General features: G+C 43.0%; 2 protein-coding genes and 1 long non-coding RNA gene across 4 annotated transcripts; 1 reads left to right on the top strand and 2 right to left on the bottom strand.

Moving 5' to 3' along the window:
• Positions 1-35,871: 35,871 nt before the first annotated feature.
• Positions 35,872-68,251, bottom strand: EDEM1 (ER degradation enhancing alpha-mannosidase like protein 1). 2 transcript variants are annotated; one of them, XM_034955685.3, is made up of 13 exons: positions 68,126-68,251; positions 67,496-67,629; positions 60,530-60,602; positions 56,103-56,206; positions 53,873-54,044; positions 52,647-52,830; positions 50,564-50,738; positions 48,535-48,655; positions 47,543-47,713; positions 45,581-45,654; positions 44,619-44,715; positions 42,315-42,518; positions 35,872-40,018 (listed from the first exon to the last, which is right to left on the bottom strand). In XM_034955685.3, exons 2-13 carry the CDS (start codon positions 67,615-67,617, stop codon positions 39,929-39,931), a joined length of 1,587 nt encoding a protein of 528 aa, XP_034811576.2. In that variant the 5' UTR covers positions 67,618-67,629; positions 68,126-68,251; the 3' UTR covers positions 35,872-39,928. The 2 variants fall into 2 exon arrangements, with proteins under 2 accessions (XP_034811576.2, XP_014199622.3); XM_014344136.5 differs by having other exon boundaries at positions 67,496-68,141.
• A 66-nt stretch (positions 68,252-68,317) lies between these two features.
• Positions 68,318-99,910, top strand: LOC112439277 (uncharacterized). The gene is made up of 4 exons (XR_004670430.3): positions 68,318-68,854; positions 69,301-69,388; positions 97,872-97,961; positions 98,696-99,910. It is a non-coding gene; the product is annotated as an uncharacterized LOC112439277 (long non-coding RNA).
• Positions 74,868-132,598, bottom strand: ARL8B (ADP ribosylation factor like GTPase 8B). The gene is given in 8 exon segments (XM_003831218.7): positions 74,868-77,132; positions 81,344-81,414; positions 81,674-81,741; positions 83,002-83,095; positions 83,518-83,591; positions 85,159-85,239; positions 132,190-132,366; positions 132,368-132,598. Coding segments are annotated over 8 exon segments (831 nt in total). The 5' UTR covers positions 132,584-132,598; the 3' UTR covers positions 74,868-77,082.
• Between the last annotated feature and the right edge of the window lie 11,581 nt (positions 132,599-144,179).

Here is a 144,179-nt window from a genome sequence, read left to right as displayed (position 1 = left end):
TCCAGGTCACTTATTGCTATTCTGTTTGCACACCTCATATTTGCCTCCTCTATTTAATCAAGGAAAGTTGGAGGCAAAGTCCGGCTGTAGCAAAAAGCAGTCGTCAAAAGCGTTACTCCAAGATCAAATATTTATGCCGCAGCAAGCAAGCTAACTGATTGTGATATCAAAGGATAATAAATCATTTGAAAAAAGAAAGAAAAAGCGATCAATGTGAATAGTATAATTTGCCTTTCATCAGGTGCTGTTGAGATCCTGATTTTTTTTGTTCATCTAACAATGATCATTTCTGATTTTCTTTTCTTTCATTTAAAAATACATTTTTTTCCCTCCCCAAGCCACTCAGATGTGCAGTGCTATTTGACGAGTTTTTGTGGAGGAGGCATCAAATTCCATATTCTGCACCCTGTGAAAGAGAACATGTGTAGTTTTCTGTAGCCCGTGTCTGGTTTTCAAAGGCTCACGCTGTTGTTACATGATTAAGAAATTGATTGAATCGCGGGGTGGGTTAAAGAAAAAAAAGAAAGAAATTGATTGAACTCAGAAAGACTGGAACTTTTCAAAGAACAGCCATGTTCAAATTACAGATTTCGATAAATGAGACTTATGAAAAATTAACTGCAGCCAACTGGCCGATATTTCTCATCCCCAGACACCCCTGCCTCTTCTCCCAAGCTCAAATGGGCAGCAGGTAAAACATTAAATGTAGATTACAAAAGAAAAACGATAATGAACAATGTGACATCGCTTTACCATTCATGTTCACTGAAAGGCAGATTTTAAAAACATGAATGGTAAAGCGATGTCACATTGTTCATTGTCATTTTTAAAGAGTACTGTCCATCTTGTCGCATTTTTAAAATGTTTTATGTGCTTCTATTATGAAATATTCCTGGGAAAATGTGCAAACAAGATCATACCGTGAAGACAAATCGCCCAGGATTTATCATCAGTCTATTCATTTCCAGTGAAAATCACCTGATTTTTTTTTTTTTTTTGATTCGGAGTCTCGCTCTGTCGCCCAGGCTGGGGTGCGGTGGCTTGATCTCGGCTCACTGCAAGCTTCGCCTCCCGGGTTCACGCCATTCTCCTGCCTCAGCCTCCCGCGTAGCTGGGACTACAGGCGCCCGCCACCACGCCCGGCTAATTTTTTTGTATTTTTAGTAGACACGGGGTTTCACCGTGTTAGCCAGGATGGTCTCGATCTCCTGACTTCGTGATCCGCCTGCCTCGGCCTCCCAAAGTGCTGAGATTACAGGCGTGAGCCTCCGCGCTCGGCCAGAAATAACCTGATTTTTACGGAATGCTCAGCACATACAGAATTTGGTATTCTCATTTTAAAAATGTACTTAATACAGTTATTGGGATATAATTCACATTCCATAGAATCCACCTATTTATTTTTCTTTTTTTAATTTATTTATTTTTTTATTATTATACTTTAAGTTTTAGGGTACATGTGCACATTGTGCAGGTTAGTTACACACGTATACATATGCCATGCTGGTGCGCTGCACCCACTAACTCGTCATCTAGCATTAGGTATATCTCCCAGTGCTATCCCTCTCCCCTCCCCCCACCCCACAACAGTCCCCAGAGTGTGATGTTCCCCTTCCTGTGTCCATGTGATCTCATAGTTCAATTCCCACCTATGAGTGAGAATATGCAGTGTTTGGTTTTTTGTTCTTGCGATAGTTTACTGAGAATGATGATTTCCAATTTCATCCATGTCCCTACAAAGGACATGAACTCATCATTTTTTATGGCTGCATAGTATTCCATGGTGTATATGTGCCACATTTTCTTAATCCAGTCTATCATGGTTGGACATGTGGGTTGGTTCCAAGTCTTTGCTATTGTGAATAATGCCGCAATAAACATACGTGTGAATGTGTCTTTATAGCAGCATGATTTATAGTCCTTTGGGTATATACCCAGTAATGGGATGGCTGGGTCAAATGGTATTTCTAGTTCCAGATCCCTGAGGAATCGCCACACTGACTTCCACAATGGTTGAACTAGTTTACAGTCCCACCAACAGTGTCAAAGTGTTCCTATTTCTCCACATCCTCTCCAGCACCTGTTGTTTCCCGACTTTTTAATGATCACCATTCTAACTGGTGTGAGATGGTATCTCATTGTGGTTTTGATTTGCATTTCTCTGATGGCCATTCTGATACCAAAGCCCGGCAGAGACACAATCAAAAAAGAGAATTTTAGACCAATATCCTTGATGAACATCGATGCAAAAATCCTCAATAAAATACTGGCAAACCAAATCCAGCAGCACATCAAAAAGCTTATCCACCATGATCAAGTGGGCTTCATCCCTGGGATGCAAGGCTGGTTCAATATATGCAAATCAATAAATGTAATCCAGCATATAAACAGAGCCAAAGACAAAAACCACATGATTATCTCAATAGATGCAGAAAAGGCCGTTGACAAAATTCAACAACCCTTCATGCTAAAAACTCTCAATACATTTTGTGTTGATGGGACATATTTCAAAATAATAAGAGCTATCTATGACAAACCCACAGCCAATATCGTACTGAATGGGCAAAAACTGGAAGCATTCCCTTTGAAAAGTGGCACAAGACAGGTATGCCCTCTCTCACCACTCCTATTCAACATAGTGTTGGAAGTTCTGGCCAGGGCAATTAGGCAGGAGAAAGAAATAAAGGGTATTTAATTAGGAAAAGAGGAAGTCAAATTGTCCCTGTTTGCAGATGACATGATTGTATATCTAGAAAACCCCATTGTCTGAGCCCAAAATCTCCTTAAGCTGATAAGCAACTTCGGCAAAGTCTCAGGATACAAAATCAATGTGCAAAAATCACAAGCGTTCCTATACACCAACAACAGACAAACAGAGAGCCAAATCATGAGTGAACTCCCATTCACAATTGCTTCAAAAAGAATAAAATACCTAGGAATCCAACTTACAAGGGATGTGAAGGACCTCTTCAAGGAGAACTACAAACCGCTGCTCAAGGAAATAAAAGAGGATACAAACAAATGGAAGAACATTCCATGCTCATGGGTAGGAAGAATCAATATCGTGAAAATGGCCATACTGCCCAAGGTAATTTACAGATTCAGTGCCATCCCCATCAAGCTACCAATGCCTTTCTTCACAGAATTGGAAAAAACTACTTTAAAGTTCATATGGAAACAAAAAAGAGCCCGCATCGCCAAGTCAATCCTAAGCCAAAAGAACAAAGCTGGAGGCATCACACTACCTGACTTCAAACTATACTACAAGGCTACAGTAACCAAAACAGCATGGTACTTGTACCAAAACAGAGATATAGATCAATGGAACGGAACAGAGCCCTCAGAAATAACACCGCATATCTACAACTATCTGATCTTTGACAAACCTGAGAAAAACAAGCAATGGGGAAAGGATTCCCTATTTAATAAATGGTGCTGGGAAAACTGGCTAGTCATATGTAGAAAGCTCAAACTGGATCCCTTCCTTACACCTTATACAAAAATCAATTCAAGATGGATTAAAGACTTAAACGTTAGACATAAAACCTTAAAAACCCTAGAAGAAAACCTAGGCATTACCATTCAGGACATAGGCATGGGCAAGGACTTCATGTCTAAAACACCAAAAGCAATGGCAACAAAAGACAAAATTGACAAATGGGATCTAATTAAACTAAAGAGCTTCTGCACAGCAAAAGAAACTACCATCAGAGTGAACAGGCAACCTACAAAATGGGAGAAAATTTTCACAACCTACTCATCTGACAAAGGGCTAATATCCAGAATCTACAATGAACTCCAACAAATTTACAAGAAAAAAACAAACAACCCCATCAAAAAGTGGGCGAAGGACATGAACAGACACTTCTCAAAAGAAGACATTTATGCAGCCAAAAAACACATGAAAAAATGCTCACCATCACTGGCCATCCACCTATTTATTTTTCTGCCTTTTTTTTTTTTTTTTTTTTTTTCTGAGACACAGTCTTGCTCTGTTGTCCACACTGGAGTACAGTGGCATGATCTCAGCTCACTACAACCTCTGCCTCCCAAGTTTAAGCGATTCTCGTGCCACAGCCTCCTGAGTAGCTGGAATTACAGGCATGCATCACTACACCTAGCTAATTTTTGTATTTTTAGTAGAAACGGGGTTTCATCATGTTGACCAGACTGGTCTTGAACAAGTGCTGGGATTACAGGAGTGAGCCACTGTTCCTGGCCTTTTTTCTTATTTATTTAATAATTTCAACTTTTATTTTAGATTCAGTGGGTATATGTGCAGGTCTGTCACATGGGAACACTGCATGATGCTGAGGTTTAGGGTACAGATGATTCTGTCACCCAGGCAGTGAGCACAGCACCCAACAGGCAATCCCTCAGCCCCTTCCCTCCCTCCTGCCTCCAGCACTGCCCAGTGGCTATTGCTCCCATGTTTATGTCTATGTGTACTCAATGTTTAGCTTCCACTTATAAGTGAGAACATGTGATATTTGGTGTTCTGTTCTCGTGTTAATTTGCATAACATAATGGCCTCCAGGTACATCCATGTTGCTGCAAAGGACGTTATTTCTTTTTATGGCTACAAAGTATTCCATGAATCCACCCATTTAAACTGTATAATTCAATGGTTTGTAGCGTATTCAGAATTGATTCTTTTGTAACCAGTTCTGTTACTTTAAATTGGTCTTCTTCGGAGGAAAGTCTTGGAGAAAAATAAAAAAGAACTTTTAACTTCATGAACACTGAACTCAGGAAATCAATTCTAGTTTTTTTCCACCCCGTGGCTTCTTTCTTTGTAAAATTTTCTCTTTGCTTTTGGAAGAATCCATTCCACCAACTGAAGTTTTCTATGCCTAATGTCAGCACATAAGTAATTGCATTAGGTTAAAGCTACACTGTCACTCCAGGAAGCATAGTTGGAGCTTTGCTGCTAGAATATAAAAGCTTTATTTCCCTTGTTTATTCCTCACAGACATTTTGGGGCCACAGCTCATTGCAGACTGATCTTTATGACTTCACATTTGCTCAAGGCAAGTGATTTATTAGGAGCAGCACCGACATAAATTCAGAGGAAAATTCTTTATAAAATATCAGTGAATGAAGGTTCACTTTTCACACCTCATGCTGCCTGTGTGTGTTTGTGTATGTACACACGCAATGCCATGCATGCACAACACACGCACACACACACACACGTTCAGTCATTCATAGCGTGGCTTACAGGTCTGACTCTGATAAGCTTTTTACCTTTAGGAGAGCAGATCATTAAAAGTGAACACTTTTGTCCATTCAACTCCTGTACATCATTCCCTCTCACCCCAGGAGTCTTGAACCTCTTGGAGGGTTGAGGCCCAGGAACCTGCATTTTAAACCAGATCTCCAGGAGTCTCTGATGTCCTGACATTGAAGAACCAAGGCTACTGTGTCGTATACTGAAGACTGGGTATTCAGTGAAGCAGGGATGGCTCCTCTGCTGAGAGTCAGGGAGTCGGACGCACTGGAATGAAATCCCTGCCACTCCAGATGTGTGGCAGCACTCAGATCCACATGTGAGTTGCAAGTCTACTGCGTGCCACATGCGGGGAATACAACACAGACAAGACTCAGTTCTTGACTTTCTCTGACTAGTGGGAATCTGGAAATGTAAACCAATAAATGACAATAAAGTGTTATAAGTACAAAAACAAGAAACTGTATGTTAAAAGGCCAATTTGAAGAAAGTGTTTAAAACAATTCAAGTTTCCTATATCTCCTTTTTCCTTCTTCTGACAAACTCTCTTATCTACCCACCCAAACATATGCCTCACACAAGTGCACACACCCCACACACCGTACACCCACACACACACACAATGTCCATCCTACATATGCCCCATAAGCACTCAATACCCAGGGCCCACATATCACCCCACATGTTCCCCACGTACAGATCACCCAGACAAAGTTGCCAGATAAAGAAATAAAATACAGGACACTAAGTTAAATTAGAATTTCAAATAAACATATTTTGGACAGACACTAAAAATAAATGCATTATTTATGTAAAATTCTAATTTAACTAGGGGGCTATGTTGTACTTGACAAACGTAAAATATCTCACACACATCTTTCTATCACACACACACACACACACGCACACACACCCATTTCTCTACCTGACTTTCACAATGGCTGGAAATCTGACAAAGAGAGTTCTGAGTTTCTTTTTACCTTTCTATATTGTTTTGTTTAAATTTTCTAACACATAGGCATTACATCTAAAATTAGAAATAAAAAATTGTTCCGAATTTTTTTTTTTTTTTTTTTTTTTTTGAGGCAGAGTCTCGCTCTGCTGCCCGGGCTGGAGTGCAATGGTTCAGTCTTGGCTCACTGCAACCTCTGCCTCCTGAGTTCAAACAATTCTCTTCCCTCAACCCCCTGAGTAACTGGGATTACAGGAGCACATCCTCATGCCCAGCTAATTTTTGTATTTTTAGTAGAGACAGGGTTTTACCATATTGCCCACCTCAGCCTCCCAAAGTGCTGGGATTACAGGCGTGAGCCACTGCGCCCGGCCATTGGGAAATATTTCAAATGCAGACTTCATCCCATTAAACCACTAGCATTCCCGGGAGAGTGCCCCCTCCTTGCCAGTTTGTGAACTGCCATGGAGAGTACCATGTGTCTGGTGAAATGTGGTAGATGGAAGGAAAACAGGCAAGGACCGAGGCCCTGTGGAAAGAACAGCTGGAAATGGACACAGGAGAAGGCCACCAGGAGGTCCCTGGGCGTGGGGACTGCTAAATGCCTTGACTGTTTATTTTTAATGGTGAAACCAATTACAACAATAATAGTTGTCAGGACTGCCATGTTTGGTTATACTGTGTGTGCCCTTCATAAGGGTCTCATGAAAGGGTGGCTGATGTACTCTGCTTCCCCCTTCCCCAATGTCCACAGAGCAACTTTTTCTAATTTCTGTACACTCCCCATAGAGGCTAACAACTGCCTCAATTAGCATTTAGGAATAGTTGTACGTGCTAGCCAGCATGCTAAGTGACTTACGATCCAACACTCCCTGTGGGGGTCTCCCTGTTATAGAAGCAACACCACTTCAGCAAATCAGGAGCACCATCAGGTAGCTTGTCTACCACACACAATGCAAGCTGTCCCAACTTGTTCGACCTGGACTCCCTCACGAGAGAGAGAGGTGGAGGATTGTATTTTCCATACATGACTGCAATCTACTCTTCTACCATGTGACACCTCATTAATAGGAAGAGTCTAACTTCTCAACCTTGAATCCAGGAAGGGTTGCAACTGCTTCAGCCAGTGGGGTAGAAGAGAGTTGCTGCAGATGGCTTAGGAGGCTGGGTCATAACAGGTGGAACAGCTTCTGCCTTTTTTCCTGGACTTCACAGTTATTGTGCTGAGCCACCACACAGGAAGTCCAGCTACCCTGAAATTGCCATGCTGTGAGGAAGTCAAGCCACATGGAGAGGCCAGGTGACAACTCTCTGAGTCACCCAGGTCCAGGCACACAATATGTGCAGGAATTAACCCTCAGGGGATTCCAGCCCCCTGAGGTTGTGTTACCACCAACTTTTGAGTCTTCCCAAATGAGGATCCCCAACCACCCAGAGCACAGACAAGCTGTCCCCAAATGGGTATACCCTATCTGATCTCCTGACCCACAGAATCCATGAGCACAAGTCACTAAGTGCTGGAGTAACTTAGTGCCCCGCCATTATACCTGGAACAAGAGGACAGAAAACCACCTGACCTAGGAACACGGTGAAGGCCAATAAATTCTATCAAATTCTATCAAAGCCCAGAGAACTCAGTGATATAAGCAAGGCCCACTGTCTTATCCTAAAATCTACCAGATTTGGACTCTCTCTCTGTCTGGCCTACACAGTACGTTGAGCCCATTTGATCTTAACAAACAGAAATTACAGAACAGAAAGAATCAGCAACCAGCAAAGATGGCCTTACTCTTATTATTGCCTATCAGAGGTGATGCTAAGCTATATCAGACACTACTCCTACCCTCAGGGAAAGTTGAGATTCTTCAATAGTCTGAACATTCCTGGGCCTCAGGGCTTGCATAGTGCACTTAGCAATGGGGACAGGAGAGAACTTCTTGCAGTACATCCCCCAAAGAGATGGGTAATCTGATAACTCTTAATGCTTTTCCCTGGGCAGAAATGCTGAGGCCATGGTGCTATCCCAGCACAACTTTCTTTTTTTTTTTTTTTAATTTATTATACTTTAAGTTCTGGAATACATGTGCAGAATGCGCAGGTTTGTTACATAGGTATACACGTGCCATGGTGGTTTGCTGCACCCATCAACCTGTCATCTACATTAGGTATTTCTCCTAATGCTATCCTTCCCCTGTCCCCTAACATCCCAACAGGCCCTGGTGTGTGATATTCCCCTCCCTGTGTCCATGTGTTCTCATTGTTCAACTCCCACTTATGAGTGAGAACATACAGTGTTTGGTTTTCTGTTCCTGTGTTAGTTTGCTGAGAATGATGGTTTCCAGCTTCATCCATGTCCCTGCAAAGGACATGAACTCATCCTTTTGTATGGCTGCATAGTATTCCATGGTGTATATGTGCCACATTTTCTTAATCCAGTCTATCATTGATGGATATTTGGGTTGGTTCCAAGTCTTTGCTATTGTGAATAGTGCCACAATAAACATATATGTGCATGTGTCTTTATAGTAGAACGATTTATAATCCTTTGGGTATATACCCAGTAATGGGATTGCTGGGTCAAATGGCATTTCTGGTTCTAGATCCTTGAGGAACTGCCACACTGTCTTCCACATGGTTGAACTAGTTTACACTCCCACCAACAGTGTAAAAGCATTCCTATTTCCCCACATCTTCTCCAGCATCTGTTGTTTCCTGACGTTTTAATGATTGCCATTCTAACTGTCATGAGATGGTATCTCATTGCTATTTTGATTTGCATTTCTCTAATGACCAGTGATGATGAGTTTTTTTTCATGTTTGTTGGCCACATAAATGCCTTCTTTTGAGAAGTGTCTGTTCATATCTTTCGCCCACTTTTTAATGGGGTTGTTTTTTTTTTCTTGTGAATTTGTTTAAGTTCCTTGTAGATTCTGGACATTAGCCCTTTGTCAGATGGATAGATTGCAAAAATTTTCTCCCATTCTGCAGGTTGTCTGTTCACTCTAATGATAGTTTCTTTTGCTGTGCAGAAGTTCTTTAGTTTAATTAGATCCGATTTCTCAATTTTGGCTTTTGTTGCCATTGCTTTTGGTGTTTTAGTCATAAAGTCTTTGCCCATGCCTATGTCCTGAATGGTATTGCCTAGGTTTTCTTCTAGGGTTTTTATGGTTTTAGTGTTATGTTTAAGTCTTTCATCCATTTTGAGTTAATTTTTGTATAAGGTGTAAGGAAGTGGTCCAGTGTCAGTTTTCTACACATGGCTAACCAGTTTTCCCAACACCATTGATTAAATTGGAAATCCTTTCCCCACTGCTTATTTTTGTCAGGTTTGTCAAAGATCAGATGGTTGTAGATGTGTGGCGTTATTTCTGAGGCCTCTGTTCTGTTCCATTGGTCCATATATTTGTTTTGGTACCAGTACCATGCTGTTTTGGTTACTGTAGCTTTATAGTGTAGTTTGAAGGCAGGTAACATGATGCCTTCAGCTTTGTTCTTTTTGCTTAGGATTGTCTTGGCTATATGTAGGCTAACACAACTTTCTTAAGCCTTATTTGGAATAAAAAAGATAAGCTCTCCCTACTATGTAGGAGAACATGTATCAGAAGCAAGTGTGATTTTTAAATCAAGAAGTGTTCAGTAGAGGGTTTGCAAACATTATGTATACTCTTCCTTTATAGAGATAGATATGCAGCCCATCTCTGGGAAAGGACACAGAAACCTTTGGGAGACCCCATGAAAGGACTCTTAGAAAATGACCATAGTCGCTGTCGCTCTCGCTCTCACTCTCGCTCTCCCTCTCCCTCTCCCCACAGTCTCCCTCTCCCTCTACCCACGGTCTCCCTCGCCCTCTCTCTCCACAGTCTCCCTCTGATGCCGAGCCGAAGCTGGACTGTACTGCTGCCGTCTCGGCTCACTGCAACCTCCCTGCCTGATTCTCCTGCCTCAGCCTGCCGAGTGCCTGTGATTGCAGGCGCGCGCCGCCACGCCTGACTGGTTTTCGTATTTTTGTTGGTGGAGACAGGGTTTTGCTGTGTTGGCCGGGCTGGTCTCCAGCTCCTAACCGCGAGTGATCCGCCAGCCTCGGCCTCTCGAGGTGCCGGGATTGCAGACGGAGTCTCGTTAACTCAGTGCTCAATGGTGCCCAGGCTGGAGTGCAGTGGCGTCATCTCGGCTCGCTGCAACCTCCACCTCCCAGCCGCCTGCCTTGGCCTCCCAAAGTGCCGAGATTGCAGCCTCTGCCCGGCCGCCACCCCGTCTAGGAAGTGCCACCTAGACGTCTAGCACCACCTCTGCCTGGCCGCCCATCGTCTGAGATGTGGGGAGTGTCTCTGCCCTGCCGCGACCCCGTCTGGGAACTGAGGAGTGTCTCTGCCCGACCACCGCCCCATCTGGGAAGTGAGGAGCATCTCCGCCTGGCAGCTGCCCCCTCCAGGAGGTGGGGTACAGCGCCCGCCCGGCCAGCCACCCTGTCCGGGAGGGAGGTGGGGGGGCCCCTCTGCCTGGCCGCCACCCCGTCTGGGAGGTGTACCCAGCAGCTCATTGAGAACGGGCCATGATGACGATGGCGGTTTTGTCGAGTGGAAGGGGGGGGAAGTGTGGGGAAAGGAAAGAGAATCAGATTGTTGCTGTGTCTGTGTAGAAAGAAGTAGACATAGGAGACTCCATTTTGTTCTGTACTAAGAAAAATTCTTCTGCCTTGGGATCCTGTTGATCTATGACCTTACCCCCAACCCCGTGCTCTCTGAAACATGTGCTGTGTCAACTCAGGGTTAAATGGAATAAGGGCGGTGCAAGATGTGCTTTGTTAAACAGATGCTTGGAGGCAGCATGCTCGTTAACAGTCATCACCACTCCCTAATCTCAAGTACCCAGGGACACAAACGCTGCGGAAGGCCGCAGGGCCCTCTGCCTAGGAAAACCAGAGACCCTTGTTCACATGTTTATCTGCTGACCTTCCCTCCACTATTGTCCTATGGCCCTGCCAAATCCCCCTCTCTGAGAAACACCCAAGAATGATCAATAAATACTAAAAAAAAAAAAAAAAAAAAAAAAATTGGTAAAAGTAAATAAAAAAAAGAAGATGATTGCATTCACATCTACTTTCATTACTATTGTTAATCAAAAAAGAGCTTGCTCATTGAATTTGGTCCTGAAGTTTTCATGTCATATTCTCTTATGACTTGTTTTGGTATTAGATTCCTGTTATCATTTTAAAGCAACTTTACAGTCTCCCGAAACAGACTGGTAAGAACTGGGACTAATCACAGTATATTTTGTTGTTTCTATCTGGGTTACTATTATGAACACTTTATCAGGTAGTTGTCTTTTAAAAATCATATAGTTAAAGGGTGAAAAGTTGCTTGTAGTTGTCTAGCCTCTCTGATCTAAGCCCTTTTTGTTAGGGAAAGGCATTGAATGTGGCACAGGAATATATAAAAATAAAATTAGCAATTGTTAAAAAAAAGAAAAAGAAAATGACCATAGTCCATTAATTCCATCAACTGCCCATGAAATGAAAAAGTAATTACATAGTCAGCCAGGTATGTTGGCTCATACCTGTAGTCCTAATTACTTGGAGGCTGAGAGGGGAGGATTGCTTGAGTCCAGTAGTTCAAATTCAGCATGGGCAACACAGCAAGACCCCATCTCTAAAAGTAATTTTTTTAATTGTAAATAATTCCATAATGTTGTGAGGGGTCTCAAGGTCTAGGTAAGGGGTTTTTCTGAGGGGAATCCCATGAAATTTGCAGATAGTTTATATAAGCCCCTGATAGGATCCAAGAGGATGCCCAAAATCACCTCTATACCTTCATGGGACTCACAATTCAAGACGCCCATTGTAGTCAAAACTAGAATAGCCAGAATCAGTGAAAACATTCTAGATCAACAGAAGAGGCTGTGCACTACTATTCAGGAACAATGATAATGGCACCACTCACTTTTCATAGTGACATCGGTAAGGACAACAAAGACTTTTTACCTAGAGCCCTTGCTGGCAACAAAACATGAACTGGAAGGATCTGCCACAATGGTCCTGAGACTTCACATCAGCCAGTCCACTTATATTATCTGCCTGGAAGGGATGGTATTAACGCAAGGTCTCTGGTAAAAAGGAATGACATCCAAGGTACTTCCAAGTTTCCAACCAATAATAAATGATACAATCTGCTGGCTCAAGCACTTGCTTCAGACAGCTTTGAATCCCAGCGTAACACTATCCTACAAGACCCTAAGAAAGTCATGTTGACCTCTTTGAAACTCATTTTTAATAATCTGTAAAATGAGGAGTTTGGACAAGCATAAAATGTATTTCTTAGAATACTAGAATCCCCTGAGAGTTAATTCCAGCACATACCTAATTTCTTATAAGACACTTCATAGGTCAGACCAGAAAAAGGGAAAAATCCTGTGATCAAATAAATTTGCAACATGCTACATATTGAGTCACCCTTTAGAAGAAACACAAGATGTATTGACATATAAAGGTTCTGATAAGTCTTGCATTAAAGAAGCTTGTTTCACTTTGTTTAACTCAGCATTTCCAAAACACGTTGAGGAGAAAATTCATTAGTACTCCAGGAATGGTTCCATAAAACCCATTTTTGGAAATGCTGGGTTTTGTTCATTTATTCATTCACCAACACCTATTCTCTTAGTCTTACCAAATTCCAGAATTCTTTCGTTCAACCTTAGTTAGTTTGCTTGTTTGAATGGAACATCTGCCAAGGAATTTACAAGGGAACAAACGGAGTCAGAACCAGATCAGAGACACAACGTGCTTTCTGCTAAATTTGACTCTGGGACAGCCCCAGGTCCTATCAATAGGACTGTGGTTGCAAAAATATTAGCCAATGAGTTCTCCAGGAAAAAAAAAAAAAAAGCCTGGGCCAGGCGCGGTGGTTCACACTTGTAATCCCAGCGCTTTGGGAGACTGAGGTGGGCAAATTACCTGAGGTCAGGAGTTTGAGACCAGCCTAGCCAACATGGTGAAACCCCGTCTCTACTGAAAATACAAAAATTAGCCGGCCATGGTCACGCCCACTGGTAATCCCAGCTACTCGGGAGGCTGAGGCAGGAGAATCACTTGAACCCGGGAAGCAGAGGTTGCAGTGAGCCAAGATCACACCATTGCACTCCAGCCTGGGCGACAGAGCAAGACTCTGTCTCAAAAAAAGAAAAAGAAAGGCTAACAGAAGCACTGAGAAATAGTTTTATCATCATGCTGATCGTTCCTATCTTTCCTGTTATGATGTACTACCATGATTCAGTCACTGCCTGGTTCACCAAGGTAAACCATTCTTCCTTAATAGCCACCCAAAATAGCAATAATGTTCTTCTCTTTCCCAGAAGTAGACAACTCTGAATAATTTTCTATTGCTTTCCTGTGAACTGAATATTTATCTTGCTGCACTCCAGATAAAATGACTAATCCAAAGACAGCAACTAGCTTTCAGACCTATTCTCTCAGTTTCTTGGACTTCAGGGGAGAGAAGGATGTGAGGCCACATCCAGAGTCATCAGCCAAGAGCACCGTGATTGATTAATGATGTCTGCCAAGGATCAGGGGGCAAAGACAAAAGCCTCTGATTTGTGGCCCTGGCTCTGAACTAAGATAAGGTGAAAGCCACCATCTGGAAACAGAAACAACAGTACGATTACAAAAATCACCACAAAACTTAGTCATATACTAGCAGGGGAAATTTAAACAGATGCTCTTTGTGTGTGTGCGTGTGTGTGTGTATGGTGTGTGTGTGTATGGTGTGTGTGTGTATGGTGTGTGTGTGTGTATGGTGTGTGTGTGTATGGTGTGTGTGTATGGTGTGTGTGTGTGTATGGTGTGTGTGTGTATGGTGTGTGTGTGTATGTATGGTGTGTGGGTATGGTGTGTGTGTGTGTATGGTGTGTGTGTGTATGTATGGTGTGTGTGTGTGTGTATGGTGTGTGTGTGTGTGTGTATGGTGTGTGTGTGTTTACTATTGCTCTCTTTACACCACTAGCACTCAAGAAAAAAATGTGTGAAAAACGAGTTCATTTTATTACACTCCCAGATTCTGCTACTGATTCTAGTGGGACTGGAGTTAATAAACCTCTGAGATGGAAGATTGAATTGTAGTTGCTGCAATCCCCATTTTATTTCGTTACAGAAAATACGTACTCGCCAAAAGTAACTTTATTATTCTTCTGACATCTTTTATCTAATTCAGAAATGGGCAATTTCAGCCATGAAATGAGCATGCCACATGCCAACATTTTCAGAAGTTGGGCAAAGCCCTGAGAGCTGGTGTGTGTGGAAGAGCCATACTCGGCCCCACTGGATGGAAATATACTGCCGGTGGCTGTGAGATCAAGTTCACAGGAGTGTGTTAGTGACAGCTGCTTCCAGTGTTCAGTCACTACCTCGTGGTGAAGGGGGCAGGATTAATTGAGCTGCTCTGGTCCCCGCTTGATTTTATAGTGTTTGGGGAGCACCCTGAGATCAAGCAGTGTAGAGTTACTGACTTCCGCCCCTCAGTGCTCAGGATCTCCAAACTGAGTTATAGCATCAGGGAATCTGGCCATACATAAGACAAGGCATTTCAGGAGACCTAGGTCCTAGACCAGCGCTGTCCAAGAGCTGTTTCTGCCACAGTGGAAATTATTCCCTAAACTGCAGTGTCCAGTATGGTAACCAGATGTGTCTACTAAACACTCCTAATGTGGCTGATGCCACTCAGAAGAGGGAATTTCTAATTTTATGTAGTCTTAATTAACATAAATTTAGATAGCCACTATGTGACTTTGGTCAATTTACTTAATTTCTCCAGCGTTCAGTTTTACTTCCTACAGACCTCCCAAATCCATTCACTTCTTTCCATGCTTCTGCTGGCACCCTCATTCTCCAATTCCAGCAACACAGGCTTTCTGTACCCCAGATAGCCAGAACGATCTCCTAATTAATTCTTTTTCCTGACTGTGAATGGTGAGCACTTCATAAAATTAAAATTGGATTTTAAAAGTCTGTCATTGGCTTCCCAGTGCTCTCCAGAGAAAGGCCACAATCGTTTACATGGCCCATTTATGAGGCTCCGTGTGAGTGGTCTGGTCCCTCCTCTCTCCCCAGCCTGGACTCTCACTGCGATGCCCTCACTCTCTGGGCTCCAACCACTGGCGTTTCCCTGTTCCATGAAGCCCATGTTTCTTTCTTCCCCAGGATCTTTGTACATTCTTCCTTTCCCGTTCTGTCCCCTCCCTTATCGTATTCTCTCCCTTTGCACATATTAACTCTTTTACAACCTTTAGAACTCAACTTGGCCGCAGCAGGTCACGGTGGCTCACGCCTGTAATCCCAGTACTTTGGGAGGCTGAGGCGGGCAGATCACAAGGTCAGGATATCAAGACCGTCCTGGCTAACACGGTGAAACCCTGTCTCTACTAAAACATACAAAAAATTAGCCGGGCGTGGTGGCAGGTGCCTGTAGTCCCAGCTACTCAGGAGGCTGAGGCAGGAGAATGGTGTGAAGCCGGGTGGCAGAGCTTGCAGTGAACCGAGATCGCACCACTGCACCCCAGCCTGGGCGACAGAGCGAGACTCCATCTCAAAAAAAAAAAAAAAAAGAACTCAACTTCGCCGGGCGCGGTGGCTCATGCCTGTAATCTCAGCACATTGGGAGGCCGAGGCAGGTAGATCACCTGAGTTCAGGAGTTCAAGACCAGCCTGGCCAACATGGTGAAACCCCGTCTGTACTAAAAATACAAAAATCAGCCAGGTGTGGTGGCACACGCCTGTAATCCCAGCTACTCAGGAGGCTGAGGCAGAAGAATTGCATGAACCCGGAGGCAGAGGTTGCAGTAAGCCGAGATCATGCCACTGCACTCCAGCCTGGGTGATGGAGTGAGACTCCATCTCTAAATACATACGTACATACACACATACATAGAACTCAGCTCAAGCATTCTCCCTCTCCAAGGAAACTTCCAGTTTTGGTCTCCACTGTCTGTCATACAATTTCTTAGAATTGAAGTCCACTCCTTCACAGATCATCATCTGCCAACTTTAAGTTCATTGCTCCAGTGATAAGAAAAAGCACAACCTTGTCAGAATCTTAGTAGCATCTCAGAGTGGAAGGGCAAAGTTGGAATATTTAGGAGATTCAGGGGACTGGTTTAAGGCACTTCCTTCAACACAAGGTCTGATTGGGTTTGGGCAAAGTTCATAACATAATTGTTTCAAATTTGTGGACACAGCAAGGCAAGGCTCTTGAAGCTGTCTTGAAAAGTCATTTGATAAGCCTAGTTAAGGGAGCTGTTGCCTTGAGAAAGGGTTATTTACCCTAATGAGAGCTAGTTGAGAAGTCTCTAATATGGATACGTGGATTTTCTATATACCTATTTGCAACTTCAGCTTCCAGGACAAGAGTTTCTTGGAATGACAAGTCATGTTAATATGGACAGTCAACAGGAAAGTTTTGTTAAAGAAGAGATGGGTGTTTGTAGATGGCACTAGTTCTGAGTACCTACGAGAATTTGTAATTTTACAGTTTGGTGATTATTGTATTTGCAATACATCTCTCTCTCTCTCTCTCTCTCTCTCTCTCTCTGCTACAAACTCCATGACAGCAGGGACTCTCTGCTTTTTGAGTCACCATTGTATCCCAACACTTAATCCTAGCATGATGTCTGGCAATAAATATTTAACAACTAAGTAAATAAACATAAGGAAGGAGCGGACCAGTGAGATTTTCCATAGGATAAGAAAGTTAATTAGAAAAAAAATGCGGGGAGGAGGAAGAGCTGATTATTTAAGGGGTAGAGGGAAGCGGCACAAAACAGAGACCATGCTGCTTGACTGTCAAGTGTGTTTCTGGCTACAGAGACTCTCAAAACCCAGAGTTGCTTGGCCTTCTGTCTTCAGCATCCACAGCTGCCTATCTCCGTCCCTCGCTCTCTCTTCCTGGGTATCTACACCCCCAGAGTATCCCCCTCCCACCTCGCCCCTTCCTGTATCAAAACCTTAGATTGATTACATCCCATCCATCCCCATGAACCAATGTCACGATAGCCTTTCTCCCAGAGGCTTCTTCATCTGCGGCTTCATTTCCTTTTGGAGAAGCAAAGGATTTTCCCCAAATAAAGGGACCTCAGGCTGCCTCTTTCCCCAGCCTCAAGTAAGCAGAGGATCATTCCATAGATCTGCACTAAACCTCTTCTGTGTGTACAAGTACTCCTTGAGCAAGCCTGAGGCAGAGAACTGGGCTGATGACTCTTCTGGCCATCTGCAGAGATCTCTGCTGACAGGCATCCAAGTGGTGAAAGGCCTTACAAGCAATATTGCAGTCCTTCCCATGCTAGAGGGTTCGCTTATTGGTCTCATCACCTGTGCTAGCAGATTATAGTTAGAATCCCCATGAGTTTATAGAGAGACATCTATGAGTGCATTGATGCTAATGTGCACATTCGCATCCTCCAGGTCACAGGAATCCTGAATTAGGCCTATTCCCTTTGTAAAAGACAGAAACTCAACTCAAACAAGCTTAAGCAAAAGACGAGAGTCTTGGTGCCCATTTCTAGGAAGTCCATGGATGACTAGATCTGGGGCTGAAACTCGTCCAGAGGAGACTGTTTCTCCATTTCCCTGGCTTTGTTAACTTCGTTCTCAGCCAGTCTCTGGGCCTGTTTGATCCTGTCTATTCTCAAGCTCCAAAGGGAAATTTTCTTTATCATTCTGTATCTACCTTAATCCCTCCAAATACACTCTGAATGTCCCTACCCAAGTTGTATGCTGACCTGTGCACCACTCACCGGTTTTCTGACCCACCTGAGATCTATTTCCACCGCTGTGCAGCAGTGTTTGGGCACCCTTGGTTGGCAGCCCCACCCAGACTACAGAGGGTGAGGAGGAGGCAGCTGTCCAAGAGAATGAAGAAGAAAAGACCAAAGAGTGGCAGATGTCCACTGCTCTGGTGCTTCCACAGTGTGGCCTAAAGACCAGCAGCAATGGCATCCTTAGGGTGCTCATTAGAAATGAAGACTCCCAGGCCCCACCCCAGATCTGCTGATTCTGAATCCCTGGGAATGGAGTCCAGAATCTGCATTTGAACAAGGCTCCCAGGTGATTCAGATGCATGCTGAGGTATGAGTCCACATTTCTACTCACTGTTCAGAAGTCACAGGCTGAAAAGGAGCAGTTGTCCAATGGGCAGTCGCTCCTGGAAGCACACATAAGAAGTCTTGAAACAAGGCCCATCCAGCATTTCCACAGGCTTTTCCATCATCTAGTAATCACTAAATGGGCACGACTACGTGTCAGGCCCTGAGTTAGAGTCTGCAGATCCAGAGACAGATATGAACCCATCTTAGTGATCTAGAACCGAAGGTTTTCAGTCTAGAACGAGCTGTCTTTTGTTTTTTCTTTTTGAGATGGAGTCTCCCTCTGTCACCCAGGCTGCAGTGCAGTGGTATAATCTCAGCTCACTGCAACATCTGCCTCCTAGGCTCAAGTGAGTCTCCTGCCTCAGCCTCTTGAGTAGCTGGGATTACAGGCATGTGCCACCATGCCTGGCTAATTTTTATATTTTTAGTAGAGACACAGTTTCACCATATTAGCCAGGCTGATCTCAAATGCCTGACCTCAAGCCATCCACCTGCCTCAGCCACCCAAAGTGCTGGAATCACAGGCATGAGCCACCATGCCTGGCCTAGCATGAGCTTCCTTTATTAATTAATTTTTTTTTTTTTGAGACGGAGTCTCCCTCTGTCACCCAGGCTGGAGTGCAGTGGCATGATCACTGCTCACTGCAGCCTCCGCCTCCCGGGTTCACGCCATTCCCCTGCCTCAGCCTCCCAACTAGCTGGGACTACAGGTGCTCACCACCACACCTGGCTAATTTTTTATATTTTTAGTAGAGACGGGGTTTCACCATGTTAGACAGGATGATCTCAATCTCCTGACCTCGTGATCTGCCCGCCTCGGCCTCCTAAAGTGCTGGGATTACAGGCGTGAGCCACCGTACCCGGCCTGGATCAGTTTATATACAAATCTTGGTAGCATTATTCATCACAGAAAATAAAGACGGCAATCAGGATAGCCAATCATAGGAGAATAGCTAAATAAATTATGATTCATTCATGAAAAATCATATTTATGACTAGTTTTTAATGGCCTGGGAAAATGATTTCCTTATAATAGTAAGTTTTATAGAAGCACAATACAGGCTTTGTCTGTTTCCACCTCCCAGAACTCTTTGTGCTAGTTATCCACTGCAGGGCAGCAAATTACCCACGAACTTCACAGCTTAGAACAGCACCACTGATTATGTCACAGTTGCCGTGTGTTAGGAACTCAGGAGCAACTTGTTTGGATCCCCTGGCTGCGATTCTCTGACAAGCTTGCAATCATCTTAAGAATCAACTAGGCTGAGGTGGATGAATCACTTCAGGTCAGGAGTTTGAGAACAGCCTGGCCAACATGGTGAAATCCCGTCTTTACTAAAAATACAAAAATTAGCCAGCCATGGTGGTGTGCACCTGTAGTCCCAGCTATTCAGGAGGCTGAGGCAGGAGAATCACTTGAGCCCAGAAAGCAGAGTCTGCAGTGAGCTGAGATCACACCACTGCACTCCAGCTCTGTCTCAAAAAAAAAAAAAAAAAAATCAACTAGGGCAGGATCAGCTTCCAGGCTCATGCTGGTGGTTGATGGCAGGATGCAGGTACTCACCAGAGGCCTCCTTCCATTCTTCACCACGTGGACCTCTCCACAGGACAGTTCACATCATGACAGCTTGCATCATCACAGCAAGCAAGCAAGAGGGCAAGCAAGAGTGTCAGCAAGACAGAAGTCACAGTCTTGGATCCTAAACTTGGAAGGGACATGCCATCACTCCTGCCAAATTCTGTTCATCAGAAGCACCTGCTTATAAGGGTTCATCCTGTAAAAGTCCTTGCAGGCAGCGTCGTAGTTCCTTCCTGTGCTTCTGGGTTACCCATTGACCTCAGGAGTCACGCTAGCAGTTTTGTACTTAGGGTCCACATGAGTTTACAGAGAGCCCCTGAGATCCAGCCCACACGCCAGAAGAGGGGATTCTACAAGGTCGTGAATACCAGTAAAAGGAATCGCTGGAGCTATTGCAGAAACAGCCTGCTTCACCTTCAACTGTCAGCCAGAGGCCGCCACCAGCAGGAAGCTCTCCTGGTCTTTCCCATGACCTTTGGTAATGCTTAGAGAACAAAGCAAGTTTTAAGCACCTGACGGTCTTCACTGAGCCAGAGGCCTGAGCATACGGAAGCAGCAGATGCAAACAATGAGAAAAGAATTAAACATTTAGAAAGCTTGCCTCATGTAAACACAGACTGAAGCTCACCAATATTAGAGAAGCACTGGTTAAGCAGCTAGAGGAAATTCTGGTCCCTAACTTGAGATTAAACGTCCCCAGAACCAGGGGCTCAGCCAGGATCGAAAGTGACTTTTTCACAGATCGCCAAAAAGAAACAAAACAGATACTCAGAAAGGTGATGCTGGGAGGCTGTGAGCCCCACCCAGATCTCCTTTCCTGGTAGGGCACCCACGCTTCCCCATCCCCACACTGCCCACCAGGAGTGTTGGTCACTAATGGTGTACAGTGGCCCCTTGTCCTCAAATGTCAGAAGCCCACTCTCCCAGAAAGTTGCATGCACACCCCCACCTGGGGTGACACCCTGCCTGGCAAGGGGATGGGGCTGTAGTTCAAGGTGGGACCACCCACATCCGCGTCATTGCATAGCTCCCTGCCCTTAACTATCCTGCTCCCTCACTCTTTCACAGGCTTTTCTCCCCGCCAGAAATCACATACATCCAAGTCCCTGTCTCCAGCTCTGTCTCTAGGAAACTGAACTAAGGTAGTGATAAAAGATAGAAGATGCCAGGCAGTATTGAAAGAGCTGGTCTTCCAGGATGTATGCCAAGAGCTAGGATATTTGATTAATCATAGTTGGTAAAGGCCAACTGTAACAGAGGTCAGTGTCGGGAAGTGCAAAGAGCGGTCCTATAAGGAGTATTTGTTATTGTTAAGTGAACTGGCATTACAAACTCAGGGAGAGAAACAACGGAAGAGAGCTGCTCAAGAATAGTGTTGCTTTTCTTCTTATGAGTCTCAAGGTGGTAGATTGATCCCAGGCCATCGCTGAGGGGTTACAGCTAGTGGCTGCCAAGAGGATCATGTCAACAAGGATTCTGACCCTCATCTTCAGATCAGTTAAAAAAGAAAAAGAAAAAGCAGGATCAGGCCAGGCATGGTGGCTCACGCCTGTAATCCCAGCACTTTGGGAGGCTGAGGCGGGTGGATCACCTGAGGTCAGGAGTTTGAGATCAGACTGGCCAACATGGTGAAACCCCATCTCTATTAAAAATACAAAAATTAGCCAGGCATGGTGGTGGGCACCTGTAATCTCATCTACTCAGGAGGCTGGGGCAGGAGAATCTCTTGAACCTGGGAGGCAGAGGATGCGGTGAGCCGAGATTGCACCATTGCACTCCAGACGGGGCGACAAAGTGAAACTCCGTCTCAAAAACAGGATCAATTAGCAATAGTTAACCTCAGTGCAGGAGTGAAGTGCCAAGCCTGCAGGCTTTCAACAAGCCATCTCTGGACTGTAGATGGGAGAACTAGGCTTTGGAGCCTGGGAGGTCTATGTTAAAATTCTAGAACAACTACTTCCTAGCCCTAGGGCCTCAGGCAAATATTCAACTTCTCTGTGTCTCCTGTATTCGTTTCCTACTCTTCTACGGCTGCTGTAATAAATTACTAGAATTTTATTTTTGAGACAGGGCCTTGCTCTGTTGCCCAGGCTGGAGCACAGTGGCACAATCTTGGCTCACTGCAACCTCCACTTCCTGGGCTCAAGTGGTCCTCCCACCTCAGCCTCTCGAGTAGCTGGGACTATAGGTGTGCATCACCACACCAAACTAATTTTTGTATTTTTTATAGAGACAGTGTCTTGCCATGTTGCCCAGGCTGTTCTCAAATTGCTGGGCTCAAGCAATCCTCCTGCCTCAGCCTCCCGAAGTGCTGTAACAAATTACCATAAATTTGGTAGCTTAAAACAACACACATGTATTCTCTTACAGTTCTGAAGGCCAGAAGTCCAGAAACAGGTAGATCAGGTTAAAGTCAAGGTGTCGGCAGGGCTGGTTCCTTCAGAAGACTTGGAAAGAATTCTTTGTTTAAGGTGAGGTGCGGCCACACCAGATCTTAGGGTGGGGGTAGCTATACCTGACATTTATGGGGTGGGGGCTGGCCACACCAGAAAGGACCAACCCTGAGATTAGGGTGGGGCATTTGGCCAAGCTGTATCAATTGACCTGAAGTCTGAGTTCAACCACGCAGGCCAGGAGTCCCCAACCCCTGGACCACAGACCAGTACCAGTTTGTGGCCTGTTAGGAGCTGGGCCACACAGCAGGAGGTGAGCCTTGGGTGAGTGAGCATTACCACCTGAGCTCCACCTGCTGTCAGATCAGCAGTGGCATTAGATTCTCACAGGAGATCAAACCCTATTGTGAACTGTGCATGCGAGGGATCTAGGTTGCATGCTCCTTATGAAAACCTAACGCCTGATGACCTGAGGTCAAACAGTTTCATCCTGAAACCATTCCCCCAACCCCATCTGTGAAAAAGCTGTCTTCCATGAAACTGATTCCTGGTGCCAAAAAGGTTGGGGACTGTTAATGTAGGCAATCAATCAATCGATCAATTATGCTTACATAATTTTGCCCTGATAAAAACTCTAGTCACCAAAGCTTAGGTGAGGATTCCTTGGTTGGCAATCACACATCAATGCCAGGAGGGCAAAATAGAAGAAAACAATATAATTTTTGCGTTTGCAACTCTTCCAGACTCTGTTCCATGCTTCTCTTCCTTTGCCTAATTAATCTTTATCTGTTTCTGGGTATAAGCTGTAATCATGAGCACACTAGCTTTCAATGAGTTCCATGAGTCCCTCTAGCAAGTTATCAAACCTGAGGGTGATTTGGGGAGAGGATTTCTCCCTCTGACTTTGTAGTTGGCTGAAATTCCTTGTATTTTGTGTCAGAAGTGAGGGAGGTCTTGTGTAGAAACTGTTCCCTCGATCTTTGCGTTTTGGTTAACTCCAGGCAACTATTTACTAGCTCTGTCTGTGACTTTGGACAAGTCATTTCTCTGTACGTCAATGCCCCAACGTTGAAATGGGGAAATCTGATGGGGTCATGGTGAGTATTAAATGAGTTGTTATAAGTAAGCACTCAGAGGACTGACTGTTGCATGCAGAGTAAGCACTAAATCATGTATCCTTAATGGGGTGATATCACCAAAGGGACAAAAATGGTTCTTGGAGACAAAAAAAAAAGAAACAATTATTTTTCTGTATTAAACACAGATATACATACAGTACATAAACAAGTATATAGTATATCTGTTGTATTAAAATTTGCCAGGTGCAGTGGTGCACACAAGTAGTTCCAGCTACTTGAGAGGCTGAGACGAGAGGATCACTTGAGCCTGGGAGTCCAAGGCCAACCTGAGCAGTACAGTGAGACTCAGTCTCTAAGAAAATTATCTTTTAATTTGGTGGGAGATCAGAAGGGATTAGGGGGAAAAAAAACTATAAAAAAGTCTCCCAGAGGGCAGTCAATAAAAAAAAAAGATTAAAAAGCACGGTGCAAGATGGATGCTAACAGGGAAGATGGTCGTGACAGATAGAGACCAACTGCTCCAAGTGGCTAAAATGCAGAAATGGGCTATTTCTGTTACTTGGGCAGATTCCCAGTCTAAGGACTGGTCAGTCCTGATTGCTTCTCCAGAGCCCTCACCCCATGGCACCCCCATCTCAGGCTGCCGGAGTTGCAATCTGGGTTGGGCTGTTCTCAGCTGGAGGAAATGCTGCCTGCCTCCTCCATCTGAAGCTCATTTATGCACGGCCAAGCCTGGCAGCTCTGCTCCCTCATCTCCACCCCTGTTTTGCATATTATTAAAAGCAAATCATTTGGATGTCTGCACTGAGAGAATTTTACTTCTGTCATCATATAAATCTGTTCTGAAATTGATGGATGTGGAAAAAAAAAACCACAAGCAATGTAAATTGGCCCCAGAATGACTGACTTTTCTGTAATTCTGAGACGAGAGAAAGTGCTGCCCTAAGAAGGTGTCATCTATCTGCACACAATTTAGTTTAGAAAGAGAAAATCCTTATCAGTACCTTATTATACATCTCTCAAGCCAGCCGCAGAAAACACAGTGATTTGAGACAATGAATATCATCAATGCTGTGAATTCGATGTAATTGTATTTCATTGAGAAAAAGAAAAATGTCTCTACTCGGCACACTTGTGCACTGTACCATCTGGAGTATCAGAATAGAGAGAAAAAATAGACCAGCCACTCACCCTGTCATTGGGAACTCAGTCACGTGTTTCCTAAACACAAAACATGAACACCATGAGGCTAAGGTAACAGAAATCAGCTTGACAGCTTATTATTTTCTGGAATCCAGCCACTGGTTACTGAACACCCACTGGTGGCCACGGGCTGAGAGCCTCACAGGTTCTCTCCCTTTCCCGCATCCTCTTAATCAGCCCTTCTTGCAGAGGAGGCAATTGACACCCTGAAAGAGGCAGATGCAGGTGTTGAATTGCGTGTTCCCTGGGTTTAGTATTATGACACTTTGCGTTTCAAAGGACTGAAACACGTTCTGCCGAAAATGTAATGTATGGGCTCGTGAAACTAAAAAGTCCAGTGCTTCAGGTATGCCTGGATCTACTGCAGCAGTCCCCAGCCTTTTTGGCACCAGGGCCAGTTCCGTGGAAGACAATTTTTCCACAGACCCAGGGGTTGGGGGTAGGCGGGTGTGGTTTTGAGATGATTCGAGCACATAACATCTATAGTGCACTTTATTTCTATTATTATTACATTGTAACATATAATGAAATAACTATACAACTTGCCATAATGTAGAATCAGTGGGAGCCCGGAACTTGTCTTCCTGCACTAGACAGTCCCATCTGGGGGTGGTGGGAGGCAGTGACAGATCATCAGGCATTAGATTCCTATCAGGAGTGCACAATGGAGATCCCTCACGTGCAGAATTCACAATAGGGCTCGTGCTCGGATGAGAATCTAATGCTGCCACTGATCTGAGAGGAGGCAGAGCTCAGGTGGGAATGTGAGCAAAGGGGAGGGGCTGTAAATATAGATGAAGCTTCACTTGCTCACCTGCTGCTCACCTCCTGCTGTGCAGCCCAGTTCCTATCAGACTAGGGACCATGACTTACCAGTCTGTGGCCCAGGAGCTGGGGACCCCTGATCTAGTGGGGTCTGTAATGAGGACTCTCTCTTCCTCTCAGCCTCACTTTCTCTAGGTAGGCATTGTTTTTCAGGGAGCTTCTTCCCTCTCCGTAGTCCCCAGAAACCCCAAGCCCCAAGCCTTGCAGCCCAGTGACATCAGCAGTTATGAAGAGAGGTTTTTCATTTCTCTCTTTTCAGTAGCGTCTAGGAAAAGCCCCGGGATTGAATCTCCTTTAGGCAACTCGTGCCCAGTGCAGAAGCATTCACTGCTAGAGGCAGAGAGATGAATGCTTTGATTGGCCAGAAATGGGCCATGTGCCTATCCCTAAAACTGCAGGGGTAAGGAGGGTGGAAACTTTTGAATTGACGAGGTGGGAAGAAAATCAAGGTGCTTTTCTCAGAGCAAGCACTAAAGGGCAAACAGAGATTCATCCTTTATATCATCCAAGAAAAAGCAAGTGGCCCCCTCTTCTCTTTGCGCATTCCCCTCTCCCACAGCGAACATTCTATCCTCTGGTTCTGCTTTGCCCTCAAAGCTATTGCCACTCTAGCATTATAGCAGGTATTTATTTTTTCATTCATTTCTTCACGTATTTATTCATTCATTTATGCATGTATTCATTCATTCATTTCTGCATGCATTTATTCATTTATTTATTTCTGCATGTATTTATTTCTGTGAAGGCATAACTCATCACTATATCCCCAGTACCCAGAACACCTGGCACATAATACTGTTTAGTATTAGTTGAATAAAAGAATGAATGAATCAGAAACACTGCATTAGGTCATTCTGGGACTGCTATAAATAAATACCTGAGGCTGAGTAATTTATAAAGAAAAGAAGTTTAATTGGCTCACCGTTCCACAGGCTGCACAGGAAGCAAGGTGGCCTCTGCTCAGCTTCTAGGGAGGCCTCAGGAAACTTACAATCATGGCGGAAGGCGAAGGGGAAGCCAGCACTTCACATGACCTGAGCAGGAGGAAGGGAAAGCGAGGGCAGGTGCCACACACTTTCAAACAACCAGATCTCATTAGAACTCATTCATTATCACAGTGACAGCACCAAGAGGGACGGTGTTAACCCATGAGAAACCACCCCATTGTGGTTTTCACCTCCCACCAGGCCCCTTCTCCAACACTAGGAATTACAATTCTACATGAGATGTGGGCGGGAACACAGATCCAAACCATATCAAACACCAATCTACCTCTCAATTATAAATATATGGTTTAGTTGACAGGGCAAGATAGATGCGACAATGAGTGATCAGTGGTCAGCACACCTAGTAGGTGCTTAATAAATGTTCACCACCTGCACACTCAGAAGAGTGGAGCAGAACCCCCACACCCACCCTTACCCCTACCAGCCTAAGGTTGGAAGAGACTAGATTCCAAGATCTGTCAGGGTTAGGAGGGTGTCTGCCACTGGCCCGATGAATCACCTGGAGTGCTTGTTACAGCGCAGGTTGCTGGGTCCCATCTCAGAGTTTCCCATTCAATGTTGGGTGGGGCCCAAGAGTTGCCACCACTGCTGCTGTAGCTCCAGGAACCATAGTTTGAGAACTGAGCCTTCCTGCTGTCAAAGACAGCATCTCCTAATAGTTATTCCCAAGGTGATACAGCACCTACTGAATGGCAGAGGGTCCTTAGGAAGGTGCAGCAGGGAGCCACCTAGAGGGGCCAGATTTGCAAATGAAATTAAATTGTGATTAAATCTATCCCTGAAGGGAAGCCTTTGGTGCAGGTTCCCCTAGCAAACTCCCAAGGCTGTGGTTCTCAAACTGTGATCCTTTGACCACTCACTCCAGAACCCCCATCCCTCACCCCTGGGAGACAGTTCAATGTAGATTCTGTCCAAGCCATCCAGCAATTGTTTAGCAATCATGCCAGCCACTGCCCCCAAGGACCATAGGGTTGTGCCAGAACCCGATAGGTCAGAAACAAGTGTTCTGTGAAGTGCTGTCAGAACTAGGAATAATGACCACAGAGGCAGCTGATCAGAGGGCGAAGGAGGAAGAAAGGGAAAAAGGATTTGCTCAGTAGACCCATCCACCACACGCCAGGCCCTTGATACACTTGGTTGCTTGAATCTCCCACAAAACCCTGTGAAATAGCTAGAATTAGCCCCATTTACAGATGAGGAAACTGAGACTCAGAGAGGTTTACTAATTCACCCAGCTAATGAGCACAGTCCAGATTTAAATCTAAAACATTGACTCCAAATCCTGCCTTCTCTCTGCCAAATGGGTTAATGGAAACTGCAGGCAGGATGGGAACTAGTAGGAGGCTCTAGGAGATGAGGCTCCACCAGACCGGAAGCTGCCAACATCCAGGGTAGAAGCTAGTGATGAGAGGCTGCAGGGAGGAGAGGCTGCAGGAGCTTTCGTCTCGGGAAACTCCCAATTGTGCAACATTCTGTGAGTGCTGAGAGATGCTGGGCATCTTCCCAAGCTTTATCTTCGACCTGATTTCATATCAGGCTGAAAGCAGCTTCATGGGATGAAAATTAAACCACTCAATGCCGAGGAAGGTGCTCTTCCCAAATAATAGGTCTCCATTTCTCCCTCTCCTTACTCATCCTTGGTGCTGAAATATCACGACCCAACTATGCAATTGGTGGCATTTCCCTGAAGCTCAGTTTTATTCTCTGGAAAATGAGAATACTGAGACATCACAGAATTGTGAGTCTTTTTTTGTTTGCTTGTTGTTTTGTTTTAGAGACAGGAGCTGCCTCTATCTCCCAGGCTGGGGTGCAGTGGTATGATCGCAGCTCACTGCAGCCTCAAGCTCCTGGGCTCAATCCTCCTGCCTCAGCCTCCCACAATGCTGGGATTACAGGTGTGAGCCACCATGCCTGGCCAATTGTGTTAACTGTGTAATACATATGAAAGAGGTATGGTCTTGGGACTAAGCCCCTATAGAGATACACAATGTCATCATTGTGGTCATCACTATTACTCATGTTTCAATCAGCAGCACAAGCCAAGATTTAGAAACAAGATCCTGAGGACCATGAAATTACATTTCTACGCACTGTCTTTAAAACATACAACACGGCTGGGCATGGTGGCTCAAGCCTATAATCCCAGCACTTTGGGAGGTCAAGGTGGGCAGATTACCTGAAGTCAGGAGTTCAAGACCAGCCTGGCCAACATGGTGAAACCCCATCTCTACTAAAAATACAAAAATTAGCTGGGCATGGTGGCGGGTGCCTGTTATCCCAGCTATTCAGGAGGCTGAGGCAGGAGAATCACTTGAACCCAGGAGGCGGAAGTGGCAAGTGAGCTGAGATCGCCGTTGCACTCCAGCCTGGACGACAAGAGTGAAACTCCATCTCACAACAAAACATACAACACTATTTTCTTTTTCTGTACCACTGGGTTTTTCAAACTGTTTTTTTTAAAAGGCATCTTTGGAAAAAGTGAAGCAATAGTGGTCTCTTGTGGAAGTGAGCAGTATTTGCAACCATTTTTTATAAACTAAATGGCAAAGGACTTTTTAAATTGACAATAATCGTACATATTCATGGGGTATATAATGACGTTTTGACGCACATAATGTATAGTAATCAGATCAGGGTAATCGGCATATCCATCGTCTCAAACATTTACCATTTCTTTGTGTTGGGAAAGCTCAATAGCTTCCATCCAGCTATGTGATGCTATATATTATTGTTAACTGCAATCATCCCACGGGAATTTGATGCCCATTGGTGGAAAACGGCCCATTTTCAGAGTGGATGGCTTATGGAAATGCACGCATAAAATCTTAGCCTATATTTAGGAGCCTTTCCTTGGGAGCAGGAAAAGTTTTATTTTTCCTGTTGGCCGGCAGCTTCCTACTCTGTGCTCCCAAGCCACCCAGGCGAGCCCGAGCAGGTGTTCAGGACGTAGTCTTTGAGAGTCAATGCCAGCAAGTCCTGCTGGCATTGTGTGGCACACATCATTGTGTTTTCATTAAACACTACTGTTGGGGCTCTGAAAACAATACCCCAAAAATGAAGGCCTCAGAAGCAAAAGTTTTTCTCTGACCTTCTCTTGCCCTCCCTTCTCTCAGTTCCACTGCCCTTGCCAAGGCTAGCCGTAGAAACTAGAATCCCTCTTTTCCAAGGCAGGCCATAGAAACCAGAAACCTCTTTCCCCAAAGCCAGCCATAAAACTTAAAAATATTACTCTAACTTTCCCTCCCCCTTTCTATGTAAAAACTGGCCATAAAGAAATTATCTGGGCCAGGCGCAGTGGCTCATGCCTGTAATCCCAGCACTTTGGGAGGCTGAGGCAGCAGGCTTGCTTGAGCCTAGGAGTTCAAGACCACCCTGGGCAACATAGTGAGATCCCATCTCTAAATAAACTTTTAAAATATAAATACTTTTAAAAAGAAATAAAAAAATTATCTGGCTGGCTGCAGTGGCTAACCCTGTAATCCCAGAGTTTTGGGAGGCCAAGATGGGAGGATTGCCTGAGGCCAAGAGTTTGAGATTAGCCTGGATGACATAGTGAGATCCTGTCTCTACAAAAAAAATAATAATAATAATAATAATAAATACATTTTAAAAAATTACCTGACCTACCTTCTTTGACTGCAGGTCCTAAGACCCCCATTCCAGAGAGGGTCCTGTCCCACACCCAGAAGGAAAGCAATGATGCATAGAGAAGTCAAGAAGAATCAAGACAGACAGGCCTTGCTGGGCTCCTCCGCTCAGTCTATTAGCATTAGATCAGACCTTTTTTATCTTTATTTCAACAAATAAGGCTGATAGGGTTGATTGGCTGGAAAACAAGGACTGGCTTAGCCAATTAAGTTATACGATGGATACATTCTCTAAATTGAATGAGCTAGAGCTACAGCTCTGAGCTTTTGTTGCAAATATAGTTAAAGGAGGTGACAAGATAAAGGCACTTTAAAAAACTACTCTCAGAGATGTGTTGAAGTTAATAGTACAGTAGACCCTTGTACAGCATGGGTTTGAACTGTGTGGGCCCACTTAATACACAGATCTTTTCAATAACTACACTGGAAAATTTGGGGGGGATTTTTGACAAATTGAAAAAGACAAATCACGTAGGCTAGAAATATTGAAAACATTTAAGAAGAAGATATGTCACAAATGCATCAAATATATGTAGCTACTAGTCTATTTTATCATTTATTACCATAAAACACATGTGAATTTATTATAGTTAAAAGGTATTAAAACTTACATGAACATACTGTACATTTATGTAATTAAATGTAAAGGTGCAGTATTAAACCATAACTGCATAAATTAACTGTAGTACATGCTGAACTACTGTAATAATTTTATAGCCACCTCCTATTGCTAATGTGGTGAGTTCAAGTGTTGCATATATCTGCTTAAAATACTGGTAGGCCGGGCGCGGTGGCTCACACCTGTAATTCCAGCAATTTTGGAGGCCAAGGCAGGAGGCTCACTTAAGCCCAGGAGGCAGAGGTTACCATGAGCCAAGATGGCACCACTGTACTCCAGCCTTGGGGACAGTGGGAGACCCTGGCTGAACACATCCATGCACACACACACACACACGCACAGACACACTGTGTGATCCCTTCCACCTCTGCCACTCCTGACACAGCAAGGCCAACCCCTCCACTTCCTCCCCCTCCTCAGCCTACTCAACATGAAGATGAGGATGAAGGCCTTTATGATGATCCATTTCCACTTATGAATAGTACATATTCTTTCTCTTCCTTATGATTTTTAAAGTAACACTTTCTTTTCTCTAGCTTACTATATCATATAAATACAATATATAATATATATGACATACAAAATATGTACTAGCTGACTGTTGTATTATTGGTAAGGCTTCCAGTCAACAGTAGGCTATTAGTGATTAAGTTGAGTCAAAAGTTAACACGAATTTTCCACTGAGCAGGGGTTGGCATCCCTAAGTGTTGCTCAAGGGTCAACCGTATTTTTAAATTTCCCAGCACTTTCTGAGTGTTTCAGGTTACCTGAGCCTCTCTAAATAAAACAACAGGTACAATGAATAATCATTTGGTATGTTTTGGAGGGGCTTTCTGGAATATGTTCCAGAAACTGCAAAAATGAATGACTCTAATAGCTGAATACCTACCTTTTTGCAAGTCAGTGTTTTCCAAGTCTGCTTACAACAAAATTGAAAGAGAGCCTAATTTATCAGCACAGAATTCTCAAAAACGAGTTCTTATGATAAAGTATTACGTAAATTTTGACATTATTCAGACATACAATTAAGACATTTATATCTATGTATAGATATCCATATGTAATATCTACAATAAAAACTCTATTTCCGTGCACTTATTTGTGTGAATACATTACATCCATAAAATAAAAAATAAGGGCCAGGCACAGTGGCTTATGCCTGTAATCCCAGTACTTTGGAGGGCTGAGGCAGGAGGATTGCTTGAGCCCAGGAGTTTGAGACCAGCCTGAGCAACATGGCAAGCCCCTATCCCTACAAAAAAATACAAAAATTAGCTGGGCATGGTGGTGCACACCTGTAGTCCCAGCTACTTGGGAGGCTGAGGCAGAAGGACTGCTTGAGCCCAGGAGTTCAAGGCTGCAGTGAGCTACGGTTTCTCCACTGCACTCTAGCCTGGGCAACAAAGGAAGACCCTGTCTCAAAAAAAAAAAAAAAAAAAAAAAGGAATATAATTCATGCTGAAACCCATCTCATTCCAACAGTAAGCAGTATTCATCCACAGCCATACAATTCAATTAAAGAGGTGGAAAAAAAAACCTGTCATTTAACAAAGGGAAACTTTTCTAATAAATTTTTATTTTGTTAATAACTATCAAAATATATATGTTGTTTATACAACTAATTGTAATGTTAGCTCAATTCCAAAGACTTTTTTAATACTTAGAAACTTATGAACACAGAAAATTGTTAAGGATTTTATAGAATTGAAATATATTAAATCAGTATAAAATTCTGTGGGGAGGAAGAAATGTAAATACTAATTCAAGCAGAAAAAGAGACAATCTAAAATTCCCAATACATAAATTGGAATATATTCTTTAATAGATGATGGTGGGTAACAAATTATGACGGTTTACAGATTTCAATGGATATATTTAAAAGCGTTAAAGTTTTATTTTAAAATGTCAGTATTTACCCCCCAAAATCAGTTTAGGGTGGTCCGGATAGGTTTTCTAACAGTGGCAACTGGCTCTTGTTCCTTTTTGGTGCCTTATTAAGCAGGCGTTAAGCTTTTCAAATGATCAGGTCATTTTCTTCGAGAATTTGACCAGCCCATCATTGAAGGGCACCCAGCCGTGGAGCAGAGCTTCTTCAAAGCTCCCCACGATGAGAGACTTTACCTTGAAAAGGTGGATGTTTGAGAACCAAGCTCTTTAAAGAGGCGCTGTCTGTGGTGTGGGGCAGTGTAGGTCCCCAAAAGTAGCCTTCTTCCTACCCCCCGACACAGGCAGAGAGAATATTCTGAATTGTGGAGAAAGGGCATTCACAGTGTGCCTTCTGGGGTCTTCATCCCTTGCAGCTGCAGAGGGCCTGGTGCTGGGCTCCTGGCGAGCCAGAAGCAGGTGCGCAGCCCAGTCCCAGCCTCGCCCCTCCAGCCCTGGGGAGGGGCTACTTGCGTCTCTGACCAAAGGTTGAGCTACTCCCTCTGGGGAGAGACAGCGACATCCCTTCTCTTCATACGGGGGCTAGAACCAAACCATTCACAATGGCACCATGAAAATAAGTAATTCAAATTCAAGCTGTTGGAACTTTTAAATATTTCAAGCCTTAAGGAAATGTGATTATGGGACCTGAGTTCAGGCATCTGTAACCTTTATTTTTCTGACTATAGATTAGCCTTCCTCCTTACCTACATTGCTTTGTAAGAAGTGACTAAAGGGCACCAGGGAAGACTCCTTCCTTCTTCACTGCTGATCTTCACTATAGATTAACTTCCCTCTTCCCTTTCTCACACAAAGACTTCATGACTATCCCACTGTCTCAAGAAGGAATGTTAAATGGACTCTTAAATTGGAAAGGACATGAAAACAAGCTGTACAGAAAAGAAACAAAACTGTAACAAATTAAAACTGTTGTAACTCGTAAACCATCCTCGTACGGAATATGTTTTTATCCTACTAGATACCTTTGTCTTCTACCTATGTAAGCAAGACCTTAACTTCTAACTTGGGAGCACTGACCCCATTTTTCTGGAGTCTGTGTTCCCTGGGTAACCGGTTATTCCCGGCTTTGGGCTCTAATAAACTCTTAATCATATATCTAATATACTTCATCATATTTTCTGAATTTCATCATTTAAGGTTGACGGCATCTAAAAGAGAGCGTCAGGCTGTTGCTTCCAGTTGGTTCCGCTGTGACAGGAAGCAAGATTGTTTACTTTCCAGTGTCCTCTGCTGGAGAAATGGAATCATAGAATTTACTGCTCAGGACTTGGGTGAGGTTTGAATGTAACAGGCTTTTAAACCACACACACATGCACGTGAGTGCACACAAGCACATAAGCAGACACACACACACCACACACAGAGCCAGAGTGGGGAGGGACTGTTCATTCTATAGGCCACTGACTAGCAGACTGTGCCAGACACTTAAGCACAAAGACCAGGTGTACTGGGGCACAGGTACTACCACACCCAACCACTCTGCACCTCCTGGTCTGGGTTTCTGAGTTAGGAAGACATTAGCATACTTCCTTGATTAAACTTTAAGAAGGAAAAAAAAACTTTAAGGGACAAAGAGACATAACCTGTAAACATTGTAGCAGCTGCCGCCTCACACGCTGACAAATGTAGCTTCTAATTCATTTTGCCATCACAGGAACCCTAGGAGTTGATGTGCTATCATCTCTGATTTTAAAAGTGAGGACACTGTGTGAAGGTGAGTGCCTTGACCCAAGCCACACATCCAGGACAAAGCCAGGAGGCCAGCCCAGCCTCCCCATGGCCAGTCCATGTTCTTACTCTTCCTCCAGCATCCCTGTTTAAGCCCTAGGTCTGATCCTGGATGTCAAATCCAACTGGACCATAATTATAGGAAACACGTTGAGTGCCTTACACATATGAATCCACCCAGTCCTCACAACTATCCTGAGTATGGGCTATTATTATCAACCCATTTACTAGACAGGAAAACTGAGGCCATCAAGTCTGTAACTTGCCCAAGGCACACAGCTAAGTTAGGGGTAGAGTTGGAATTGTACACAGCACGGTGTGGCCCAGAGTCCCCATACTCCACCCGACACTGACTACAGCGTTCACACAGGACTGCTGGGCTCCACTTGCTCCACAGATGGCAAGGGCCTGGTGCTCCCACTACTGAGGCAGCCTGGAGTGGGAAAGGCAGGAAGGCAAGAACCTTGTGGCTCTTGATTTGGTCCCTTGGCCCATTGGACTTGCTTGGTTTTGTCAAGATCACAAACCCACAAGACTTCACAAACACGACCCCACCACCCCTCACAATAGTAGAGCTCAATGTGAGCAAGGTGTTTCCAGCCTTGAGAGTCTCTCCTTCGCCCTGTCATGCTTCGTGGCCTTTAAAAAGGCCCATCAGGCGTGGTGGCTCATGCCTGTAACCCCAGCACTTTGGGAGGCCAAGATGGGCGGATCACCTGAGGTGAGGTGTTTGACACCAGCCTGGCCAACATGGTGAAACCCTGTCGCTACTAAAAATACAAAAATGAGCCTGGTGTCGTGACACGTGCCTGTAGTCCCAGCTACTCAGGGAGGCTGAGACAGGAGAATCAGTTGAACCCAGGAGGCAGAGGTTGCAGTGAGCCGAGATCGTGCCACTGCACTCCAGCCTGGGTGACTGAGTGAGACTCTGTCTCAAATAAAAAAACAAACAAACAAACAAACAAAAAACCATATCAGAATTGTCTGTGACCAAAGCTAGGACACAGATGTCACAAAGCAGGAGCAGGTCCCTTCCTCAGGATCCCACCATGGTCCCCAGTGGCAACACAGGGAGGGAGGCCAGCCCTCCAGAACCCTCTACCCACACGCTTCCCATGGGCCTCTGCACCCACACAGACCGTGAAGTGCCACTGCTCTCAGAGGTGAGGAGAAATGAAGCGCCTTGCTTAGATAACGCAGAGAACTGGTTTTAGATCCCAGATACACTCAGCTAATCGGCAATAAGAATAGACAATGAACTCAGTGGCCAAGAGAAAGGAGGCTGATGCAGAGGGGAAGGCCAGGGCTGGGACAAAAGTCATGAAAAGCAGTTCTGACCTGCATGTGAGGGGCATTTAATGGAAGAGTGTGACATACAAAAATGTAGTGGAATTCCACGGGGGAGGTATTACTTAGGGCCCAGCTATAAAAAGCAAGGTTTTATTCATCTAGATGGGCACTTCCTTTAGAGATTTTTCTCTCATTTGTCTTGCATGTAATGTAATGTACATGAGAATGTAAAAGAGAAACAAGATGACAACTCAAAAAAAGAAATCTTTTAATAAAAATTACTCATAAAAATCCTAATAAATTTTAAAGAGCAAGATATTCCTTATTACATTTATAAAAGAACATTTGGTCCTTTTACAAAAAGATCCCTTTTAATTTAAATACATTTCTTATTTACAGATTAAACATAAAATATCATCTACAGTTGCAAAGCATATTGCACATTACAGAGAGAGAAGCATTTGTGTATTTCCGTAAGTTTTCCCAGAGTTTCTAACTCTGTACTTTTTTGGTAAAAAGATTTACCTTTCTTATGCAAAATAAATAAAAATGCAGCTTGTGTTTTGCTATTTAAAACTAAAACAAAATAACCTTTAAAAATATTATTCCTCTGCCTTGCAGAAAGAAGGAAGAGGGTATAGAATCAGGGAGTTCCACAGGTACTTGACATTTTTACCAGATTCACGTCCAGATTCAAGTGGGAGCATAACCCTGAGCCCTGTGAAACCTGGGACACAGGGCCCAGCCCGTCCCACCTCCTCGATTTCCCAAGGGTTCCCTGCCCTGCAGGGAAGAGGCACTAGAATAGGAGCTGGATGCTGGGAATGGACAGGAAAGCTCAGGATTTTCTTCTAAAGTTCCTGCTCAGCCACCCTGTGGCTAAGGTAATCACTCAGCCCTACCTTTTCACCAGCACTACATTTGAAAAAAGATTTTTGTTTTTGTCAACAGACAAAAAAAATTTATCAAAGAGAAAGGCCCCTGGTGCCCTCCAGAAAGCAGAAAGGAATGTCTCATGTTGAGTCTACACAATCCAAAGAGGAATTACAGGTGGTAATCATTCAGTAAACTGAACTATGAAATCATTAAGAGGGATATTTTCCTTTGGTGGGGAGAAGGGGAAAGGGGAGGAGGAAACAAGGCCCTCAGATTGCACAACTGCACTGACCAAACCAGGTACTTCTACAGACGCTCCTCTAATAGTCAGGCGCACAGACACCATCCTGGTGCATTTTTCTTTAAATACATAGAAGATTATTTAAGTGTCACGTGCACAGTCCATGATCTAAAACAAGAAAAGCCCTGAGGATTCAGTTACAATGAGTAAGTTCCAGCACAAGCGCTGCAAAAAAAAAATTTTTTTTAAATGAAGGGAAGATTTGAATACAGAAGCTGGTTTTTCACAATGGCCAGTGCAAATGGAGAGCTAGCAAACCCTCCCTTGCCACCTATTCTTCTAGAAGGGATTCCTCGGTCACATCAACTAAAGTAGCTAAGCCTCCCCTGTAATGATTTGAAAGTTTGTTATGAGAGAATTATGCTTTGTCAAGCCAACTATAAGGCAGCTTTCTACAACAGTTCTGCAAAATGTTTCCACCACATTGAGCAAAGCTGACACTAGACACTACCTACACGGGGGAATAGGAAGATGGGCCAGGCTCAGAGCCGCCGCAAAGGATGAAGTCCACTCAGATTTGAGGCAATCCTGGGGCAAAGCACTGAGCAAAGCAACTTCTCTGGTAATCTCCTCCTCAGCCATTCTCTACCCAGTATTTCAGAACACAGAACAGAAGAAACTGCAAAAGCCCTGCAGGATATATCACAGTTGTTAACATTCTGACTTTAAAAAAAAAAAAAAAAAAAAACAAGTAACCTTTGAAACTGGCTCAAAGAACCTTCTGGCATCCAGCCCCACAAACCACTGACTACATAGCATCAAACTTTGGACTGGGTAGTCTGGAAGCTCAACAACCAGGATTAATATGTACTAACTCACTCACCCTCAGTCTCACCCACTGGTATTAATTCCAGTACCCAGAAGTCAAGTGGGTTTGTGACTTAACATAAAACACGTTTCCTGACAGCCTGTGGCCCCTGGGAAGCACCTGCAGCATTGTGTAGTTTGCAAGCATGAGATCCCTATTCCCTATTCCAGGAGCATGAGGAGGAAAGAACACTCAGGCTTGCTCGAGTGACAGGCAAAGTGCCTCATTAAGAGAACACTGGAGTGCTTACCCACCACTGCCGCCACAGACGCCAGAGCGGGAGAGGAGGGGAGCGCCAAGAGAAATCACAGGCAGGAAGAACTCACCTCCTTCTCTGAGATGCTCTATTTTCCCAAATGGGTCACTAACAGTCCCACCTGTTTGCCCAGAGACAAAGGTACAAGTATGCTCATGTGTGTGCATGCATGCGTGTGTGTGTATTTAACATTTTCAATGAGTCAGTGAAAACATTTAAAATATATATATATATTATTCTCAAAGTTTTCTATTCAGTAGATGGGACACTGTTAATAAACAGAATAATGCTTCTGAAATGAAAAAAGGTAAAATAGAAGCATTTTATTTTTTCTATTTTAAAACAATTGTTGTAATAAATGTTTAAGAGATAGAGATGGCACGTTTATTACTGAAAATACTCTTCAAAAATCTCAAAGAACTGAACCATATAAAACCATAACACTTAAAATTTTCAAGAAGGAATAAGGTTTCTCCCTTTTGACTAAAAATGCAACATAAACTTAAGACAGTGCTTATTTCTAGCTTTGAAAAGATGTACATGAAATCCTTCAAGGTGGGAAAACAGTGACAGGTGAGAACCGTGGTATGTGAGGCTGGAAGTTTTAGGGATTTCCTACCTTTTTTACTAGAATGCGTTTCCACCCATGATGCTTCATGGAAGCCAGACTAAGAGTCAACCCTGCTGCACTGTGTAAGAGTAGCAGGTGTGTATCAGTGTGAGTTCAAAGAGAGATGTTCTGGCTAAGAAACTAATAACAAAAAAAGAAAGAAGGCATTTTAGCACAACTTCCTCCTTCTACATGCTTACTTTTACAGGATGAAAGGCAAAGACTGGCCAAGCAATTTCCATCCCCCTTTCACCATGGTCTCACCATGTGGCTAAACAGGCCTCCTGAAACCATAGCAGTAGCTGCGACATCCAGTGCCCCAAACCAAAACCAATATAAGGCACTAATCTAAAGCCTGTATTACACAGAGAAATGGCTCAAGGATGCTAGAAGTCATGTGATCATTTCTTTCTCCCTGATTTAGCTAATTGGCACTAGACACAGGAAACAGAAACAAAACAGAACTCTAACCCAAATACGGTCAGAACTGAGAATCCTTGCTTAGGAAATATGAGAAAGATGGAAGCTCAGACAATCTTAGGTATTGTTCTCTCCCTAAAAGGCACCTGATTCTGGAACTGTGGGAGTTCCTCAGGTAAGTTCATATTCAAAATGCAAAATACCATCCAAAAGATGTCAGTTAACCTCTTAGACCATAACATAATAACTTAAGAGACTATCTGTTAAGAATTCTGGTTAAGACCATTCTTCTTAAGCAAATAATTTGTAACACTGTAAAGATTACTTGAGGCAAACATGAAAAACTGGATGACTTTTTCTCCCATGTGATCCAAAATCATGGTTGGGTATCAGGGGAAGAGCCCAATTATCTAACAACAGAAAGGATGACATTTTCAACGCAATTAAGTGGGGATACCAAATGAACCATGGGCCCTTTTGCAGAAATTTCATTCTCAATCCTCTAACAAAGAAGTAGCTAGCCAGGTACAGTGGTGCTCACCTGTAATCCCAGCTACTCGGGAGGCTGAGGCAGAAGGATCACTTGTGCCCAGGTAACCCTGTCCCAAAAAAATATCAAGACCCTGTCTCAAAAAAATATATATAATAAAAAAAATTTTTTAAAGACATAGCAATACTCCAGTATAGCAGGTGCCAGCGAAGTGAAGAGACTTAGGTTCTGAAGTATAAAGTGGTGCACATCAATCCAAAGATGCCCCATCTATTGTGCTTATAACATCAACATGTCATAAGAGGGCAATTTCCATGTATCTTCTCACTTCAAATTATATCCTTAACAGGGCATTTTATTGAACAGGAGAGAAACACTGAAGTGTGCAAGGATTAACCAGACGTGGTGAGGTGTTGCACAGAAATTCCTACACCACCATGGACAGCAAGACTTCTGTCCCCTTTCATTTCAGACTGGACTTTGGCATGGTCTGGGTTCGGTCGTTAAGGTCTGGTTCAAGATGAGGCCTCACAGACAGCAGATCAAATCAAACCAACCATCTGGTCAATCTGTCGCATGTAGACGCTCTTTAAGGGCAGGAAGTACCTCCTCTCATCAGGTACACGATTGCACTAGAAAGACAAAAACGAGGGAAAATTAAAAACTCATATGTTGCTCTCTCAGGCAATGTGACTGGATGACTTAATCCAGGCTTTCTCAGCCTGTGAACTACTGACGTGTGGAAGTAACTGTTGTGGAAGCTGCCTGTACACTGCAGGACGGTCAGCAGCACCCCTTGCCTCTCCCACTAGGTGCCAGTGGCAACTCCTACGCCTCAGTTGTGAAAATCAAAAACGTCTCCAGACGCTGTTCCAATGTTCCCTGAGGAGCAAAATCACCCTCAGGTGAAGACCACTGACGTAATTTAACATCCTCACTCACTTTATAAAGAAATGGCAGATCCAGGGAGGCTAAAAGGCATCACAGCAACTGCTCCGTGGCCAGGACTGAAAGCCACATCCCTGGAGTCCTTAGTCCACACAGAATCTCAGAAAACATTTCTGCTATTTGAAAATACTGTGTTTTTCTGAGCTATGTTTTTCTCATTCACAACTAAACTCTAAATGCTTCAGACTATTTTTTTTAATTAAACCCCCCCCACCCCCACCACTTTTCTTCCTCAAAGGAGATGCACATCTTGAGAACCAACTGTGACATCCCTGGAAGCAGTTGTCTAAATACATTCATTATCTGCTTCATCTCCAAAGAAACATTTTCCCCATGCCCTATAGTTGAACTTACTACGCCCTGCTCCTCATCCCTGGCAAGATCAAGACTGGCAGGTCCTTCCATTGGTCCCGACTGCCCCCACCAGCCCACATCTCTGTGCTTTTGCAGGTGCTACTGCTTCTTCCTGAACACCCTTTCTGGGATACCCCTTTTCATCCTTCAAGGATCTCCAGCAAGTGACCTCCTCAGGGAATCCTGCCTTGATTTTCTCTGGAGATTACTCCCTACCCTCTGTGTTTCAACAGCACCACAGACAAACGCCTAGGATGGAAGTGGATTCCCCACTAGGCCATGTTCCTATCCAGAACTGGGAGCCCTTCTGAGGGCCTGAATCCCTGGTGCCTGGAATCATGGGATCAGATCTATTAGTGAGTATGGCAGGTCAGAGATGTCTCCTTCCTAAAAGAGAAGACACTGCCTGGGTCCAAATCCTGGCTCCACTGTGGGACCTGAGCCTCTCTGTGCCTCCCTTTCTTCATCTGTAAAACGGAGATGTTAAAAGTACCCACTCCTCACAGGGCTGTTGTTAGAAGTAAACAGATTAATGTACGTAAGCGTTTAGAATGGTGCAAAGGTTAACCCTGGTATGTGTTTGCAAATGCTGGCTGTTATTAACTCTTCCCCCTCTCACTCTCCCTTCCCCTTCCTCCCGATTATGCTTTGTCCACTCAATCAGCGCTCCATGACTGATGGAAATGGGGGCGGGGGTGGTTATCTACACTCTGGCCTATCGATGTACTTCATAGACTGATGGTGAAGACCTTCACTGGGGCATTAACGGAAAAGCACTGAAGCACAGTCGGCGATGAGAGGGCACCCCTAATGCCAAGGCAACCCATCTGTGGGGAGGCTGCTGAACTCCTGACCACCAAGGCCCTGGGGGATAACAAGATTTGAAATTTTGACTGATCTACATTTCCCTATCCTCACTTCCAAATCATCCTATTTGATTCAAATCAACACAACTACCTGATACTTTCACTAGGGATGCAAGGACTTCCATTTCCAAATTTTTCCTGCTGCTTCTCAGGACAACCTAAGCATGTGGAGTAAAGCCCTACTTTAAATGAATGTGGGTGTTTGCTGCACTTCGAAGAGCATCTTCATTGGGACCATCGTGACTATGACTGCTTTTTTTCCCTTCTGCTGCTGGTAAATGATTTTGCTGAATGTCTTCCATTTGCCCCTCCAGGTCCACTGATGGATCATATCAACAGGCTCCCTCGGCCTCCAGCTTCTGCCCCAGGCAGCCAAGAAGATGCTCCAGCAGGCAACTGGCGGAGCGGGGAGGGGTCACATGTTGACTCTGCCGGCTCCCTCCAGGCAAGGCCTTGAAAGTCAGATCTGAGCCGTGGCTCCTGCTGAGTGCTCACGCCTCCCACAAGACTCCCCCCTTCCAGGATCCTGTAGCCACTCTCCCCACCAGCACCTGCAGCCAGCAGTGATGATGCCACCGCTGCTCCTGCGGTTTCCCTACACCCTGACAACAGCTATGTAAATGGTGTCTTTCGGAGGTGTTTTCAAATCTCCCAATCTGCGTACACCATCAATTTTCTGTCAGGAAGTCTGAACAACTAAGCAATTCATAGTATTTTCTCTTCCTCTATATGCAAATCACCCCTGGAAAAAGCAACTCACGTTGGAGCTGGAGTTGATGACTTTTAACTCGTGAAGTTTCGGCCTGTGCACAGACTTTCCCCCTTGGTCCTGCCCTCCCTCTTCAGAGAAGAATTCCTTCCATGGCAATTCCCGAAGATGCTCATCCACAGATACAATGTGTCCCTCTGTTGTGAACATGTATCTGGTTCCAGACTTGTGTACTGGATTGTCTTCATCAAACAGCTAGAGGGAACGGAGAAAAAGATACAACCAATAATTGTAGCACACTGGGAACTGAATCATGGGGGCGTGTCCCAGCTACTCAGGGAGTAGAATTTGCTTGGGCCTCATGCTTCTCAGTGACAACTGGGTGAAAAGGAATTGACTGACAACTGTGGTGCCCAACCCAGGCTGCAAGGCAGAATCACCTGCTTCATCTAAACTCAGATGCCCAGACCTGCCTCTCCCCTACACATATCCTGCCCAGACACAGAGACTCAGAAATTCCGAGGCTAAGGCCCAAGCACAGGTAGTCTATGAAAGTTCACTGGATGATTTCCATGTGCTACCTAAGAGTTCTCCTGCTGGAATTGTAGAACTACACCCAACCTCACACACACCTAGACCCCGAACTGTAAATGCTGACAGGGAGGGACCAAGTTTTATCCACCACCATTTCCCCAGGGCCTGGCACAGAGCCCAACACATCTGCCAACATTCACTTCACTTCTTGCACAACAAGGGTTGGGCTCTGAAGACACAATGGACACAAGGCACAGTCCTTTCCCTCAATGGTGCATGTGACATGGAACGAAAGAGCATCTAGAAAGAACATCTAACCCAATATGGGATGCAACAGTGCAGGAGAAGGCAAGTGTTCTGTGAATGTTGAATGAATGAATACCTAGAAACTCTTTGAAACTTTACTGGTCACCTAAACTATTTCAAGATGAGGAAAAATGAGATTCAGTGCAGCTTGTCAATGTTTACACAGTAACAAGAGAAGAACAGGGTAGACCACAGGTTTTCCTCTCCCCAGACTCTAGGTTCTTTCAGCTAGCACACCCTACAGGGTCACCTTCCTTTTACTCTAAAACTCGCCCTGTTAACGTCCTTCTGACACCAGTGGCTGCTGGATGGAAATACGTAGCTAGGCTCTGAGCAGCCTGATTTAGCAGAACTGAGCCACCTGCAAGGACAGCAAGAACCACTGCACACACAGGAATCGACAGCAGGACAGCTGTCTTCCCACTGGACAGACCACATGGGCTGCTGGTGGACATACCTCTGCAGTCATCTGTGAAAAGACCCCAGACAGAGAAGAGTATCGTCTTAATGGATTAGACCAGCAGCTCCAAAACCTGGCTCATGTGAAACCACTGGAGGCACTTGTCAAAATGACAGATTTCTGAGCCCACTTATTCTGAAGATTCTGACTTAATATGGCTGTCATCTTAGCAAGGGGCCCAGGGTGATTTGGACCCAGCTAGCCCCAGGCCTAGGAACCACAGAACTAGATAAACACAATTTATCACAGCTGCTTCTATCTCTGACCCTCTGCCCAAGTTCTCAGTTGCCATGCTATCTTCTAATCTGGAAATCCTGCCCTGTGTTTCTATGTGGCCATACTGAGGAAAGTGGCAGGGGGCACGAGAGTGGCTGTATGCACGAGGCAGAGCGGTGAGGTGGAAAGAGCACCAGACAGGGAATCAGGACCACAGTTCACATTTCAGCTCTGCCACAGCCATCGCCATACTTTGAGCAAGTCGCCTGACCTCTGTGTAGGCTGTAGTTCTTGTGAGGGAAATGATGAACATATGAACATTGGGTAATACCAAAGGGTTCGTCCAGGTCCAGAAATTCTCTCTCTCTACACACAGACACACACAGACACACAGACACACACACACACAATCATGTGCCTGAGGATGTGTGTATGGACAGAGACAAGGCTGAGCTGCAGGTCTTGGCTAAGATCACATACATCAAGAGAAGTGAGAAGCCATTATGAACACAGCTCTCTTCCTCAGAGGCGTCTTCCCCGACCACCTGTAGTTAGATTCAGAACTAACACTGGTTCTGTATCAATCGTTACCAGCATTTCCCACAGTTTGTAATCATAAGTTCAGTTCTTGGTTTACATGACAAATGACTTTTCAACAAGGTTGGAAACCGTGAAAGAAGATAGTAATATCCTTTGGTTCTGACAGCGTTTGCATCCTGGGAATGCACAATGTCCAGCATGTAGCTGTAGCCAGTAAGTATCTGTCAGATGGAAGACTATGCGAATGCTTGCTCTAAGCAATACTAAATATTCCTGGGTTCATCTTGCAACACACATACCAGATACAAATATTTACAGGTCTCACTGAGAAAGAAGCTCTCCATCCGGTCTTCTGTGGACTTGTCAATGACGTGATGCAGCGTGGCGTACCCACACCTACAAAACAATCATCCGGTCAGTCCTGCCTCTCTTCCTTCCCACCTGCTGATTCACTTAAGAAGCAGAAACATTCTCTTATCAGAATAATCAACCAGTCATCCAACACCATATGAAACTATGTTTACATTGAAGGGCTCTCCTTTTTTATAGCCTGGGTTGTTTGCAAATATACTTAGCAAGTGCTTTTGGCTGCTAAATTATCAGGTGAGTTACAGGGTGTGGGCTGGTGGTGGGGTGCTGGCCAGAAGCATAACGTGGCACCAAGAAAATGACTGGCAACAAATTTAAAAGGACTAATTTAAATTTCTAGTCCTAATACTTGTAGAATTGACTTATTATTGAGAATTGACTTATTATTTGAGTATTGACTTATTATTTAAGATAGTACTTTAAAAAAAAACAGCAGGTAAAAAAAAGCATGTCACAAAATTGAAATATCGAGTATGTTTCTTATATATACATATATACACACATCATATATAAAAATATTTAAAAGATTATAAGTACATACATTTCAATACTGACTACAGTTTTCTCTGTATGTGGAGATTACAGTGATAATATTCTACTGCTTTATATTTTCTGTACTCCCTAAACATTTTAGCGTATATGTTATTATATAACTAGGGGAAAGAAGTTAGAATGAACACCCATAATCTGCTAGAACCTCACGGAAAAGAAAGGGCAGTTCTCACTACAATGGAAAGGTTCTACTACACCAAAAGGTAAGCAATTTCCCTGTAAATGTAACATTAATGACCTGGTTCTATAAATTAAAATGCAAACTAGGATATTTCCCCAAAACAATTTGAAATAAATTAAAAGTGGCTGACAGAAAAAGGTAGGAACTTAGAAAACTGACTTGACTTTTGTGTACTTTTCCAGACTCTGCAGAATATCCATTCCTACATGGAGGTAGAAGGGATTCTTGGTTGCCTAGAGAGAACACGAGAGAATGTGATCCAGCATGGGCTTGGAAGACATGCCATCGACAAACATCATGGTGACTGCGGGGCTTCCCCATGGAGACGAGTCGCCAGCCAAAGGAAGAAACAGGGTCCAGGTCATTTATCTTGCAGGGTCACAATGGTTAGAGGACTAAGGTACTCCGTCAGTTCACATCAGAGAGTACCTGTGACTTGTTTAACTTTAGCCAGGGGTAAGACCATCTGTTCCAGGGTAGAACAATAGTCTACTTTGGTTGCCATCATGATTAGAAACAAAACAATGCCCACCCTGACAGCACCATATCTGAGAACAAATCCAATTTCTATCTTGCCTCGGAACTCTCCAGAAACTTAAGACACAGGCACAGGAAAGAGGACCTTGCCACCATTCCAGTTATGGCACCATGAGGCAAGGCTGATGGGAACAAGGCTTTCCGAAGTGTGGAAGGAGGCCGCCACCCTTTCCTCTCTAATCACCCTGAGAAATCAGTCCTCAGTTGCCTACTCTTCTCACACATACTCTTAGATGGTTTTACTAGAGAAAAACTTCTCTGGGAAGATAAGCCTTTATCCAACAAACAGTTTAAAAGTTGGGGATCTTTAATTCATGCCTAGTGCCAGATTGCAGCAACAAACAACAAGGTTAGCAGTCTCCAGATTAAAAGTGCACACGGTGTGGCTTCGGAGGGTAAAGCTGTAGAGTGCAAGACATCTCTGTCAACGTGAAGGAGAAACAGAAAACATGAAAGAAGCAGTGACAGAAACAAAGAGGAGTAAGCTCACAGGCCACAGGACTAAGCTTAAGAGGAGAAATCAGCCAGTAACCGGCACGCCATCCTCCGTGTACAGTCTTTCTACTGGGCTCGGAAAGGCCAAACAGGTGGCTATTATCTTTCCCCTTTTTTGAGAGGTTACCTAAAACTCATGAAGTCCCTTTTTAGGCATGAGGACTACTACCAGTTTCACAGGATTTCTTTCCCCTTTTTTCATCTGGAGCAAATGGCAAGGATTTGGTATAAAAAAATTGTTGAATAAATAAATTCAAATCTTAGTGTTAGCTCCACTACCAGAGTTTCTAAAACTCAGGCTCTGCTTGCTAGGGCTGGCCCACGGTGGGCATCTGTTACAGGCCTACTGAATTTCACCAAGGCCAGTGTCTTGGTGAGTTAACCACTCGTGCTGCTGTGCATGTGGATGGAGGAGGACTCTCAGTGTGTATATATGTATGGCATGCACAGAAGTATAAATACCTGGCTTCAACCGTCAGGAAGAAGACATTTCACAGTTAAAGTCACATTCCCTCTGCCACTGAAGTAATTTCACAAAGGATGAACACTATTACATATGTTTTTGTGTGTGTGTGTGTGTATATATATACACACACACACACACACACACACAAACATTAAACAAAAACAGACATCCAGATGAATCCCAGATGATTTCCTTTACAACCAAGAAAATGAATTTTCTTTTTGTCTGAATAGTTGTTACACAGACCGGGGCTCCACAGTACACTGATGCAGAATTGCATCCTAAAAACGGGTCTTCTGGTTACATACATTTGGAAAACACCTTAGTACCAAATCTTCCTCATGAATACTTAAAGATGTGAGTTATAAGTCCTACGGTAAAAACATGATTCAGCTTTGTAGAATATTAGGTTAAAAACATATTTGACTGCAGATGCCTTCTCTGTCCTGTGAAGTTACGAATGACACTGAACACTAACAAGACTACGGATAGGGGGTAACTCAATCAGAGTCACTATGAAACAACATAACCCTAAATCACTCAGCAAATGTTCATTAAGAATGAACTGCTGGGGTCAGGGGAGGCAGTGAAAGGAAAAAAAAAAAAAAACACAACTCTAGTACCTGGTAGAGGAGATATGTGGATTCCACTAACTCTGGTCTCAGTGGGTAGAAGAGAACGTCAGGGGCCTGCAGCTGCCAGTTATATCTCTCAGGGAGGGCACCATATCGTTTCCATATGGCATAGTAGAAGGCATGAAGGCAGATGGCATCTTCCACATCTCCTATCAGCACCTAAGGAGAAGACACAGGTCATCAGGCTGAGATACCATTCCTAGAGTGACAAGACATGGCACAAAGGGCCTGCCTGGGCTCTCCTCTGCCCCCGAGTTCTTACTTGACCTACACATACGGTTAAAGACAAAACCAACCCAAAAGTGACAACCCAGACAAATAAATGCCCTCCCTATCTGGCCACTAATGCCAAATTGATGTGAACTGCACACAGAAAAAGAGATTACGTGTACTCATGAACAAGGAATAAACAACTGAGCGATGGATTATCCAAAAATCACACACAGCCCCCAGCACAGTGCCTCATGCCAGTAATCCCAGCACTTTGGGAGGCTGAGGCGGGCAGATCACCTAAGGCCTGGAGTTCGAGACCAGCCTGGACAACACAGTGAAACCCCGTCTCTACTAAAAGTACAAAAAATTAGCCGGGTGTGGTGGCAGGCGCCTGTAATCCCAGCTACCCTGGAGGCTGAGGCAGGAGAATCTCTTGAACCCAGGAGGCGGAGGTTGCAGTGAGCCAAGATTGCGCCACTGCACTCCAGCCTGGGCAACAGAGGAAGACTCCATCTCAAAACAAAAACAAACAAAAACAAAAATCACACACAGTCACTTCTCAAGCACGGTTTTGCACTTGTGTGGAATGGCTCTGTTCAATATTCTGGAGACTAATTTCACAAACAGAGAGATGAAGACGTATAGTGTCAGTGACCTCCCAAATCCAAAGGAGACAGAGAATGCTCAGGGTATTAAAAAAGAAAGAAAAGGAGGGAGAAGCCCTTTCTGGTGATTGGTTATTCTTAGGAAATCTGATGGCAAAATACCTGCAGTCCAGGGAAAAAGGCCTGCAGAGAGTCAATCCAGGTGTTCATCAGCTGCCCGCTGAACATGTTCACGTTGACATAGAGTGGAGGGTCTCCTTCTCCTTCATTGCAGGCTTCCCGCCTGCAGACCCAAGCAGCACATTCAGTGGTGAAAAGCTCGCTCACTGACAGATCTCTACCTCTCCAGCAGCCGCTGGTAGTTTCATTGAAATGGAATTAACATTAATTTTTTCTCCTAACTCATTCCTTAAACCTTTGGAGACAGACTGCCTTTAATTATCTACATTAGACTCTAGCAGAAGATAATATTTACCACAGGATCAAAGTTCCTAATGCAGCCATTGTAATATGTCAGGATTTCACAGTATTCTGCAGAAAGCACTTTGAGCTTTGGGTTTAAGAGCCCTGCCACATAAGAGAATTCAGTATATAGTATGGGCCTATGCTGGATTTCACCTGAGCAGAAAAGCTTGGTTCTTTTGGTACAAAGAGTCTCTTCTCTAGTAATGTCCTACAGCATGGGCCTGGAGAAATGCATCAGAGCAAGACCCTTGGGGATTACTGCTCAATTTAGTTTGTGGCTTTGAAAAGCAAAAATAAATAAATTCCACTCAAAAGGCCCCTTACTTAAACATAGCACATACAAGTGGTTCCTACAACAGCAATGTAGAAATGGACCCAAGAAAATCCAAGCAGGAAGCTCAGTAGCTATAACTTGCACTGAAACTGGACACTTAACATAGAAATACATACAAAGAAAGATCTGGGGGCCAGGTGTGGTGGCTCACACCTGTAATCCCAGCACTTTGGGAGGCTGAGGCGGGTGGATCACGAGGTCAGGAGTTTGGGACCAGCCTGACCAACATGGTGAAACCCCATCTCTACTAAAAATACAAAAATCAGCCAGGCAAGGTGGCGCACGGCTGTGATCCCAGCTACTCAGGAGGCTGAGGCAGGAGAATCGCTTGAACGCAGGAGGCAGAGGTTGCAGTGAGCCAAGATCGTACCACTGTACTCCAGCCTGGGTGGCAGAGCAAGACTCTGACTCAAAAAAAAAAAAAAGAAAGATCTGGGAAAGAGAGTGACACTACGTAGAAGCCACTGTAGCTTCAAATGGCTCTCTCTCTCCTGTCATCCTGGAGGCACAACAGAAAATGGTGAATAATGTTTTAAACAAACTCAGAGAGAAAAAAAATGTGGTAACTGTCCTTTCTATCACCAGGTATAAAAACCAATCCTAACAGTTCTTTGGAAAGTATTAGAACCAAAACATTGTCCTGCATTGCAGATCTATCTGCAATTAAAGCCACAGTTAAACACTGGGATGTGTCAGCCCCTGCAGTAGCAGCAAGTCTCTAAGACGGCCCCCGAGAACCTCTATTCCTGCGAGTCACACCCTTGCACAGCCCCCTCCCACAATGAATGTATCATTTTGATCTGGGTGACTAATGGTCTGGCAGAAGTATTGGTATATCATTCCCAGATTAGTCATGAAAGCACTGTGGTTGCCATTTTGGCCTCTTTCTTTTTCTCTCAGATCACTCACTCTGGGGGAAGCCAGTGGCCATGAGCTACCTACAAAGAGGCCCCTTGGCAAAGAACTGAGCCCTCCAGCCAACAGCCAAGAGGAACTGAAGACTGCCAGCAACCAAAGTGAGCCTGGAAGGGGATCTCCCAGCACCATTGGGCCTTGGCATGGCTGTGGCCCTGGCCACCAGCTTGACAACAACCTCAGGAGAGATCCTGGGCCAGAATGACTGGCTCAGCTGCTCCTGGATTACTGTCCCTAAGAAACTTCATGAGATAATGCTTGTCGTTTTAAGCCACTAGGTTCTGGAGTACTATGCTATGCAGCGACAGAAAGATAACACAGCTCTTTGCCCCCAGATGACTGACAAACTAGGAGAGGTGGTAAGGTGAGGGCAGAGATAAACAGACCCTGTGATTGTGTGTTAAAAAAAATACAAACGCTTCAGAATGCATTCTATTTGCTTTACAAGGCAACAGAGGAGATGTTAGGGAGACATACCCTCTTCTTAAGTAGTTCTGAATACTCTGATATGCAGCATTAAACATTTCTAGGTCTTCTTTTTCTCCAAAGAGAATGTAAGATTTCAAGAGGTATTCATAGAAGGAGTCCAGCCCGGCACCCAGGCCACTCTGCTTTCCAACCCAATGGCCCGTCTGAATGTTCACGACATTGCCTGCAAAAATAAACAAGGCACTTGAGGTCCCAGCTGTCTCATCGGGGAGGACATGGATGGAGACAGGCCCCCTACTCCAACCACACTGCTCCTCAGCACCTTTATCCTTGGCATACAGGAGAAGGAGTGGTTGCTTGGACCTAACATTTTTATCAGTCTTATCACTAACTTAGCCTAGACATCTTCTAAATATATGGCATTTACTGACACAAACATGGGGATAAACATTTAATGCAAAATAAAAATAGGTTTCTCATTTTGCTTTTCCAGATTGATGATGCATTTCAAAACCCAAGAGTTTTTCACAGACTTTAACCCAGTACTGCCATTCCTGGGAATTTATCCAAAAAAAGATGATTTTAAAAAGAAAGTGGCCAGGCATGATGGCTCACACTTACAATCCCAGCACTTTGGGAAGCCGAGGCAGGTGGATCGCTTGAGCTCAGGAGTTCGAGACCAGCCTGGGCAACATGGTGAAACTCTGTCTCTACCAAAAATACAAAAAATTTGCTGGGTGCGATGGCAGGTGCCTGTAGTGCCAGCTACTCAGGAGGCTGAGATGGGGGGTTCACTTGATCCCAGGGATCACTTGAGCCTGGGAGGAAGAGGTTGCAGTGAGCAGAGACTGTGCCACTGCCATCCAGCCTGGGTGACGGAGGGAGACCCTGTCTCAAAAGACAAAAAAAAAAGAAAAGGGAGAAGATAATTTTTTTTAATAATAATAAAAACAACAAAAGTGGTCATTATGAATGCAAGGCAACAACTTGGAAACAAATGATCTGCCAAATGTCAGGCAGAATCAAAATATATGTTTATATTATAATGAAAAATATATAAAAGTTACACAGGCCAGGCTGAAAGGGTCTATGGAAACCTAAAAAGTTGACAATCGGGAGTGACACTGGTCAACTGTTTGGTGATAGGCTGACAATTTGAGTGACTTCTTTATTTCTATTGCTGTTGTTAAATACAACAAATGTATACATAAATTTCAGAACTGAAGACAGTTACATGAGTTAAAATAACACCTAGGCTGGGCACAGTGGCTTACACCTGTAATTCCAGTACTTTGTGAGGCCAAGGTGGGAGAATTGCTTGTGCTCAGGAGTTTGAGACTAGTCAGGCAACACAGTGAGACCCTGTCTCTACATAAAATTAACAAAATTAGCTGGACACGGTGGCACAAGCCGGTCGTCTCAGCTACTTGGGAGGCTGAGGCGGGAGGATCACTGAACCCGGCAAGTGGAGGCCGCAGTGAGCCAAGATCGCACCACTGAACTCCAGCCTGGGTGACACAGTGAGACCCTAACTCAAAATAAATAAATAAATAAAATAACACCTTGAGTTAGCAAAATACTGATAATTAGTGAAGATAAATGATGAGTACATAGGGGTCATTATTCATCATAGTTTCTCTCTACTATATTCTGAAATTTTCCATAATAATTTTTAAGTAACATCTTCACCAAACATTCTAAAGGGAAAAAACCCCATCTCATACAGGTTTAATCTGGGCTTTCAATCTACTACCACAGGCCCAGATTTTTTAAAAGGAAAAAGCTGCTCCATCAGTAACTCTAAATTCCTATATTTAGAACCTTACATTGAAGCAATAAAATCTGCCTCAGAGGCAGTTCTTTTTACGGCATTTCCATTAACAATAATTTTCAAGTGGAATATGCCAGGGGATCCGAATCAGAAGGGAGCCCTCAAACACAAAAGCTTAATGCTTTTCCATCAGACCATGCAGCCTCTCTGCAAAGGGTCACATAAAGAAATTAGATACAGCTGACACAATTCTTGCTGAGTTGTCAATTGAGTTGAAAAAAGGGGGCAGAGCCCAGAGAAGATGAAAGGAAAAGGGGACCAAGCAGTGTGCAGTCCCAATGGCGAGGAAAGGTGCCACACCTAGTAATCCTGTATCATTGCTCCGGAGGTTCCAAAGGGCTTTCACTGCTCGTCTGGCCACCCACTCAAATGTGGAGTCCCCCAGGAGTCGACTCAGAATCCCGAATTCCACCAGGAGGGACCCGGCTCCCGCTGTGCATGTCTCATTATTGGTGTCAGGAGGAACTCCTGTCTTTAGGTTCACCTGGGGATGGGAACAGATTAAGGACTGTGACAAAACTCAAGGAATCCACAGAGCTGAAAAGCCGGGTCTCAGAGACTACACTCAGCTAATAAACCAAGCTTACCACGGTGAGAGTCAGCCCTCTGCCTTCCAAGATACATCTGAGGTGAATACGGGAATTAAATTTAAAAGACACAAACAAGACAATAAGAACAGCAGAGCCTTGCTTTATGAATAAGAGCAAGTCTTCAGGGAATGGCTATAACACTTCACTAAACCTTCTCTTTCCAGCAGGTTTTCTTCATGGTAACACAGGCACCAGGCTTTAGGGTTAGAGACAAAGGCAAACTATAGAATTTCTTCTAAATTTTAAATGAACCACTATGAACTCACTCCTGCTCAGCACCTAAACAAACCTCAAACTGGGCGAGAAAGGAGGCACTACCAGAATATGACAGCCAGTTTCATCATGAAGGCTCTGTGCTCTGGCAGTTCTCAGTCAGTTACCTAAAAGGCTGACTCAATTCCCAGAGGATTTCTGGGCTTGGCAAATCAGATGTCACAAATATATAATCTAATTCCAGATCCTGGCATTTAAATCAGCAGCTAACTTGCTGGTCTGTGCAGCCTTTATTTGAAAGATCCACATGAAGCATTGAAAAGCACACTCACTGAGCTCCCGCAATACCCATGTGAGGATCTCTGGGAAAATAGACCCAAGTCAGAGATGAAGACAAACTCCCCACACTGCTTTGTAGCAGAGAATATAAATCACACATGTAAATGGACTTAAGAATACTGAACTTCACAGAACATCAACTCTTTAAGGGGAAGGAATAAGTCAGATATATCACTGTTTGCCTTTCATACAGTGGATGTTCAGTAAATGCTGAATGAATTTTAAAATATTTACATCATATTTAAGGCCAAATTCTTCCAAGGACACTGCATTTCTCATCTACCTCCATCCCATTCCTTCTCCCAAATAAATTAGTAAGCAAAGAATTTTAATCCAGGAAGATAGTGAATTGTCAAACACAAAGGGTCAAACCAGTCTACTCACCCGAGGATATGGAATCCCTGTCTTGGTGTTTTCAAAAGCAGGGAGGAGCCGCACCGCCAGGTCATGGGCCATGTATAACAACTCATTATCATAGTCCTTAATTGTCATGTCACCAAAGGGCTGCTTGGAGTCAGTTATTATTCTGTGAGCAGAAAGGAGGCTTCCCAGGACCCTAATGACAGGAAGAACAAAAAGATAATACAATCATGTTGCTTGTAAATGCACATAATCCAATTCAGAAAGATAGAAGTATGTTCATATCCACATAGACTCAGAACTGCCTGACGTCAGAGAGACCTGACTTAATGGCCTCTTGAATTCCTTTCTAGCTCTAAGAATACACGATTGATTTTTGTTAACCATATTACTAAAAGAGAGAAAGGGAATCATTTATTCGAGACTACCAAAAACAATGCTATTTAAAATATTAACAATTTTGGTAATCTGAATCTTAGGGCATTAAGAAAAGGGAGTTGGCTGGGTGCGGTGGCTCATGCCTGTAGTCCCAGCACTTTGCCAAGAGAGATGCATCTCTTGAGGCCAGGAGTTCAAGACTAGCCTGGGCAACAAAGCAAGACCCTGTCTCTATTAAAAATAAAAAAAAATTTGCTGGATGTAGTGGCACACACCAGTAGTCCTAGCTACTTGGGAGGCTGAAGCAGGACGATCTCTTGAACCTAGAAATTGAAGGCTGCTACAATCATGCCACTACACTTTAGCCTGAGTAACAGAGCAGGACCCTGTCTCTTAAAAAAAAAAAAAAAAAGAGTGTACTAATAGTTCTCAGAATAAATATTACCTATTAGTATTATTAAATTACTCTTGATTTATTTCACTTGGGGAAAACACTCATAAAAAAACAGAAGCTGGGCATGGTGACATTTGCCTGTAGTCCCAGCTATTTGGGAGGCTGAGGTGGGAGGATCGCTTGAGCCCAGGAGTTCAAGGCTGCAGTGAGCCGTGATAGCACCACTGCACTTCAGCCTGGGCAACAGAGCAAGACCCTGCTCTAAAATGAAAAAAAAAATTTAATTTAATTCAAATTTAAAAAAAAAAACAGAGAAAGGTAAGACAACAAATACAAAGTAATTTTTGTTGTTTTGGCTGCCAAGCAACTTCCCTAACACCGTAACATCTGGTAAAGAGGCAAGGTGAAGAGGAGGAGGAAAAAATGACCTACTAAGAGGCACAGGCTACCAGCTTACACCTAAGTCCTTGTAGACCCATAAAGTCCCATTCTAAAGATCTGAAGTAGACTGTGACATATGTCAGAACAAAGGTTTTCACCAATTTAATTTTAAATAAGTATTACATCTGTGAACTGGAATGTTATGCAGTTGATACAATTTTCAAAAGATGTAAACAGGAAAATAACCACAATGTATCAAAGAAAGCAATATACAATATACTAGGTATACAGCACGATCCCAATCCACTAAACAAATAGAGAAAAAGAGAGAGACAGAGAAATAGAAGTGAGAGATATACCTAACAAAGAAATATACTAAAATGGTAAGCAGTGATTTTCTGTGGGTGGTAAGATGGGAAACTCTCATTTCCTTCAGAAATATGTAGGGGTTGTCCTAGGACACAGTGAAAGAAGGAAATGAAATCAGACTATAAAGGGAAACCATGAAATTCTGTACTAGATAGACACCTATTTTACACCCCCGTTAAAACATAAATGTACCCAGGCATGGTGGCTCATGCCTGTTATCCCAGCACTTTGGGAGGCCAAGGCAGGCTGATCACTTGAGGTCAGGAGTTCGAGACCAGCCTGGCCAACATGGTGAAATCTCATCTCTACTAAAAATACAAAACTTAGGTGTGGTGGTGAGTGCCTGTAATCCCAGCTACTCAGGAGGCTGAGATATGAGAATGCCTTGAACCTGGGAGGTGGAGATTGCAGTGAGCCAAGATTGCACCACTGCCCTCCAGCCTAGGTGGCAGAGACTCCATTTCAAAAAAAAAAAAAAAAAAAAAAAGAGTTTAATCTATAAAAACGAAACAAAATACAAACGTGTCTTTCCCTTCAGTCTGGAATGTGATTACTTTGAAATAACTGTTCCAGTTTTGACAGATATGAACATGAAAAATGCACACTGCACCCATAAAGCCCATATGGACTCCCTGCCTGGATCATGTGGCAAAAAGACCCCCACAGGTATTTTTTTCTTTAAACACATAAAAAGAAGTCTCCAATTCATTTTATGAATATTCATTATTTTACCTTATCGTGGCCTCAAAGACTTGGACGGTGGAATCTTTGTCAAATGAAACTGTGTTGATCACTAACTTGACTGCTTTCTGGAACTCGGATGAATTTCCCATTATCTTTAAAAAGAGGAACACAGGTCATTACAGCAACTTGAAATGAAACTGAGGCTATATCATCACAGCAGCCCAGTCACGTCACCTAAATGTCTGTATGTGGTTTTGCTACCATAGGAGTAGAAACACAAGAGACAGAAAAGCAGTTATTTCTTAGAATATATTCCCAGCACATGGCAGGCCCATTTCCTCCAACTCAAGAGTCCTGTCTCCAAAGGACAAAACTGTGAAAATAATTCCTTGTAAAATCATTGGCACTCCTCATCTTCCCAACTCCACTCTCCAGCAAACTTCACTATGATCTTATTTAACATGCCAGGCATTGTGGTTTCTAAAATTTCTGGCAGGTATACAAATAAATCAGAAAACTGAAGAAACAAAAATATGTCTTTCTCTCTGCTCCTCAAATAAATCAGCAGCTTGGGTGCTTGGCTCCCAGGAGACCAAAACATGTGGAAAACTGAATGAACTTGTTGATTGTTATCCAGATGCCTAAACACTTTGAGAAATAGTGGTAATATCTTTTGGAGCACAGGATAAAACCAGTGACTGATTTAAAAGAAACAAAACATATGAATAATCAGCTCTATGTCCTTTTTAAAAAGTGATCTAGAATTATCATTCCTATTTTGGGTATGTAGATACGATGTCACACTAAGCCACTCTCTCCTATGTGAAGCACAGTTGGGCATCAAACTTTATAGATTAACCTGAATCAAAATTATTTCATTCCACTCTAAATTTTATGACAACCCTGAGACTATAATGACATCATAAGGACATACTGTGAAAGAAAAATAAATTTCTGGGACCCCAAAATCACTAAGCCAAAGGGAAAAGTCAAGCTGGGAACTGCATCAGGCAAACCTGCCTCCCATTTTATTCCTAAATAAGATAGCTACAAAGATTCAAAAAAAAAAAAAAAAAAAAAAAAAGCTATATATGTCCCTTACAATTTACCTACAAGGAAACTCCCTGTGGGCCTCAAGATCTTCCCCTCAAAACAATTCTGCTGAATTTCACCCAGACAATGTAAACTGACAGTTTATCTTCACAGGTACAAACAAAGGACAGAACTAGTCATCCCTCTGCTCACCTAAGAAAAATGCATATCTGATTGCTTCCTCTGCCCTACTGTTTATGTAAAACTGCAGATTCACTAAGCCAGACAAAGGCATAAGTGACTATTCCTCTACCTTTGTCACAGGTAAACTGTATATTCCGTGAAAGGCTAATCAGAGAGTCAACCAGCTGGACATGGTGGCTCAGGTCTGTAAGCCCATACTTAGGGAGGCCAAAGCGAGCGGATCACTTAAGGCCAAGAGTTCAAAACCAGCCTGGCCAACATGGCAAAACCTTGTCTCTACTAAAAATACAAAAAATTAGCCAGGTGTGGTGGCGCATGCCTGTAATCCCAGCTATTCGGGAGGCTGAGGCACAAGAACTGCTTGAACCCCTGGGAAGGTGGAGGGTGCAGTGAGCCGAGATCTCACCACTGCACTCCAGCCTGGGCAACACAGCAAGACTCTGTCTCAAAAGAAAAAAGACAAAAGAAATGTAACCATTTGTCTTTTATCTGCCTGTGACTTGGAAGTGCCCCCTCACCCCACCCCCAGCACTTCAAGTTGTCTCACTTTTCTGGACTGAACCAATGTACATCTTACACATACTGATTGATGTCTCATGTCTCCCTACAATGTATAAAACCAAGCTGTGCCTAACTACATTTTTTCCACCTCATCGTTATTTTGCTGTAACCTACAGAGTAAGTACAGACATTTCTAGCTTTCAGTTCTTTCTTTTTAGAAGATGATGCAATAATGCTGCAAGTTGCATCCAATGGTCAGGGGACTGCTATCTTCACAGCGTTTCCCTAGCACATCTGTTAAAGCCTGTTTAAATGTTAGCAAAAGAAAAGGAAAACTTCAGCAGAAGTAACACCTGAAAAATAAGCCTGAAGCACTAAAGGCCGGATATTCTACAATGAAAACCACAGAGATGGATCTGTTTCCTTACAGATGTTTACCAGCAACAATATCTGGTGAAGCTGCAGGTGCTGACAGGAGCTCAAATCAAGTGAGGAAGGTGAAGGAAGTCAACGACTCTTACTTATTGTAGTTTATCATTATGGTCAGATAGCCATAGAATCCTGAGTGACTATGTTCTGAAATCACACTCATGTTTGAAAATGGCTGAATGGGACAGAGGAGCTAAATGGGTTTGTTTGTTTGACTGCAGGACTTCTCAGAGTCTTTAAAATGCTGATGGGCACTGTGGCTCTCTAATAGTGGGACCAGACATACAGAATTTCTCAAGTTCATTTAGAAACAGAACTCTTCTTTCAGGGAGTAAGTATATTTGGAATCTGTGTTGGGAAATGCTTCATTAGTCAGAATTCATTTTTTGAACAAACATTTGCACTGCTACTGTGCACCAGACACCATTAAGTGTGGGGGAGAGTATGGTGAACAACAGAATAGCAGGCAAGATGGAGGGATAAAAAAACAAAATGGGGCAAAAAAAAAAGCCAGCTACTCGGGAGGCTGAGGCAGGCGAATCACTCAAACCCAGGAGTTGAAGGTTGAAGTGAGCCAAGATCACGCCACAGCACTCCAGCCTGGCGGCAGAGCGAGACTCTCTCAAAAAAAAAAAAAAGAAGAAGAAGGAAAAGACGACGACGACGACAAAGCTCTCAGGGACAAGGAGCAGGCTTTCATGAGCTATACGTGAGTCTTAGGACGTTTCCTTTAAGCAACACTTGTAGGCTGAGTCAGCCTCTGGTATCATCAACAAATTAGCTCTAAGGTCGAACATACTTGTCTGGGCACATTTTGATCAGTGATGGTAAATGACTGAAACAGAGCAGCAATAACTTCGGAAGGAGATATTGGGAAACTAAGTTGCTTTGTAATTTAAATTATACTAAATCAGTACCCCAGATTTCCTATTAGACCAAGGGCCTAGTCCTATTTCTACTACTTATTTATAAAATGAGGACGTAGAATGATCTCTCAAGCTCTTTCCGAGTTCTGGTAATTCTACTACTAGCAAGATACTAGACAATCATAATGCAAACTTGGCTAGCACATTACCCAATTCTTTTGTGTGTGTGTGTGTGTGTGTGTGTGTGTGTGTGTGTGTGTGTCTCCAGAGATGGAGTCTCACTCTGTTGCCCAGGCTGCAGTGCAGTGGCGCAATCTCAGCTCACTGCAACCTCTGCCTCCTGGGTTCAAGCATTTCTCCTGCCTCAGCCTCTTGAAGAGCTGGGACCACAGGCGCCCGCCACCATGCCCAGCTAATTTTTGTACTTTTAGTAGAGAAGGGGTTTCACCATGTTGGTCAGGCTGGTCTCAAACTCCTGACCTCAGCTGATCCTCCCACCTCAACCGCCCTAAGTGCTGGGATTACAGGCGCGAGCCACTGCGCTCGGCCCCAATTCTAACTCCTAACAGACAGCTTTAAACTCTTCTATGGCATGTTAAAAGAAACAAGAATAAATAAAAGTACAACATTTGGGCTAGACTGCAATAAGATATTTCTCATGGTAAAGACTTGCTGGACAATGAAGGAAAGCAAAGAGGTTGTAAAAATCACCTTTACTAAGAAGATTTTAAAACAACACTATGCTGGAATACAGTCCCCTGGAAACTGCTTTAATGACAAAAGGTGAAGCAGATGAAGCACACAGACATGGCACCATGTACTGAGTGCCACACTGCCTTCAAGGTGCTTCTGCATATCTGCTCAAAGGTCTCTAGTTCTCCAGAGTCAAAGAGCAAAACCACAGGATGAGGCGGTAATGCCAGCACCCACGTTGGCAGCTCAGGCATGGAGTGTCCACAAAACAGGAAGTAGCAAATGAAAGAGAAGGGTTTCTAGGGAGCCCCACATAAGGATGGGCGCTAGGGCTCCAACTTGCTCCTGGGGGAGCCGGTGGCTAGATGACATTTCAGGGTACCTGCCAACCCTTAGATCTTCTCTCTTTTACTCCTGGAATAGCAACGACTGTAATTATCAATATTAATGAGCTTCATTATGGGTTCTTTTAGGGAATAAGATAGAAACTGGTTAAAAAAAAAATAGGTTCCCTAAAATCAATCGTACATTTCTTCTCCTTTTTTTAATGGAATCACATTTCCCCTCATTTAACCTTCAACACTTTTCTTGTTCTCCCCATTAAGGTCATTAAAATAAATAACAGTTATCAAAGCTAATGATACATTTTGACTTATCAGGCTCCCTGGAATTCCCACTGCTGGAGGGAACTAGGGATAATCAACTCTAAAACATCTTAATTCATTTTTTTAAAAAAAGGTGAACACTTACTGCAAGTGTATCCAATGCATCAACAAGAGTCAATGAGTAGTTCCCTAGTACATCATTGATGTTCAGATTTGAACTGAAAAAGAAAATTAAAATTCAACAAAAAGACTTTATTTCAAAAGAGAAGACAATAAAAGTAAACACCCATCAGAAACTATAACTGCCAGCAACTCTTATTTATTCAGGAACTAATTATGGGTGAATTAATACAGCAAAGGTCTTTCTACCCCCAAAGTAACACTTTCTATGGTGTCCATAAGTAGAATCAAGTCACAGAACTGTGGAGACACACTTGTACCAGAGTGGAAAGAATGCTCACAGGAAGTCAGGAGGCATTGAGTCATCTCCTCTCTGAGATTCAGGTTTATCACCATAGACAATCTCCTTGGTCCTGTCCAACTTTAAAAAGCTCTGATTTCACAACCATTAGGAACTAAAGGAGATCCCTTGTCATACGACCCACCTGTAATACTTTAATACAGAGATTAGACACCACAGCCTATATTACACACAAAAAGAAGTAAATACATTAATTGACAGTGTCAATATTACTCATCTGCCCTATGGTTGGGGGCATAAATTAACTTCTTTACACCATTTCTTCATTAATAACTCATCCAAAGGGTCTTCATTATTTCCGTTAATTCTGAGATATCATTTAACATGAACCTAGGCAGGAATTGAGGCCTTTCTCCCTTCTTGACTGGAGCTACATAAACGTTTCTGCACATACCTCTCACCCCATAATCTACACCAATTTTCCATTCTGAAACAACCTTAAGAAACCAACTTCAGGATGACAAGGGTGAAGCTCCTCAGGCACTGTGGTATGTCTTTGTCACACTTTAAAAAAAAAGTCAACAACAAAAAAACTAATACATCTGGGAGAATAGGGATGAAGAACTAGTAAAATAAAGGACAGTTTGAGAAATTCTGGGGACTTCATTTATTTATTTGTCCCATTCCCAAAAATCCAGAAAATAAGTGCAGAAGCTTGGAAAAAATGATAGTTAAGAGAAGACATAAGACAACTGTTTAAAGATTTTATTAGCAACCAAAGCAAAAAAGCTCCAGTTTTATTTCCAGCAAGATGCATTGATATCTGCAGTGTTCCATCATATCCCAAAGCACTTCATCTGCTCCTTGGATCACCCTAATGGGTCCTTATCTCACTTTCCAGTCAGAGAAGCTTCTGGTGCACAGCACCTCTCGTGTTGTGATGGCTTGCTGTGGTCTCTGAAAGGCCTGTGCCTCAGCTGGGGGAAATGGGGCTTATGTGAAAGAGGCATAACAGCTCCAAGGTCTCATTTTATTTGAACCCTCCAGTTGCCTTGTTTTATGCTGTTACACCATCTAATCTAAAGCAAAGAATTTATAGTAAAATTTTAGGCTTGGCGCGGTGGCTCACGCCTGTAATCCCAGCACTTTGGGAGGCCGAGGTGGGTGGATCATCCAAGGTCAGGAGTTCAAGACCAGCCTGGCCAACATGGCAAGACCCTGTCTCTACTAAAAATACAAAAATTAGCTGGGTGTGGTGGCAGGCGCCTGTAATCCCAGCTACTAGGGAGGCTGAGGCAGAAGAATTACTTGAACTCAGGAGGCGGAGGTTGCGGTGAGCCGAGATCATGCCATTGCACTCCAGCCTGGGCAACAGAGCGAAACTCCGTCTCAAAAAAAAAAAAAAATTTTAGATACTGTTTTTTTGAAACGAGATATATATGGGGGCTATAGTCTAGGAACTAGGGCTAGCTCATTTCCTATAAGCTGGGAAGTCAGAAAACTGCTTGGCTGGAAAATTGTACCTGTTTTTTCTATTTGTTGATTTTCTGGAAATAAACTTATACAATAGCAAAAGGTCCCCTCAAAGCAAGAGCTATGGATTCAAATATGCCTCTCAAGCGCAAGTGACAGCCAAAAAAGGTACAAAAAGTGCAAGGGTTGCAGGAGGGGCTCAAAGGAGACAGGGAGATCCTTACGCCCAATTCTGCCAACTCAAGAATGTTCTGCTCTGTGTAAATATTTCACTCTGTTGCTCTGCCGCTTAGAAACAGAGTGGGCTTCAACAGCCCACCTCATCAGAAAACAGCTCCCTCATCATGTAGCATCCAAGCTAGATGGTAATCAGGAGAACCACATGTAACTCCCCTCTCCTGAGTCACACCCAGATCTGCGGCATGTGTCATTCTATCCACCTGCACAGGCCCATGGAAGGAAGGTACTCACTGTGAGCACTGAACTCCTTTCCATGTTTTATTGTGCTTTGCCTTGTAATCTATAACTAAAATAGACCCAGTTTTAAAATATTTTTTACAATGCCCAGTCACTAAAAATTAATGAGCTGCCACAGTAAAAAAAAAAAAAAAAAAAAATTACTTGCAGTAACTGTGGGGTTTCTTCTCTCCACTCTAGTCAGACAAATCCTCTCCAAGATCTGGGGTATTTACTCATTAGAACACTTTTAATTCTTTCTTACCAAATAATTGCTACATCCTCTTTCAAAAGGTGCCAAAATAAGGGGGAAGTGGGAGTGAGGATGAAGGAAAAAAAAAAAAAACACCATAAAACTCTCCTGGCCTAACAGCATGAAATTATTATGACTCCATTTATGCCAGCCCACCATGCAGCTCAGACTCTGGATTTGTTCTTTGTAGATATTCTTGTCAATCTCCAGCCTAACCTGATACCTTTAAGTTCATCCAGCAAGAACTCAATACCTTTCCCTGTAACCAGCTGGCTGAACCGCACAACTAAATGCTCCACTTACTTCACCAGGTACAAATGTTCATGGCATTCACCCCACTGTAAATTTTTAAAGTTCACCTCAAAACAGAAAAGATGGAGAAAACCATGGCCTTTGATAGAAAATTTTTGACTATGTAGCTAACAAAATCAAACATATGTGTTTTTAAATTTAAATTCCCATGTATACTTAACCTGTAACAGCTGTTCAGAAATCTACCTGGTGTGGTGTAGGCACAGAGATAACATAAGAAACAGTCCCTGCGTTCAAGGGATTGATAATCTGGAGAGACAAGACAAAGGGAAATGCAGGTGAATACACAACAGTACTCAATCCTCAAATAAGGTTAAAATGTAGAATCGCAGCTCAAAGGAAAGGAATCAAAAGAAGAACTGAGCAAATAAAGGAAAATCATCTTCAAACAGTTAGATGGCGTCACGGAAACAAGACGAGCCTGACTCTGAAAGAGGGCAGGACTTTCCAAAGAAAGAGGAATGCAGAGGAGGCCATCTTGAGCTAGTAGTACCTAAGCATTTGAGGGGCCAATATTTGTTTGGCTTAATTTGAGATTTGCTTTGTTGTTTTAATAGCAATACAGTTGAGAAGAAATTGAGAATGGTCACATGCCCAAAAGCCAGAACTACAGTTAACCAGTCACAGGATTACAAAAATATAATATCCACATTTACTCAAAGAAACTTTAAATTTGGATCCTCCAACCCAAATTGAGGATGTGAGAACTGACTTTGCATAGTTATCTTAGACAGATCTGCTCTTTTTAGAGTGTTCAGGTTTTATTCACTTCATGTTAACTCCTTACCTGATACCTCCCCAAGAACAAGTCACATGTACTTGAGGCAAGATAAGTTTGGAGCATATATGACTACAGAGAAACGGTAAGAGTGTTTAGCACCGAAATTTTCTATGTGTACTTTTTATATAATACTCTAATGGCAAATTCACTCTTGTTAAATGAGTCATTAGAATACATTTGATTTTTTAAAATCTGAAAGATTTTTAGCTGGGCTTGGTGGCTCACACCTATAATCTCAGCACTTTGGGAGGCCAAGGCGGGAAGACTGCTTGAGGCCAGGGGTTTGAGACCATCCTGGGCAACAAAGTGAGACCCCACTTCTACAGAAAAATTAAAAAAAAAAAAATCAGCCGAGCATGGTGGGGCACACCTCTAGTCCCAGCTATTCGGGAGGCTGAGGCAGGAGGACTGCTTGAGCCCAGGAGTTCAAGGCTGCAGTGAGCAATGATTATGCCACTGCACTCCAGCCTGGGTGACAGAACAATACCCTGTCAATTAAACAAACAAAAAATATGAAAAATTTTTATTACAGATTATTTAGTTTGGGGATGTGAAGTACCCTCCTGTTTCAAAGTCAGCATGACAATACTCTGGTTTTATACTTTCCTCAAGGCCTAGTATTCGATAGCATAACAGGAGGACTACAGTCAATAATAATTTAACTGTACATTTTAAAATAACTAAAAGTATAATTGGATTGTTTGTAACACAAAAGAAAAATGCTTGAGGGGTTGGATACCCAATTTTCCATGATGTGATTATTACAAATTGCATGCCTGTGCCAAAATATCTCATGTACCCTATAAATATATACACCTACTGTGTATCCTCAAAAATTAAAAATAAATTTTTAAAAAAATATTAAAAAAAAAAGCAAAGCCTGAGAGGAGTTAAAGGAAGGAGAGTACAAAAAATTAAGTTTTCCACTCTTTGTAAGTGGCAAGTGTGAGGCGTCTATGCAAGGCTTCTTTGGCCTCCTCAAAGACAACAAAGGTTTACCAACCAACGGGCCTACCCAGCTCAGGGCACAACCCTTCCCTAATGCCATCCCCACCTCCTCAATACTTCTAACACCCTCTTTCCAATAACACATCTGTCTCAAAGCAACCTGACCTTAACTTACGCATAACCAAACCAATGCATAACCAAACCAAAACACTCATCGGCAGCCTTCATCCTGAAATAAAGGCCAACAGCACACATGATACCACAAAGACCAGCAAGTTAAATCAACCACCACCTCACTTTGCTGGGAAGGGATTCTTAAGGTTCTCCAGAAGCGCTTTTAAGGTTCATTAAGAAAAACATTAAAATGTCATCAACTCACTCTCCAAACCATCATATTCTCAAATGAAAGTGTTATCACAATTCCCCGTTAAACTGTTTTCAACTTCAGTCCACCTGATAAAAGGTAATCTGAGGAACAGTCTGTGAGCAGGAATAAAGGCACTTATTGGAAGTGCTCTCTCCCTTCTTGTAATACCAAGAGCACTAGTGGAAAAGCACAAATTAAGATCCAAAATATGTACACATACTATGATTGCAACTATGTAAAACATGCATAGACATATGGGCAGGAACTAGTGGCAAAGATAAATTTAAAATAGCTGGTGGGATTTTATGATATTTTTCAAACTTTAATGATGTTGATTTAAAAAGAAAAAACATCAAAGCATGATGTAGGCGGACAACAAAAAAAAGACCACAATTAAATGAAGTTTATTACCCCCCCCCAAAAAAAACTAAGTAAGAAAATACATTTATAGGTATAAAGTCCCCTCTAGTTAAGTGAGCCAAATAATTCATTCATTTCTTAAAATCTGGAAAGACCATGGCCGGGAGCGGTGGCTCACGCCTGTAATCCCAGCACTTTGGGAGGCCCAGGCGGGTGGATCACGAGGTCAGGAGACGAGACCATCCTGGCTAATACGGTGAAACCCCGTCTCTACTAAAAATACAAAAAATTACCGGGCGTGGTGGCACGAGTCTGTAGTCCCAGCTACTCGGGAGGCTGAGGTAGGAGAATCACTTTAACCCCGGAGGCGGAGGTTGCAGTGAGCGGAGATCGCGCCACTGCACTCCAGCCTGGGCGACAAAGCGAGACTCCGTCTCAAAAAACAAACAAAAAATCTGGAAAGGCCAAATACTTTTTTTTCAAAATTTAATATTTTTTCTCAAAAAAATTGAGATAGAAAATACACTTATACGTATAAACGCTATGGTTAAGCAAGAAAAACTCATCGGTTTCCTAGAATTTTGAAAAGGCTCAGTCCTTTGAATTTAGCTTGGGATGTCCCCTTGCTTCGGTAGAAATCATGCTCTCAAACTGCAATTTAAAACATAAATGTGTAAATAACCACACCATTTTAAAAACCCAAGTCCGTTTAGTCTATAGGCTTCCTTATCAGAACCTAAGGACTGGACTCCACTGCTTTCCTCCAGGTGAAGGAAAATGCTTGCCCCAGACGGTGCCAAGACACTGAGCAAACCAACTCCTCCACTCCCATCCAGGGGAGGGGAGTCAACTATTTGGACTAACAGGGTCTATGGCAATGCACATTCCTTCCCTACAGGTAAGAGGTCCTTAGCTGGGTGTACTGCCCTCTTGGACTTTGATGTCAACAGTGGTGACCCTTGGAGCTCAGCCTTTGCAAACAAGGCTGGTGAACAGGGAGGACTGCCTGACCTTCCCGGACAACCACGCCACCAGAGTGGGGGGATTTATAGAACACATCGTACAGGGCGATGACGTTGACAGTCAATCTGGCAACCAGTGAATTTCACCTCAAGTATCTGGACCCCAAAAGTGGGCCACATAGCTTCCCTCCCCACCACCTAACTATCCTCAGCCTAAGCAGCAGCCCCTGTGAAGGAGAGGCTGTAACCCCGTTCTGCCTCAAACTCAATGGACGGCTTTGGAGAAGTCAACTCTAGGCTTTTTACATAGAAAAGACGTGGGTGTGGCAATCTGATGGAGGTGGGGGTGCGAGGTAAAGGCTTGTTCTGAGGCTGCGTTTACACGGGGAGCACGGAGATTTCATGTAGAGTTTATGCTCATCCGGAGGAGGGGCTCGGATGGAAGTGGAAAGCCCTCCAAGCCAGCCCTTGGCACTGCCACTGTCCCTTCTGGTCCTGGACCTCAGTATCCTCGTGTGTAAGACACTGAGCTGGACAGCAGTTCTGAAGTTTGGAGATTCCGGGAGAATCAGGAGAGGAAGGCCACCGGCCCACCCCGCACCCTCAAGCTCGGGGGTCTTCACAGGGACTCAGACGGGACAGGGCGCGGGAGCGCTGCCCGGGACCCTAACGGCCCTGGCGCCCTCGGGGAGCCCCGGAGGACAGAGGGCTGCACCCCGGCGCGGAGGGCGGAAGGAAGCGCGTGGGCGCGCGGCCCCGGGCGGCGGGGGCTACTCACGGGTCCCCGCGGTCGGGCCCACGGCCGCGGCAGTGGATGGGGTTGAGCTCGTCCTGGGGGAAGGCGTGAGCCATGTAGTTGTCGTAGCCAAAGACGAACATGCCCCGTGCCAGGTCGCGCATCTGGGCACGCAGCTGCGGAGGGAAGGCGCCGCTGTAGCGCTTCTCGTACTCGTCCGGGCCGCGGCCCCGGCCGCCCAGCACGTAGCCCCAGTGGGCTGGGCCGCACACCCCCGGCCCAGGACGCCGCGGAGCCTTGCGCGGGCTCTGCGCTGCCCCGGTCCCCGGCGGCTGCAGCCACGACGGCCCGGATAGCCCCCCAGGCCGGCCCACGGGCCCCGAGGTGGGCGACGCGGGGCCGTCGGGGCTCCTCAGACGCTGGAAGCCGAAGCTGAGCGGAAAGCGCTGGTAGAAGCCCATGCTGGGCCCCAGCCCGAAGACGAGCCACAATACTCCATGGAGGCCAAGCCGGAGGAGCACCAGCCCCAGGACGAGCGCTCGCCATTGCATGGTCGCGCGGGCGCCGCGGGCATTATTTTAAAGCGCGGGGGCCTCCCCGCCGACCACCGCACCCCGCGCTCGCCCCGTAGCCCGGCTCACTTCCCCTTTAAGGAACTCCCCCGTGACGCACCAGGAACTAGTCCATCGTCCCCAACCCCCAGGCTCTCCGGCGGCCCGGCCTGGCCCCACGGTCGCCCGCCCAGTGGCCCGGGATTGGCCCGGCCTGGGCCCGGCCTCGCGGGGCGCGGCCCAGGACTCCCTCCCACCCAGTAGGCCGCCAGGACGTCCGCGACGCCCCGAGGCCCCGCCCCTCACCCGGGCCCCGCCCCAACTCCCAAGCCCCGCCCCCTGGGCGGTCCGTAGCCCGATGGGCTGGCGTGGCGAGCAGGAGCCGCGCCGGCCCGCGAGGGAACTTCCAGCCAATGGGAGAGCGGCACGGCAGCGCCCGCCGGACGCTGGACACAGACGTGACCCCAGACCGCCTGGCCTTGGGTAGATCGGGTCTCTGGGCAGAGCGTGTGTCCGGCAGAGCTAGGACCGGAAAAAGCCACTCTAGGTCTAGGTTAGGAGTGATGACAGTTAAAAGATATATAAGGAAAAGAAGGAAAGGATCGTTTCTGTATAAAAGGAGCTATTTTTGCATATCGAGCGCATAAGTTTTATAACTTAGGTGTCTGTTTATGGAGAGGGTGGGATACTACCTTTTAGCTCAAGGAGTGCACAAAACGGTATCATGAATTCTGCTCTTTTGATTCAAACACCCAACTTTGAAGAATCGCTCATGGTGCTTGTAAAACACATATCCCCAGATCCCTCCCTAGACCTATCGAACAACTCCAACGGTCTCGGGAATGTGCGTGTAAGTACTCTTGGACAGTTCTTAGAAACTGGAAGTTTCAGGAAATACTAAGTTATGTTATACTGCTTTTGTCTCGGAAATAGGATTTTTTTTAAAAGGGGGGGCGGGTTGGGGGTGGGAATGAAGGCTCCCACCACCACCAAATTATTTACCAGATATATCTAAACATGTCTTCTCCTGTCCCTCCCATCCTACCATCTCTCCTGTGCACCCGCAATTAGTGACCTAACCTTTGAGGTGTGGGGTAGATTCCCAGTTAAATAACTTTACCCCTCTGTATCTACTTCCTATAATAATTAAGAAGGTTGCAAATGTTAGCTCTAAAGGGCTATGGGTTTCACATAAAGATTCAATGGTTTAGGCGCTTATTTATTTTGCTTGCTGCATTTGGAGTTGGCTGTAAGTTTTGCCCTCCCTAAGTTTAGACCCTATGCCTGTTTCATCAGGGTTTCTGAAAAGCTTGGGAAGCAAGACCTGACTAGACCCCCAAATCTGATAATGGCTGAATGGCCGACCAATGGAGTGCATAAGAAGGTAAGTTGTCATGTGGCACTCTCATCACATTTTCAGGGTAGAGGACTTTCTGAAATACAGAGGAGGTGTAAGGAGAACTAAGAAAACACTTGATTACAGCACATGGTAGCTGGCACATAGGAAGGTCCTTACTGTTGGCTGAGCCTTGTTCTTTCCCAACATTGAGACATCGAGAGCAGCCCAAGCAGCAAAAAGATTACGAAGACAGCTTGAGCCAGGGTCTTTAGACTACACAGCTTCTGCTTTTTCCGCTCTGTGAAGGATGCCTGGGGACTGTGCTGGCAGCCCAGCTCCAGCCCTTGATCCTGAACTTCTGCCTTCCTGGAACTTGCAAACTGAATGTGAATATTCAGTTGCATGTTGCATGTTTCCTTCCGGGGCTACTTTGTTGCAAATTTTAACTTAAATTTGACCTGGTTAACTGCAGGCCACATTGAGGACAGCTCCTGTCTTGATGTTAGAGAAAAACTCTTATAAAAATAAATATTTTAATAACCAGAGAAAACCATCCAACTCCTGAAAGATGCTTTTCATAGTAAAACTGATGGTTTTCAAAACACTTTGACATGTATACTTATTTAATCTTCATAGAAAACTGTAAAGCTTATTCCACAAGCCATAATGGAAGAAATCAGGTTGGGGGCTCAATTCTCAGAGCCTGTTGGCTCTAGGCAGAAAGGGAGTTACTACACTTTAGGGCAATTTGCACTTCAAATAGCTGGCCCTTGAGCAGACAGGTCCCTCTGCTCTTTCCAAGCCACCCAAAAGCAATAGTTTTGACATTAGTGCCCTGCAAGGCATAGCCTAGGCATTAGGGTCTAGGTTCAGAAAGTGTTTCCTTCTGGAATGAAACTGAAATGAAAGAAATGGGTTATTTTGTGCTAGTCCTTTCGATTAGGACTCTCCTTAAGCTAAATGTAACTGATAAGATTGGGACAACACCCATACCCAATCAGAAAACTCCAGTCTTGAAAATCAACTCTTTAAGATAAACAGTTTGATTTGTGACAGGTTTTCCGGTAATCTCACAAGCGCATCAGGGACTGATAAAAAAGGAAAGGAGGCACTTTTTCAATGTAAAAATGGCTTTACTCTGGGGAATGCAAAGAGATGACAACTAAGAACTCACATTCAGAAGTCAGGTGTTCAAATCGTAGCTCTGCCCTAAGAGTGACCTTGGGAAGTTACTTTTCTGGACTTGTTTCCTCATCCATAAAATGGGTGAGTGATGAGGACAATGTTTATCACAGTTGTGATTACATCATATATATATATATAAAGTACTTACAACCGTGCTACATAGTGAGACCTATTAATACTTTTCAACTCTGAAACTTTTAAAACTAGCACCCGGCTGGGCGTGGTGGCTCACACCTGTAATCCCAGAACTTTGGGAGGCCAAGGCAGGCAGATCACTTAAGGTCCGGAGTTCAAGACCAACCTGGTCAAAATGATGAAACCCCATCTCTACTAAAAATACAACTACCCGGGTGTGGTGGTGGGCGCCTGTAATCCAAGATGCTCAGGAGGCTGAGGCACGAGAATCACTTGAATCCAGGATGCAGAGGTTGCAGTGAGCTGAGATAGCGCCACCACACTCCATTCTGGGCAAGAGAGTGAGACTGCGTCTCAAAAAAAAAAAGTATTTCAAAAGCAGAGGTTTTGCAAAGCTGAAGGCCTAAAAAAAAGCATATAATTACAGTTCAAACTTATTTGATGGGCACAAATCCAAGTTTGTCAACATGCTCTGTTAGCAAGATACAGGATACTCGAAAGGCTGAGGCAGGAAGATCCCCTGAGCCAGTAGTTTGAAGCTGCGTTTCCTATGATCATGGCTGTAAATAGCCAATGCAATTACCTGGGTAACAGTGAGACTTCATCTCTTTTTTAAAAAGGCATAGGGGACTGGGACTGGTAAAAACAAAAACTAGTACTTCCCGTGTGAAGGGTCATTTGGCAATTCCTAGTGTCAGAAAAAAATTACAACAAATTTACTTACAGATCTAACTGGCGTTTATTTATAACTTATGAATGGGGCAGCCTCCATTCTACAAAACAGAATGAAAGCTCCCAATGAGAAACAGCAGAATAGTGGGTTTTGTAAGATGAGAGCAAGGAAACAAAACAATGAAAAATAACTGATTGGTTAACATCGGGTTACTTTTTTTTTAAGGGTTAAAGAAGAAGGGACTTCCTTATTATTCTGATTCAGACAGACTGGGATTTTCTGTTTTCAGGAAAAACTGGTCTGTAAAGTTTCCATGTAACTGTGTGGCATTTAATATATGTAACTACTTTGGTCTGCTAGGACCTAGTGCAGAAACTCAGTCCACAAAAAATGACCCCCCATAATTTTGGTTTAACATTAGCACAAGTCGCCAGGTGCGGTGGCTCACGCCGGTAATCCCAGCACTTTGGGAGGCTGAGGCGGGTGGATCACTTGAGGTCAGAGTTCAAGACTAGCCTGGCCAACATGGTGAAACCCCATCTGTACTAAAACTACAAAAATCAGCTTGGCATAGTGGCACATGCCTGTAGTCCCAGCTACTTGGGAGGCTGAGGTAGGAGAATTGCTTGAACCCAGGAGGCGGAGGTTGCAGTGAGTCGAGATTGCGCCACTGAACTCCAGCCTGATGACAGAGCAAGACTATCTCAAAAAGGAAGAAAAGATAGTGAGATTCCCTTCTAGCAGTTCTAACACCAAACCACTGAAACAAATATATGAACTATACATCAAAAATATTCATCATGCACATGCCCATACCATGCTCTAGCCTTTAGGTTACTGATGCTTCCAGAGAATATAGGAATTCTATAAATCCTTAACCCTTCTTTGAATGAGGGCTAGGGCTTATAAATTAGCTAATAGTATGACAAATAAGAGCAATTTGAATTTTTCTTACAGAATAAAATATACAAATGGAAGAGTTATCTAATTCACGTATTGGGTAGTAGATAGAAATGGTGAATTCTCTTAAGCCACAGAAACAAGCTAGCACATTGTGTGATACACATTGTACAACACTGAGGGTAGGTCACAATTGTAGATAAGAATTGGTTAAGGGAGATGCTATAATTAGCAAGTGGACACAATGGTTTTGTTGGTCCTCCAGCCCCTTTACTTTTAAGAGTGGTATTTTCTAACCATTCCAGGTTTCTCCAAAGCTCTGGATAAATTCTAGCAGAACCTAGCTGGCCGGGCATGGTGGCTCATACCTGTAATCCCAGCACTCTGGGAAGCTGAGGTGGGCGGATCACAAGGTCAGGAGATCGAGACCATGGTGAAACCCCGTCCCTACTAAAAATATTAAAAAATTAGCCAGGCGTGGCGGCGGGCGCCTACAGTCCCAGCTACTCGGGAGGCTGAGGCAGGAGAATGGCGTGAACCCGAGAGGCGGAGGTTGCAGTGAGCTGAGATGGCGCCACTGCACTCCAGCCTGGGCAACAGAGTGAGACTCCATCTCAAAACAAACAAACAAAAAAACCCCCAAAAACCCAGCAACACAGCAGTTATAAAGGATTAAACCTTAGCTCTAAACCACCTACCCTCAAATTGGTAGTAGGTATATACACTTTTCCAGAGTGCATACCAAACATTTTCTGCAGTCTGGGGAAAATGTTCTAAAATTTGTAAATGCCTTTCAAAATATAAGCCGGTATATTTACAGAATTTCCTTCAAACAAAATAAATTTACTGTATCATTCTGTAAAATGTCTGCAATCTCCAGCTTTTGTGCTAAAATTTAAAGTTGTAACATGTAAATATTTCTGTATTTTTGAATTACCTTCTATTGAAGGAACATGTAATATTAACATATTCACTAGGACAAATCGGTGTTTTTGTATCTCTTTTTAAACACCAAGCAAATTTCTAGGCTGCTAGAATCAGCCTGTCAGTGGCAGAAGTTATGGTTAGAAATCCTCTCTCCTGTTCATTTTATAGATGGGAAAACTTAAGGAGCCATGAGGGGGTTCTGCAACTCACCAGTCACACAGTCAGTTAATGGCCAAGGAAAGAACCCATTCTCCCAAATGCCAACCCAGTACTCTCCACAGAATTAAGCTATATTAGCATCGTAAGCTAACAACTCTTTTCCTACATCCCTACTGTAAGCCCCAGTAAAATGAAGCTAAAGTATCTTTTCCCCCTCCTGATTATTGGGAAATCTGCATTACCTAAATGCCAGATGCCTTGGGATTTCAAAATAGAATTATCTTACTGAAGAGAGGGCTGGTTAATAGAATGGAATAATAAATGACTACTGCTGTGGCTTTGATTTTTAAGAGAGTCCTATTGCAGTCTGTCTACCATGACAATGACCTGCTTTGGTTTCCCTAAGAACACCCAAGAGGAGCAATGACAAAAGTACACATTTTTATTAATAGCTGAATTTTAAACAGCCAGTGTGTGGAGGTTATTTACTAACCAACAGGAAACACCTGCAGCAGGCTGCATACTTATAGAGCAGCAAACTTAAGGGAAGTCTGTAAGGCTTTACTGTCTTCCTTTTCAAGTCTCTTCACTGCTATGCACAGTTGAGGGCATAACCTTAAAAGTTGGTAACATAACAAAAACATTTTAAACATCAAACATCGTGCTTTCCCCACTGTGGCACATTTTTAGAGTAAAGCATTTGGCCAACTGGATGTTACAGCATGATGCCCACTACATTATGTTTAAGCTTCCATTCCAGTTCTGAAGCCACCAGACCCTTAGAGCAGCTGGAATTACCAAATCAACAGGGTATCAGTGTAACTCAATCCTACATGGAGCAAATAGACAAAGCAGTTAGCTCCTCAAACACCCAATTTACTTGACAGAATCAAAGACCAACTTTGTAAGTTTAGAAGTTTTTAAAAGCAGATACACATTTAGAATTAAGCTAAATGTATATCCTCCGTGTTCCCCCATCCTCACCCTCAACTCTCACACACTCACCCCTTTGGTAGGAGAATGGTGAGAAGTGGATGAAACTTGATGCTTGACTACATGGCTCCAGTAATGCAGTGAAAAGACAAAAACACATCAACGTGACGTTCCAGGGAAATAAACGCGAAATCATGCATCCAACTGGCCACTAAGGGTTGGCTGTACAGAATTGAGGTATGCGTATGGAGAAAATGCTAACTGAACTTTTCTAAACAAATAAAAATATACACAATTATTTTTCCAATAGCTCAAGTACTGACTTATTTTATGGGCAGATGATACCAAACTAGCAAAAAGCTTTATGCTAAAAATGTGCCTTTGTGGGAAAACCAGCATGTTCGGTACTTAAAATATTTTCATTCTGAACTGAAGTCAGTGAATAGGCATGTCTTGCAACTTCATTTGCTTAGCAGGGTCTTGGTTTGATTTGTAAAAACTGGATCATAAAATGTTTTACTAGCACTTGCCACTTAAAGTCCTAAATTTGGTGTATTGTGACCGTTGACAAGTAGTAGCATTTCCCCCGCCCCCAAAAAATCACAGTATCAATTCTGTGGATATTTTAAAAGTTTATTTCTATTTTAACTAGCCCACAGACCCCATTCTTTGAGGGCTGATCTGATTTCTGACAAATGGTCTATAGACCCTCCTCTCGGAAACTTACTATCCCCTTCCAAAAAAGTCTGCACCTTCCATCATGATGCACATTTTAAGTTAAAATTGCCAATACAACCCTTAAAATGCAAGTTTATTGAATAAAGCTGAGAAGAGCAGTAAACAGACAAAAAATGCATCCACCTAAATAAAAAAATTCACATATTTACATAGTTCAGTAACTGTTAAAAGTTTTCACATGCAGAGGTTAATGCACAGGAAAATGTTGGTAATAGCGTCTGGATGTCTTGAAATGCGGAAAGCAATGTATAGACACACAAACACATTAAGGTTTAGCTATAGGTCAATTAACAAACCTATGCAGTCCCCACAGAGTCACACATTCTAGTTCCAATTCCTCCTTTTAGGCACAAGCAAGTTGCCACATTCTTTGTAATGGTTCACACTGACCATTAATGGTGTTGAACAACAGTAGCAAGTTTAAATATCCCTTCATTTACAGAACCATCCATCCCACCAGGGAAGTATGCAACATGCTTCAAAGAATAAGAAGAGAAATTTAAAAGCCCAGATTCTACTCATAAAAATATGAATGGAGAAAAGCAAGTAGTGTCTGTGCAACACAGTGCAGTATATTGTACAGAATATTTTTAAGGCCATGGCAGTCTATAAATTAAAACTGATATTCATTAAAAGAACTTACTGTTGACTACACTCTGAGTGCTCAACACATTTGGAAATGCAGTCTACATAAGTGCTGCTTAACAAAAGAAACAAAATCACACACAGTGTGAGGCAACACATAAGCAGGTGTACCATAGAGTTTCATCTACTACAGTGGTCTATATGAATAATAATTTACAAATGAACCAGTATTAATATGTCCCTTTATGTATACGGAAGTCGCTAAACTACAAAACATGTCCATTTGAAGTTTTTAGACATCTCTGTATCATAGAAGCAAACAAACAGCATCAGTTCCTCAGTTCTCTGTGTGACTGATTATTAAACAACCTGTAGACATTGAGCATGATTACATTAGATAAAGCAGGCAGGTCTAGAGTTGTCACAATAATCAAGATGTCTAATGGCACCAGTCAAAAGAGTGCCAAAGCTTACATCAATAAGAGAGAAAAATAAAATTTTTTTATTTGTTTATAAGTATCTTTTGTGCTGAAAGTCAACTTTATGACTGGATATAAAAAGTCAGGAGTTAAGAGTGTCATGCAGCAGCACTGATTTAATGACTGGAGATAGAACAAACAGATGTTTGAACAAAGACTGACATTCTTAACAGGTTTTATTATATTGGGTGGAATGCTCTAAATTCATGAACGCTTTTGGAAAATCTTCAATTCTCAACCCCTTAAAAAAGTATCCTGAACCAGGAAGAAAAAACAAGAGACAGAAATAATGATCTGGACAGATACAAAACAGGATGCTTTAGTTCCTCCCATATCCCAACTGCCATCTGGTGATAAGAGTTCTCAGAAAGCAGTATATCTTTAATATTCATCAGGCAGAATCTCACCAGTGCAAAGAACCAACATTGATCTGGTGCCTCCGCTCACTCTCTGCAGACCATTTTGGATTCCTAAGATGTAATTATACATTTCACATGCATTTGTGAGATAAAATAAACATTATGTTTACATATATCCCACATGAGTCATTCACGCCTAAAGGTTTTCTAAATACTGTGTGTGGCACTAGAAACTTCATGCTGTATCAAGTCAGTGTCAGTATTAAGCTACTGGACTCTATAATGAAATATTATAGACAGACATTTACTGAAAACCAATATAAAAATCTGGCCCAGAAAGACCAGAATGGAAATATGCAATTTTCTTGATTTAAGATGGTCATAAGTATATGGGTTTTTTTTTCTTTTTTTAAAGCTCTACACATGGTTTAAGACAGGTATGTGTAAGAAGCCTTTTTGTGTGTGCTGACTTTATCATGACAACTCTAGCTGATTCTTTATGAAGGATTAGGGATATTCATCTTCAGCAGTGCACATGAGAAATAAACTCTGAAAAAGGCAATTTCTGGGGTTTAGGAAGGACCGTATTCTGGGAATTACTTCAGAGGAACGGACAATAATTCTAGGATTATAGCCAAGAAGGACTGGAAGACTTCAGGAGATGCTTCAGCTTCTTCTAGATTTTGAATGCTGAATAAGCCACTGAAGTGTGATATCTAAAGATAGAGGGGAAAAGTGAAGACATTAAAGTTAAAAAACTAAACATCAAACAGAGACAATATTTAAAAGGCAGCTAATTCAAGGCACACACTATGCCTGACCTCTGCTGCTTTTCTGCATCTGCATTACCATACTCCATTACCTGAACTTCAAGAGAATATGAGGAATTATCAGAGACTGAAGCGTTTTCTGATTTAAAAATTAAGTTGTGTATAGGACGGCTGGTGCCACCTTTTATGTGTTGCCCACACAATCAATCAGGTGTTGCATGCAAATTGCCAGGAAGGCAAAAAAAAAAAAAAAAAAAAAAAAAAAAAAAAAAAAAAGGAATAACCCCTGTTTGCCCTCAAGGCGCTTTTAAGTATAATACACAGAAAAGATGCAGTAATTCCCGGGGCTTGGGGGCCACCCCACAAAACTCCAGGTTAAAAAAAAAAAACAGCCAAAGAATGTTAAAAGGCATGAAACATTGTGGAGCTCTGGATGGATTGTGAGTGATACAATGTGATTAAAGCACAGGGATGGGAGAGGAGGCTGTCACTGCCAAGGCTGGTGCAGGGTTCACACCATGCCCTTTTGGTATCTGGGGCTGGGTAATTCTTGTCCTCACTTCTTCAGAAGGGTACATGAGAGTCTATCAGAAGCACCACTCTATTCTCCAAGCCTGAAAGATGAGGGTAAATTCACTACCAGTTTCCCAGCTAACATGCATTAACGAAACACCGCAGGGCTGAGCTATAACAAACATGAACTGTTCACCATTGTGGAAGCAATGATTTAACCCAACTACTGAAGAAGCACCTCTGCACCTTAAAATGGGGACAAGAGTGCACAATACGAGCAAAGCCACACTCATTTGAACTGAATGGGAGAAAGGTAAATCTGAAGTGAAATAACCAAATTTAAATATTTAAGAAATTCATGGCCGGGCACGGTGGCTCATGCCTGTAATCCCACACTTTGGGAGGCCGAGGCAGGTGATCACCTGAGGTCAGCAGTTTGAGACCAGCCTGGCCAACATGGTGAAACCCCATCTCTACTAAAAATACAAAAATTAGCCGAGCACGGCAGCGGGCGCCTGTAATCCCAGCTACTCGGGAGGCTGAGGCAGGAGATCACTTGAACCCAGGAGGCGGAGGTTGCAGTGAGCCAAAATTGCGCCATTGCACTCCAGCTGGGCCACAAGAGTGAAACTCCGTCTCAAAAAAAAAAAAAAAGGAAATTCACTAAAAAATTACACAAAGCCTCTGTGGATACTGATAGAAGTTCATATCCTAAAGACAAATGGATCTTTATGAATAGGCAAAAAAACAATAGAAATAAGACACTCAGATGAACTGATTTACAAAATACTTATTTCGAATTTTATTAGACTGGATCTTATTAGACTGGATCAGATTCCTTGGGCTTGATAACCTTTTAAGTGAGCCAGGAGTTCTAAAATTACTACTGAGCTATTTAGCCAACTATAAAGATCAGCCTCAAATAGCAAAAGAAGTCCTCACAGCTCTACTGCACTTCCATATATGAGCCCAAGAGATTTTTTTTTTTTTTCAGGAAAGTATCCAACTAGTTTGTAACAATGGAAAAACAGAAAACATATAGGGAGTAATGGATTTACAAAATAGCACAATGGACTAAAAATTACGGTTAGTGTAGAACAGGATTTCTCAACCTTGCCACAACTGACATTTTATGCTGGATAATTCTTTGCTGTGGAGGTTATAGTATGTTTAGCTACATTTCTGGTATCTACCCACTAAATGCCAGCATCACCCTCCTAGTTATGACAACCAAAAATGTCTCCAGACATTGTCAAGTCTCCTTGGGGAAAAGCTCCCCATTGAGAACCACTGATGTAGAAATAAATGCTCTCATGGGGCATATCTTAAATTTTAAAAAGAGTTTTCCCCGCCACATAGAGAAAAAACTTTTAAATAAAGTCTAAGTAACCACAAGTGCTTGAGGAGTCTGTTCTCAAATAAATGCTCCCGATGTAACAAGTGAATTATTCTATCCATTTATAAAGGAAAATTTGTGTCTATCCGCTGTTACTAAGGCTGAGACTGCCCTGGATGGTCTTTAAAGGAAGCCCAAAATTAGCCAGAACAACTATCCACACTTTAAACTGAATAAAGCATGTTTGTGGCTGGGCGTGGTGGCTCATGCCTGTCAATCTAAGCACTTTGGGAGGCTGAGGCAGGTGCATCACCTGAGGTCAGGAGTTCAAGACCAGCATGGCCAACATGATGAAACCCTGTCTCTACTAAAAATACAAAAATTAGCCAGGCGTGGTAGTGGGCAACTGTAATCCCAGCTACTCAGGAGGCTGAGGCACAAGAAGCACTTGAACCCGGGAAGTGGAGGTTGCTGTGAGCTAAGATCTTGCCACTGCACTCCAGCCACGGCGACAGAGTGAGACTCCATCTTAAAAAAATAAAAATAAATAAAGCCGTGTTTGCAGGCGGGGTGGAAGGTGAGTTAGGGAAGGACAGACTGGAATACAAAAGCTAAAGAAAAAATATCAGCGTAAACTTTATAAATATACTATTCTGGTACTATTTATTACATTTTGTTCCAATACATTCATTTATCAAATCATCTCAGACCAAATTAGTTAAGAAACTAAAGTTGAGCCATACATACTTATTCTGTAACCATACTATGCTAGAATGTTTAATGTCCCCCTAAAAAGTCATGTCCATCCAGAACCTCAGAATGTGACTTTTACTGGAAATAGGGTCTCTGCAAGTTATTAGTTAAGATAAGGTCACACTGGATTAGGTGGGCCCTAATCCAGTGACTTGCGTCCTCAGGAAAAGATAATACACCGACACAGAGACAACTACAAGGGAGAAGCATGAATGTGAGGCAGAGACTGCAGTGGTGTATCTACAAGTGAAGGAATGCCAAGGATTGCTGGCAACCACCACAAGCTAGAGAGAAGCAAGGAGGGATCTTCTACAGCCTTCAGAGAGAACACGACCCTGCTGACAACTTGATTTTGGACTTCCAGCCTCTAGAATTTTGAATGACTTAAGTTTCTGCTGTTCTAAGCCACCTTGTTTGTGGTACTTTGTTATGGCAGTTCTAAGAAGTTAATATGGGCATTGAGTAAATGAAGGGTATTTTGGGCTTATAATTCCAATAGAGTGCTAACATATTGCAGTAATATACTGGTTCAATAACTGAAAAATTGTTGTAGTGCCTGTAGACTAATTTTTGTAAAGTCTTATTTCAAAAATGCCATTTTGTTATAAAGCACAGCGGGATACTAGCTCTGCAAAAATTAACACAATAAATTGGTATCACATAATCTTAACCTCACGACTTTATTGCATTTTCTTCTTTAAATAGCACAAAGAAGATTCAGGATGTTATACATTCAGTCCTCACTTAACATCATTGATAGGTTCTTGGAAACTGCCACTTTTAAGTGAAATGGTGTATAACAAAACTATTTTTTTCTCATTAACATTGTAACGCTGAACGAAATGAGGGCCTACTGTATGTCATTTCGCTTAAAAGTGCAATTTCCTCTTTTTAAAAAATTTTTTGCTGTTCAAGAGTTTGATAACATATAGGCCGGGCTCACACCTGTAATCCCAACACTTTGGGGGACCGAGGCAGTTGGATCATTTGAGGTCAGGAGTTCAAGACCAGCTTGGGCAACATGGAAACCCTGTCGCTACTGAAAATACAAAAATTAGCCGGGCGCGGTGGTGCACGTCTGTAGTCCCAGCTACTCAGGAGGCTGAGGCACAAGAATCGCTTTAACCCAGGAGGCAGAGGTTGCAGTAAGTCGAGATCACGCCACTGCACTCAAGCCTGGGTGAAGGAGTGACACTGTCTCAAAAAATACATATACATATAATATTATTTATATATATATTTATGTTATATATAAATATATATTTTTATGTATTACATATATATAATACATATTACATATATTATATTATACATATATTTGTATGAGAGAGAGAGAGAGATAACATTGCAATTTCAAAGAAGCCATCAATGATGTTAAGTGAAGATTCACTATATTTGTTGTCAAAAGGTATGTCTATTCTTTTTTCTCAGGCAAAAGCAACAGTATTCTGAAAAGGAAGTCACTTAATGAGAAATCGAGACAATAAGCTGTAAGAAGCATAGACATTCCTTCCAATGATACCCATTTCTTCCAAAATTACCAGTCATTTCTTACCTATATTATCCTTCTCTTTGCAAGAAATTGAATAGCAGCAAATTTCTCTATCCTGAATAGCAGACAGATTCCTATGAGAAGAATTAAAAGGATAAGTCTGTGCTTAGAACAGCTGTCATACTTATCACTTTGTTCAATTTTACTCATTAGTTTTATTACTATACTGAAGAAATCATCGTAGCAATCCTAAAATGTTAGGATTCGCTTCTCTGATAGGCCAACTTTTATCTACCTAAAAAAAATGGCTATGATCATTAGGAATAACACAACAAGTGGGCAAAATATGGTAATTTAGAAGCAAATTATTAAAATAGCATATTCAAGACATACATTTTTTCAATTAGCTGTTTCTCATCCAAGGCATTAGGAAGATCTCTCTTGTTTCCAAGCACTAGCACCTTTAAAAAGAAAAGATATTAAGAGCACACGTTTATGTAAGAAAAAGTCACAGAAGTTTATCATCTTGATATGTGAAGACACAAAGTTAAGATGTTAACACATTCCACAATATTAAGGCCTATTTGTGTAACTGGTGGCTTGTCTCATTCATTTCATTGCTCACCCTGGTATTCACTCAACTCCCACCATGCAGGTGCTCTTAATTCAGTATGTGGCTGCCAACTGGTATGTAAAATAGTCTGAGTCTATGATATACATTCTGCTATTCTTTTTGTTTGTTTGTTTGAGACAGAGTCTCACTCTGTCACCCAGGCTGGAGGGCAGCAGCCACTGGGCTCACTGCAAGCTCTGCCTCCCGGGTTCACGCCATTCTCCTGCCGTAGCTGGGACTACAGGCGCCCACCACCACGCCCAGCTGATTTTTTGTAGTAGAGACAGGGTTTCACCGTGTTAGCCAGGATGGTCTCGATCTCCTGACCTGGTGATCCGCCCATCTCGGCCTCCCAAAGTGCTGGGATTACAGGCATGAGCCACCGCGCCCGGCGGCATTCTGCTATTCTTAATACAGGTTTACTATCCCTTATCCAAAATAGCTGGGACCAGACGTGTTTCGAATGTTGGAAATTTTTTGGATTTGCATTATATACTTACTGGTTGAGCATTCCTAATCCAAATGCAAATTCCTAAATGTATTCTAGAGACTGGCCTCTTCTCAGTTTCCCACTTCCTCCCACCCAAAGGCCTTTGCCTGGCACTCTCTTCCCCTCCAACTGTCATATACCTCACATTTGTATGTATCCCTTGGATCTCAGCTCAACCATTACTTCCTCGTGAATCCCTCCTTCTTCCCTCAAACTAGATCACATCTCCCCTCTAAATTACAACTCTCATATCCCCTTGCACCTTTCTTCCTAGCACTTAAAGCTGCATTATTCAAGTGTTTTCAGAGTATCTACCTTTCCCACTAAACCATAAGGTCCATGATGGCAAGGAGTATGTTTCTACTGATTTCCGTTCATCACTATATCCCTGGGCCTACGCACTGCTCCTGCTGCATAGTAGTTTAGTAGATACGCAGTTATGAGATTCATATTTAGCACAACGCCCAGTATATGGCAGATACACGGTAAGCAAGTTTTCCAGATTTTAAAAATGAAGACATGTTACTGATTTCAAACATAATTAATATCACTGCATAATTACCATAATTAATATCATTATATAATTACAATGTAAAATAACAAGTATTCCATACTTACTGGAATTCCTTGTAACTGTGGTTTATCTAGAAGATTATGTAGCTCATTTCGGGAAGCTTCTATCTTTTCACGATCTGCAGCATCTATCATGTAACTTAAAAAAATGAAGTGATCTCAACATACCTTCTCTGTATGCCTTGATGACAACTAGTATTATTGATTTTTAATTTTCGTAAGATTTACATTATTGAAATTATTAACCAAAATAAACTATGTCATAAGAAGAGGCTCAGCACCCTTTAATACTTTTTAACTAGACTGTTTTTAGAGACTAATACATGATAGTAAAACATGTATACCCCTTAGCTCTTAGCTCCATAAACAAACAACATAAAGATCTTATTCTATGATTAATTTTTTTTAAATCCCATGTTGGGAATTACACTAGGATATTAGCTAAGAAAGATTTTCACTGCCTGAGATAAAAATTGAGCCTCTGGAAATAACTAAAATAAACTTTCTTCTTTGATGCCTACATTGATTTAAAAGCAAACAAACAAAAAAAAACCCACTTACACAATAGCATTGACTCCTCTGCAATACCGCTCCCACATGCTTCGAAATCGGGGTTGTCCTCCTATGTCCCAGATCTTTAAATCAAAACAAGGCAATTCTTAATAAAGATATTTTAATTAAATGATTGCAAGAGGAAGTAACAGAAAAAAAGAAAGATCAGGAAGATACGTTTATTTCTACGATGTTAGAGGCAAAGTGCTCCTGAAAGACTTGACCTCAGACAAGCTCTTAATATGGGAATTCTCGGGGCCACTTCTAAACTTGGAGTCCGCATTTAATACACTTACAATACATCTACAATTTTGCTTAAGCAAAGATTTGGTTTATGTGCAACAGTTTGCCCGTTAACGAATACACTTCTATTATTGAAAACATATGTCTTTATGATAAAAATTTAAAAGCTACAGGACCATGCACCATCCAGATTTGAATGCCAAGACAGAAAACAACAATTCAGAATCTATTAAGTCTTAACCGTCTGATTTGTTCTACATTAATGCCTAACCTTTTAAAATTATCCTGTAAATAAGTAGCCAACATTTCCACATAGGTGTTTTTCTTGTATAAAATTATTTTGGTCGGGCATGGTGGCTCACAGCTATAATCCCAGCACTTTGGGAGGCCGAGGCGGGTGGATCACTTGGGGTCAGGAGTTCGAGACCAGCCTGGCCAACACAGTGAAACCTCATCTCTACTAAAAATACAAAAAGTTAGCCAGGTGTGGTGGCAGGTGCCTGTAATATACTCGGGAGGCTGAGGCAGTAGAACCACTTGAACCTGGGAGTCAGAGGTTGCAGTGAGCCGAGATCACACCATTGCACTCCAAGCCTGGGCAACAAGAGTGAAACTCCATCTCAAAAAAATAAAATAAAATAAAATTATTTTATGCACATGAAAGCCACATCCATAATCATTTTATTATTGTGTCTACTCCGTAGGGCGTCACACTAGACACTGGGCTACATTAAAGTCTCAAGTCACAGTATTAATCTTCAAGAGGCTTCCAGTTTAACTAAAGCACTGGTAACAAGCATAAAGAAACCTGCACTTGACTAAATCTGGAACTTCATTAGATGAGCCACAGAGAAAGTGAACAGCTTCTGTCAACCACAATAATTGGGCAAAATGGACATTAAGGCTCAGGCCATAGATTTGATTTTTGAAAAACAAAATAGATTAAAAATCTATTCTTGGCCAGGCGTGGTGACTCACGCCTGGAATCCCAGCACTTTGGGGAGGCCGTAGCAGGCAGATCATTTGAGGTTAGGAGTTGAGACGAGCCTAACCAACATGGTGAAACCCTGTCTCTACTAAAAGTACAAAAAATTAGCTGGGTGTGGTGGCACAAGCCTGTCATCTTAGCTATTTTGGAGGCTGAGGCAGGAGAATCACTTGAACCGGGAGGCAGAGGTTGCAGTGAGTGGAGATTGCGCCACTGCACTCCAGCCTGGGTGAAAGAGCAAAACTCTTGTTTCCAAAAAAAAAACAAAAAAAAAACAACAAAAAAACCTATTCTTTTGAAACATGCACATTCATTACTGAAAAACTGCAAATTTTCAGTAAAAACACAGAAATTTAACAGAAAAATTTCTAGGGGTCTGTGCTAACAATTTAAATGGCGTACAGCAAGAAATAACTTACCTTTATTGTGACGTTACCTTTAGTTACCTTCCTCATGTTGAAGCCCACTGTGGGTATCATATCTTCACTGAATTGACCTGACTGAACAAAATAAAACATTTGAAGTTAGGCTACTCATTTATAATGACACTGCATAAACTTCTAATATCAACATTGCATTTGTAACCATTTTAGTAAATATTTTTTTTACCATTGGTAACAATCTACTTTAAGAACATGTTCCTTATGGCCATAATTCTTGAAGAGATGCATTATTTTGTCCCAACAAAGATATATTCTTCCATCTAAAAAAGATATTTTTGAAACTAATGTAATTTTTTACATATTTCCTTATGCTAAAAGAATTTTATATGACAAATACATACGAAAATTTTTAAATGTGTTCACCTAGATGTACATTTCCACAAAGTAGATGAGATCAGAAATAAAACTTTCAGCATTTAAATTATTCTGACAGTAACTATTAAAATTCACTGCTAAACAGCTTTTCCAAGTCTGTCTTTTAATAAGGCTTATAAAATATTTTGTCATACAGAAGTTTTTCCTTTTATGTAATCAATTTTGTTCTCTTTTTGGTTACTTATCTCAATGTCATGGGTATTGTCTGCTATGGCCTTATGCTAGCCACATACACATGTATTCCAAAATTGTCTTAAATCTTGAGCACAACGAATTCCAACTGTACAAATAACTTCCTCTACAGAACTCAAATTGTGCCTCTTTTAACTGTTCAGTGGAGTTTTATTAACTTCAGAAAAAATGTTAACACAGCCATAGTCACTACTTTCACTTATATAAGACATTATAATTCTCAGGACTTTCACATATGTGATTATATGTGAAAATCTAGTCATTCTATCTAAACTAGTTATATCAAAACTAAGCCATGATAAAAGATAAATGGCCAATAAACTCATGAAAAGACGTTCAACTCACTAATCATTAGGGAAATGCAAATCAAACCCACAAAGAGATACCACCTAACATCCAGTAGGATGGCTACTATTAAGAGAAAAAAAAAAAAAAAAAAACAGAAAGCACTGGAAAGAATGCAGAGAAATAGGAACTCTTGTGTACTGCTGGCAGGAAGGCAAAATGGTCTAGCTGCTATGAAAAATGGTATAGCAGTTCCTGAAAAACCTAAAAATAAAATTATCGTATGATCCAGCAATTCAACTTCTGAATATACACTCAAAAGAAATGAAGACATTTTGCTAAATGAAATGAGCCAGAAGTCTCACACACACACACACACACACACACACAAACACTGTATTTCACTTTATGAGGTACCTAAAATAGTCAAATTCATAAAGACAGAAGATATTAATTTGCTTAATGGGTATGGAGTTTCAGTTTGAAAAGATAACAAATTTCTAGAAGTGGACAGTGGTGATGGTTACACAATGTGAATGTACTTAACACTACTGAATTGCACACTTAAAAATGATTAAGATGATACTTTGTGTTTTATGTATTTTACCAAAATTTTTAAAAAACTAGTCATCATACAGGGAGGGACAATTATCATTATCATTTCATAGAACAGGTAGTAGAGTCCCAAGGTCACATGGCTAAATCGTGATTATATTTTTCTTAAATATTTTCATTGTAATTATATTTATTGTGATAGGCTTTAATCTCTGAGGAGAGATCTACGTGAGATAATGCTCATTTATTTCATATCATTAAGTGTTTTACATAATGAAGAGGCAGGAAAAACAGTAGCTAAAATTTTTAGGTACCAAACTTTACAACTAGCTTGCATGGAAAGCTTTCTAAAAGGCAATACACACTTGGCTAACTTCCCACAAACAACCTATAGAACATGATTTAATGTGTTCTCAATGTTTCTGGGTCATTTTATCTATTGCAAAACAAGAAAACTAAATTAGATAACACTCAAGGGCCCTCCCTATTGGAGGTAAAGTTTTATGATTATGAACATCAACTACAGCACTTCATAATAAAATAATGTAGGGGGCTACAGTATACTGGGGTACCCCCAAGCTTTCTCAGGGGTTCATTTATCTCTTTTCTTTACCTTGGCCAACACTAACAACTTTCTGTAACTCAGTTGCTACTGCTAACATGCAAAAACCGAAAATTAGCTAATCAAGTCCTTGAGTTTTTACTCCAAAATTCTTGAGTAGAGCAAGATATTCAATAAATATTTGTTGAACAAACTAAGAGTTATTAGGGCCAGGCATAGTGGCTCAAGCTTGTAATTCCAGCACTTTGGGAGGCTGAGACAGGCAGGTTGCTGCGGCCCAGGAGTTCAAGACTAGCCTGGGTGACACGGCAAAACCTTCTCTCTACAAATACAAAAATTAGCCAGGCATGGTTATATGCACCTGTAGTCCCAGCTACTAGGGAGGCTGAGGTGGGAGGATTGCTTGAGCCTGGGAGGTGGAGGTTGAGATCTTAAGAACAATATGACTTTAAGACAAGATTGTGCCACTGTACTCCAGCCTAGACAACAGAGTGAGAGCATGTCTCAAAAAAAAAACATAGGCCATGAAGGAGGAACATGCTGGAACTCTTATGCCAATAAAGTGCTTAACTTTGATGCATGAATTTTGTGCAATAATTACTTTATGGACCTGGAAGTATTTTCTACTTCTTTCCTAGTGTCCAATCTTAATCATCACTTTTCGAAGCTTGTGTTGAACAACTATAACCACTCAGTTGGCAACTGGGCACTAGATACCTGAGAATTTATGTCTGAGCTGTCAAGAAGCTGCTTAATTAAGACTACAGGTTTGGGAAACAAATGTTTAGAAAATACTACTTAGTAGTATATCATTCTACTTATTTTAACAAATTTAACAAACACGTAATACTAAGCACTTAACATTCATCAGCATAGTTTAATCCTTATAACAACCCAATGAAATGAGTAGCATTATCTTCATTTCTCAGATGAGAAAAACAAGGCAAAGTCAGCTTAAGTCACTTGCCTAACGTCACATTGTTCTTAAGATCTGGATAATTATGAGTTAATCTGACTTGGGGGGGAAAGAGTAGAAAAATAAAAGTAAGTAGTCCCTCCTTATCCTTGGGAGATACGTTCCAAGAACCCCAGTGGATGCCTGACATCACAGATAGAACCTAACCCTATGTACACTATGTTTTTCCCAATACATACATACCTATGATAAAGCTTAATTTATAAATTAGGCACAGTACTCTTCTGCTTTAGAGTCATTATTATTTCAGAGGTTGATCATAGGTAACTGAAACTGGAAAGCAAAACCATGGATAAGAGGGACTACTGTATGCTTTCATGCCTGCCTTCTTAAATGCCATGATCACACGTGGCACTCGCTGTGATTCTGTGATGGCAGATGGAGCTGTCACTGTCACAATGCTTACCCTCCTATAAGCCAAAGTTGCAAGGCAGTGTACCTGGAACTTGGTTGAACAAAATAAATCTGAAGCAAAATAAGATGGTGAAAAGAAGACTATTCTCAAAGTCAGGGAATCTTATTAACAATTATGCTACTTACTAACTAGATGCAAGTCATGTGACCTTGGGATTCAGCTTCCTTATCTAGAAAAAGGAAATTGGAAGAGTATCTCCAGTCACTTCCAGCCCTAACGTTTATGGTTTTATGTTCTATTCATAGGCCGTTCATTTAAAATACAGCTAAGCAAGGAGATGAATGCTACAACAGCAGAAAAATGTGGCTTTTCCCAAATTCATTAGCATACCAAAGGCTAAAGCAGACCTTGTCCCAGAAAGTTCTATCAGTGCCAACACTCCACTTTGCAGCACTTACCTACATTTTCTACTAGAGATCTCAGAAATGAGGCAAATGGAAAATGGTGAAGAACGTACAGACAGCAACCGAAGTTAACAGCAGGAAGACTGAAGACATGAGGCAGTGAACCTCCAGTAATGAAAGGACACTTTACTAAAGATATCTTAAGACAGCCGGGCGCGGTGGCTCACACCTGTAATCCCAGCACTTTGGGAGGCCAAGGCAGGTGGATTGCCTGAGCTCAGGAGTTCAAGACCAGTCTGGGCAACATGGTGAAACCCTGCCTCTACTAAAATATAAAAAATTAGCCAGGCATGGTGGGGCGTGCCTGTAGTCCCAGCTACTCCGGAAGCTGATGCAATCGCTTGAACCCAGGAGGCGGAGGTTGCAGTGAGCTGAGATGGCACCACTGCACTCCAGCCTGGGCCACAGAGCATTACCAAAAAAAAAAAAAAACACGAAAGATACCAGCCAGGCGCGGTGGCTCACACCTGTACTCCCAGCACTTTGGGAGGCCGAGGTGGGCGGATCACGAGGTCAAGAGATCAAGACCATCTGGGCCAACATAGTGAAACCCCGTCTGTACTAAAAATACAAAAATTAGCTGGGCGTGGTGGCGCGCGCCTGTAATCCCAGCTACTTGGGAGGCTGAGGCAGGAGAATTGCTTGAACCCGGGAAGCGGAGGTTGCAGCGAGGCAAGATCACGCCACTGCACTCCAGTCTGGTGATAAAGCAAGACTCCGTCTCAAAAAAAAAAAAAAGATATCTTAAGACAATAGAAACGGGTGAGGGGGCGGGTGCAACTATTCTTTGTAAACAGGTTAATATACCAGAGATGTACTGTGCACTGACTACTTGTAAACAGTGATATCTGACACTGGAAAGAACACAGTGAAATCCTCTTCATATGTTCTAGTGCTTTCAAAGTAGAGTAGTACTAAATGGATTAGGTTAGATTTCACAATTGTTCTTTTAAATGAAGACATGCAGAAAGCAAGCTATTAACAACAACATGGGAAATGAAGTTTCTCTTTGCTTGACCTGTCCATCTATAGCAGCGGTCCAATACAATACAATAAACTTGAAAAGACAAATAGAAAAATACCTACTTTAACAAATGTCTCATGGTTTTTTTCTCTAAGAATCATTTTTCAAGGGTGTGGTTATCAAGCCACTTTGTGAAGACAGAATGAAATATGGAGCATGACAAAGCCTCATACTAGATTTTTTCTTTTGGTACAGTACAGAAGAAGCTACTTTTCACATGCTAAGCAGAGTGGTCTTTTCTTTCTTTTTAAAACAAAACACACTAGGACTCAATTGTTTAATTCCAAAATTCACACACTGGGCAAACGAGAGGATATGACCAACTAAATACCCAAATTAGTCATTTTTCCTTCTAAGAACTTTTAATTCATATATGAAGTCACTATAATTACCAATACTCATTTTTCAAATTAGTATTATGCTTTCTATATTTCTGTAGTAAGTAGAATTTTTTATTTCAATTTACATTAGTAAGAAAAAGAATTACAAATAATTTTTTTTTTTTGCTAGCAAAGTACTTAAAAGGAAGGTAATAAGATACTCGTCTAGGGGGAAATTTTGATGAAGAGCAAGAAGTTTCACAGTCTGAAAGTGTATCCCCACAAACTGATCATTAGCTGCAAGATGGGGAAAACTAGTATTATACAATGGAGAAATCAGGCAACACTTTGTGTGATTAAAATTAGTATCTCAATGATGCTCAGATTAACATCATGTGCCTACAGACACCATACCATTAGAAGGACACAATATCCCCTATGTAGTATTCCAGCTGAGAATATATAACAGAATCTAATCATCAGACAAACCCAAAACGAGGAACACTCTATTTAAAAGAAGGGTTATGTGTGAATTTTTCAAAAATGTCAATGCCAGAAAAAGAAAAGCTGTAGAAATGTTTCAGACTAACAGAGGCTAAAGAGACATGACAATTAAAAGCAGTACATGATCCTAGACTGCATCCAAAAGGTACCTGATCCTAGTTGGATCCAGTACTGAAGGACAAAAATGGCAACAAATGATATTACTGGGTCAGTTGACAAAAATGGAATAGGTAAAATCTATGATGTATTAACTTTTAAATGTACTAAAGTTGGTAACTTAACTATACTCATGTAAAAGAACATCCCTAATCTTAGAAACTACATACTTAGAAAACAAGGGCCTCACCCTCCGATGTTTCAGAAAATTGAATGCTGTAAGGTGATACAAATACACATCAGAAAGCAAATGAGGTAAAATGTTAACCACAGTTTGATCCTAGAAAGGGGTATGAGTGCTGTTTGCAATGCATTTATTTCTGCAACTTTTCTATAAATTTTAAATAATTTCCAAATAAAACAAATTTTAAATAGAAATAATCAAATACTACCTCATTCTTTATTATATCAAGTGCATCTCAAAACAGAAGACAAATTAGTCATGCCACTACCACCTATTACCTACTACAATAATAATAATAGTAAAATTCATGAACAGAATCAATCATAAAGAATTCTGACAATTAGTTCAGGAAAAAGTAGAAGAGTTATAACTAAAGTTAACCCTTGAACTACACAGGTTTGAAGTGCATATGGGTCCACTTACACATGGATTTTTTCCAAACAAATGCAGATCAAAAATACAGTATTCATGGAATTCAAACACCTAATATATAGGGGGTGGGGAACAACTTTTCATATGTGCAGGGCCGACTGCGGGACTTGAATACGTACAGATTTTGATATACAGAGGGGGTCCTGGAACCAATCCCCCGCATATACCGAGGGACAAAGTATAATGATATTCTATTCTTTATCTTCCTCTTCTTTACAATATTTATTGCAAACACATACATGATACTCAAATATGATATTCCCTTTACAGCACTCTCTCTTTTTTTCTCCCAAGACGGAGTTTTGCTCCAGTCGCCCAGGCTGAAGTGCAATGGCACGATCTCGGCTCACTGCAACCTCTGCCTCCCGGGTTCAAGCAATTCTCCTGCCTCAGCCTCCCGAATAGCTGGGATTACACGCGCGTGCCACCATGCAGAGCTAATTTTTGTATTTTTAGTAGAGACGGGGTTTCACCATGTTGGCCAGGCTGGTCTTGAACTCCTGACCTCAGGTGATCCACCCACCTCGGCCTCCCCAAAGTGCTGGGGTTACAGGCATGAGCCATGGCACCCAGCAGCACTCTTTTTAAAGTGCTAGAAAATATGTTCATAATCATTCACTACAGTAACATTTCAAGAATCATATATACAATGTTCATTTTCTCCCAATTTCAGAACACTATGGACAATCCTCAAATAATTTTGCAAAGATCAATAATTTGATCTGTTTTATATGCAAATTTGGATTTACTTCCAACCACAGACATAATTCCTTCCCAAAGGATTTTAGTTAAAAAGTACATGTTAAAAGATTCAGCGATATTAATACAGAAGCAGAAAACCAAAAACTGCATATTCTTACTTATAAGTGGGAGCTGGTCAGGCGTGGTGGCTCACACCTGTAATCACAGCACTTTTGGAGGCTGAGGCGGGTGGATCACCTGAGGTCAAGAGTTCGAGACCAGCCTGGCCAACATAGCGAAACCTTGTCTTTACTAAAAATAAAAACTTAGCTGGGTGTGGTAGCACACACCTGTAGTCACAGCTACTTCAGAGGCGGAGGTAGGAGAATCACTTCAACCAGGGAAGCGGAGGTTGCAGTGAGCTGAAATCACGCCACTGCACTCCAGCCTGGGTGACACAGCAAGACTCCGTCTCAAAAAAAAAAAAAAAAAAAGTGGGAGCTAAACACTGAGTACACACAGACATAAAGATAGGCCCAACAAACATGGGAGACTCCAAAAAGTGGGGAGAGAGTAAGGACTGAAAAACTATCTATTGGGTACTGTGCTCACTATTTGGGTGACAAGATCAGTAGAAGCCCAAACCTCAGCATCACAAAATATACCCATGGAACAGACCCGCCCATGTTCCTCTGAATCCATAGTAAAAATAAAAGATTCATTTGGGCAGTTAAGTCTTATTACTAAAGAATAAAGTTTCTCAAAACTTCAATGGATTTATTTTTGTTTCTAAAGAAAGTGCTCTTCTGTAATTATCACAGTGAATTAAGTAGCGTGCAAAAATTTTAAACTAATACTTCAAAATTCCTTAGTGATATAATTAATTAAGGCTTCTTTTACCTGATGGCCCAAATTCTCCCCATGGGCCAACATCCCAGATAAACAAAAAACTCAGAAATTATTTTTCTGAAGCAAATCAAATAAAACCTTCTACAAAGTCATAACATTCCAAGATTATCATTTCAAAACTGACACAATGTACAACAATACAGACTCAAACAAATCTAACTCTTCCAAAAACACTAGCCAGAAAGATAAAGGCAACCCTAGATTCTTCTAAGAACAGGCACCCTGTGTAGACTGTGGCCTGCATGCCAACATTTCATCTAGCTTACTAATCCAAATGGACTGACTGTGGCTCCAACCTGAGGTCAATGAGTGACATTCTCTTTCATCTGTGGCATCTGCATAGATGAAGAAGTGGCTATAGCTCTCATACTATGCATTTATGAACTCTGGCTCTAGTTATTCTAAGGCAGACAGGCCAATTGTAAAAGACTGCTACACAAATGATCCAGTCCAGTGATTAGCAGCTGATTTACACAGATGCATTTTGTGTGCCTTGACAGCATACACAGATAACGAATCTATGGCAAACTGATTTACAAACACCTATTGCTGTTCACTTTTTCCTGCGTCTTATAAACTCTTAACGCTACTTGTCTCTGCCTCTATGTACTCACTTAGCCATCAGTCAGTAATTCAACAATAAAAAGAAGAGAAACTAGGAAACAAACATACAAACATCACCCAATAAATATATGCTATGCAAAACAGAGGAGACTGTATGAGGTGATTGAGTATCCAAGAAGGCCTTTCTTGAAGTAGTGACATTTAAGCCCCTAAGGACTAACTTAAATCAACACATAACAATAGGAATGTTTCTGTAGAGTGCCTACCCACTGTGCTACTTGAAAATGAGTCAAGAAATCTAAATTTCAGTCCTAGCTATGTCACTTTTGATTATATTAGATACAGAGACTCTAAACCCTCTTACTCAATCAGAATGCAGAGGTGTTGTCTCCTTTCTCCTTACTGCCACTTCTCCTAAGTGCCTATACTAGCTCAAACCTCAAGTGTTTACTGCCGGCTTTGCTTCTTTTCTTCTTTCTGCTCCCGAACAGCTGGCCTTTAGATGAGGCAAACAAACAGACCCACTCAAACCCTTAAGATGAAATATTTAACTCTTAACTGCTGTGTTGTTTTTTGCAAAGCACTCAAACATTGCCTCTCTGATGTCAGTGGGGCTCTTGATACACTTCAGACTGAGGACCACACCTTAAGGCAAGACTGCAAGTTTCAGTGTTAATATTGCTGGGTTTTTGTTTTGTCTTTTTTTGATGTTGCTGAGTTTATGGTAATCTGGCAAGCAATCAGATTTGCCTTAGGGGACAGGGGCTGAATCATTTATTTTTTCAAGATAACTAGTGGTAAAGGCCGGTACAGTGCCTCACGCCTGTAATCCCAGGCCGTGGGAGGCCAAAGTGGGTGGATTGCTTGAAACCAGCCTGGACAACAAAGCAAGACCCCGTCTCTACAAAAAATACAAACATTTGCCAGGTGTGATGGGGCATGCCTGCGGTCCCAAGCTACTTGGAAGGCTGAGGTGGGAAGATGGCTTGAGCCTGGAAGGCAGAGGTTAGAGTGAGCTGAGATGGTGCCACTGCACTCTACCCTGGAGGACAGACACCTGGGGGACAAAGCCAGACCCTGTCTCAAAAAAACACTAGTGGCGAGTTTTCTTTATCCTGTCAGGATCTATAACATCCCAAATAGTAGCAACATGGATTTTTAAATAGTTCTTTTTGAATGGGAACAACGAAACTCAGTGAAAAACTCATTACATTTTCTTCAGCATTATGCTATGAAAATTGAATATAGCAGATAAAAATTCTCTAGAAAAATTTTTAATTGTTTTTATTACAGGGGATCAACCGGTCATATCACATCTAGATAACTTTCTATAAAGCGTAATGGCATAGGAACTCTCCAACTACTAATTACATGCTGTCGTTCCAATTCTAAAATTCTAACTCACTTGAAACAACTAACTCTACTGCCTGTTAATACAAAGGGAGCTAGTCTGCAGCAACTTCCTTTACAAAGGCAAGCCCAGAGGATTAAAATGTTCTCCAAACCACAATTTCAATTAGCAGCCTGAAGACTCATTCTTGCTCACCTCTATTCCTGAAAAATAGTCATTTTCAAAGGTCTCTAAAGATTATTTCATATCATCACTATACCTTTCATTAACAGCATTCTAGTAACGGTGCTACTAAATCCATAGCCAAAAAACTGCTGAATAAAAATTCAACTTGCTTGTCTGTGATTAGTTTGCTAGTGAGTATCCCTTGTCAACCAACCAGCAGTTTCACTCAAATACTCAGAAACATTGATGAGCCAACAGCAACATAAAAAGGGACACTAAAAGAAATCTTAGTGCTAGAGAGCTCAAGCAAATAACACTTTTTGTCAACTTGTGAAGTCACTAAAGTTATCTGGATATATTTCCCATGAAAATCAAAGGTCGGCCATAATCCTTAATAAACACCTGCATTTTTATATAAAAAGATGATTACCGTCCACATGCAGGCTGCGTGGGGTTCTAAAGTAGGGAGCATGAGTGTTGAGGTTATTAGTATACCAGTCACATTTTCAGGCCTTGATACTATTGTCCTGGTTGGTCTCTAAACATCTGTACTACTTTTTGAATGTTTGCGTTTCTAACATAAAAACTTTTTAAAATTAAGAAAATAACTTTATTTAGAAGTTTATTTTCTTCTTTCTTGGGAAAACTGGGTATTTTGGGAACTAAAATGAGAAAAAGACTTGTCATTGTGTGCCCTTCTATGAGTACAAATGCTGCTTGTTCATTAAAAAAACTGTAAAAAAGTTTCTTTCTAAATCTATTTCTAGGTTTCTATTACTGAACTTAAAAAGGGGGATTTCTAGAGCTACCCAAATGATCTTAGTAAGATATGTATGTAACAAAAATCCTTCAGTCTTTTTTCTTTTTCTTTTTTTTTTTTTTTTTTGAGACGGAGTTTCACTCTTGTTGCCCAGGCTAGAGTGCAATGGCGCGATCTCAGCTCACCCCAAACTCCACCTCCCAGGTTCAAGGGATTCTCCTGCCTCAGCCTCCCAAGTAACTGGAATTACAGGCATGCACCACCACACCCAGCTAATTTTGTATTTTCAGTAGAGACAGGGTTTCTCCATATTGGTCAGGCTGGTCTTGAACTCCCAACCTCAGGTGATCCACCCACCTTGGCCTCCCAAAGTGCTGGGATTACAGGCATGAGCCACCGCACCTGGCATTTTTTTTTTTTCTTTTTTTTTGAGACAGAGTCACTCTGTCACCCAAGCTGGAGTACACTGATGTGATCGTGGCTCACCACAGCCTCAACCTCCCGGGCTCGGGTGATCCTCCCTCCTCAGCCTCCCAAGTAACTGGGACTACAGGCACACACTACCACGTTTGGCTCACTTTTGTATTTTGTACCAAAAATACAAAATTTGAGCCAGGCGTGGTGGTGCATGCCCGCATGTAGGGTTTTGCCATGTTGCCCAGGCTGGTCTCGAACTCCTGCGCTCAAGTGATCCTCCAACCTTGGCCTCCCAAAGTGCTGGGGTTACGGGCATGAGCCACCATGCATTGCTGTCCTTCAGTTTTAGAAAAACAAATAAATCCCTTACGGAGGAAGACTTCAGCATATACTACAAATTTGTAAGCCATAAACAACAGAATGAATTTCATATTCATTAAAATTTAAAAAGCCTAATCTTTATCAAGACCTATTAAAGTAAGACAGAATCAAGGGACTAATAAAATAAAATTTTAAATGTCATTTATAAAGCCTACTAAAACAGTAGTCACATAACAGATAAACAACCATTTCAGTTTAACATAAAGAGTTTCAGTGGCTCTAGAATTACTGTAAGAGACCCTGTTCATTTTTTCAGGTAATAAATGTTAAAACAATGATATACAGGCAGTGTTATTCTGGTGGTTATAACGGACCCTGGAGACAGTCACACTAGGTAACAACTCTGACGTTACCTCTTGCCTATCAGTGTGCCCTTCTTACACACTCCTTAACTTTGTAATGCCTTACTTTGCCCAAATATAAAATGGAGATAACCACAGTCTCTACCTCACAGAGCTGTTTAAAAGTAAAATGAATTAAAACACATACAGCATTTTGAACAGTGCTTGGTACAGGGAAAGCATTCAATGTTTGCTACCATCACCCAGGGTCCATGAAACGTGACATTACCTGTTCCTTCCACTGAATACCATTACCTGTTCCTTCCACTGAATACAACTAAAACCCTGGACAGAATGCATGCCCCAGGCTGGGCGCGTGGCTCACACCTGTAATCCCAGTACTTTGGGAGGCCAAGGTGGGAAGATTACTTGAGGTCATAATTTCAAGACCAGCCTGGCCAACATAGTGAAACCCCACCTCTACTAAAAATACAGAAATGAGCCGGGAGTGGTGGCAAAGTGGTGAGCACCTGTGATCCTAGCTACTTTGGAGGCTGAGGCAGGACAATCATTTGAACCCAGGAGGCGGAGGTTGCAGTGAGCTGAGATCGCTCCACTGCACTCCGGCCTGGGCAACAGAGCAAGATTCCATCTCAAAATACATTAAAAAAAAAACCTATCTGAGGACTCTGAAAAGTAAATGGTAGCAGATAGATTTGAGAAGGGAACTAGAACTTGAAGCACAATCAATCTGGTGCTCTTTCTTACTTTTGCTTGTTTTCTCCCAATCTTCCAGTCTGGATACAAAGGCAGCCCAATTTCTAGAAATGTATACCAGCCATGAAGAGATAAAGCTCCAAGAGGAGATTTCTCTTTCTGGTATAAGGTATGTGTGTGTATATGGGGGGCGATAAGGTTGGGAGTGTGAGGAATACAGAGTGGGAGAAATCCATTATTTCCACCCTCTCTCTTGCCATTGCACCCAGACAAAACCAAGCCTGGAAGCTGTGCACACTTAAGGCAGCTATGGACCAGCTGTACTTACGGAGAAGAAAATCCTCTCTGACCAGAAAACTGTGGTCTAACTTAAGTGCTTTGGGGAGGGGAGGGAGTAGAGTGGTATGGAGAAAGAACTTGTGTTGCTTTGGGGGTTTTTTTGTTTGTTTTTTTGTGATTCCTTCTCCTACCTTGTGGCCCCTGAGACAGATTCAACTGAGGGAAAGGCAGGAGCCTCAAGCTTTCCAGGCTCAGGACCAGGAAGTGGGAGATGGGAGACTAAGACAGTATCAAGGAAACTCAGAAGGGAACGAACTGGAGTAATACATCTGATAAAGTTGTGTATGAACTCCTGGGCTCACCTCCAAGCTGTGACATATGGATCTGATCCCAAATAGCACAAAGGCTTTGAGAACTAAACTATAAGGTAGACCACCACCCAAGTGCCTGGTTGACCCCTGTGAGGCACATAGCCAGAAATGACCCAAATAGCACCAGCAAGGCTTTGAAAACTAACATCATATTAGAACCAAAGCCCATAGAAGGTGGGTTGGATCTTGTGGCCTAAACTGAGTTAACTGTCTGCTGTAACAAAACAAAATAACAAATCAATATTCTCCACAGGATTTAAACAAAGCCTAGAATGTCGCAGTACTCAAAGTATCCAAAACAACTGAAAAATGAAGAAGAATAAAAGAAGAATCCAAAAGTATCCAAAATAACTGAACATATGAAGAATCATGGCTGGGCACAGTGACTGGCTCATGTCCGTAATCCTAGCATTCTGGGAGGCTGGGGGCGGGGAGGCGGGGACAGGGATCACTTGAGGTCAGGATTTCAAGACCAGCCTGGCCAACATGGTGAAATCCCATCTCTATTAAAAACACAAAAATTAGCTGGGTGTGGTGGCGCATGCCTGAAATCCCATTTGAGGCTGGGCGTGGTGGCTCAGGCCTATAATACCAGCACTTTGGGAGGCCAAGGCGGGTGGATCACTTGAGGTCAGGAGTTGGAGACCAGCATGGCCAACATGGCAAAACCCCATCTCTACTGAAAATACAAAAATTCACTGGGCATGGTGGTGTGTGCCTGTAATCCCAGCTACCTGGAGGCTGAGGCAAGAGAATCGCTTGAACTTGGGAGGCAGAGGTTGCAGTGAGACAGGATCGTGCCACTGCACTCCAACCTGGGTGACAGTGTGAGACTCCGTCTCAAAAAACAAAACCAAACAAACAAACGAACAACTGAAAAAAAAAAAAAAGGCAGTAAACTCTGGGGAAGGGGGAGAGTCTGATTTTCAGGGTTACAACATTATTAGATTCAAATTTCCAGTTTTCAACAAAAAAAAAATCACGAAGCATAAAAGAGACAGGGAAGTATGGTCCATTCAAAGGAAAAAAAATTAACCAACAGAAACTGACCCTGAGGAAGACCAGTAAACAATTATCTTAGGCCAAGTGCGGGGGCTGACGCCTATAATCCCAGCACTTTGGGAGGCTGAGGCAGGCAGATCACTTGAGGTCAGCAGTTTGAGACCAGCCTGGCTAACACAGTGTAACGCCATCTCTAACAAAAATACAAAAATTAGATGGGCATGGTGGTGTGCACCTGTAGTCTCGGCTACTAGGGGTGCTGAGGCTCAAGAATCGCTTAAACCTAGGAGGCGGAGGTTGCAGTGAGCTGAGATCGCGCCACTGCACTCCAGCCTAGGTGACAGAGCAAGACCCTGTCTCAAAAACAAAAACAACACACACACACACACACACAAATTATCTTAAAGGTACTCAAAGAACAAAAAAAAAAAAAAAAAAAAAACAGAGAAAAATGCAAGAAAACTATGTACGAACAAAATAGAAATACCAATAAAGAGGTAGAAAACTGAAAAAGATGCCAAAAAGAAAGTGTTCAGAGTTGAAAAGTACAATAAAGCAAATGAAAAATTTACTAGAGGAACACAAAGGCTGATTTGACCAGGCGGGGGTGGGGGGGCACGGGGAATCAACAAACCTGAGGATAGGACAAATGGAATTAATTATTCCGTCTGAGTCAGAGAAAGAAAAAAAAAATGAAGAAAAGTGAACAGAGCCCAAGGACACCATCAAGCAAGCGCGTGCGCACTGTGGAAGCCCTAAAAGAAGGCAGACAACAGGAGGCAGAGACACAATTTGAAGAAATAATGACCCAAAACTCCCCAAATTTGGTGAAAGACATGAACATAAACATCCAAGAAGCTCATCAAACTCCAAGTAGGATGAACTTAAAGAGATCTATACCAAGACAAATTATAAACAAGCTATTAAAAGACAAAGACAGATATAATCTTGAAAGCAGCAAGAGGCAACGCATCAAATATAAATAATCAATAGTAGCAGCAGATTTATCAGAAACTTCAGAATTCAGAAGGCAATGGGCTAATATATTCAAAGTGCTAAATGAAAAAACAAAAACTGTTAACCGAGAATCCTATTTTCAGCTAAAATGTCCTTCAAAAGTTGGAGAAAAATTAAAACATTCCCAGATAAACAAAAGCTGAGGAAATTACCACTAGACCTGACCTGTAAGATAAAATAAAGGGAATTCTGCAGGTTGAAATGAAAGGATAGTAACTTGGGCCAAGCCCAGTAGCTCATGCCTGTAATCCCAGCACTTTGGGAGGCTGAAGTGGGAGGATCACTTGAGGTCAGGAGTTCGAGAACAGCCTGGCCAACATGGTGAAAACACAAGTCTACTTTAAAAACAAACAAACAAACAAAAACAACCACAAAAATCCACCGGGCATGGTAGCATGCCCCTGTAATCCCAGCTACTCAGAAGGCTGAGACAGGAGAATCACGTGAACCCCGGAGGCAGACGTTGCAGTGAGCCAAGATCATGCCACTGCACTCCAGCCTGGGCAACAGAGCAAGACTAATCATAGACAGAAGGTAGAATAGTGGTTGCTAGGGTGGTGCTGGGGTGAATGAGGAGTTACTGTTTAATGGGTACAGAGTTTCAGTTCTACAAGATAAAAAGAGTTCCTGGAGATGGATAGCAGTAATGGTTGCATTCAATATGAAGGTACTTAACATCACTGAACACTTAAAAATGTTGAAGACACAACCTGGCCAACATAGTGAAGCCCCATCTCTACCAAAAAAACAAAAATTAGCTGGGCATGGTAGTGGATGCCTATAGTCCCAGCTACTCGGGAGGCTGAGGCATGAGAATCACTTGAACCTGGAAGGCAGAGGTTGCACTGAGCCAAGATCGTACCAGTGCACTCCACCCTGGGCAACACAGTGAGACCCTGTCTCGAAAAAAAAAAAAAGTTATTTTACCGCCAATAAAATTTTTTTTAAAAAAATGAACAAAACTGTGAAATGAACAGGATCTGTGGGACAATATAAAAAGGACTAACAGTCATGTCAAAGTCCTGGAATAAGAGAGAGAGTAATTCAGGAAAAAATACTTGAAAAAAATGACTGAAAATTTCCAAAATTTCCAAAGACAAAATTACAGTCAAGAAGTACAACAAACACTAAGCAGGGTAAGCAGAAAGAAATCCACATCCAGGTATATCACAATTAAACTGCTATAACCAAAGACAAGAAAATATCTTAAAAGCAGCCAAAGAGAAATGATGCATGACATTAGAGAATAACAATTGAAACGACTACAAATTTCCCATCAGAAACAATCAAAGCCTCTTCTGAAGTGCTGGAGGGGGAAAAAAAAAAAAAGACTATCAGTCTGAAATTCTATATTCAGCAAAAATATCTTTTAGGAATTAAGGTCATAAAGACATTCTCAGATGCAGGAAAACTAAACTAAACTAAAATCTGTAGCCAGCAGACGTGCTCTAAAAGAAATGTTAAAGGAAGTTCTCCAGGCATAAGAGAAACTACCAGAGGGAAAGCTGGGACTTCAAAAATGAAGAGAAATCAAAAGAAATGATAAATACCTGGGTAAATATAATAAACTCTTCTCCCCTTAAATACTTTAAAATGTTCGATGGCTGAAAGGAAAAAATTTTTTTTTCAAAGAATAGGTAAAATTCGACATTGGTGTCGTTTTCCATTTAGGTAGGTGTACGTATTAGTCCATTTTCACGCTGCTGATAAACACATATCCAAGAGTGGGCAATTTACAAAAGAAAGAGGTTTAATGGATTTAACAGTTCCATGTGGCTGGGGAAGCCTCACAATCACGGTGGAAGGCAAGCAGGAGCAAGTCACTCTTACATGGATGGCAGCAGGCAAAGAGAGAGCTTGTGTAGAGAAACTCCCTTTTTTAAAACCATCAGATCTCATAAGATTAATTCACTATCAGGAAAACAGCGTGGGGAAAGATCTGCCCCATAATTTAATCACCTCCCACCAGGTTCCTCCCATGACACATGGGAATTGTGGGACTTCAAAGAGGAGATTTGGGTGGGGACACAGCCAAGTCCTATCAGTGTAATACCGATAATGACTACAATATAAAGGGGGGAAGGTAAAGGGGCCTCTACGTTGCTAAGGTTTCTACATCCTACATTAAGTGATATACATTAATTCTAAGTGGACTGGGAAATGCATACTTGTAAACTCTAGAAGAACCACTGCAAGGAACAGTCAAAACCCCAATAGAGAAATTAAAATTAATATAAAAACACTCCGCTGAAATCAGCAAAGGTAAAATAAGAACAAAACCAAAGGCACTGAACAGAAAACAAATAATTAAATGATTATTTGAACTAAATACTATGTTTAAACTAAGTCTTAAATATCAATAATTACATTAAAAGGCAATGGTCTAAACACATCAATGAAAAGACAGAAACTGTCAAAATGTATTTTTTTAAAAAGACCCAACCATATGTTGTCTTCAATAAACCCAGATTTTGTCCAGGCACAGTGGCTCATGCCTGTAATTCCAGCACTTTCAGAGGCCTAGGAAGGAGGATCACTTGAGGCTAGCAGTTCGAGACCAGCCTGAGCAACCTAGCAAGACTCTATCTCTACAAAAAATTTAAAAATTAGCTAGGTGTGGCGGCACGCGCCCTTAGTCCCAAGCTACTCAAAAGGCTGAGGTGGGAGGATTGTTTAAGTCCAGGAGTTGGAGGTGGCAGTGAGCCTTGATCACATCACTGAATTCCAGCCTGGCAACAGAGCAAGAAGAAAGAAGAAAGAAAAGAGGAAAGAAGAGAAACCCACTTTAATATAATTTAGGGAGAGGTAAGTTAGAAGTAAAAAGATAGAAAGACAAACACCATGCAACCACTTATCACAGAAAGCTGAAATAATTATTTTAATATCAGAAGAAAAAGCCGACTTCAAAGCAAGAAAATATACCAAGGATAAAGAGGGACATTACATAATAAAAGGATGAATTCACCAAGAAGGTATAACATCCTAAATGAGTATGCACCTAACAAAACTTCAAAACACATAAAGCAAAAATTGATAGAATTGAAATAAACCCACAATTATAATTAGAGATTTCAACATTCCTCTCATGTTAATTGATAGGGAGAAAACCAGCAAGGATGTAGAACTTACCACAACAACCAATTGGATCTACTTCACAGTTACAGAACATCTCATTAAAAAAGAATACACATTCTTTTCAAATGCACATGGGAACATTCACTCAACCATATTCTGAGCCACAAATCAAAGCTTTGCCTGGACACAATGGCTCATGCCTACAGTCTCGATACTTTGGGAGGCCAAGGTGGGAGGATGACTTAAGCCTAGGATTCAAGACTGGCCTAAGTTACATGGCAAGACTCGGTCTCTACAAAAAAATTATAAAAATTAGCCAGACGTGGTCGTGCGAGCCTGTGGTCCCAGGTACTCAGGAGGCTGAGGCTGACGTGGGTGGACTGCTTGAGCCTGGGAGGTTGAGGGTGCAGCCAGCCGTGATCACACACCACTGCAGCCCAGCCTGGAGGAAGACAGCAAGATCCTATCTCCAAGGGGGGGGGGGTGGGGAGAAAAGCTTCACAAATGTAAAAGGATTCAAGTCATACAAAAATCATACAAAGTATGTTCTTTCACCATAATGGAATTAAACTAGAAATAATTAATATAAAGCTATCTGGAAATAACCAAATACTTGGCTATATAATCTATTGGTCACAGAAGGAAGCCTCAAGGGAAAATAAAAACATGTTGAACTAAATGAGAAACATGTCAGAATTTGTATAATGCAGCTAATCAGTGCTCAGAAGAAAATGTATAGACTCAAATGCTTATATATTTTAGAGACAGGGTCTTGCTCTGTCGCCCAGGCTGGAGGGCAGTGACATAATCATAGCTCACTGCAGCCTCAGACTCCTGAGTTCAAGCAATTCTTCTACCTCATCCTCCCAAGTAGCTGGGACTACAGGCACACTTCACTATGCCCAGCTTCAAATGCTTATATTAGAAAAGAAGAAATGTCTCAAATTAACAATCTAAGCCCCCTATTTAAGAAATTAGAAAAAGAGCAAAATAAATCCAAAACAAGCAGAGGGAAATGGTAAGAGCAGTAAATAATACTGAACACAGAAAAACTTTGAAGCAAATCAGTGAAACCAAAAGCTGATTCTCTAAAAAGATAATTAAAATTGATAAACAAAGGAAAATAAATAAAAATCACCAATATCAGTAAGGACATCACTACAGACTCCACCGACATTAAAAAAGATAAATAAGAGAATACTATAAACACGCTATGCTCATAAATTCAACAACTTTGATGAAATGAACCTATTTCTTGAAAATCACAAACTACCAAACACACTGGAAGAAAAAAAGGCCCTCTCTCTACTGAAGAAATTGAATCACTAACTTAAAAGCTCCTTAAAAAGAAATCCCGGGACTAGAATTATTTTCCTGCTGAATTCTACCAACTATTTTATTTTATTTTATTTTATTTTATTTTATTTTGAGACAGAGTCTCACTCTATCACCCACGGTGGAGTGCAGTGGAGCAATCCTGGCTCACTGCAAGCTTCGCCTCCCGGGTTCAAGTGATTCTCCTGCCTCAGCCTCCTGAGTAGCTGGGATTACAGGCATGTGCCACCACGCCCAGCTAAGTTTTGTATTTTTAGTAGAGACAGGGTTTCACCATGTTGGCCAGGCTGGTCTTGAACTCCTGACCTCAAGTGATCTGCCCACCTTGGCCTACCAAAGTACTGGGATTACAGATGTGAGCCACCATGCCTGGCTCCAAACTTTATTTATTTATTTATTTATTTATTTATTTTGACATGGAGTCTCGCTCTGTCACCAAGGCTGGAGTGCAGTGGCAAGATCTCGGCTCACTGCAACCTCTGCCTCCTGGGTTCAAGCAATTCTCCTACCTCAGCCTCCCGAGTAGCTGGGATTACAGGCGTGTGCCACCATGCCTGGCTAATTTTTGTATTTTTAGTAGAGATGGGGTTTCACCATGTTAGTCAGGCTGGTCTTGAACTCTCAACCTCAGGTGATCCCCCTGCCTCAGCCTCCCGAAGTGCTGGGATTACAAGCGTAAGCCACCGTGCCCAGCCCTAATTCTACCAAACATTAAAGAATAACACGAATTCTACATAATCTCCAAAAACAGAAGAGGCACGAACACTTCCAAACTCATTTTATGAGCCCTGCATTACCCTCATACCAAAAAGTAGCTCACAATATTCAAAAGGACTGACACACTGTCCTAAAACAAGTACAATGATATAAGATACTTAACAGCAAGCAAGAGGGATATATCACTGCAGCTAGAATATTCATGCCAATCCACAGCAAAGTTCTACAAACTAAAGGATTTGTGCAATTGGGGTCAAGACCTTGACTAAAACATCTATCGTGTGCTGAATGGTCTAAATTGTCAAGTTTGTCCAACCAAATGTGGTAGGGATGAGGGGTGTGAGAAAACATTTTAAATGGTCCATTTTCAAGTCATAATAAACCTAAGGACTGGCAGCCAGCCTGCGGATGTAACAAACTGCACAGCTCACGCACCTAGAAGGTCATGATAAGTGAACAGACTTTGGAAGAGGGGTCAGCCCATAAAAGGAAAGAAAGTTTTGTTATTGGGAAATCGAAACTTAAGTGGGGAAGGGGACCAGGATATAACCTTCTAAGGGTGATAATAAAACTTACACAACGTCTGGGAAGATTGTAACTCCACAGTACTCAACCAATGAAGAACTGGGGGAGGGACTTGTGTGCTAGGAGATAAATTGCCTGTCGTAACTGCCCCAGGTGTGCCTGCCTACCACACACGGGATGGTGTCTCCGAGTCCATTTTTTGGGTTTGCATGGGTGAATGTGTGTTTCTCACAAACCTGGGGGCCCAACTAGGATCTCTGTGCCTGCATGGAGTGGAACTCCGGTCAAGGGGGAGACACATCCCATCAATTTAGGTGGCCTGCTCTGTCTGGGTATTCCAGCACCCGGCAGGGGCCATAGACAAACCCAAGACTGTTATTCCAGAGGCAGCAGAGACAACACAGGGAGAAAAGCACACACTGCAGCAACCAGGCAACCTTGTGCAGCAGCCCAGGTAGGAAAATTAGACTGTAAGTACTGCCTTAGTGGTTGGGCATTTTCAGAGGTCAAGTGTGTGCAACTGAGATGTATCTTAGATATGAAGCAAGTGCGGAGTCCCAATCCACGGTTCCGTTCTCCTGCGAGGCAAACAGCCAGAGACGGACAAACCGATTCTCAGGGTGTGCAAGAAACCTCTAGTAGCGTGGGTCGAGTACACAGGGAAAAAAGCTCAGACATAGAGGCTGATCAAAAATGGGAAACAGAAATCCTAGACCTAGGGTACAAATCAAAGAGGGAGCCAAAGAGACTCCCTCTGACATTCCCCCAGATAGTCCTTTGGGGAGAATGCTGAAGGTTTGAAGGGACAACCCTTGAACCAGGGAAAAGGAAAAGCAAAAGATAAGGCATCGCTGTTTTATCTGGCCCAAAGACCCTATTCATAAGCCTTCGATCTTTTTTGGCCTAAGTTTGGCTCAGATGAGGATTGGGTGTGCCAAGCTTTAATTCTCTATGTGAATGATAAAACTCCATCCTCACAAGAAGAGGTAGGTTACACTCTGCTGGATCAAAAAATTAGCTCCCATGTTCCCCCTCAAAGAAGAAGAAAAAGAACCTAATAAAAAGCCCTCACCCAGTGAAAGGCCCTGGAACCTCCTATCATGCATGCCCCTCCATACATCTCACAAAATAGTGGACAGGAAAATCAAGGGGCAGCAGGAGGGTTAGAGGAAGATAGACCTGGAGACCACAGGAGAGCCAAACCAACTGCTCCTTTAAATCCTTATCCAAATTTAAGAAAAGAATTAGAACAGTGTAAGAGGGATACTGAGAACTTCCCTATCCCTTCCACACAGCAGGCATCTAGCAATGTTCCCTCTTAGGGAAGCCCCCATGGGACACGGAGATATTGGCTTTGTAAATGCTCCTCTTACAAGTACTGAAGTTAAGAATTTCAAGAAGGGAATGAAATCACTCCTAGAAGATGCCCTCAGTTTAGCAGTCCAGCTGGACCAATTCGTAGGACCCAGCTTTTACACCTGGGCTGAAATGATATCTATCATGAATAGCCTATTCACAGGAGAAGAAAGGGGAATGATTAGGAGAGCAGCCATGACCATCTGGGAGAGGCAACACCCTCCTGGGCAAGAAGTCTTGCCAGCTGAACAAAAATCTCCAAATGTTGATCCCAAATGGGATAATAATTAGCCCAAGGACCAAGCCCAAATGCAGGACCTCAGAGAATAATTAAAGGGATCAAAGAGTCCACTCCTAGGACACAAAATGTCTCAAAGGCATTCGAGATTCAACAAGAAAAAGAGAAAATTCCCTCCGCATTCCTGTAGAGGCTCAAAAATCACATGAGAAAATTAGATCCGGAGGACCCAGTAGGGCAAGGCCTTTTGAAGGCTAACTTTGTAACATAGAGCTGGCCTGACATTACAAAAAAATTAGACAAGATTGATGGATAGAATAAAAAACTGATTAAGGAATTATTCAGGGAAGCTCAGAAGGTCTTTGTAAGGACAGAGGAAGAGAAGCAAAAACAAAAAGCAAAAATCATGGTTTCCACTGTGGAAGAGGTAGTCAGAAAAACGTTAAATCAAAATCCCCCTCAAAGGAGGGAAGGGAATGATAGATTCTGACATAGAGAAAGAAGGGAAACGCAGGAAAAAGCTCCTAAGACTAAGAGTGGATGTTACGAGTGTGGAAAGCCAGGGCATTTTAAGAGAATGTCCTGAATAGAAAAAAGAAGACCCCAATAGCAAAGACTTGGAACCAACCCAAATGTCCAACAATGATAGAATGGATTAAGAAAATGTGGCATATATACACCATGGAATACTATGCAGCCATAAAAAAGGATGAGTTCATGTCCTTTGCAGGGACATGGATGAAGCTGGAAACCATCATTCTGAGCAAACTATCGCCAAGGACAGAAAACTAAACACTGCATGTTCTCACTCATAGGTGGGAACTGAACAATGAGAACACCTGGACACAGGGTGGGGAACATCACATACCAGGGCCTGTCGTGGGGTAGGAGGAGGCGGGGGATAGCATTAGGAGATATACCTAATGTAAATGACGAGTTAGTGGGTGCAGCACACCAACATGGCACACGTATACATATGTAACAAACCTGCATGTTGTGCACATGTACCCTAGAACTTAAAAGTATAAATCAAAAAAAAAAAAAGAGGAAGAAAAGGTAATCCCCCTCATGACCATTAATGAAGACTATTGGGGTCAGAGGTTCCTTCTGAGTAGGTCCCACTAGGAACCCTTGATAAATTTGAAGGTGGGACCTGAGGAAAAAGAAGGGACATTTTTGGTTGATACTGGGGCGGCTTGCTCCTCCCTAATTCACCAAGGGGTACCGAACCAGGGAAAAATTGACAGTATCAGGGATTAAAAGGGAGAGATTTCAGGTTCCAATATTCAAGAAAATGTTAATTAGATTGGGACCAGAACAAATTGAGAGGTCACTCTTATATGTTCCCAAAGCAGAAACTAACCTCCTGGGTGGAGACCTGACTGTGAGATTGGGTTTAGAATTAGGAATACAGGCAGAACAATTAAAAGTAATAATGGGCCTCCTAATAAAGGAGGAAGAAAGACAAAATAATCCCCATGTGTCGATTAGAAAAAGGCAACAGGGGAGGGTTAAAAATCACACCCTTACAGATTGAACTAAAACAACCAGGAGAAGTAGTTTGCAGAAAACAATATCCCATTTCTACTGAAGGGAGAAAAAGGCTCCAACCAGTAATAGAGGAATTAATTAAAGATGGACTATTAGAACCCTGCATGTCACCATACAATACTCCAATTCTCCCAGTCAAAAAGCCTGATGGGTCGTATAGATTGGTGCAAAATCTAAGGACTATAAATCAAATTGTCCAGACCTGCCACCCTGTGGTGCCCAAGCCCTACTCCCTCCTTAGTAAGATACCCTATGAACATAAGTGGTTCAGTGTGGTGGATCTAAAAGATGCATTCTGGGCATGTCCCCTAGACCTTAGGAGTAGGGACCTCTTTGCCTTTGAATGGGAAAATCCTATAACTGGGAGAAAACAACAATACCACTGTACTGTGCTGCAAGAAGGCTTCACGGAAGCCCCAAACTTATTTGGTCAAGTCTTAGAAAAAGTCCTGCATGAATTCCAACCTTCCAGGGGAACCCAGTTGTTACAATATGTAAATGATCTTTTAATTTCTGGGGAGAGGAGAGCCAAGGTATCAGAAACCACTATAATAATTTCCTAGGAGAGAGGGGATTGCAAGTCTCTAAAAACAAACTGCAGTCTGTAGAAAAAGAAGTTAAATATTTAGGACACCTGATTAGTGAAGGAAAGAGAATAAACCCAGAGAGAATATCAGGAATAGAGGGTCTACCTTTTCCTAAGACCAAGAGAGAACTCTGAAAATTTTTAGGTTTAACTGGCTATTGTAGGTTATAGATTAACTCATATGCTCAAAAGACAAAGATTGTGTATCTGAAACTACTAGAGGAGGAACCTGATTCCTTGCAATGGTCCCCAGAAGAAATTCAGGCAGTGAAAGAACTAAAGCAGGCCCTCATTACAGCCCCGGCCCTAGTCCTCCCATCTTTAGAGAAACCATTCCATCTGTTTGTAACAGTAGACCAGGGCATGCCCCTTGCGGTGCTCACTCAAACCTGGGGAGGGAAGAGGCAACATATTGCTTTTGTCTCCAAGCTTCTTGATCCTGTCTCTCTCGGGTGGCCCGAATGTGTGCAAGCAGTAGCTGCCACAGCCCTGCTGGTAGAGGAGAGTCGAAAGCTATCCTTTGGTGGGGCCCTAATAGTAAGCACCCCACACCAGGTCAGGAATATATTAAATCAAAAAGCCGGGAGATGGTTACTGGATTCTCAGATTCTAAAATATGAAGCCATATTACTAGAAAAAAAAGATTTGGTCATAACAACAAATACTTGCCTGAATCCAGCCAGTTTCCTATACAAAGGAGAGAACAAAGAGCCATCAGACCATAACTGCTTAGATATCACTGAATACAAAATCAAAGCTAAACCTGCCCTTAGGGAAGCTCCACAACATGATGGGATAAGGCTGTTTGTGGATGGGTTGTCCCAAGTGGATAGATGGCAAGAGACATAATGGTTATGCTATCACTGATGGAAATAAACACTCCTTATGTGAGAAAGGTAGATTACCTAATGGTTGGTTGGCCCAAACCTGTGAATTATATGCTTTTAACCAGGCGCTAAAGCTCCTTGAAGGCCAAGAAGGCACTATATTCACTAATTCTAAATATGCCTATGGGGTAGTACACACTTTTGGAAAAATCTGGACAGTGCAGGGCCTAATAAATAGCAGGGGAAAAGAATTGGTACATGGGGAACTGGTCAAACAGGTTTTAGAAAGCCTCCAGCTTCCAGCAGAGGTTGCCATAGTTCGCATAAATGGTCATCAGAAAGGTAACACTATAGAAGCTGTAGGAAACAAGCTTGCAGATAAAGCTGCTATGCAAGCCTCCCTGGAGGAAGAAATTAGACTATTTAGCCTGATCCCAGACATCCCTAAGGTAGTATTAAGGCCCCAGTTTACCAGAAAGGAGAAGGAAGAATTAGGATAGGGGTCACACAAACTGAAAACGGGAAGTGGGTACTTCCTGATGGGACAGAAATAAGTAAACCCCTGATGAGAGAACTAACGTCTGTATTACACAAAGGGAGTCAATGGGGACCCCAGGCTCTGTGTAATACAATACATAGGAATGATGAGTGTATAGGGAGTTACACTTTCGCTAAACAAGTACGTGGAAGCTGTGTAACTTGTCAAAGGATAAACAAAAAGGTGATTAGAAAACAGGCCACAGGAGGAAGACCTCCCAGACTAAGACCATTTCAAAGCATTCAAATAAATTTCACAGAAATGCCCAAAGTAGGAAAACTAAAGTATTTACTGGTGATCAGAGATCACCTTTCTGGCTAGGTGGAAGTCTTTCCACTCCCAACAGCCACTGCTGGGAATGTGGTCAAAATAAAATTAGAACAGAATGTACCTAGATTTGGCCTGGTGGAAAATATTAATTCAGACAATGGGAGCCACTTTACCTCAAGGGTATTAAGGGGAATTATGGAAGGTTTACAAATTAGATGGGATTATCACACTCCTTGGTATCCCCCTTCCTCTAGAAAGGTAGAAAGAATGAATCAAACTCTCAAAAAGCATATCACCAAACTAATCTTAGAAACTAAAATGCCTTGAATGAAATGTCTCCCAATAGCACTCCTCAGAATTAGGACAGCCCCAAGAAAAGACTTGGGATTGTCCCCCTATGAGTTATTATATGGGCTCCCATATTTGGGCAGAGCTACAGATCTTCCTAACTTTGGAAACCAAGGATCAATTCTTAAGAAATTATATACTGGCCATATCCTCTACCTTGTCATCCCTTAGGTTAAAAGGACTTCTGACTCAAACTCTGCCTCTTGAGTTCACAGTTCACCATTTCCACCCTGGTGACTTGGTGCTGATTAAGACTTGTTAAGAAGACAAGCTCCACCCAACCTGAGAAGGTCCGTATGAAGTGCTCCTGACCACTAAGATGGCCGTGCAAACGGCTGAACAGGGGTGGACTCACTGTACTCAAGTCAAGGGACTGGTAAAAGAGACCTCGGAAGGGAAGGAACAAGACCAGTGCAAAGTGCATGGGTCACCTGTGCTACGGGAGGACCTCAGGCACAGGTGGTTCCATTTCCCCTAGGATGGGATGCTGATCCTGAAGAAACGGATTGCATGTTGGCTCTATACCAGGACAAGGATGCATGGGGAAACAAGACTTGTAAAGAGTCTGTCACTGCTCTTTCCCACATTGCAGAGGTCAGATCCCAAAGCAATCCCCTCATTCTCTCTAGGGAATATGAACCACTCCTCTTGCCTCTCTAGATAGGGGGCAGAGTTCAATAAGCCCGTGGGAAAACTCTCAACTTGTACGCACATCCTAAACATCACTGGTAAGTCAGGCGATGGCAATCACTCGGCTCTCCATATACCCCAGGCTAACGTCTGGTGGTACTGTGGGAAAAGGAACCTCCCCAACTTGTTACCATCCAACTGGACCGGGACTTGTGCTTTAGTCTAATTGGCCATTCCCTTCACCCTGGCATTCCATAAGATACCTGAAAACACACACGGCCACTGAAAGCAGAGAGATTTGACAAACTCTTTTAATGTCAATATATATGTTGACTCAATAGGAGTCCCTAGGGGAGTGCCGAATAAATTTAAGGCCCAAAACCACATAGCTGCTGGGTTTGAGTCAGCACTCTTCTGTGGTCAACTATTAATAAGAATGTGAACTAGATTAACTACATCTATTAAAATCAACAAAGATTCATCAATTATACTCAGGACACCCTCAAAGGGATGGCTAGCCAGTTAGATGCCACCAGCCCAATGGCCTGGAAAAACAGGCTTGCACTAGACGTAATACCAGAAAAAGGGGGTGTAAGTGTTATGCTGGGTGGGAAACGTTATACTTTCATTCCCAACAATACTGCCCCAGATGGGACCATCACAAAAGCTTTACAAGGACTGACAACTCTAGCCAACGAACAGGCAGAAAATGCTGGAATTAACAACCCATTTACGGGTTGGCTAAATGGTTGGTTTGGAAAATGGAAAGGCATGGTGGTGGCTTCAATCCTTACATCTCTCATAATTGTAGCAGGAGTCTTAGCAGTGGGATGTAGTATTACTTGTGTGTGAGGGGACTAGCACAGAGATTAATTAAAAGAGCTATTAATAAACAATGCCAATAAGTTACCAGCAAAATAACCTGCTACTATTAGAAACCAAAATAAACTCACTCTTCTATAAGGAAGAAAGTAAACGACTTCTAAAGCAATTTGAGGAACAAAAGGGTTTAGATGAAAATGAGACCAAAGGAAGTAAATAGAAAAGGAAGGAAATTTGTGAGAAAACATTTTAAGTGGTCCATTTTCAAGGCATAATAAATCTAAGTACTGGAAGCCAGCCTGTGGATGTAACAAACCACACAGCTCATGCACCCAGAAGGTCATGATAAGTGAACAGAATGTAGAGGAGGGGTCAGCCCCTAAAAGGGGAGAAAGTTTCATTATTGGGAAATCAAAACTGAATTGGGGAAAGGGACCAGGGTATAACCTTATAAGGGGGATAATAAAACTTAGGCAATGTCCAGGAAGATTGTAACCCCATAGTACTCAACCAATGAGGAGCTGGGGGAGGGACTTGCGTGCTAGGAGATAAATTACCTGTTGTAACTGTCCCCGGTGTGACTGCCTACCAGACACCAGATCTTGCAAGACCGCCAATAAAAGTCTTGCTTCCGCTGTTCTTCATGTCTCCAAGTCCATTCTTTGGGTTTGGATGAGTAAATGCGTGTTTCTCACAGGCGTGAACCAACATCCCACCAGAATGTTATTGGTAGTAACCCGTCATGGTTTCTTTGAGCCCCAGGAACAATTATTATAGCCTAGAATTTCAGATTACAACAAATCACAGCTCCATACATACGGCTGCACACATACAGCCCCTCAGGGCGTATTTTCCTTATGGACTGTACCCCTAGTTCAGTTTTAAGCAGTCTGGAAACTGCTCCAACATTCACTAGAGTGTTAAAGACTAACGTGTTGAAATTTTGCCAAAAAAAAAAAAAAAACAAGAAGGTGTATGAGTCTGTTCTCATGCTGCTAATAAAGACATACCCGAGACTGGTAATTTATAAAGGAAAGAGGTTTAATTGACTCACAGTTCCACATGGCTAGGGAGGCCTCACAATCATGGCACAAGATGAAGAAAGAGTAAAGGGGCTTCTTACATGGTGGTGGGCTAGAGAGAAGTGAGAGCCATGCAAAAGGGGTTTCCCCTTACCACAAAACCAACAGATCTTGTGAGACTTATTCACTACCTCAAAAAACAGTATGGGGAAAATCGTCCCCATGATTCAGTTATCTCCCACCGGGTCCCTCCCACAACATGTGGGAATTATGGGAGCTACAATTCAAGATGAGATTTGGGTGAGGACCCAGCAAAACCGTATCAGAAGACTTTGTTCCCTAAGAACCAACAGGAGAGCATTATTTTTAAACACTGCCACACACGCTCCCCAAAGTGAGGAACAAAAACTAATCACATCTTGGAGGCAGAGCTTACAGTGAGCAGAGATGGTGCCACTGCACTCCAGCCTGGGCGACACAGCAAGACTCCGTCTCAAAAAAAAAAAAAAAAAAAAAAACTAATCACATCTTGTGTAGTGAGAAGCTATCCTGACCATTGCTACCCCTGAAAGAATATAACAGAAAGACCTATGAGCCCTGCAAGCCTTGCACTGCATACTGCCCTAATTTCTTTCAGACAGGATACCCTGCAGGAATTGAACTGACTCATTCAGAATTCCCAGGTCCAACATCATCCAGTAACTACTTCTGCTTCCCGTTCAGTTTCATTTCTCTAAGGGAAATTACATAGGAGTTTTTCTGGGCCATGAAGAAATACAGCTGATGACAAGCACTCTACAATATTCTGGGTCAGCCTCATTCTACTTCCAGGGAAATAAACTTCACTGCTTACTGAAACTGCAGTATCCATCAGTGGCCATTTAGGTCTGCAACTAAACAAATGTCAAAGATGTTACTGAGAAGTTACCCAGAAACACTGGTCTGCAAGGCTCCTAATGACACTCAGATCCTTTGTATTAGAATAAAAAAACTTATAAATGTGACCAAGGATTATAGCATATAATGCCAGGTGACAACGTCTCCATAACCCCTTATCAGCTCTTTTCTACCTGGAAGATAAATGAAGCCCCTAAAATTCTGTTCCACAGGTATATCATAAGATAAATAGGCAATCCTCCCATTAAAGACTATCTTTAAAGACTGCTAGCCTAGGCATAGTAGAGGCAAGAAAATGTTTACAAATACTATTTTGCCTGTTAGACTCTGGAGGAAGCAAACCATGGCACCTGTCATTGGATACATTAAAGCCAAGATTGTAACTTCTTAGTCCTTTAGTGCCTACTTTTAACATTTTTCTGCCTCACAATTTTGCAACTTCATCTCCCAAACTAATAGTATCATATGGATTGTCTCATGTTCCCTTCTACTGTAAAAAAAATTCAGTAACAATTTTTAAAAATATTATTAATAATTCCCTAAAATCATCTTAAACTACAGTGTATGGAATCTTTTAGCTGTCTGCTTATATATCAGTAGAGACATCTGTTTCTCAAGTGATCCTGGCAGTACAGTGGTGCGGCTGCAGAGAATGCCATGGGCTGAATACATTCTTTCACCGGCTCCTCCACACTGCAGCTCTCTCTGGGTATTACTGAAGAAACAGTAAGCACTGTAAAGCCACTCCATTAGCCCAGTCAGTGCTTTCGACATTGTTTCACAGTGAAACTCAACTCTTAAAATGATGGACAGTCGTAAAATACTAAGTCACTGTACACTTCTCAGGTTCCAAACTGCAGTGCCTTCTAGATAGTAAAATCATTATTTATTCAGCAGCTGCCTAAAATTCCACTTACTATCATCAGGGTGGGGAGTGTGGCAGATGCAGTAAGCGCAGTAAGAAGTTGGAGTGACAGGAATGTTTTTCAATCACATGTGATGACTGCATCAACAACACATCCTTATTAGCTAAGCCATATGTAATTGGCTTATACTATTTAAAAATAATAATGATAATAGCTCAGCATTACTCATTTTACTCTGGCCTCGTATTACAGAAAAGAAAACTTGAGGTCAAGGTCACAAGGTCACATACACACAGCTAAATAGTGGCAAAACTGGAATTTGAACCTAAGTTTAAACTTAAAAGCCCTAAAAGTGATTTTCCACTTTAGTGTAATGCCTCAGGCATTTGGCAGTTATTTGTTGGCAAATGAACGAGAGTCATTATTTGTACAAAAGCTTGAAGTCAATGTTAGACTGCTGAACAACAAAATACAAACTCCATGATAAATTGAGAGGTTGTAAATAGATGCTCTGCTAGTCTGCTACTCTGGTGAAAAAAAAAAAAAAATTTAGAGCAATCACCATCTCTTCCACCAAGCCAAAACTATTAACTACAACCAAATTTATCAGCAGAAGAAAAACCCAAATAAACCAGTAAATTTTTCACCAAGTTGCCCCTAACATCCTAGCACATCTAGGATGGGTTATGGCACCGAAAAAAAAAAAAAATCCCCAACAACAACAACAAAAACCTGTCATTTTAGTTTCTCTCTCAAAATGACAGAAAACCTTCAAGAATCAGAAACCATTAAAATATAATAATAGTGAGCAAAGAAAGAAGATTTTAAAAGAAGAATCAGAATCAGAAACCAGGCTAGGCACAGTGGCTCGTGCCTGTAATCCTAGCACTTTGGGAGGCTGAGGTGGGAGATTACTTGAGGCCGGGAGTTTGAACCAGCCTGGGCAACACAGTGAGATCCTGTCGCCACAAAAAATAAAAAGTTTTTAAAAATTAAAAAAAGGGCTGGGCATGGTGGCTCACACCTGTAATCCCAACACTTTGGGAGGCCAAGGCGGGTGGATCATTTGAGATCAGGAGTTGAGACCAGCCTGATCAACGTGGTGAAACCCTGTCTCTACTAAAAATACAAAAATTACCCAGGCATGGTGGTGCATGCCTGTAGTCCCAGCTACTTGGGAGGCTGAGGCAGGAGAATTGCTTGAACCCAGGAAGCAGAGGTTGCAGTGAGCCAAGATCAAACTACTGAATTCCAGCCTGGGTGATAGAGTGAGACTCCATCTCAAAAAAAAAAAAAAAAGAGAAAATTAAAAACTGGTCCCTTGTGCCCAGTACACTTCTACTCTGAAACTCAGGAACTTTCATTACCTTCTGAAATTGAATTCCCACTCAGTGCTCACGTGAAAGGTGAGGGGGTTCCACTTCATCTGGCATCTAGTAGAGCACATGATCCTGCCCTAACCCCCGAATATCACATCAACCTACCACCTAAGGAGTACTCATTCTATGCCAGTCACTGTGCCAACTGTCTTACCTCACCATGAGCTCATGGGGCAAGTATTCTCATGCCCAAATCCCCAATGAGGAAACTGAAGCTTTGAGGAGGTCACAGAATTCTGGCATATCCAGAATTTAAATTTAGGCCTGCCTGATCCCACATACTTAAACATTACCCTATACTGTTTTACTCTATTTAAGTCAACAATTACAGAGCAGTAGGCACACTGCTTCATTTAAAGGCCATAAATATTGAAAGGGAGGTTGTTGTCTGAAGGTAGAGACCAATGAACAGATAATTTGCACAGATAAATATAATTTTGATCAAGTGCTGTGAGAAGAGTTAGGGCAAAGTTTTACAGACCTGGGACCTGAACGATGAGTAAGACAGCGCCATCTAGGGGGAAAGGAGTACCAGCGGACAAAAACAAGCATCGCAGGCAAAGAAAATCAATTGGTATCTTGGGTGTCTCATTCTCCATCATTACCACAATCTAACATTTACTTCAAAGGCCTACTTCCTCTATCCTTCTGCCCACAGCCATTCTGCTGTAATTTCACTAGCTAATTTAAATCCCCTTTCCAAATCCTGCCAGAATAAATACTAAAATTTGTAAGTGTTCCTAGGAAAGATAACATAGGGTAGTACTAACAGCTAGTAGAGTAGACTTAAAACACTTGGCACAAAGAGCCAAAGAAAGCAAAAAATGCACATGGAACACTATAAGGTCATGCCCAGCTTCCAAACTAATTTCAGTGACAGGAGGCGGAAGAATTAGATTTATCAGGAGTCAAAGCAAGACCCTAAAGGATGTGTAAAAATGGAACCCAGATTCCTCATAACTCATCTATTTTATGGAACAGTACACTTCAGACTGAATTGGAATTGAATTTCAGACCCAAATGACAATTAACTGTGTCACTTAATCTTTCTTTATCTTATATAAATCAGTAAATGTCTACTTAAAGCAAGGGGGCCAAAAGAATAATATAATGCCTTATGTGAAAACATTTTATAAAATAATCAAGTTCACTTGAACCCAGGAGGCAGAGGCTGCGGTGAGCCAAGATCACGCCACTACACTCCAGCCTGTGCAAAAGAACAAGACCCCATCTCAAAAATATACATAATAATAAAAATAATAATAATAATAGGCCAGGCGTGATGGCTCATGCCTATAATCCCAGCACTTTGGGAGGCCAAGGCGGGTGGACTGCCTGAGCTCAGGAGTTCGACATCAGCCTGGGCAACATGGTGAAACCCCGTCTCTACTAAAATACAAAAAAATTAGCCACGCGGGGCAGCATGTGCCTGTAATCCCAGCTACTCGAGAGGCTGAGACAGGAGAATCGCGTGAACCTGGGAGGCGGAGGTTGCAGTGAGCCAACATCGCGCCACTGCACTCCAGCCTGGGCGACAGAGTGAGACCCTGTCTCAAAATAATAATAATAATAATAATAATAGTAATAGGCCGGGTGCGGTGGCTCACGCCTGTAATCCTAGCACTTTAGGAGGCCGACGCAGGCAGATCACAACGTCAGGAGTTTGAGACCAGCCTGGACAATATGGTGAAACTCCGTCTCTACCAAAAATACAAAAAGTAGCTGAGCATGGTGGCGTGCACCTGTAATCTCAGCTACTTGGGAGGCTGAGGCAGGAGAATCGTTTGAACCTGGGAGGTGGAGGTTGCAGTAAGCCGAGATGGTACCAATGCACTCCAGCCTGGGCGACAGAGCGAGAATCCATCTCAAAAAAATAATAATAATAGTAATAATTAAGTGAGCCAGGAACAATGGCTCACACCTGCAATCTCAGCACTTAGGGAGGCTGAGGCAGAGAATTATTTGAACCCAGAAGGCAGAGGTTGCAGTGAGCCAAGACTGCACCACTGCACTCCAGTCTGGGCAACAGAATGAGATTGTCTCAAAAAAAAAAAAAAAAAAAAAAGATCAGATGTGTTTCATTAATTAAATGAAATAATTTTTACTGAATGTTCTTTGTATTGGAAATGGGAGGAAAGGATGATTACATAAAATAGGATGTCTAGGAACTATATGTTAACTAGCCTAAAGAATAACATAGTAGGCCAGGCGCAGTGGCTCATGGCTGTAATCCCAACACTTTGGGAGGCTGAGGTGGGCAGATCAGCTGAGGTCAAGAGTTTGAAACCAGCCTGGCCAACATGGCGAAACCCTGTGTCTACCAAAAACACAAAGATTAGCCAAGCGTGGTGGTGTGTGCCGGCAGTCCCAGCTACTCTGGGAGGTGAAGGCACAAGAATCGCATGAACCTGGGAGGCGGAGGTTGCAGTGAGCTGAGATCATGCCACTGTACTCCAGCCTGGGAGACAGAGCGAGACTCCATCTCAACAAAAAGAATGACATAGTGAAGGTGGAACAGCCATTTCCTAACTTGTTTTATGGTAATGTCCGCATGTTCCAAAATGAACTGCTATCTGTGAGCACTATAAATCCATTATTAGACTGCTCTAAATGAGTCTCTAAGCAGATATCAAAGAACCTAACTGGGCTATGAGGACCAAGGATCACACTTTGTCTTTTCAACCACACAGTAAAATGATCAGTAATGTAATCTGAGTAGAAGAAAAATGATACTCTAACACTATCTACGTGTTTACCTGGCACCAAAGAAAAATCCCAACTTAAATGTCAAGAAATCAAATATCCTTTAGACTTAAAGCACACAAATCACACCTAGAAAATTTTCTCTTCAGTAGAAAGTCACTATACAAACCTAAGCCAGGCACTTTCCAGAAACAGAAAAATTACTCTTCGAATTCGACAGCACAGGCTTCCCAGCCTGCAAACGAATCTGACCCACTCTGAATATACAGCCTTCATCCCAGCTATTAAAGACCTCTTCTGGGCAGACTGCATTCTGGCCACAGATTCATGTACATAAATACCACAAATAAATCAAGATAGCCCAACAGCAATCCTGAGGAGTGGAGAACATTCTGCCTAGTCCTTGTGTCCGAAACATTGGCAAAACGAGGCATCAGCAGGGTACGGTAAGTGACAGCAATCAGTAGAAATAAAAGATCCTACAACCCACTCTTTTGAAGAGAAACTAGGAATGGATCTCAACTACTTCCTGTATCTCTTACTACTCCTGAAGACAAAATTAGGAATTGGATGAAATGTTAATTCTCAGTTTTTGTGCCACTGAACTCAAATATAGCATTCATAGCCTGTCATTTCCAACCAGCCATCCCTTTATATCATTAATTATGTAACACTTTTTTTTCCAGGGGTGTGGGGTGTGCTGTGCAGTGCAGGGGAGACCTGGTCTCACTCTGTCGCCCAGGCTGGAATGCAGTGGCACCATCATGGCTCACTGCAGCCTCCTGGACTCAAGCCATCCCCTTACCACCTATGCCTCCCCGGCAGCTAGGACCACAGACACACAGCAGCACATCCAGCTAATTTTTTTTATTTTTTTATTTTTTGTAGAGACCAGAGTTTCACTATGTTGCCTAAGCTGGCCTTGAACTCCTGAGCTCAAAGGATCCACACCCTTCTCAGCCTCCCAAAGTGCTGGGGTTACTGGCATGAGCCACCACGCCCCAGCCTGTAATACAATTTATACTCAAATCATCCCTTTTTCTTGTAAACCCATTCTTTCTTCCCCACCCTGTCACTGCTGTTTGCTGATGGTACAACCATATTCCCCACCATTCAATCAAATCTTTAAAAGGGTCTTTGCAAATTCCCCTTTGTCCTGTACCTCTGACTTAATTGCTAAACTGTACTCATCCTATTTCCATAATAATGCGTACCTTTCCCCTCCTCCCCAACTGTCTCCCTCAATGTCTCTCAACCAGACCTCTGTAATAACCTTGTAACCAATTTCCTTGCGGATGGTCTCTATATTGCTGCTAAATTAATCCTTCGGAAACACAGGTCTTATCTTATTCCTCTGAATTAAAACCTTCAGTGGCTCTCCATGCCTAATGTCATACTCAGTCAAGGCCCTGTGGGAGCTGATTGAATCTACTTTTCCAGCCTTTGTTTCTTTTTCCTTCACTAAGGTTATGCCTAAACCAACAAAAAAATTTCTTTCCCTCAGCTGTGCCTTTGCTTTTCCCACTGTTCCTGCTTGAATATCTTTTTTTCCCCACATGATATCGGCAGTTCCACAAGGGCAAGAACATTGTCTGCTTTGCTCCCCATTATATTTATGCTGCCCAAAACACTGCTTGACATATTTGTTGAATAAATGAAATTCCTCTACTCTTATAACCCAGCTCAAAAGCCATTCCTGCCACTGTCCAACCAAAACTCAGCAAACAGCCTTACTAAATAAAACTCCTCCAATGTCTTAATGGGGTGGGTCAGGGGAGAATTCCAATAGCATTTTGTATCTTAAGACACTTAATATTCCTCTCCTATACATGGCACATACCCGACCATAAATGACCTTGTCTGGTACATTTATAAGTTATCTATCACAATGCCTTGCACCTAGTTTAAACATGCATGGAGTAGGTATACTTTGCTGTTATTATTCATTCATTCATTCATTCATTCATTCAGTATTTAAAGAGCTTGTCATGTGGCAGGGACTGTTCTTAGCACTGGGGTACAGCACTGTAAAATATGATGAAGTCTTGGCTCTGTGAAAAGGGACAAAGACTATTAGAAACAAGAGAACAAGATAATTTCTGATGGTTAAAAATAAGGAGAGGGGCCGGGCGCAGTGGCTCACGCCTGTAATCCCAGCACTTTGGGAGGCCGAAGCGGGTGGATCACCTAAGGTGAGGAGTTCAAGGCCAGCCTGGCCAACATAGTGAAACCCTATCTCTACTAAAAATACAAAAAAATTAGCCGGGCATGGTGGGGAGAGCCTGAGGCTGAGGCAGGAGAATCACTTGAACCAGGCAGGCGGAGGTTGCAGCGAGCCAAGATCGCGCCACTGCACTCCAGCCTGGGAGACAGAGTGAGACTCTGTCTCAAAAAAAAAAATAATAATAATGATCATACGGAATATGATCAATCCTAACTTAGGGCAATATCTACTACAGAAAGGATGGTAGGACTTAGGCACAGTGGCTCATACCTGTACTCCCAACACTGGGAGGCCAAGGAAGGAGGACAGCTTGAGCCCAGGAGTTCAAGATCAGCCTGAGCAATACAGCAAGATTCCACCTCTACAAAAAAACAAATTTTTTAAATTAGCTGGGCATGACGGCACATGCCTGTAGCCCCAGCTACTCAGGAAGCTGAGGCAGAGGACTGCTTGAACCCAAGAGGCTGAGGCAGCAGTGAGCCATGATTATGCCACTTTACTCCAGTTTGGGTGACAGGGTGAGACCCTGTCTCAAAAAAAGGAAAGAATGACAGAAAAATTCAAAGGATAAAACTAGTCAAATCATTTCATTTCTGAAATTACCGGAACTCTGAAAAAAATGACAAAAACCGAAGTTAAACATTTCAGTCACTTAAGAGTAGAAAATAATGGCAGTAACCAAAATATTCATATAAGGGTTAATGAAAACCTGTAACGTCAATTTAATATTTTTAAGAAACGGGTAGGCTGGGTGCAGTGGCTCACACCTGTAATCCCAGCACTTTGGGAGGCCGAGGTGGGTGGATCACCTGAGGTCAGGAGTTCAAGACCAGTGTGGCCAACATCGTGAAACCCTGTCTCTACTAAAAATACAAAAATTATCTGGGCATGGTGGCGTGCACCTGTAACCCCAGCTACTCAGGAGGCTGAGGCAGGAGAATCGCTTGAACTCGGGAGGCGGAGGTTGCAGTGAGCCGAGATCGCGCCATTGCACTCCAGCCTGGGTGACAGAGTGAGACTCTGTCTCAAAAAAAAAAAAATTTTTTTTAATTTTTTTATTGAAATAAGAATGCCAAAAGCTAGAAACGAAATAGCTACATTATGAAGGAGAGAAATGTAGGTTTCCTTTCTTTTCCTAGATTTTCCTCTGATAAGAACTATTTACAAATGATGAAGTCCATGTATTGGCATTAAAACATTCTCCGAACAAAATGAGCTTTCAAGAAAATGGTGGCCGGGCACGGTGGCTCACACCTGTAATCCCAGTACTTTGGGAGGCTAAGGCGGACAGATCACAGGAGTTTGAGACCAGCCTGGCCCACATGGTGAAACCTCGTCTCTACTAAAAATACAAAAATTAGCTGGGCGTGGTGGCGGGTGCCTGTAATCCTAGCTATTCGGGAGGCTGAGGCAGGAGAATCACTTGAATCCCCGTGCCACTGCACTCCCAGCATGGATGACAGAGTGAGACTCCATCTCAAAAACAAAAAAAGAAAAAGAAAAAAAAGAAAAGAGCGAAGAAAAGGCAGGCCTAACTATGTGTGTAACCTAGATTTTAAGCAACCTCATTCTTAACATTATGCTACATTTTGCATACTGAAGTAAGAATATAGGTTCATAGGCTGGGCGTGGTGGCTCATGCCTGGGCCGAGGCGGGCGGATCACTTGACATCAGAGGTTCAAGACCCGCCTGGCCAACATAGCGAAACCCCATCTCTACTAAAAATACAAAAAATAGCCAGGCGTAGTGGCGCAAGCCTGTAATCCCAGCTACTGGGAAGAGGCTGAGGCAGGAGAATCATCTGAACCCAGGAGGCAGAGGTTACAGTCAACCGAGATCATGCCACTGCCCTTCAGCCTGGACAACAAAGCAAGATTCCATCCCCCCGCCAAAAAAAAAAACCACACACACACACAAGCAAGCAGCATCCCACTATAATAGGTCCAAGATTAGGTAAGGATTATACTGAAATATATCAGGGTTATGGAATATGCAATCTACCAATACTTCTAAAACAAAATAGCAGCATGATAAGTAAAGGGGATGCGCTGTATTTATATTTACATGGCTTGCCTGGGAAGCTCAACAAAAAAGAACTATGTTCTCAGGGGCAGGCGTGGTGGCTCCTGCCTGTAATCTCAGCACTTTGGGAGGCTGAGGCAGGAGAATCTCTTGAGCCCAGGAGTTCCGGGAGCAGCCTGAGCAACATAGTGAGATCAAGTCTCTACAAAAAAAAAAAAAAAAAAATCTTTTTTTAAGAGAATATGACCTTGGTCAGGTGCAGTGGCTCACACCTGTAATCCCAGTACTTTGGGAGGCCAAGGCAGGCAGATCACCTGAGGTTAGGAGTTCGAGGTCAGCCTTGCCAACATGGTGAAACCCTGTCTCTACTAAAAATACAAAAACTAGCTGGGTGTGGTGGCACGTGCCTGTAGTCCCAGCTACTTGGGAGGCTGAGGCAGGAGAATCACTTGAACCCAGGAGGCAGAGGTTGCAGTGAGCCAAGATCATGCCACTATACTACAGCCTGGGTGACAGAGCAAGACTCTGTCTGAAAAAAAAAAAAGAGAGAGAGAGAATGTGGAGAATGTGGCCTCACTATGTTGCCCAGGCTGGTCTTCAACTCCTGGCTTCAAGTAATCCTCCTGTCTGTGCCTCCCTAAATGCTGAGATTACAAGCGTGAGCCACCACACCCAGCAGCAAAAATCTTGTTTAAAAAAATTAGCCAGGCGTAGTGACATACGCCTGTGGTCCCTACTACTTGGGAGGCTGTGGTGGGGGGATCTCTTGAGCCAGGGCCCAGGAGGTGGAGGCTGCAATAAGCCATGATCATGCCACTACACTCCAGCATGGGCAACAGAGCAAGAACTTGTCTCAGAAAGAATTATGTTCTCTATAGTTATCAGTCTTGGCAGTTGCTGAAATATAAAAAGGAACTTCTTAAAATATATTAAACACAAACAGAGCAGTATCTAATAGGATAATTTTAAAATACCGTTCTACTTCATCAACAAAACTATGTTTGTCCTAAAAAATACCAGAGGACAAAGTGCTTAACCAAAGTCCAACTTTATATATGAAATCTGCTCAGTATTAGCTGGGCGAGGTGGCAAACACCTGTAATCCCAGCTACTTGGGAAGCTGAGGCAGGAGAATTGCTTGAATCCGAGAGGTGGAGGTTGCAGTGTGCCAAGATCACACCACTGCACTCCAGCCTGGGCAACAAGAGCGAGACTCTATCTGGAAAAAAAAAAAAACAAAAAACAAAAAACAAAAACTGTTCAGACCTTCTCAGTGGCAGTGTACACTTTCTGGAAAGCAATTTGGCCATATGACATAAAATGCGTTTTTGACCCAGAAATACCAACTCTGGAACACATCCTCAGGAAGTGCAGATCAAATTGAGTACAATAGGAAAACATAGGAAATCCCTCAATGTCCAATAAGGGAATTACCAAATATGTTATGGTATATCCACAAGACATACCACAATGGAATAAACTATGAAGACATGAAAAATGTTTTAGATAGAAAAATGCATACACTGCAACAATTAAACCAGAATATAAAGCATTATAAGTAATATTATCTCAGAACTTTTTAAAAGACATCTGGATATACACATTAAGAAGACAAAAACGAAATGCTTTTAATGTTGACAGTAGTTAATCTTGGATGGTAGAAATAAGTGGCTTCTTCTACCTTATACTATTCTTTTCACATCTCCGCTAATGAGCCTGTATTGTTTTGATAACACAAAAAAAATTTCAGAAAAAAAATTTTTTAATAATATTTGAGTAACTTTTTTATAGGTTCAATGTATTTTGTATCCATGTTCAGTAACCATCCACTTACTATATCTTTGAAAAACTTAAAAAATCCATTAACTTGTGAAATATCTTCTAAGACAGGCATTTAGAATGCATTATTGCACTCTAACAGCTTCTTAATGAGAACATTTGGCTTTCAAGATTCTTGGTCTGCAAGGAAAACAAATAATTGGAGCAGGGATGAAGGGTAGAAAACTTTACAGAAGGTAGAGATGTTCCTTTGTAAGATGCCTCATTTTCCACAACTCAGAATCTATACTTGAAGACCACCTTATTGGAAGACTAGCTTCTCCAGTCGAGTTTCAGATGTGTAAAACATCTAGACTTCAACCACAGCCCATTTTCTTTAAAAATGGTTTTTGCCATTCTTACCTCCAAAGAAATTAAATAATAAGCAATACAATCAAATACAAAATTATTTCTGCTTTTTTTTTTTTTTTTTGAGACGGATTTTCACTCTGTTGCCCAGCTGGAGTGCAGTCGCTCAATTTCGGCTCAACGCAACCTCCGCCTCCCAGGTTCAAGCAATTCTCCTGCCTCAGCCTCCTGAGTAACGCCAGGCTAATTTTTGTATTTTTAGTACAGATGGGGTTTCATCATGTTGGTCAGGCTGGTCTCAAACTCCTGACCTCATGATCTGGCCGCCTTGGCCTCCCAAAGTGCTGGGATTACAGGCATAAGCCATTGCGCCTGGCCCTCCGCTTTTTTTTTTTTTTTTTGAGACAGAGTCTCGCTCTGTTGCCCAGGCTGGAGTGCAGTGGCACAATCTCGGCTCACTGCAAGCTCTGCCTCCAAGGTTCACGCCATTCTCCTACCTCAGCCTCCCGAGTAGCTGGGACTACAGGTGCCCACCACCACACCCAGCTAATTATTTGTATTTTTAGTAGAGACGGGGTTTCACCGCATTAGCCAGGATGGTCTTGATCTCCCTCTGCTTTTTAAAGATACTAAAGGTAGTTCAACAACTCAGTAATGCCTGTTAGCCAGTTACTTAAATATCCAAACATAATATTCCACTCTTACTTTCCACAGATTATCATTCCTTCTCCTAATTCATGTTCATAGATAAATATATAGTCCTCAAATGTTAGTCAGTATGCTTAAGATGCCTGGATTTAAAATGCTCTCTCTAGAGTGACACATAGTACTCATTACGTCTGTATTTCTGATTCTATAAAGCAAACATTTCATATACGATACAAAACCTGCAGCTGATTTTTTAAATTAAATTAAATACAAAAAGATGTTTAATGGATTAAGATCTCCCAATCCACAGTTCTATGGTTCTAACCTCAGCTGGATCTGAAGAGGTGGGAAAAGTAGAAAGTACACTGGCCCCAGATTCTAATTCTATCTCTGCTACTAATTAGCTTTGTTGCCTTGGAATTCCACTTAACCTCACTGGATCTGCTAGCCACATCTAAAAAATGAGGGGAAAATTAGACTACTTAATCAAGGTTTCTACAAACTCTTTAAGAAATGATTCTAGGTTCATATTTCTACGGTCTTCCCAAATATCTTCTTTTCCTAATTCTCAGCAGTAATAAACTTTTCCTTGGATTAACCTTTCAGGTATCAACAATGTGCAGAAGTGTAGACAAATTTTTATACTTCCATTTAAAAAATACATAATGTCCATAAGATTTATCCTATATTATTTTGGTAAATCCTATTAGATATTTTTTAATAACTATAACATATCTAAAAGCCCCAGTTAAAAATAAAGATTACTCAATATACATTACACATATAGGCACATGACTTATTGTGCAATAACTGCCAGAACAGTTAGCAATGGAAAAAATACTTCATTCCCTGACACTAATCAGAAAAGACAAGACTAGGGTGTTTCTTTTTTATAATGTTCAAAACAAAAGAGAACACTACATATATCAAGTGTCTCTACATAAAATTGGATTAAATTAGGTATCATTTCAGTTTTAAAATCCTAAGGAAAGGCATTTTAAGTCTGAGCATTCTGTAACTAAGCTGCATTATCTTTTAGACTCAAACCAAACCCTACATATAACAGTAATTCAGTCTCATGAACCTTTTGAGTAAGTTAAATGACATCTATTAAATCTTCCTTAATGTTTAAGGCACATGTAGTGACATTTTAATGTTTACAAAATGTTGATTTTTACAAAAAGAAAATTGGCTTCAGCTGAAGCTTTTCATACCTGAGAAGTTGCTTCTTAAATTTGAATAAGTAAATGGCCAACTTTCTAGAGTGACACATAGTACTCAATACATCTGTATTTCTGATTCTATAAAGCAAATATTTTATATACAATACAAAAAGTGCAGCTGATTTTTTAAAAGGCTAAACTTACTATTTTGGACACACTGTTTCTACCTAAAAATCTCTAAAATCATCTTTAATCACTAATTTGGATTTTAATCACTACATCCTCAACATATTCTATAAGAATCAGGGGTTAGGTTAGAGCCTTGAGGTTAAAAAAAAAAAAAAGTATGAAATTTACTGAGGTCCCTTTCAGCATCTTAAAAGCCACAGCCAATTACAGCCCAGATGTCTTTTTTCTTTTTTAAATTAGTATTACTTTTAATTGACAAATCATAATTGTATACATTTATGGAGTACAATGAGATGTTCTGATACATGTTTACAGTGTGGAATGACTAAATCAAGCTAATTACACATCCATCACCTTATCTTTGTGACTTTTTTTTTCTTAACTGAAGCTACCCACACCATTACAATTTTAAAAAGAATAGTCTAATGATAACAGTGGGCTGGGCACAGTGGCTCACGCCTGTAATCCCAGCATTTTGGGAGACCAAGGCAGGCATATTACTTGAGACCAGGAGTTCGAGAACAGCCTGCCCAACATGGTGAAACCCCATCTCTACTAAAAACACAAAAATTAGCTGGGCATGGTGGCAGTCGCCTGTAGTCCCAGCTACTCGGGAGGCTGAGGCACGAGAATAGCTTGAACCCAGGAGGCAGAGGTTGCAGTGAGCCAAGATCATGCCACTGCACTCCAGCCTGGGCAACACAGCGGGACTCCGTCTCAAAAAAAAAAAAAAAGATAATGGTGGAGCCACTGGTTCACTTTGACTTCAACAGCTTTGCAGAAGTTTTGTTGTTGTTAAATATAATAATCTAATGGTGGGGGCGGGGCAGGGGGAACACATGATGCGATTACTTTCCCCAATCCATAAATCCACTACTGCAGCCCACATCTGGATAGATACAGTGATTCAAAGTAGAAAATGATACCAGTTGAGTCCCTTCTCAGTATTTTTCAAGCCATTGTTCCTGCATTAAACGGGTACGCCCAATTACAAGTAACAACAGTTACCATTTACCTATCCCCTTCTGTGGGCCAATATGAGTGCTAGCCACTTAACATCTTTCATGTCATTTAATCCCTAGAGCAACTCTGTAAGAAACATATCATTACCTCCATTTAATAGATGGGAAAGTAAGGACTCAAAGAGGATATAAGGCTGCTAAGCGGCAGAGCCAGATTTCAAATCCAGGGCTGTCTGACTTCAAAGGTCATGCTCATTAAGCTACACTGTCTACTGAAAACAGACACATAAAAATCACCAAGAAGTTTCTCAAAGATTTGCTCAACTTTTTAGAGTTCCCAAGCATAACAACTCAACTGCAACAAATACAACTGGCTGTATTAATACACCTATCTACATGATACATTAATTCCATATTGTCAAAGAGCAAGTTTTACAAGATGACTCCAATTCTCAAGGGGATATGAAAAAATTTACAGTTAACTGAGCTCAACTTCACTCAAGCTGATGCCTCATCTTTTCCATATTATATAAAAGCTCTAGCAGGCTTATAATCCCAGTATGCTGGGAGGCCAAGGCAGGAAGACTGCTTGAGGCCAGGAGCTCAAGACCAGCCCTGGCAACATAGCAAGAGCCCGTCTTTATAAAAAATAAAAATTAAAAATAAATAGCGAGGCATGGTGGTGGCACATGCCTGTAGTCCCAGCTACTTGGGAGGCTGAGACAGGGAAGATCACATAAGCCCAGGAGTTGGAGGCTGCAGTGAGCTACGACTGCACCACTGCACTCCAGTCTGAGTGAAAGCTCAAGACCCTGTCTCCAAAAAAGAAAAGAAAAAAATTCTAATATAAATATGTAACCCGAAGTTCATGTTTCCTCATTAATTTTAGTGGTATTAGGCCAGGAACGGTGGCTCATGCCTGTAATGCCAGCACTTTGGGAGGCCGAGGCAGGAGGCTCGCTTAAGCCCAGGAGTTCAAGGCTGGCCTGGCAACATAGGAAGATCTTGTCTCTACCAGAAAAAAAAAAAAAAAAAAAAAATAGTGGTATTAGATACACATTCCACTCTTCTATTCCTGCGGAAAGATAGTCATTCCAAGCGCAAAAAATCATAATATTACAATAGGAGGCCAGGCGCGGTGGCTCACGCCTGCAGTCCCAGCATTTTAAGAGGCCGAGCCGGGCGGATCACATGAGGTCAGGAGTTTTGAGACTAGCCTGAGCAACAAAGCAAAACCCATCTCTACTAAAAGTAATTAGCCGGGCGTGGTGGAGGACGTCTGTAATCCCAGCTACGCAGGAGGTGGAGGCAGGAAAATCGCTTGAACCTGGGAGGTGGAGGTTGCAGTGAGCTGAGATCTCGCCACTGCACTCCAGCCTGGGGGACAAAGCGAGACTCCGTCTCAAGAAAAAAAATTAATAATAATAATATTAGAAAAGGAGCCGAACAACAAGCAGGTAAATCTTCCTTATACACATCATTCTTCAAAGGACTTTGGGGTTTCTGCTAATCTCTTTTTCTCCAAGACTTACTCATTCCTGCTGCTTTATTACTGCAAGGACTAAGAATCACAAGTTACCTATTTTCTCAAACATGAAAGCTGTGTTTGAATCATCTTGTGTAACCTAACCAGTCGGACAGCTAATCTTCAGGATTTCAACAGTCATCGAAAAGGTGGAAGAACTGCTGCCATCTCTCTTCAGAACAGTTCTAAAACTCCCCTGGCGTGTACAAGCCACTACCAGCTAAAACTGAGTCACAACAACTCTTGGGCTCTAAATAAAGATCGAGGCGAAATCTTTCACTCCTATTTATTTCCCAACCAACCAAACAAGCAAAACGAAATAATCACCTTTCTACTCAATCATTGCTGAACAAACACCACATTCTATGTAAGTCCTCAGTGCAATTTTCCTTCCACCCATTCCCTGGGCCTGCTAAGCTATGTTCCTGCCCAGTACCTTCTTTTCTCTTCAAGTGAAAAACACCATTTAAAGACCAACTCCTCTTTCGCAGGGTAGTTAACTTTATGCTAACTGCAGATCCATCTTATCTACTCGCTTAAGACAATTAACTCTTAGCTTAAGAAATAGTATGTTTTGTGGGCTAGCTGGAGCTCAGCAATCAGCTTGGTCTCCGCGCCTGGGGGACGGGTGAAAACAAGTAACTGAATTAGATGGGACCAGCGGCCCACAGAATTCAGGAAGGCGCCCACACTGGTCTCCCGCTTTCACAATGGGTCTATTGGTCCGAAGTGGCAACTTAAGAGAGGCTCTTAACGCTTACGCTTTCTCGTACGGCTGACGGATTTGCCAAATCCCACCCTTTGGGAAAGTGACAGACTGGACTTAACTCTTTGGCTGCCCCTACTGGGCAAACCCAAGGGAAACCCCAATCCCCAAGCGCTTTAAAAATGTGACGAGTTCAATTTAACTCTTTCCGAGCCCCCGCGGCGTTGAGGACACAGCCCTTGGAAAATGTCTACACTGACTTAACCCTTCCGCTGCCGATCTCAGTGCTACTCCCCGCGCCGCCAACACGCGGGAAATTCCAAATCCTGGCCCTCGGGAGATGACAGGCCCAGCTTCGCACGCCCCCCGCCATCAGTCCCATCGCGCCGAGGGGAGCCCCAACTCAGGCCTTGGAGAGGCGCCGGGCCGGACTCCTGGCTGCGGAGCCCCGGGCGAGTGAGTGGGCGGGCGCTCACCGCGATGACATTGACGAAGGTGGTCTTGCCCGAGTACTGCAGCCCCACGAGCGTCAGCTCCATCTCTTCCTTCCAGAAGAGCGAACGGAACCAGTCCAGCAGGCGGGAGATGAGCGCCAGCATGATGGCGGCCGGGAGCGAGAACGGACGGGAGGACGGACGAGCGGCGGCGTCGACGACTTCCACACGAGCGGGCCTCCGCCCGGACCCTCCAACGGCTCCTTGGTGCCCCGGCGCGACACGGGCGGACACCGGCGGGCGGCAGCAGCCAGACCCAGGAAGCCGAGCGGATCATATGACTCGCCCTACCCCCCACGCCCGTCCCGGCGCCGCCGTCGGCACCCACGGCAAGAGCGGCGCGGCCAGTCCGGCCAGGCCCGCCCGCCGCTGGCATCGCCACCTGGTGGGCATGCTCCGCAGCACAGCGTACCCTCGGGCCCCCTTGAGGCTTTCTCTACATTCATTCATTGTTGGTTCATTCGTCATTCATCCACTTATACATTCGTTAATTCATTCATTCATTTTTTTCTATAATTGTTCATTAACAATCTGCAGGAAGACTTCAAGACTCCGGAAGAGTTGGCGTGGAATAAAAATTCCTGTCCTACATTTTTGGTAGTAGCAAAAGATAGTGTTAACTTAAAAATGACACCGTTTATAAATTTAGAAAGGAGAGCTTTATTTCTTAAGAAGGGGATTATAAGCTGTAGGCAGGACGTGCAGCCTCGGGCCAAAAAAAACAAAAGTAAGCACTTTGAGAGAGGGAAGGGTGCAACAAGAATTTATATTGAGGAGTTGGCCAAGTAAACATATTTAACTTATGGAAGGAGCTATTAATATGTATGAAGGTGGTCTTACACACACAGTGAACAAATCTGTATGTTGCATATGACCTATGTTCATTTGGGGTGGCGACTTAACATTTAAATGTATTATAATCAGGCAGGGCGCGGTGGCTCATGCCTGTAATCCCAGCACTTTGGGAGGCAAAGGTGGGCAGATCACCTGAGGTCAGGAGTTTGAGACCAGCCTGACCAACATGGTGAAGCCCCATCTCTACTAAAAATACAAAATTAGCCGAACGTGGTGGCGGGCACCTGTAGCCTCAGCTGCTTGGGAAGCCAAGGTGGGAGAATTGTGTGAACCCAGGAGGCGAAGGTTGCAGTGAGCTGAGATCATGCCACTGCACTTCAGCCTGGGTGATAGAGGGAGACCCCCCGTCTCAAAAAACAACAATTAAAAAATAAATAAAGTAAAAGTATTATAATCAGGCCCTCCACATCAGAAAGTGAATCAGGGACGGGAAAGGTATTGAAGTGCTTGGCCTCTGTAAAACCAGCCAGAACTGGGCTGGGCGCGGTGGCTCACAGCCTGTAATCCCAACACTTTGAGAGGCTGAGGCGGGTGGATCAGGAGGTCAGGAGTTTGAGACCAGCCTGGCCAACAAGGTGAAACCCCGTCTCTACTAAAGATACAAAAAATTAGCCCAGGCCGGGTGCAGTGGCTCACGCCTGTAATCCCAGCACTTTGGGAGGTCAAGGCGGGCAGATCACCTCAGGTTGGGAGTTCAAGACCAGCCCGACCAACATGGTGAAACCCCCTCTCTACTAAAAATACAAAAATTAGCCGGACATGGTGGCACGCGCCTGTAATCCCAGCTATGCTGGAGGCTGAGGCAGGAGAATTGCTTGACTCCGGGAGGCAGAGGTTGCAGTGACCGAGATCATGCCACTGCACGCCAGCCTGGGTGACAGAGCGAGACTTCATCTCAAAAAAAAAAAAAAAGAAAAAGAAAAGAAAAAGCCAGCCAGAACCAATGCATGGATGCATGGTTAGTTGTCTCTTAACAGGAGAAAGTTACAGAAATCAGTCTCTTGTCTAATCAAAGCCATAGTTAGGCTTGTGGAACAGGTCAGTTAGCCTGCATCTGGCAGAGAGTTGTAACTGTTTTAATTGTGTTTATCTCCAGGCCAGTGCTGGTTTAGCTGGTAGAGAAAAAGAAAAACCTTGCACTTAGTCATTTAACCCTTGCCTAGTATGGCCTTAGGTCCTGTTTATAATTTGGTATCTAATTGTCACAAAGAGTCTGTTCTGTCAGTCTTGTGATATCTATTTTAACGTTAATGTTGGTCGTTTGTTGTTTCTTTCTTTTTTTTTTTTTGAGACGGAGTCTCGCCCTGTCACCCAGGCTGGAGTGCGGTGATGCAATCTCGGCTCACTGCAAGCTCCGCCTCCCGGGTTCACGCCATTCTCCTGCCTCAGCCTCCCGAGTAGCTGGGACTACAGATGCCCGCCACCACGCCCGGCTAATTTTTTGTATTTTTAGCAGAAACGGGTTTCCACCATGTTAGCCAAGATGGTCTCGATCTCCTGACCTCGTGATCCGCTCGCCTCGGCCTCCCAAAGTGCTGAGATTACAGGCGTGAGCCACCGCGCCCGGCCGGTCGTTTGTTGTTTCTAAACGACATAAGGGAGGAGGTATAACCAGGTGTGACTGACTTCCCATCTTGTCGAGGGAAGGAACTCAGTTTTTAAGAATTTCCTAGGATAGGCCGGGCGCGGTGGCTCACGCCTGTAATCCCAGCACTTTGGGAGGCGGAGACGTGCGGATCACGAGATCAGGAGATCGAAACCATCCTGGCTAACACGGTGAAACCCCGTCTCTAATTAGCCGGGCGTGGTGGCAGCGCCTGTAGTCCCAGCTGCCCGGGAGGTGAGGCAGGAGAATGGCGTGAACCCGGGGGGCGGAGCTTGCAGTGAGCCGAGATCAAGCCACTGCACCCCAGCCTGGGCGACACAGCGAGACTCTGTCTCAAGAAAAAAAAAAAAAAAGATTTTCCTAGGATCTCTTTGTCCAGGAAGGATCTGTTTAGTCAGTTGAGGGGACTTAGTTTGTTTGTTTATTTGATTTTGAGACAGAGTCCAGCACTGTTGCCCAGGCTGGAGTGCAATGGCAGATCATAGCTCATTGCAGCCTTGAATTCTTGGGCTGAAGTGATCCTCCTGCTTCAGTCTCTCAAAGTATTGGGATTACAGGCGTGAGCCACCATGCCCACACCCAGCCCAGGAATTTTTTTTTTTTTTTTTTTTTTTTTTTTTGAGACAAGTCTCCCTCTGTTGCCAGGCTGGAGTGCAGTGGCGCAATCTCGGCTCACTGCAACCTCTGCCTCCCGGGTTCAAGCAACTGTCCTCCCTCAGCCTCCCGAGTAGTTGGGACTACAGGCGAGCCACCAAGCCCAGCTAATTTTTGTATTTTTAGTAGAGATGGGGTTTCACCATGTTGGCCAGGATGGTCTCGATCTCTTGACCTCATTATCCACCCACCTTAGCCTCCCAAAGTACTGGGATTACAGGCGTGACCCACCGGGTCCAGCCCAGGATTTTATTTTTAGTTTACAATGGGAAGCAATTAGTGTCTATCAATAGGGAACTGATTAACCAGGATGTGTCCCCAAAAAGGAATACTATGCAGCTGTAAAAAAAAAATACAAGAAGAAGAAAGTTATCTGTAAACTGATAAGGAATGATGATCAGGAAATATTTTCAAGAAACAAAAAAAAAATCAAGGTTCATGGCTGTGCACGGTGGCTCATACCTGTAGTCCCAGGACTTTGGGGGGGGGGGGGCAGATCACTTGAGGCCGGGAGTTCGAGACCAGCCTAATCAACATGGCAAAACCCCATCTCTATTAAAATTACAAAAATTAGCCAAGCGTGATGGTGCATGCCTGTAATCCCAGCTACTAATGAGGCTGAGGCAGGAGAATCCCTTGAACCCAAGAAGCAGAGGTTGCAATGAGCTGAGATTGCACCACTGCATTCCAGCCTGGGTGACAGATTAAGACTGTCTCAAGGCTGGGCGCGGTGGCTCATGCCTGTAATCCCAGCACTTTGGGAGGCTGAGGCAGGTGGATCACGAGGACAGGAGATCGAGACCATCCTGGCTAACATGGTGAAAACCCATCTCTACTAAAAATACAAAAAATTAGCCGGGAGTGGTGGCGGACGCCTGTAGTCCCAGCTACTCGGGAGGCTGAGGCAGGAGAATGGCGTGAACCCGAGAGGCAGAGCTTGCAGTGAGCTGAGATCATGCTACTGCACCCCAGCCTGGGCAACAGAGCGAGACTCCCTCTCCCAGAAAAAAAAGACTGTCTCAAAAAAACAAAAAAATCAGGGTTCAGACTGTGTACGTAATGATATTTGGAATGTAAGGTGAGAAAATAATAACACATATGCTTATACATATATATACATATATAAGCATATGTGTATGGTATCTGCATAAAGAAATATTGGGAAACTAATAAAAATGGTTTCCTATGGGGGTAGGAAAAACCGGATGTCCGGTGGCAGAAATGGAAACGAGACTTGTCTACATAACTTTTAGACCACTTTGACTTTCTCTTTTTCTTTTATTTATTTATTTATCCTATTTTATTTTACTGTTATTTTTTTTTTTTTTTTGGAGACAGAGTCTCATTCTGTTGCCCAGACTGGAGTGCAGTGGTACAATCTCAGCTCACTGCAACATCCACCTCCCAGGTTCAAGTGATTCTCTTGCCTCAGCCTCCCAGGTAGCTGGGATTACAGGCGTGTGCCACCACATCTGGCTAATTTTTTTGTATTTTTATTAGAAATGGGGTTTCACCATGTTGGCCAGTCTGGTCTCCAACTCCTGAACTCAAGTGATCCACCCACCTGGGCCTCCCAAAGTGCTGGGAATACAGGCGTGAGCCACTGTGCCCAGCCTATTTTAGTTATTCTACAACATACCCCTAGAGGCAAACTTTGACTTTTCAAACATGTAAATGGGTTGTCTGTTCAAAATACAATTTACTTTTTGTTTTTTTGAGATAGAATCTTGCTCTGTCGCCCAGGCTGGAGTGCAGTGGTGCGATCTCAGCTCACTGCAACCTCTGCCTCCCAGGTTCAAGTGATTCTCCTGCCTCAGCCCACTGAGTAGCTGGAAGTATAGGCACATGCCACCACACCCAGCTAATTTTTGTATTTTTAGTAGAGATGGGGTTTCACCATGTTGGCCAGGCTGGTCTCGAACTCCTGGCCTCAAGTGATCTGCCTGCCTCGGCCTCCCAAAGTGCTGGGATTACAGGCATGAGCCACCATGCCTGGCCACAATATAATTTACTTTAACAGTAATTAAAAATATCTTCAAGGCTTTAAAATTTTAAAAAAAATTCCTTCCCTCATGGAGCCTACAATCCAGTGGGGGAGACATATGCTATAATAAACAAATTAAGAAATGAGGCCTGGTGGCTCACTCCTATAATCCCAGCCCTTTGGGAGGCTGAGGCAGGGAGATCACCTGAGCCCAGGAGTTCAAGACCAGCCTGGACAAGATAATGAGAGCCTGTCTCTACAAAAAAATTTAAAAACTTAGTCAGGTGTGGTGCGCATGCCTGTAGTCCCAGCTTCTTGGGAAGCTGAGGCAGGAGGATCCCTGAGCAAAGGGATCAGAGGCTTCAGTGAGCCATGATTGTGCTCCAGCCTGGGTAACAAAGTGAGGCCCTGTCTCAAAAAAATAAAATAAACAAATAAATCTGAGACATAATAGCATGTAGTACTGAACATTATAAAGAAAGCTGAACAAGAGAAGGAACAGGAGAGGACTCTGTTCTACTTCAGGTCAGGTGGCCCTGGGTGAGAAGACTTAGAGGAAGTGAGAAAGAGATCCAGACAGACATCTGGTGGAAGCACATTCCAGGCAGAAGGAACAGCAAACACCCAGTTTGGGAGAAGGAGTTCAGAATGCTCTGGGCAGAGAAAGACAGTCGGCGTGGCTGGCACAGATTAGTAAAGCAGGGAGTTGGAACAGATGTGGATGGAGAAGGAGGAAGGGAGCAGATTGAAAGTTGGCATGGTGGGCCTACCTTGGATTTTACTCTCAGTGTGATGGGAAGCCAGGAGAGTGATCCAACTGATATTTTTAGTTCGTTTTTCTGTGTCTATTGATTATTTAAAAAGAAAAAAGAAGCAGCAGCAGCTCACTATGGCACAACTGTGGCAAATTGACTGTAAGGGGGTTTTAGGGGTTGAATTGTGCCCCCTCCCTCCTTGAAAAGACATATTGAAGGCCGGATGTGGTAGCTCATGCCTGTAATCCTTGCAGGATTTGGGAGACCGAGGTGGGACATTGCTTGCACTCAAGAGTTCAAGACCAGTCAGGGCAACAAAGTGAGACCCTGTCTCTAATTAAAAAATACAAAGGGAAGGGAAGGGGAAGGGGAAGGGGAAGAGGAAGGCAAGGGAGAGGAGGAGGGGGAAGGGGAGGGAGAGGGGAAAGACGGGTGTGTGGTGGCTCATGTCTATAATCCCAGCACTATGGGAGGCCAAGGCAAGTGGATCACCAGAGGTCAGGAGAGAGAGGGAAAGGGAGAGAAAGAGAGAGGGAAATAGGGAGGGAGGGAGGGAGGAAGGAAGGAAGGAAGGAAGGAAGGAAGGAAGGAAGGAAGGAAGGAAGGAAGGAAGGAAGGAAAAGAAAGAGAGAAAGGCAGAAGGGGAGGGGAGGGAAGGGGAGATATTAAAGTCGTAACTCCCAGTACTTCAGCATGTGACCTTGTTTGAAACAGGGTCACTACAGATGTAATTGGTTAAGATGAGATCATACTGGAATAGGGTGTGTCCTCCATCCACTATGATTGGCATCCTTTTAAGAAGAGGAGAAGAAATACCGACACACGACTCACGAGAGAGAATACCATGGATGACCGAGGCAGAGATTGAGTTGTTACAGCTGCAAGTCAGAGAACAATGAGGATTGCCAGCAAACCACCAGAAGCCAGAAGAGGAGAGGAAGGATTTTCCCCAAGAGCTTCAGAAAGAGCATGGCTCTGGGGCACTGTGATTTTAGACTTCTAACCCTCAGAACTGAGAGACAATAAGTTTCTGTGGTTTTAAAGCACCCAATTAGTGGTACTTCATTACAGCAGCCCTAGCAAACAGATACAAAGGGGTAAAGAGTTTTTTGGTTCTTTTGTTTTGTTTTGTTTTTGTTTTTGTTTTTGTGACAGGGTCTTGCTCTGTCACCCCATGCTGGAGTGCAGTGGTATCATCACAGCTCACTGCAGCCTTGACCTCCTGGGCCCATGTCATCCTCCCCCCTCAGCCTCCTGAGTAGCCGGGACCACAGGTGTGCACCGCCACACCCAGCTAATTTCTTAATTTTGTGTAGGGAGAGCTTCTTGGTATGTTGCCCAGGCTTCTAATTCTTTATGATTTTTTTTTTTTTTTTTTTTGAGACAAAGTCTCACTCTGTCGCCCAGGCTGGAGTGCAGTGGTAGGATCTCAGCTCACTGCAACTCCTGCCTCCAGGGTTCAGGCAATTCTTGTGCCTCAGCCTCCTGAGCACCTGGGATTACAGGCACCCGCCACCACGCCCAGCTAACTTTTGTATTTTTAGTAGAGACGGGGTTTCACCACGTTGGCCAGGCTGGTCTTGAACTCCTGACCTCATGATCTGCCTGCATTGGCCTCCCAAAGTACTGGGATTATAGGCGTGAGCCACCGCGCCTGGCCCTTATTTCTTTATGATTTTGTTTAAAGACTGGGTCTATATTAGGCTATATTGCCTAAACTGCACTAAAACTCCTGGACTTAAGGGATTCTCCTACCTAAGTCTCCCAGGTTACGGGGACCTACCACCATGCCCAGGGAGAGTCTCTTATTTACAAAAATGAGAACATGTAAGCATTACTCAATAGCTCCCTTTATTCACTAAACGTACAGTTAAATACATTTTATTAAAAATAAAGGCAGGCCCTCTCCCCTCTCCCCTCTCCCCTCTCCCCTCTCCGCTCTCCGCTCTCCGCTCTCCGCCCTCCCCTCTCCCCTCTCTCCTCTCTCCTCCCCTTTCCACGGTCTCCCTCTCATGCCGAGCCAAAGCTGGACTGTGCTGCTGCCATCTCGGCTCACTGCAACCTCCCTGCCTGATTCTCCTGCCTCAGCCTGCCGAGTGCCTGCGATTGCAGGCGTGCGCCGCCACGCCTGACTGGTTTTCGTATTTTTTTGGTGGAGACGGGGTTTCGCTGTGTTGGCCGGGCTGGTCTCCAGCTCCTAACCGCGAGTGATCCGCCAGCCTTGGCATCCCGAGGTGCCGGGATTGCAGACGGAGTCTCGTTCACTCAGTTGCTCAATGGTGCCCAGGCTGGAGTGCAGTGGCGTGATCTCGGCTCGCTACAACCTCCACCTCCCAGCCGCCTGCCTTGGCCTCCCAAAGTGCCGAGATTGCAGCCTCTGCCCAGCCGCCACCCCGTCTAGGAAGTGAGGAGCGTCTCTGCCCGGCCGCCCATCGTCTGAGATGTGGGGAGCGCCTCTGCCCCGCCGCCCCATCTGGGATGTGAGGAGCGCCTCGGCCCGGCCGCGACCCCGTCTGGGAGGTGAGGAGCGTCTCTGCCCGGCCGCCCCGTCTGAGAAGTGAGGAGACCCTCCACCCGGCTGCCACCCTGTCTGGGAGGTGAGGAGCGTCTCCGCCCGGCAGCCGCCCCGTCCGGGAGGGAGGTGGGGGGTCAGTCCCCCGCCCGGCCAGCCGCCCCGTCCGGGAGGTGAGGGGCGCCTCTGCCCGGCCGCCCCTACTGGGAAGTGAGGAGCCCCTCTGCCCGGCCACCACCCAGTCTGGGAGGAGGTACCCAACAGCTCATTGAGAACGGGCCATGATGACAATGGCGGTTTTGTGGAATAGAAAAGGGGGCAAGGTGGGGAAAAGATTGAGAAATCGGATGGTTGCTGTGTCTGTGTAGAAAGTAGTAGACATGGGAGACTTTTCATTTTGTTCTGTACTAAGAAAAATTCTTCTGCCTTGGGATCCTGTTGATCTATGACCTTACCCCCAACCCTGTGCTCTCTGAAACATGTGCTGTGTCCACTCAGGGTTAAATGGATTAAGGGCGGTGCAAGATGTGCTTTGTTAAACAGATGCTTGAAGGCAGCATGCTCGTTAAGAGTCATCACCACTCCCCAATCTCAAGTACCCAGGGACACAAACACTCTGCCTAGGAAAACCAGAGACCTTTGTTCACTTGTTTGTCTGCTGACCTTCCCTCCACTATTGTCCTATGACCCTGCCAAATCCCCCTCTGCGAGAAACACCCAAGAATGATCAATTAAAAAAAAATAAATAAATAAAATAAAAAAATAAAAAAAATAAAAAAATAAAAATAAAGGCAGGTCTGGCACAGTGGCTCACACCTGTATTCCCAGCACTTTGGAAGGTGGAGGCAGGCGGATCACTCGAGGTCAGGAGTTCGAGATTAGCCTGGACAACATGGCGAAATCCCATCTCTACTAAAAGTACAAAAATTAGCTGGGCATAGGGGCCGGCGCATGTAATTCCAGCTACTCAGGAGGCTGAGGCAGGAGAATTGCTTGAACCCGGGAGGCAGAGGTTTCAGTGAGCCAAGACCACTGCCATTGCACTCCAGTTTGGGTGACAGGAGCAAAGCTCTGTCTCAAAAAATAATAATAATAAATAAATAAAAATAGGCTGGGCGCGGTGGCTCACGCTTGTAATCCCAGCACTTTGGGAGGCCGAGGTGAGCAGATCACCTAAGGTCAGGAGTTGGAGACCAGCCTGGCCAACATGGTAAAACCCCGTCTCTACTAAAAATACAAAAATTAGCGGGGTGTGGTGGTGGGTGCCTGCAAACCCAGCTACTCAGGAGGCTAAGCTAAGCAGGAGAATTGCTTGACCCCAGGAGGCGGAGGTTGCAGTGAGCCGAGATCATGTCACTGCATTCCAACCTGAGTGACAGAGCAAGACTCTGTCTCAAAAAATAAATAAATAGATAAATAAAAATAAAATAAAAAATAAAAATAAAGGCAGCCAGGAGCAGTGGCTCACGCCTGTAATCCCAGCACTTTGGGAGGCCAAGTCGGGAGGATTGCTTGAGCCAGGAGTTCAAGACCAGCCTGGGCAACATAGGGAGACCAGTCTCTAAAATAAATAAGTATATACAGGCAATAAATACTAAAAACTCATCATTTCCTAGTTATTTTGCTGTAGCTTGCTATTATCTATGTTCCTGTAGCTATTTATGGGTAGTGCATCTGTATAATGGAAATGCCATGTAATGGAGAGCTACTGAACATCTCAACTCTGTGTTCACTGATGTCACATTGGTAGCTTGAAATTGGCCACAGTGGAAATATTTACACCACAGAAATTGGCAAACACTACAAATCAGTATTTCCTGTCCCCTAGAGAGTTGATTGTTAGATATTTACCACCCCACTACTGATAATACCTAACATACTGTTAGAATGAGGAGTAAATAAAATTATAATTCCAGCCATGCCAGCAGTTTTTTAAAAATTACATTAAAGCAATAAAAAGCAGGATGATAAAGTTATCCTGAATATGGTCTACATAGTTAAAATGACTGATTTTCATACCAGCTTTTCTTTTCTTTCTTCTTCTTCTTCTTCTTCTTTTTTTTTTTTTCTTTTTTGAGACAGAGTCTTGCTCCTCTTTCCTGGCTGGAGTTCAGTGGCATGATCTCAGCTCACTACAACCTCTGCCTCCCTGGTTCAAGCAATTCTCATGCCTCAGTGTCCAAAGTAGCTGGGACTACAGAGGCACGTGCCACCATGTCTGGCTAATTTTTTGTATTTTTAGTAGAGACCGGGTTTTGCTATGTTGGCCAGGCTGGTCTTGAACTCCTGGCCTCGAGTAATCCCCCTGCCTCAGCATCCCAAAGTGCTGGGATTACAGTCATGAGCCACCGCGCCTGGCCTTATACCAGCTTTTCTACCTAGCAGCTGTATGAACTGTGCAAGTTGCTTAACCTCTCTGTGCCTCCATTTACTATAAAGGGAGAAAACGTTGTTATCTGCCTCATAGGATTATTGTGAAGAGTAAATGAATGAGTTCATATCAAGCTCTTAGAACATAGCCTAGCACAGTCCAGGCTTGGTGGCTCATGCCTGTAATCTCAGCACTTTCGGAGGCCCAGGTGGGTGGATCACTTGAGGTCAGTAGTTCAAGACCCCCCTGGCCAACATGGTGAAACCTCATCTCTACTAAAAATACAAAAATTAATAGCTGGGCATGGTGGCACATACCTGTAGTCCTAGCTACCTCGGGAGACTAAGGCAGGAGAATCACTTGAACCTGAGAGGTTGAGGTTGCAGTGAGCCAACAGTGCACCACTGCACTCCAGCCTGGGCTACAGTGAGACTCCATCTTTTTTTTTTTTTTTTTTTTTGAGGGTGAGTCTCACTCTATTGTCCAGGCTGGAGTGCAGTTGTGCAATGTTGGCTCACTGCAACCTCAACCTCCCAGGTTCAAGCGATTCTCCTGCCTCAGCCTCCTGAGTAGCTGGGATTACTGGTGCCCACCCCCATGTCTGGCTAATTTTTGTATTTTTGGTAGAGACAGGGTTTCGTCATGTTGGCCAGGCTGGTCTCGAACTCCTGACCTCAAGTAATCCACCCGCCTCAGCCTCCCAAAGTGCTGGGATTACAGGCGTGAGCCACTGTTCTCGGCCAAGACTCTATCTAAACAAACAAACAACAACAACAACAAAAAAAACAGCCTAGCACAGCGTTAATATTCTCTAAATCCTAGTCATTATTTCTGGAACATAGTGACTTAGGACATATGATCAACAATTCAGGGGCTTAGTTTCTCATCTGTAAAATATGGGTAAGGTTACCACCCTTATCTGATGTTTTAGCTGAGGAAGTATTTTCTGCTGAAGTCGCTGGAATAGTGTACAAAGTCATGTGGGTGGCTATTCCCTTTGAACTTTGCCTAGATTTAAGTTACAGGAATGGGAACTGAGGATCATGTGCTGAGACACACGGACCCATTGATGCATCCTTTATAGGGTCAGGAATCCCAGAGCCCTGGGAATGTAGATGGGGAAGGACAAGGGTGAGAGATAAGATTGACTCATGTATTTGCTTTGTGTCTGTTATGTAAGAAAGGTAGAATTCTGTGGCATCACAGCTGAATGACTCCAAGACCATTCTAGTTTT

Source organism: Pan paniscus, chromosome 2 (genome assembly GCF_029289425.2).
Source record: "Pan paniscus chromosome 2, NHGRI_mPanPan1-v2.0_pri, whole genome shotgun sequence".
Lineage (NCBI taxonomy): Eukaryota > Metazoa > Chordata > Mammalia > Primates > Hominidae > Pan > Pan paniscus.
Note: the sequence above shows the minus strand (reverse complement) of the source record. Positions and strands in the feature narration are given on the sequence as shown.

Bases quoted from the DNA above. Each gene is read 5' to 3' on its own strand.
- EDEM1 (XM_014344136.5), bottom strand. From the start codon at position 68,004: ATGCAATGGCGAGCGCTCGTCCTGGGGCTGGTGCTCCTCCGGCTTGGC. The intron at 48,656-50,563 runs GTATGTCTCCCT...TTGGGTCTGCAG, and splicing joins CAGAACTACTTAAGAAGAGG to GCGGGAAGCCTGCAATGAAG. The intron at 45,655-47,542 runs GTACTAGAGTTG...TGTTCTCTCTAG, and splicing joins CCACATATCTCCTCTACCAG to GCAACCAAGAATCCCTTCTA.